Below are 123,859 nucleotides of genomic sequence, written 5' to 3'. Positions count from 1 at the left end.
CAGCTGCCGCCGTCACTGCCACCAGCGTCGCCGCCCCACCTGTGCCATCATCACCAACATCACCGGCGTCACCACCACCGTACCGCGGAAAGTGCCGGAGGTTTCTCCCTCCCCGGGGCCCACCCAGTGAGCATGTGAGGTTCGTGAGCTCAGGGGCCTGGCACAGCGTCGGCATTCCAAGGTAGGCGCTAGAAAGCGAGGTCAGCCGGGGAGCCCCGCCCGGATCGTGTGGGGGTGGAACCCGTGACAGCGCCCCGTGCATCAGAGGCGCTGGGTGTTTGTGACCACTGAGCGGCTGCCCCAGCGTGGCCCCCTCCTCCGACGGCCAGCCCAGTGCCCCCAGGGTGTGGGCGGCACAGCTGGGCTCAACTCTAGGTCCCTTTTAAGAGATTTTATTTCGGGGCCAGAGCTGTGGTACAGGGGTTAAGCCACTGCCTGTGATGCCGGCATCCCATGTGGACGCCAGTTCATATCCCAGCTGCTCCACTTCCGGTCCAGCTCCCTGCTAACGCACCTGGGAAAGCAGTGGAGGATGGCCCAAGTGCTTGGGCCCCTGCACCCACAAGAGAGGCTAGGAAGAACCTCCTGGCTTTGTCCTGGCCTGGACCTGGCTATGTGGAGAGTGAACCCGTGGAGAGATCTCTTTGTCTCTCCCTCACCCTCTGTCACTCTGCCTCTGAGACCCTTTAAATGACCCTTTAAAAAAATAATTTATTGGGGCCAGTGCTGTAGTGTAGCAGGTAAAGCTGTCACCTGCAGTGCCGGCATCCCGTATGGGCACTGGTTCTAGTCCCGGCTGCTCCACTTCGGATCCAGCTCTCTGCTGTGGCCTGGGAAAGCAGTAGAAGATGGCCCAAGTCCTTGGGCCCCTGCACCCACTTGGGAGACCTGGAAGAAGCTCCTGGCTCCTTCAGATCGGCGCAGCTCCGGCCATTGTGGCCATCTAGGGAGTGAACCAGCAGATGGAAGACCTCTCTCTCTGTCTCTCTGTAACTCTGCCTTTCAAACAAATAAGTAAATGTTTAAAACATTTCATTTGAAATGTAGAGTGACAGAGGACAGAAAAAGAGGTCTTCCACCTGCTGGTTTATCCTCCACATGGCTGCAAGGACTGGGGCTGGGCCAGGCCAGAGCCAGGAACTCTACCCAGGCCTCCCCATAAGTGTCAGGGGCCCAAGGACTTGGGCCACCCTCCACGGCCTCCCCAGGCCATAGCAGAGAGCTGGATTGGAGGTGGAGCAGCCGGGAGGGAGGCCGGGGTTGCCAGTGGCGACTTAACCCGCTGAGCGACAGTGCCAGCCCCAACGCTGGATTCCTTTGGGCCAGGCTGGCGGCTTCACCGGCTCAGCTGGAGGTGCTGCAGCACATGCAAGACCTGGGCTTCTCAGCCCCGCCCTCCCCTTGTTGCCCGGGCTCAGCTCCCGGCCCCCGCAGCTGTCGCGTCTGGACCTCAGTGTCCTGGCCTGCAAACTGGGAGCGATCCCCCACCCCAGTCTAGCTTAAACCTAGGGCAGGGGTCCTGTCGCTGAGCTGACGCGACGCGGGGGCGGGCTCTGGGGAGTGCCGTCAGCCGACGTTTGTCCGACCCCATCCTCCGTCGGCAGCCAAGGCCCGAGGGCCACCCCGAATCGGTCTCCGCCTCGTGCTGGGCCCCCAGCTTGTCTACATCCCCCAGCCTTCCTTGCAACCTGCCGTGGCCGCGTGGTGTAGTCAATAAAAGGCGGACAAAGCGAGACGCAGCAGCCCTGGGCCTGGTCCCCGACCTGAGCCCCAGCACCTGTTGAAGCCCACGGGACGCAGACGCGCCCTTGGGAGCCACAGGGGGGAAGCGTGCTGGGGAGGGGGCTGCCCCCAGCTGCAGGCACTCGTCCTGTTTTTATCTGAGAGGCAGGGAGGGAGCGAGAACGAGAGAGAGGGCGAGAGTGCCTCCACCCACCGGCTCTCTCCCCAAGTGCCTGCAGCTGCCGGGGCTAGGTGGTGTGGCCAAAGCCGGGAGGAGAACTCAGTCCCGGTCTCCTGTGCGCGTGGCGGGGATCCGAGCCCTGGAGCCGTCACTGCTGACCCCCAGGTCCACATGAGCTGGAGCTGGGGTTGAAGCTGGGCTCTCACGCAGGACACAAGCAACACAAACGATGTAACCGCACTGAGGACCAAGGCTCCGCTCTGGGCAAGACTGAGCGGCAACTGTTCGGCGCGTGCGCCTCGGCGCCGCGGGCACAGACAGGGCGCCTTCACGGAAGCAGCTACGCCCACTGCGTGGCCTCGGTCCTCTGAGTTCAGGTAGGTGCCTCCTTTTCCCTTCTGGAAGCTTTACTGGCTCCCCGCCCCAGATGTCTTAGCGTTTCCCAGAGCTTGGTCTCCACGCACGTCCTCGGCCCCTTCGTGGGGTTCTTGTCCGCGTGCTCGGGGTCCGCTCAGTGCTGGTGTCCTCTGTGTCTTCCGGAGACTCCACTGAGGTCTCAGCTGAGTCGCTGCTCGCCTGTTCCATGCCGGTCGCGAGGGGGCCGCCCCGGGGAGGTTTCTACCTGCTTCTGCCAGGAGCGGGGCCACCGTCGTAGTAAATGCTTTACCCGAGGACCTGGGGTTCCCACAGCTGGGTCTGAGCCCTGCGGGGGCTGGGTCTCGGGGTGCACACAGAGACCCATGGGCCCAGGGAGCAGATGCTGAGAGTGGACGTGGTCTGGGGTGGCGAGAGGAAGGGCGGGGTGAGGGATGCTGGCCTGTGCCCGGCCCGTGGCTCAGGTGCCCACATTCAGCAAGTGGGTCTCTGGAGAGCGTGGGGCGGCAGGGCGTGGTGGGGCGTGGCAGGGCTGCGGTAACAAGCGGCCTCGAGCCGTCCCTGCACTCCCCCTCTCGGAGTCAGCAGGTGCGGGGCCTCCGCAGACTGGCAGCCAGGCCTGTGCCGGCTCCCTCAGCTGCTGGCTGCAGCACCCCCTGCCTTCCTCGGGGGCGCGCCTGCTCTGGCTCAGGTCTGTGACGTGCCAGTGCAGTGGCTACCCCTGTGTGATGTGTCTCGACTCCACGGCCACACGGGGTCACGTCGCAGCCCCGGGGGATGAGGGCACAGGCATCTTCTGGGGGACACCAGTCAGCTCGGCACACGCGTGGGGAATGCGTGGGGGGGGGCCTCCTCGGTGTCTTTGGGGCTTTTCCTGGGCAGGGGAAGTCGGTGTGCAGGCCCCGGAGGCCAGGGCTGGGCCAGTGGTGAGGTGGAGGGGGACAGATTTGGGCTTTGTATGGAGGTGCTTCAACAAGCTCAAAGAGGGGCCCGGGCTGTGCTGTAGCAGGTAGAGCCATGGCCTGCGGTGTTGGCATCCCATGTGGTCGCCAGTCCGAGTCCCGGCTGCTCCATTGCCAACCCAGCTCCCAGCTAATGCTGCCTGGGAAAGCAGCAGAAGATGGCCCGGGTGCTTGGACCCCCTGCACCCTTGTGGGAGACCTCAAAGAAGCTCCTGGCACAGCCCAGTCTTTGTGGCCATTCAGGGAGTGAACGAGTAGATGGAAGACCTCTCTCTCTCTAACTCTCTCTCTCCTTTTCTCTCTCTGTAACTCTGCCTTTCAAATAAATAAATAACAAGACAAGTTTATCTTGGTACAAAAAATTTTGAAGTCCTTGCACAGTTTTTTCATAAGATGCATTTTCCATGAACTTTTAATTATTTCTTTAGGAGGCAGAGAGAGAGGGAGAAAGAGAGGCCACCCACGGTTCACTGCCAAATGCATAAGACGGCCCTGGTCTGGGGAGCTAAGCCAGGGCCTGGGAATTCAACCCGCGTCTCCCCCACGGCTGGCAGGGGCCCAGGTACCCGAGCCATCACCCCCGCATCTGGGGTGCACACTGGCAGGAGCTGGATCAGAAACCACGGGGCACCCAGGACTGGAACCAGGCACTCTGACGGGATGCAGCGAGCGAACCGCTGCGCCAAGTGCCTGGCCCCACCCCGCCCAGTGACCTTAACAGTGCAGCCCGGCCCCGCGCCCCAACTCTGCCCTTCTGTGGGGGTCCCTGTGGCCTCGACGCATCTGCCGCTGTGGTCACAGTCTCACTCGGGGAGCCAATGGTGGGGGCGCAACCCAGGGGAGGAGGCTGCGGGGGGGGTCCCCAGCCCTGCCCCAGTGTCCACTGGGGACCGGCTCTTGCCCACCCAACACGCCTGTGTGTGGACCCTGTGCTCCGCTCCCCGGGCCTGGCCTCGCTCTGACCTCCCTGCCCGGGCGGCTGGGGCCGTCCCAAGGGGCAGTGATGGCTCCGATGGCGTCCGTTTAGGCTTTGCTTTCTCTTGGCGGCCGTGAGCTCTGCCGCCCGTGGTGCTGAGCAGTGGCTAGGTGAGTGCTTGGGGGGGCCTTTGAGGGACAAAGTGGAGGCGGAGCTGGAGCTCAGGACAGCAGCAGACCCTCCGAGGGACTGAGTGCCCAGTGTCCCCTCCCGGTCTCTCCCGTCTTGCTGCGAGACCCTGGGTGAGGTCCCCCCTCTCACGGCCCCAGCCCCCCCCCAGGTTTCCAGAAGACCAGAGGCAGCGGCGTCTCTGGAGCCACCGGGGGGGGGGGGGGGGAAGAGGCTGCAGCGCAAAGACCAATATTTACTCGTGGTCATTGTCGGAGATCGGCCCGGAGCCGCAAACAGACACTTGCAGCGGGAGCCGGCTGTGCTGGCCCGCCCGGCCCGGCCCCTCCTGCCTCATCGGCGCAGGTGTTTGCCAGCCGCTCGGTTATTCTCGGAGGGGACTCGGGGAGGGCGCTGTCGGCCCCACTCGGGGTGCCGTGGAAAGCACACGTGCCAGGCCCCAGCTGAGCGCCCAGCCGTGAGGGATGCCATGGGGGTGGGGCAGGTGTCAGTCGGGGGCGGGGCTGCTCCACCCACCGGTGGGTGTCTGGCTCCCCTCTCCTCCAGCCCCCTCCTCCCCCATCTCCACAGCAAAGCTCCTTAGGACAGGGAGGCTGTGCCCGTCTTTCTAGACCATGATCCCAGCACACGTGTGACCCTGGATTCCCAGAGGCCCCCCAGAGCCCCCCCCCAGAGCCCAAGGGTAGGCCCTGGACTCCTCAGCCCCTCACCGGCTGCTGGCGCCCACATGCCGTGTCCCTCCTCCTCCTCACCCCGTGCTGGCTGCCCAGGGCTCTGTGGCTCCGCGGCTCCTGTCTCGGACGTGCCACTCCCTCCTGACCCCGTCCTGCCGCGTGGCTCTAGGTGCCAGTGAGATGCCAACGGCTGCCGCCTCTGCCCCCGGCCCAGATCTTGGAACCCCATTGGCTCGCGACGGACGTCCCCGCCCCTCGCCGTGTCTTTCTTAGGCCGACAGCTCTGGTGCCCCACCCCCCCACACCCTGTACCTTGGGGCTCACTCGTGTCTGGGGGCGTGGGGGATGGGGATGCTGCAGCCCCACACAGCCCCAGGACCCCACCTCCTCCCTCCACCCCGCCCCCACCCAGGTCCCCACCACCTCCATCCTTGCCACCCCCGGTATGTTCTTGGCACAGCTGTCAAGAATCCTTTGGAAACATCTGGCCAGATCTCGCAGGCCCCTTCACCTTGGCCCTGCCCAGGGCCAGCTTCCTGTGTAGAGAGCAAGTTGAGATCTTACAGGGTCCCGGAAGCCCCAGTGAGCTCCAGCTGACTCCTGGCTCCTTGCCCAGGGTCACCTCCAGCTCTCAGCCCGCTCTCTGCTCCAGCCGCAAGGCCTCCTGGTCCACCTGCCAGACACGCCCCCACCCCACCCCAGGGCCTTTGCACTCGCTGTTCCCTCCGCTCGCAGCTCTTCCAGACGCCCCCATCTCCGCCGTCTCTGCTCACACCCCCATGCGGCCCATCCCGGCACCACCTGACTCCGCTAGCTCCTCAGCCGGCCCCGCCTCCTTGCCTCCTGCCAGAGCCCAGGGCGCCTCCCGAGAGGCGGGTGTTTACCAGTGCTGGGTGTTTCTGGTTTGTCTCTGTCTCCGCCTGTTAGGGCGGCTGCTCCTCTGAGGGCACCGAGCGGGCTGGCCACAAACACCTCTTGAGCGCTGAGTGAGCGAGCAGAGGCGTGCGAGAGCTCGGGGCCCAGCTGCCGTGAGCACGGGGCGACAGGGAGCAGACGGCCAGCTGGGCCTCGGCACTGCCGCTCATCGTGGGGGGCGCGGCACGCGCGGCCTCGGAAGCTTGTGACACGGACTAAACGTGGCAGTGGGTTCAAGTGCCCGGCCCTGTGCTCAAGCTGTGATGCGCCTGGTGCACTTGCTCCGTGCGGTGAGGTGACAGTGCCTGGCCGGGTGATAGTCACCACCACAGTGTAGTGTTACTGCCTCGTGGGTGTAATTAGGATGGCTCATCATGACGGACGCCGGACTTACCCAGCTGGCTCGGTGACCACCGGGGCCCTCAGTGACCACTGGGGCGGACCCTGTGGGTGCCTGTCTGTCTGTGGGTGCAGAGTGGTACCACCGCTGGTGGCTCAGCCGGCTGGAGCAGGGCCTGGCGTAGCCTCCTGGGAGTCGTTCCTGGGTGCCAACTGCAGGGGGCTGAGGACTGAGGGGGGCAGAGCTTGTGGGGACCAAACAATTATGGGGAGAGGGCAGCCTGTGCCGTGTTTGTCTTTGATAACCAACGTGGTGCCTGGATACGGGCTGATGGATGGGATGGTGAGATGGTGAGATGGATGGGGGGAGGGATGGGTGGATGGAGGGAGGGAGGGAGGGAGGGAGGGAGGGAGGGATCGATGGGGGGATGGGGTGGAAATGGAGTTGGCGGGGGCAGGCAGCTTGGTTTTGCTGAGTAACCAAGAGGGACTTGGTACGCGACAGTGGCGAGGTTGGATCTCGCCTACAGACGTGGCTGCTGCCCTGGCCCTGCCCTGGCCGCCTGGGTGGTGTTGGGTGCCGACTTGCTCTCCAGGCCTCCACGTCCCCAGTGCTGGAGTGAAATGCTAGCCCGAGATTCCTGCCAGGGCCCCCTCTGGCTCTGACTGCCCACGAACCCATGGCTCCGGGTGAGCTGGGGCCGGAACAGGGGTGGGCCAGGGTGTTTGCCAGGACGGTGCCACGATGCCTCCTGTCCCGCACACACCGTGGCCCCGCCACGGGGCAAGCTCTCTTTACCCTCCTTTGTTTTAAAGATTTATTTATTTGAGAGGACCTGTGTGCATGGAGACCGCCCAGAGCCCTGCCGGGAGCCCCTCCCCAAGCATGTGGGTTCGGGGGTCAGGTGCGCGTCCTGTGGTAATTCCAGCGCCTGAGTCTGGCAGGTGCCTTGTCTGACAGCACCAGGTGACGTGAGCGACCGCCAGGCCGAGGCCTCCCTGCACAGACGTGTTTTCATGACAGGAACAAATGCACGGATTCCGCACGAGTGCCCAAGTGTGTGAACACCTGCGTGGCTCTGCGGCCTGGCGCTCTCCTCCATTGTCTTCCCGTTTTGCTCGCTTCCCTCCGCTCCTCCCACATAGCCCACCTTGCGCCCCCAGATGAGGTCGACTCGCAGGCGCCCGGTGGGGGCGGGGGAGGAGCCGCCGTGTTGCAGATCGGTTAGCACGCTCTCCCGTCTCTGTGGTGTGCTGCTTCTTGGACGATGCCTCTCGGTCGGGTCCCCTGTGGGGCGCCCGTGCACCCTCTCATATCATTGCAAAGACCCCCAGAGTGTGGCCACTGTCCCCCCAGCCCCTCCCGGCCAGCACAGGCTGGCACCAGCAAACCTGAGCTTCCGCTGCTGTTGGGTTTTCAGGAAAAACTGACCCTGTGGCCAGCGAGGGGCTCGCCCTCCGCACGTCCCGCGCCGGTCTCTTCCCTCCTGGTGCCGGCAGGGGGCGCCCTTGGCGTTGCCGACGCCGCCTGTGAGACAGCACGGCCCTGGGCCTCTTCCCGTGCTGTGGTCAGGGACGTCACAAGGGTTAACACCGGCCGTGGGGACAGCACCTACGGCGGTACTGCCAAAGGTTCACGGAAAGGGACCAGGGCTGTGGTGCCGTGGGGGAACCACTGCTTGCAGTGCCGGCGTCCTGTACGGGCACCGTTCGAGTCCCGGCTGCTCCACTTCTGATCCAGCTCCTGCTAACGTGCCTGGGAAGGCAGCGGAGGACGGCCCAGGTCCTTGGACCCCTCCCAGCCACGTGGATGGAGCTCCAGGTTTCAGCCTGGTTGCCCAGGCCATTTTGGGGAGTTAACCAGCAGACGGAAGCTCTCCTCTCTCTCTCTGGTTTCCAAATAAATAAATAAATAAATCAGGTTTTTAAAGTGCATGGAAAAATCGAATGAAAAGGTAAGTTTATTTAGGTGCGATATTTTTGAAATCCATGCAACACTCTCTTCCTGGCACCCGCCATGAGCCTCTGAGGTCCCACCCATGCCCTGCACTTGCACGCCCACAGCGCCAGGCCTGGTGTGCTGCTCTGTCGCGTGTCTGAGCTTAAAACCGTCACGCAAATTCGGCCTCAACGTGTGTCGTGTCTGGAGCTGCTGCGCCATGGGGGTGGCACCAAACAGCTGTGCCAGCGGCCCCTCCCCGCCCAAGGACGGGAGAACACTCCTCCACGGCAGGGGCCACGCCCTCACCCCACGTGTGGACGCCAGTGGCACCCGTGGATGTGGCTGTGGTGACGAGGCTGGCACATGTCCACAGAAGCCTCCTGTGAGATCCGCGGCTGCAGAGCCGGCGTGCGTGGCTCCTGTTTGTTAACGCGGTGCCCCGAGGCCCGGAGGTTAATGAGGCTTGCGGTCAGTTTATACTGTGTGTTTCACAGACACGCGTGTGAGGGCATGCGAGGACACGGACACAGGGAGAAGGGGTCGGAGTTTGGCCCCACGGTGCAGTCGCCACGTGGGACACCAGCTTCCGGCCAGTGTGCATCCCGGGAGGTGACCGATGACGGCTCAAGCACTTGGGCCCCTGCCACTTGTGTGGGAGCCCCAGACCGAGCTCCCGGCTCCTGGCTTTGGCCCTGCCCGGCCCTGGCTGCTGTGGGCACTGGGAAGTAGAGCAGCAGCCGGAAGACCTCTCTCTACTGTCTGCCTTCCAAATGGATGAAGTTAGAATACATTCATGGCAAACGGCACTGAAAGGTGAACTGGGACGCAGGGTCTGGCCCTGCAGTTCAGACGCGCATCCCACCTTGGGGCGTCCACCTCGGGGCGTCCACCTCAGGGCGTCTGGGCGCCGTCCGACTCCAGCTTCCTGCCATCACAGATCCTGGGCGGCAGTGGCGACCACCTCGGTCACCCACGTGGAGACCAGGACCGGGTCCCAGGTTCTGGCCTTGGCCCTCTCCGGGGCCACTGCAGGTGTCTGGGGAGTGAACCAGGGGACAAGCGGTCTCTCTCTCCGTCCGTCTGTCCCTCTGCCTCACAAATAAACACATATGAACAATTAAGATGTCTCTCGCTACAAAAAAAATTGAAATCCACGCATAACTTCACAGTATGTATTTTCCACAAACTTTTTGAAGCTCCCTCCTGTATGTACACACGTGCACAGCACATCCGTGTGGGTGCGTGTGTGTGCACGTGAGTGTGGGTGCGCATCTTTCTGGGCAGCAAGTTCCCGACAATTTCCCCGCATACCGCTGGGTCTGTCGAGAAGAGCAGGCTGTTCCGTCCCAGCGTGGAGTCGCCTCCCCTCCCCGCTGGCTCGAGGGCCGCGTGGACGTCTAACTTAATAGATACTTTCAGGTCATCCTAGGAGCAGCCAGTTCCCACGCAGCCGCTGATAACAGGGCTGGGGCTGCGCTCGCGGGGGCCGGGGCTGGGGTCTCATTACTTAATCAGCTCCCCTTCCCTCCGCCCGAGCCTCAGGGCTTCTCAGGAATCTGTCTGCGGATTTTCCTCGTGGGGTCCCCTCCATTGCCCCGCTGGGTTCTTTGTTCCTCTCCTGTCCGCGTGTGTGCTGTCTGTGTACTAAGTAGAGGCCTGGCATGGCGTCTGGGTCCCACACTTCCTGTTTAGACCGGCCTCATCTGTCGCCATGAACACTCTTTTAAAAGATTTGCATTAAAATTCTTACATGCTTGTTTTCATCTGCTTGACAGGCAGACCAATGGCAATCGGTGGTGGGGGGTTGGAGAGAGGGAGGGAGGGAGAGAGAGACAGAGAGCGAGCTTCCATTTGCTGGTTTACTCCCCAAATACCCACGGCAGTAGGGGCTCTGGCCCAGGGGCCTGGAATGCATGCAGGCGGCAGGGGCCCAAGTGTTTGAGCCATGGTCTGCCTCTCAGGGTGCACACCAGAGGAGGCTGGGTCGGAAGCGGAACCAGGACTCAAACCCAGGCGCGCGTCCTACATCGGCGCCCAGCCTACTGCATTCAGTGCCGACACAGGGGCCGGTGCTCGGGGCAGCCCGATAGGAGTCCCGGCTACTCCGCTTCCGATCCCAGCTTCCTGGTCACGCGGAACCTGGGAGGCAGCAGGTGAGGGCTCTAGCAGTTGGGTCCCTGCCTCCCATGCGGGTGCCGGGCCCAAGGACCTGGGCCATCTTCCCCTGCTTTCCCGGGCCATAGCAGGGAGCTGGAGCAGAAGTGGAGCAGCCGGGACTCAAACCGGCGCCCATATGGGATGCCGGAGCTGCCGGTGGAGGCTTAGCTGACAGCCACAGCGCCGGCTCCAAACAACTGTCATGGTGTCACACCGGGGACGCTGACGTGGAGGGGCCAGGAGGCAGGCGTCTCACCACGAGAGGCTGCCTCTGTTGTCCTGCAGCCACAGCCGCTTCCCTCCCTAACCCTGGGTCACTACACCGCCCGCCGTAACTGTTTCTCCAGGCGTGCTGTGTGCTGGGGGCGGGCAGCGGCAGCCCTTGGGGATCCGCAGAGGTCTCCGGAGCTCCCGCAGACGCTGCACGTCCCGGGACCCCTGCCTCTCGCTCGCACGCGGTCCCCGCGCAGGAGACACCAGTGTCGCCGCTCGCCAGAGCAAGGACTTGGAGCTGTTTCCACGTTGAGGCCGTTAGGAGCACAGGTGCCACGGTCACACACGGCTTCGTCCAGAACGGACTCCCAGGAGCGCTGTGGCTGCTGGCTCTGTGCTGGCCGCTGTGTAGCCCGTGTTTTAGGAAACGGCCAAGGCGCTCCCCAGAGCGGTGCGCGGTGCCCGCCGCCACCAGCAACGTCCCAAGAGCCGGTGCCCGTGTCCTGGGCGGGATTCAACACTGCCTGAAATATTTATTTCCTCTTTTGCTGTTCTGATATGCGGGTAGTGGTATTACATTGTGGCTTTAATTTGCATTTCCTAACGGTTAGTGGTGTTAAATATTGTACTTATTTGCTGTCTGATCTCAGTAAAATAAAGATAAAACTTATCCTCTGAAAAGTGGAAACATCATTGGAAGAAATTTGAAAAGCTCTGAGTGAGCAGAAAGACACTCCTCGTTCATGGCCTGGGGGGAGCAGTATTGTTACGACGACGACAGTCTCCCAGCTCATCTACAGACTCGGCAAACTTCTGTGGAAGCCCAGCTGGGTTCTGTGCAGGAGAGGACAAGCTGGCCTCAAACTCACCGGAATCCAGGGGCCCCGAGGAGCCAAAATGAACTTAAACAAAGAGGACTCGCGCTTCCCGGTGACGCCAATCAGGGCGGTGTGGGTAAGGACAGACGCCGATCTGCGGAACAGAATGTGAACAGACAAACCCCGCATCTATGGCCAGCTGATTTGTTTTTTTAAGCAAAGTTTATTTATTTGAAAGGCAGAGAGAGAGAGAGAGATTGTCCATCCTCTGGCTCACCTCCCCAATGACCACAACAGCCAGGGCTGGACCAGGAGCCAGGAGCTTCATCCAGGTCTCCCACGTGGGTGCAGGGGCCCAAGCGCTTGGGCCATCTTCCCCTGCTTTCCCAGGTGCATTAGCAGGGAGCTGGACGGGAAGTGGAGCAGCCAGGACTTGAACCGGCGCCCTTAGGGGATGCTGGCCCTGCTGGTGGCGGCTTCCCCGCTCCCCCCTAGCGCCGGCCCCAGCTGATTTTTGACAAGATGCTGAAACACTTACCAGGAGCTGAGACGGCTGGATGCCTACAGGAGAAGGGGGCGCCCCTCCCCCACGTGCAGAAGGATCTCCAAGCGGGCTGAAGTCCTCGGCGTCCGAGATGAAGCCACAGAGCTCCTAGCAGGAAGCCCACGGGGGACCTGCACAGCCGTGGCCACAGCAGTTCCTGAGCTGCGCCTCGCTGGGGCTTGGCCAGAGCACAGGCACGAGGCAGCGCTGGCGATCTGGGCTTGCTCAAAGCCCCGTGCTCTGCGCATCCCTGCCGTCACTTGGTGACTTACCGGTTCCTCGCAAGCGTGCGAGGGTTCCAGCTGCCAGGGCTGCGCTGGGGACGTGGTCTGCGAGTGCCCTCTTCCCCCTGTAGCCAGTTTCTCAGCACAGGGTCCTTCACTGAGCAAAGCCTTTAGGCTGTGGCGTGGTTCAGTGAACCGCGGCCGCTGCTCTCCCAGGCCCCTCCGTGAGGTTAACACTGAACGTTTAAATCCACGAGGGACCTTGATGTCGTCTCCTTTGAGGTCGAGCCGGGGACTTGGGCCGAGGCTCTGCTTCCTCCTGTTGAGAAGGGGCTCGTTCCCGCCTCAGGCTGCTGCTGGACCCTTGTCCGACCCTGGCCGGGCGTCTGCCTGTGCCTGCGGTGCCTTCTGTCCCGTTGCCCGTGCACCTGTCGTGCCAGCAGCTCTGCCTGGTCCTCGTGCTGGCAGCCACTCGACGGCTCGCCCTCGGCTCACTGGACGAATCCCGCTTTCCCCTCCGAAGCCTTTCGCTGCTTCCAGTCCCTTCTCTCTCCAGGGAGAGTTTAGAAGAATCCCGTCTAGGTCTTCAACAATATCTCCTGGGTGTCTTCTGGGCATCAGGGCGAACTCAGATCGATCTGGGGAGAAGCAATCTCACCGCCACGCTGTCGGAGTTCACGAGCCAGAGGGGTGTCTTCCTCTTAGATGTTGGATCCTCAACTTGAGCGCTCAGCCGTCCGTCGCTGTTAGGTAGAGATCGATTCTTTTACGTCCAGCATCCTGTGTCTTTGTGAACTTGTTCCAGCAGATTTATTGCAAATTCATTTGGGTTTTCTATGTGACTGGGGACTGGGTATTTCTTCCTCCCCCTCTGGATCTTGGGTTTCCCTGCTTTGCCTCACTGGCCCTGGCAAGAACTTCTGGCGCTATTCCGAATAACAATGTGACAGCAGCTGCTCCTGCCTTGTTTTCTACTTTGAAAAATTATTTGAAAGAGTGATGGGGAAGAGACACAGAGGAAGACCTTCCATCTGCTTGTTCACCCCCCAGTACGGACTGCAACAGCCAGGGCTGGGCCGGGCTAAATCCACGAGCCCAGAGCCCCACTCGGGCCTCCCACTTGGGTGGCAAGGACCCAAGCACTTGGCCCATCTCCCTCAGCCTCCCAGCTGCATTGTCAGAGAGCTGGCTCAGAAGCACAGCAGCTGGGGCCGGCGTTGTTGAAAAGCAAATAAAGCCGTGACCCACCATGCCGGCAGTGCTGCATCCCGTGTGGGCGCTGGTTCGTGTCCCAGCTGCTCCACTTCTAATCCAGCTCCCTGTTAATAGCCTGGGAAAGCAGCGGAGGATGGCCCAAGTGCTTGGGCCCCTGCACCCATGTGGGAGACTTGGATGAAGCTCCCGGCCCCAGGTTTTGGCCTGGCTCAGCCGTGGCCGTTGCAGCCATCTGGGGAGTGAACCAGCAGAGGGAAGACCTCTCTCTCCCTGTCTCTCCCACTCTTTCTCTTCCTCTTTCTCTGTGAATCTGCCTTTCAAATAAAATAAAATAAATCTTAAAAATAATGTATTTAATTTGTTTGAGGAGGGCAGAGACACTGCAGTCTTTTTTTTTTTTTTTTTTACAGATTTATTTATTTTACTTGAAAGTCAGAGTTACACACACAGAGAAAAGGAGAGGCGGAGAGAGAGAGAGAGAGAGGTATTCCATCCACTGGTTCACTTCCCAATTGGCCACAATGGCCAGAGCTGTGCCAATCTGAAGCCAGGAGCCAGGAGCTTCTTCTGGGTCTCCCACGTGGGTGCAGGGCCCAAGCACTCTGGTCATCTTCTGCTGCTTTCCCAGGCCACAGCAGAGAGCTGGATCAGAAGCGGAGCAGCTGGGACTCACACCAGCGCCCATACTGGATGCCGGCGCTGCAGGCAGCGGCCTTACCCGCTGTGCCACCGCGCCGGCCCGGAGACACCGCACTCTGATTCGCTGGCTCACTCCCCAAATGCCCGCAGCAGCTGGGGCAGGGTCAGGAGGATCAGAAGCCAGGAATCCATCCGTGTCTCGTGCGCGGGTGGCAGGGACCCAGCTCCTGGCTCCATCAGCAGGAAGCAGGAATCAAACCCGGAGCCAGGACCCAGGCGCTCTGATTAGAGGTGGGCGTCCGGGGTGGCTCAGCTGCTGCACCGGATGCCTGCATGGCCGTCCTTTGTGGGCGTGCTCGGGGGGGCAGGAACACCCTCCCAGTCTCCCAGTCTCCATCTCAGCCGTTCCCTCTCTCGGCGGCGTCTTCCACAGGCAGCGTTTCTCGTTCTAGCACCGCTCAGCAAGTCGCCACCCCCTCTCCGCCCCGGCATCGGCACCACGTCTGAAAATCGTCCCAAGCCCGCGGTTCTCCAGGGTCCTCTCCCCCAGCTCTGCAGTTGGGCGGAGCTGGCAGCTCTGCCCACCGCCTGCTCTGAGCCAGCTCTCGGGACGGGGGCCAGGTCTGGGTCTGGAGTGGCTTCGTCTGCCGGTGGACGCCTCCTTGTGCCAGCACCGCTGGCCAAGAAGCCAGCACCAGTGCCCTGCGCTGCCTCCGCCCTCTGACTGCCGTGGCCCCACCTGCTGTGCAGCCTCTGTGCTCGGCCCTGGACCTGCCCGACCCTCTGCCAACGCCGCGCCCTCGCCTGTAGCCTGCTCGTACCCCTGGTCACCGAGATCGTCATTTTGCTCTCTTTACTGGTTGGTTCTGCACCAGGCTTCCCTGTCTCTCCCTGGTTTCAGTCGCCGGCGTCTGCTGCATGTGGAGCACGTTTGACCCTGCTGTTGTGCACACGTGTGTGTGGCTGCACAGGCAGCCCCCAGGCCCATCTTCACCCTCTCTCCGTCCAGACCACGGCCCCGTCATCCCTCACCGCTCAGTGCTCTCGTGAGCCAGGGCTGATTTCACTAAGGCAGAGTTGAGAGCAGAGAGAGAGAGTGCACTGGCGAGAGTGCTTCCGTCTGCTAGGTCACTCCCCAAATGGCTCCCCCAAGAGCCAGGGCTGGGCCAGGCTGAAGCCAGGAGCCAGGGGCTTCCTCTGGGCCTCCCACGTGGGTGCAGGGGTAAAAGCACTTGGGCCATCTCCCACTGCTTTCCCAGGTGAATTAGCAGGGCGCTGGATCAGAAGTGGAGCAGCTGGGACTTGAACTGGTGCCCGTATGGGATGACGGCACCACACCATGGTGCTGCCCCCCCTCCCAGCAATTTATAAAAGCGTTTCGTCCAATGTTTCTAGCTGTAATGAGGGAGGGGCTGGTCCGGATGTCCTGACCGATGTCACTGGGGCGGGGCCACGTTGTTTCTCCTAGGGTGACACAGGGGCCCATGGGGACACCCGCCGACAGGGAACATGTGACACAGGGGGACCACGGCTGAGGCCAGGCCGGGGTATATTGTGGTGGGGCAGGGAGGACGGCGGACGGTAGCTGCCCATGGGGCCACATGTGTTGCTTTGGGGTCACTCACGCCGTGCCGGGTGGAGCGGGGACAAGGATCCCAGCAGGGTCCCTGCATGGTGGCTGCTCGGGGGTCCCCCATCAGAGCTGATGTGTGGTCGTCCGTGTGCACACATGTGTGAGTGCACGTGGGATCTCACACTGACCTCTCAGATGCTGGCTCGGCTGCCCCTGCCCCTGCACAGGGGACGAGGGGGCGCAGCTGCCTCCTGCACACGCGTGGGTGGTGACAGGCAATGTGCTGCCTCCTCCGTGCCTCCCTCCCCCAGGGCTTCTCAGAGGAGCCTCAGAGACCCGAGAAAATGTCCCAGCAGCCAACAGCAGCCCCCAGCGCCGCTCCCTCCCCTGCCCTGAAGCTGGTGGTGGGCCACGGAGGTCAGAGGTCACTGACAGAGCCAGAGCCCCCAGGAGCCCATCCAGGCTGGGGGCACTGGAAAATAGCTTTGCCCAGAATACAAGACGGAGGCTTTGAAGGGTATGCACCTGCTAGGTCTGTTGATGGGCTGGGGCTGGGGTGGGGCGGGGTGGGCAGGGCACAGCACGGCAGGGCAGGGCAGGGCGCCGCGCCCTGGGGTGGGGTCCTCAGAGGCACCGGTCTCCAGGGAGCCTCTCTGGCTCTGCTCCTTCCCGCACCTGCTGGGGGGAGTTGGCCGGGTCTGCGAATGCCGTGCCGAATGCAAACCCTTCCGTGGGCCAGGGGTTTGAGTGGACAGGCTGCCCCTTCTTGTTTCCGGCTGTTGTGGTCACAAATCCCGCAGTGCCAGCCAGAAGCCCCCCAGAGACTGTGAGAGCAGGCAGCCTGTGAGGTCAGCGCTGGGGGTTGCTCAGGCCGCGCTTGGTCACCTGCACAGACCTGCCACTCTCGCGCTCGGGGACGCTCGTGGGCACAGGTGCAGCAGGAGGGGCTGGGGTCCCTGGCGATGGCGGGGCGGGGATGGCCCTGCCGGGCTCTGAGGCCCCCTGGTTTCTGCAGAGCAACAGGACCGCACCCACCTGCTTTGCACATGGGGCCCACGCCCCTGAGCATGGGTCCTGCCCCCCAGCTCTGAGATGGCAGAGGAGGGGCCCCTGCCCGGGGCCCCGCCCCTCCCCTTCTCGCCCTTCCAATCCCCTCCCTACCCCCACTCCCTCCTGTCCCCCCCCCCCCCCCCCCGGGGCTCAGGGAGAGTCCACCACTCCCCAGTGTCCCCCAGCCGGGGAGGAGCAGGGCACGGCCCCTGCTGCCTGCACTGGGTCTGCTCAGGCCCTGGTCTCTGCTGAGCTAAAGGGAGGGGAGGCCCCTGCTCCCCAGTGTTCTGGCGCCCAGGCCGACCGCCCACTGAGGACTCGGCACAGTGGCCCCCGTGGGACTTCGAGTTTCCACTGGAAACACCGCTGGTGGGCCAGAACAGCGCCCCCTTCGACCTAACACACCTCACGTCAGGCCGGTGACCTCTGACCTCCACCAGCGCCTCTCCACGGGCAGCTGCACGTGTGTCCGCATGGACGCGGCCCTGAGCCTGTGCCGGGAGCAGAAGGTCACCGCGTGGCCCTCACCAAGACCGCCCGAGCAGAGCCCCCGCCCCCACCCCCGCCAGACTTGGGGCCGACCCAGGGCAGGCCTGACCCGGCCGAGCCTCCGAGTCCCAGCCATGAACTGGAGAGGGTCCCGTTCTGGGTGGGGCTGTCGAGGAGCCAGATGGTGTGCAAAACACATTCTGGAAAGTTCCGGGCCTCCACCCCCTTCCATCCTCGCTCCGGCCCGGCCGCCCGGCGTCTCTGGCAGCCGTTCCCTGCCAGGCCTGCGGCTGGCTCTTGCTTGTCCATCCTCTCTGGGCTGCAGCATCGCTTGCTCAGAGAGGACCCCCAGAGTGCACTGCGCGGAGGGACTCTGCCCCTCCCCTGCCCTCCCCCTGCCACTCCCCCGCCCCCCGGGACGGGGCCGGTGTGCGCCAGGACGCTGGGTCTGAGACACGGACACGGGCCGGAGTGGATACGTGTTTATTGAGCCGGGCACCGGGTGTCGCTAACACTGGTGGCAGGAGTGTGTCTACACTGGCAGCACGGGGACCCGATGAGGTCACTTCCTGGGGATGTCCTGCTGCGTGTGTGCCCCGGGGCAGCAGGTGGGCAGAGGGCCCTGTGGAAGTCCCGCCTTAAAGGGGATGGATTTCTAGAACCTTCTGCTCAGGGTTTCCAGCACCCTCGTTGCCTCAAATGCCAAGATGCCCGTGTGTATCTCACGCCAGGCGGGGAGCTGCCCAGAGGACAGGCCTGTCCTGTCTTCCCCCTGGGCCCCTGGCCAGCATGGGCCCGCGCCACACAGCAGGTGCTGAGTGGACATGGGCTCCGGGCAGTGACAGCTTGGGGGCGGCCCCCGCGGGAAGGCATCGGAGAGAGGCTCCGGGGACGGAGCTGGGGGCCCTGGGCTGGGGCGTGTCCTGTCCCTGCCGCGGTCAGACCAGGGGGCTGGCCGCCTTGTGGCCATGAGAGCCTGGGCACCCCTCCTCTGCTCTCACTGCTCCAGGAGCTGCCCTGCCCAGATGGTGTGACAGAGCGTGGGGCGCGGGCCTGGGGCTCCTCCCCGCCCCTGGGAGCCCCTGTCATCACAGGGACTAATGCCACAGGGACCACCCTGACCGCCTTCTCCTCCCCAGGCCCCCGCGGCGCGGCCAGGCCGCACCCTCGCTCAGCCGGCTCCACCAGCAACCGTTGCAAGCAGCAGCGTGAGCCTCAGACCCCAGCCGCAGCTGCCAGCCGCACGGTGACCTGTGCCCCCCGGGGGACCTGACGGACGGAGCTCCGTTCAAACCCACCCAAGGGACCGAGCGCACAGAACGCACGCCGGGAGTCACAGGTGCGCACGCCCGCGGGCCACGCGTGCAGGGAGCGGGTTCCAGGGTGGCAGCGAGCCCCCAGCCCGGGAGAGGACGGACTATTGCTTGTGGCCGGGGGGCTCCGCCTCCTGCCCGTGCTCCGGGCTCAGGAGTCCGTGGGGGGGAGTCTGGGGCGCCAGGCACCCGCCGTCCGCTGCCACCGCCCCGGCGCTCCCCGGCGTCCCTGCAGAAGCCGCTCTTCTCTGAGGCTGCGCCGGCTGCTCCGGGTCTCGCCGCCCCCATCCTGAGGCAAAAGGGTTTTCTGGAAGAAGCAGAGGGAGACGCGGCGTTAGGGGGTCTGCCCGCGGAGGGCAGCCGGAGCCCCGGCCTTGGTGCCGGGGAGGCCAGAGCCCCGCCTGCCACACGCCACGACAGGACAAAGCTGGGGACGGGAGCCACGCGTGTCACTCCCAGGGGACCCCGCGCTGTTCCTGCCCGAGCGGCCTCCTGGTACAGTGCCCACCACTGCCCTGTTCAGCCTGAAAAGTATCCCGACTCAGCAGATCACGGGGTCGCTCTTGCCATAGCGAACCAGGAAATGTTCCAAACGGATTCGGACACCCTGCAGGGGGCCGGGATGGGGCCGGGCTGGGAGAGAGACCAGCGTGGCCCAGTCAGGGGTGCCCCAGGGCGCTCAGGGCGCTGACACGAAGCCCGCCCTGGCCCCATCACAGGCGCTGTGGCCCTGTCACCAGCGCCGAGGAGGTGGATGTCCACTGGTGAGGGGACACGAAGCCGGGGGCAGAGGAGCCACGGGCAGGCAGGCGGCGGGGTTTAGACGCGACAAGGTCCTCAGAGCCGACCTCTGCAAGGCAGCGCCACCTTGGAGGGCGGGACCTCAGCCGGCACCAACGGGGCGACTCCTTGGTCCCTCTCCTGTGCCTGCAGCCACGGCCACCACCCACCACCGTCACCGCCACTCCCAGCAAGCCGCGTGCCGGCCTCCATCGTCCACCTGTGTCCTCCCTGGAAAGCTGGCCCCGGACGGCCCCGAGGGGGTTGTGTGTGCTGCTCACTGCTGGAGCCTAGGACGGGAACCTGCACATGGCAGGTGCTGAATGAGTGAATGAATGAAGCGAGCCAGCTGTTCAGTGCAAAGCCAGCAGGAAGACACGCCGGGTGCACGTGTGGACCACAGCTCCCCTGAGCCCGTCTTAGGAGAGCCGTAGCCAGTGCCGTGGCTGCCAGCAGGAGCCCCGTCTACCGGTGAGGCTGGGTCTGAGACACGGCTACGGATAATGACTGCTGCAGGGGAGAAGCGGGTAACGGGCAGGTGCAGGGGCGGGGTGACACGGGTACCCCACGCCCTCGTCTTGCACAGTTGGGAGCTAAAGAACTGCTCAGATGTTTAGCGTCGGAAGTGCAAGGGTCAACAGAAAACTAATTAAAATGGCAGAAGAGAGTTCTAGTTTTGATATGCAATAGGGGAAGATGGCGTGTTCTACGGAAGGTACCCTGTCCCATTGTAACTAGGATGAGAAGCCTCAGGGTCAACAGCATGGCTCTCCAACCGATCAGAGGACACGTCCTCAAAAATAAAACAGAAACACAGAGACCACACGGTGGAAGCCGACAGCTCCCACGAAAGCAACAAAACCAGAGAGCCCAGTGGACGTGACGGTGGCAGAAGCTGCCAAGTGCACCTGCCACACTGGCCACAGAACGGAAACGCTCCCACTGGACACAGAGGCGCTGGAGGGCGGGCATGCAGGGCCACAGACGACCTGGAGACGACGGTGCGGAGGGCTGTGTGGCAGCGGGAGCGCCTACAACACGCAAACCCGTGGTCAGTGTTATGCTGTGTGCGTCTCACCAAAATCTTTCAGAAGTACGGGCAGAAAATTCAAAGCAAGAGAAACCAGGGACCAGGATCCAGCGAGGAGATGTGTGGGCTGGTGTTGTGCAGCAGGTGAAGCCGCCATCTGCAGTGCCGGCTTCCCACGGGGGCACAGGTTCAAGTCCCAGCTGCTCCATTTCCAATCCAGCTCTCTGCTGTGGCCTGGGAAAGCAGTAGAAGATGGCCCAGGTGCTTGGGCCCCTGCACCCACGTGGGAGACCCCAAAGAAGCCCTGGCTTTAGCATGGCCCAGCTGTGACTACTGCAGCCACTTGGGGAGTCAAACAGCAGATGCAAGACCGGTCTCCCTCTCTCTGTAACTCTGCCTTTTTTGATTTTAATTTTTAAAAAATATTTATTTATTAGAAAGAGTTACACAGAGAGAGGAGAGGCAGAGAGGGAGGCAGAGAGAGAGGGAGGGATATATATATATATATATATATATAATCTTCCATCTACTGATTCACTCCCCAATTGGCTGGAACAGCGCCGATCTGAAGCCAGGAGCTTCTTCTGGGTCTCCTACGTGGGTGCAGGGGCCCAAGCACTTGGGCCGTCTTCTACTGCTTTCCCAGGCCACAGCAGAGAGCTGGATGGGAAGAGGAGCAGCCGGGTCTCGAACCAGCACCCATATGGGATGCCAGCGCTTCAGGCGGTGGCTTTACCCGCTGCGCCACAGCGCCGGCCCCAACTCTGCCTTTTAAATAAATACACCTTGTCTTTAAAAAAGGCTGAATTGGGTCGAGATGACACACGTTGGAGGAGAAATCCAAGGACCCTGTGACACGGGCGAGAGTCGCCATGAGGCTTCCACAGTAGCAAAAGCTAAGGCGGCAAACAGCACAGCCTCGGTGGTCCGCCAGCAATGGCTGCTGGGAATTTAGGAGGAAAGCAGCGGAGAATGCTGGCGTTAGGGCGTTTCAGTCCAGCTCCCCGTTACAGGTGAAATTGGCAAAAACGAACCAGGACGTAGGAAACCACCTCACCTAACAAGTAACCAAGTGTGTGAGCTGAACATGAGCCGCCGCCTCCTTCCGTTCCAACGCTCTTGAAAATGCACACACACATTGGCCGGCGCCGCGGCTCAACAGGCTAATCCTCCGCCTTGTGGCGCCGGCACACTGGGTTCTAGTCCCGGTTGGGGCACCAGATTCTGTCCTGGTTGCCCCTCTTCCAGGCCAGCTCTCTGCTGTGGCCCAGGAGTGCAGTGGAGGATGGCCCAAGTGCTTGGGCCCTGCACCCCATGGGAGACCAGGAGAAGCACCTGGCTCCTGCCTTTGGATCAGTGCGATGCGCCAGCCGTGGCAGCCATTGGAGGGTGAACCAACGGCAAAAGGAAGACCTTTCTCTCTGTCTCTCTCTCTCTCACTGTCCACTCTGCCTGTCCAAAAAGAAAAAAAAAATGCACACACACAAAATGACTATCAGGCCACAAAGACATTAAATTCTAAAAAGTATAAATCGGACGTTCTTGCATAATACACTAAAATTTGATAACATTAATAAAGCCACAAAGCCACTCTACCTCCAAGAAATTTATCAACTCTTTAACCTGTGATCAAAGATGGTAAAAAATAAAAATTGCAGACTATTTGGACAACAGCAAGAGTAGAGACTCTGACGTTTAGGAACTGTGAGATGCAGCCAAAGCAATGCTCGGAGGGAAACTCATAGCCCCAACTGTCGCCGTTACCAATAAACAAGGAAACAGTAATCACTGAACTAAAGACGCTGGAGACAAAACCAGCCCGGGGAGGACAGAGGACAGAGAAAGGACAGCCGCGATGGAGTCAGAGGAGGAGCTAACGAGTAAATCCAACGGCAGCTTTATTGAGAAGCGGGCAGGCACGGAAGGCACTGGACACGCAAGACACGGAGAGGGGCGGGCGGCCTCCGCCTCCGCCTCCCACAGGGATTTTGCGCCAACATCTTTGCAGACGTCAGCTGAGACCTCCACGCTGTGAAATTTGGGGGCCGGCGCTCGGTGCCCCCAACTCGTCCCTCTCAGCGGCCGTGGTCGCAGCGATCCTGCCTCCTGCACCTGAGGCCCCCAGCGGTCACTGCCCAGCGCTGACCAGTCCAGCCCGCGCCTTCTCCTCTCCATGCTCCTAAGCTGTCGTCTCCTCCCAGGGATTTAAACATCACCCCAGCCTCAAACTCGCACCCAAATTCACGCTGTCAGTCAAACCGCACACACTTGACCTCACCTAACGGTGCCGTCAAACTCGACCTGCCCCAAACTAAAATCCCAACCTTCCTCTGCCCTGGAACTCAGCCCCTGTGTGCCCTTGGTGCCCACATCCGCTGGTTCAGCCTCCCTAAAGCGCCCAGAGACGCCATCTCCAGCCCTCGCCCATCTCTTATCCCCAGTCAACCCACGGCTGGTCCCTCGCCTCTCCCAGACCACGTTTTCTGTCCCTACCCCAGGCTCGTCCTGGCCTTCCCCTGGTTATCTCCACGGCACTTAGCCCAGCCCATCGGCCCAAGTGTAGGTGGGCCGGCAGCCTCTCACTGGTCTGTGTCCCTGGCTCTAGCCCCAGGGCTGGTGGCACGCTTGGCTCGGGAGGCCATTGACAGGATCGGAGGAGACCCTGCGCGGCTGCACCCATCGCGATCACAAAGCCTCTGTGAAACAGGTGAATTCCAAGAGCCCAGGGGGTCACCCCACGAATCCAGGAAGGGAAAAGTCTAGACTGAGCGGGGCCAGGCAGAGAGGGGGATGCTGTGAGACAGCCACGCCAAAGCCTGCGACAAGCGAGATGCAAATGGAAGCCGTCATGGGAAACCATCACGTTCCCACGTCCGGCCTGCATTGGGGTGGCAAAGATCAATGAGGGTGGATGGGGCTCGGGAGCGGCAGCCCCCGTCTGACGGTGCAGGGAGCGGAGGGCCACCTGCTGTCCGTGACCCAGTCAGCGGGCTGCCCTAGTATGCTGTCCTGATGCTCTAACCCCCGCCCCCCTCCGCCACCACTCTCCTTCCCAGGGTACTGTTGCCGGGTTTGTGGCTTTACTGCCATTTACCTTCCTGGAAGTTGTCTTGCTTTGGCACCTGCCTCCCAGAACCCCTCCCCGACCTTGGCTACTAAACACGCCCAGGGCTGACTCCGAGCTTCCGTCTGGACCTGCCCCTCCCTCCTGGCTGTCCTGCTGCCTGCCTGCCTTTCACGCCCAGGGCCACCCGTCAGCCTCTCCCGCTGACTATTTTGAACACAGACCCCAAATCGCCTCCCGCCACCCTCAGTGCTTCTAACAGATGTCCCTGCTCTCACCTCCCCGGGTGTGTTCTCAGCACAGAAGCCGGAGTGCTGGGTGCTTAGCACGGTCCAGCTCCGATGACTGCCCGGCCCCAGGCCCTTCCTGCCCTCGGCGGTGCCTTGTGGCCTCCACGTGGCTCCTCTGCAGCCACACAGGCCGCCCTGCTTTCCCCCATGATCCTGGGCGCGGCACTCTGCACACAGGCTGGGGTTCAGGTCCTGCCCCAGCTGCTCACGCGCTGTGCAGCCCCGGCCTGGCCACTCAGCTTCTCTGGGCCTTGGACGCCCCCCAAAGGTACCACAGGGCTGCGGGTCAACCTCACTGCCACGGACGCTCCCTGGCCACAAGAGCACCCTGCTCGTAGGTTCTCGGCGCCTTGGGGCCGCTTTGTCGTTGAGCTGCCTTCCAGAAGGCATCGTTAGCAAGTCACCTCCTGTTGTGCTTCTGTGGCGGCCACGCCTCGGCCATGCAGTGGGACCACAGGTGCAGGGAGCCGGCTGCCTCAGTGCTGAGTGTTGGGGGGCCTGGCCTGGGGACACCACCAGGAGGAGGGGACACCAGGCTGAGCCCCAAGAGGGCCAAGGCGGTCTGCACCAGCTGCTCCTGGCTGGGCGGGGGCCAGGCGAGCACGCGGGGCGGGGGAGCGGCGGGGAGGAGGGGGGCCTGTGGTGTGCGCCAATTCTCCCGGGCCTGGTTCCAAGAACCTGTCCTTGATCTATGGTGAGGATACCAAGGCCCGGGCAGCCGCCAATGCTGCTGCCCACTGGGCCACACGGCCGCCGTCGTGTGGGCCGGGCCGTGCACTCCCCCCACCTGCAGCTGGCGCGGTGGGCCCTAACGGGGAAGATAAGGGAGCACCTGGCAATTTGCATAATGAAGCTTCCAGAACTGTCAGCCTGGCAACAATAAGGCTCGCGGTGCGGGGGCCGGCAGAAGCGGCGGCGGCCCAACGGGAGTAATTGCCAGGTGAGCCGCAAAGCAGCCCACGGCGGCCAGGGTGGGTGTGGGGCGGCGTGGGCTTCCCGCTGAACCCCCACGGCCACCCAGGCCGGGGGGCGGGAGCCCGAGGCTGCTCACGGGAGGAGCGAGGAGCAGCAGAGCCCCGCCTGCTCAGATCAGCGGCCCCCACACATGTTCAGCACAGCTGGGCGGGGCACAGGCCAGGCGAGGAGGCGGAGTCGCGGAACCCACCTGTTACCCAGGCAAGGCCCCCTCAAACCGGGAAGTCCCGGACCCATGGCCACAGCCCTCGGGCCGCCTTGGGTCCTGAGCACTGTGGCTTCCCGGCTACGGCTGCCTAACGGTGACGTCCCTGCAGACGTTCCGGAGCTAAGCCGCGTGCGGTGTCTCCCGAGTACTTCCAAGACAGGAGACTGACCCTGCAGGCCCTGAAAGGCGGCTCGGGCGCTTTCCCAAGGCGGCTGGCGCCGGTCCTAACGCTCAACAAAGGCTTCTAGAACGTTCCTAGCAAGGCGGAATTAAAGATACGTTTGTCCTGGGGGAACAAAGAGGTGGGGGGGGGGCGGAATCCGTGCAGAGCTTCTCCACAATACACGTTTTCCATGCACTTTGACTCTCGTGCGTGTGCTGTCCCCCCAGGTGTACACCTGTGCAGGTACAACGGCCCCCAGAGACATCCCAACCCCCAGAGGTAAAAGGGACCCTGCTGTGTGACAAGGGGAGGATGACATGGGAGGTGACCCTGGCCTGGTCGCTGGGCCCGATGCAATCCCGGGGATACCCGGAAGAGGAGGTGAGAGAGGGAGGTGTGTAGAGGACGCCAGGATGGAGGCCAGTGCAGGAAGGGGCCCAGGCCAAGGACGGCAGGAGGCCTCTCCAGGAGCCGGGCGAGGGCACGACTTCACCCCCAGAAGCTCCCGGAAGGAGCCCGCGCTGCTGAGACACGCTGTCAGGCGTCCCCGAGCCCCAGAGCAGACTCCCAGCCACCGAGGCTGGTGCACCGGTGACAGCCGCTGTGGGGACGTCGCCTCGGGCCGTGTGTGCCGCAGGACGGATGTGCCCAGCCAGCCGCTTCCGCCTCCCGCTCGGCTGGGCACGGGGACGGCGCGTGGCACTGCTCCATCGACACCTTCTGCGGGGACCACACAAGGTGCTGCTCGGGACAGCCCCGCCCCTGGAGAGCACACTCAGCACGGGTCCCGCGTCTGCACGGCTCTGCCAGTTACAAAACCCGCTGACACCCCCAGCTCGCCGGAGCTCCACCAAGACCGATGGAGGGCCCGGGGTCCAGAGGGTGCCGGCCAACAGACATCCGCTCCCCTCCCTGGACTGGGTCCGGAACCTCTTGGCCTGACTCCAAGGCCAGCCCCGGGGTCAGCCCCTGATCACAGAAGCCCGGGGCTGGGTGCGTGACCACAGCTGGCCATGGCTCTGTGGCCGGCGGGGATGTAGACACTGGACTCGGAAGTCTGGTCCTCTCTGGAAGCTGGTGGCGGCCGATGCAGGGGGCCTGACCCCAGTCTTGGGAGTGGAGCTGAGAAACGAATCCCTCGCTCTCTTTCTCGTGCGAGTGGGGCTGGCTTGGGGCTCCTGAGGCCAGCACCAGAGGGCTCTGACAGCTGCCACTGGGCGCCAGGCCAGGCCAGGTGGGACCCAGGGTCTCCCGCTTCCTGCCCAGGGCGTCAGAGCCCGGGCAGACTCCTGACTCGCTCAGTTCTGTAACCTCCCTGGGAGGAAAGCAGAGCTGATGATTCCATTTTACAGTTGGGTAAAGTGAGGCTCAGGGCCACAGAGCCTGGGCCTGAGGATGCTAAGGACCAGCTCTTCTACGTCCAGCACAGAGCCATACAGAGCACGGGGAGCTGGGGGTGGGGTAGGCGTGTGCATACGCTGCTGGCTGGACGCACCTTCCTACCCCTGAGCCACCAGGACTGACGTCACTCATGAGGGACCGTGCCCCATGGAAGTGGGCAGGCAGGGTGCCTGGAGCCCGGCCCGGCTTCCTGCTCCTCCCCCACACTTGGCCAGGGTCGGGGCACCTTGGGCCGGAGTCAGAGGCCTCCCTGGTGAGCCACTGTCTCTGACGGGACTGCCAGGACACCTGCCCTGGACCCAGCTGGGCGGGCCACATTCCTGCTCTGCCCTCAGCTTTCCCGTCTGTGAGGATGGAGGCCACCGGCAGCCACGAGCGTGAGCGGGGACGTGGACCGTCCCCTGCTGCGCCATGAGGTGGCCCTGGCTGACACCAGACTGGAGCCATGGGCGAGACCCTGAGCCACAGACTCCCGGGATGGGGGAAGAAGTGGCTGCTCCATTTTGGAACATCCTGGGAGATCCTGGGAGCAGGATGGCTGGGGGGACCACCCAGCAGGGTCACCCCCCACATGCCCTCGGGAAATGGGGCTCCGTCCTCAGCCTGCACAGCCCAGGGGACCGGCGCCCACTGTCCACCCAGGGCGGCAGGTGCAGAGGGCGCCGCTGGGTCCTCGCCCGCTGAAGTTGGCTCCAGCCCAGGCCGGCGGGGATGGCGGCTCCGTGGCCTTATCCTCTGCTTTGGGTGAGAGGGGCTGGCCAGGGTGCAGCTCTGGTGGGGCCCACCCGCCTGCAGGACACTCGGTCCACCCCCCCAGCTGGCCGTCCCCTTTCTCCGGGAGCCCCGGTGGACTGGGCTTGTACAGGTGACAGGACCCGGTGCGGCTGCAGGTGCCCGGCGCACAGAGGTCACGGCTACAGCGAACGCTCAGCAGTGGCGACAGAGACTCACTGGGGTTTGGTTTTGCCTGTGGCACACTCCTGGCAGGGTCACTGGGCTGCGTGGAGGGGGGCTGAGCCATGGAGGGCTCCCGGCACTGCCCGACCCTGGCTGTGGGGCTGGGGGCACCTGCCAGGGGTCACGGCGTGCTCCCTGACTGCCCCTCCCCCCCAGCTGTCAAACCCAGCCCCTGCTCTGGGAGGCATTGTCTCCCAGAACTGAGGGAGACCTCGCTCTGTTCCCGTAGCAAGCGAGCCGGCCGGTGTCCCTGCAGATGTGCGAGGCCGGGGGGTGGGGGAGGGGACGTGGGCTGGGCAGGGCCAGCTACCCCTGGCTGCTTCTGATGCACAGGACATGAGGACACAGGGCGCGTGAGGCAGAGGGCAGGGCGGCCGGGTCCCCATGCCCCCTCGCTGGTGCTCCCCTGCCCCCTGCCCCTCAGGCCCCCCCCACCCTCAGACACCCCACACTAGTGATTCCCAAAGCCACACAGGCCCCAGGGCACCCAGCTGGGCAAACTGCACCAGCATCTTCCCGGCCCAGCACCCCAGAACCTTCCTTGGATCCCCCCAGGTGCCTCCCACCCCATCCCCCAGCCAGTCCCATGGGCTCCAGCCCCTCCTCGAAGGCAGAGAGCGGGGTCTGCTGGGTGGGCTCCTGGCTCCCTTCCCCACTCAGCCAGAGGACACTGTTAGAACAAGGAAACCGAGAAAGGCCTCTCTGGGGCTCCCCCGTCCCTGGGGTGAAGCCCACTCCTCACCATGGCCCTGCTCAGTGAGACCCTCCCTTCCCTTCCCACCCACCACACGCCACCCGGACCCTCCTCCTGACACGTAAATGTATACACGTGCTGTGCCCCAGTGCCCTTGCACATGCCGGCCCCGATGCCTACAGCACCCCCACTTCGTCTGGTCTCCTGCAACCCTGGAAGCCCCAGGCCTCCCCTCGCCACAGCGCTCAGCTGCCCAGAGGGGCAGGGGTGAGGCCGTGAGGCCCCGAGTGCCAGGCCAAGGGCCCGTCCTGCTGCCGGGAGCCCCAGCAGAGCCACGGTTGAGGCCGGGGCCGACCCCCGCCCGTGGGGGTCCGGAGGCTGCTCCGGCTCTGGGAGTGGGTCCGTGGGGAGCCTGCCTTGCTCTGGGGGCTGCCGGGAGCCCCTCCTTCCTGCAGCCTTCCAGGAAGGCCCGCCTTGAAACAGCCACATCCTGAAGGTTAATTTTTAATGCCGCGTTGCTAAATATTTGATGCCACAGCGTGGACCGAGACCCATGTTCTCCATTAAATGCCACAAAGCGCCCTGAGCCGCCCCCATCCGCGTCTGCGGCCTCTGGTTGCGCCCCCCCCGCCCCGCCCAAGTGCCAGAAATACCCTCGGCCTGGCCTCCGCCATGAATTTTTAAAAGCGGCTCCTGCATCCATTCTGGTCCCACTGGCGCCTCCATCGGGCACACAGGAAGGTCAAGGAGGTTTGCAGAGGAACACGGCGGCCGCAGCCTCGGGCCCTGCCCCTCCCTGTGGGTGACCGCAGGCGTCCTGTCCCCTCCCCCCGTGGGTGATTGTGGGTGTCCTGTCCCCTCCCCCCGTGGGTGACTGGGTGTCCTGACCCCCCGAGGGTGACTGTGGGTGTCCTGTCCCCTCCCCCCGTGGGTGACTGTGGGTGTCCTGCCCCCCCCGTGGGTGACTATGGGTGTCCCCTCCCCCCATGGGTGACTGTGGGTGTCCCCTCCCCCCATGGGTGACTGTGGGTGTCCCCTCCCCCCATGGGTGATTGCGGGTGTCCTGCCCCCCCGTGGGTGACTGTGGGTGTCCTGTCCCCTCCCACCGTGGGTGACTGTGGGTGTCCTGTCCCCTCCCCCCATGGGTGACTGTGGGTGTCCTGCCCCCCCCGTGGGTGACTATGGGTGTCCCCTCCCCCCATGGGTGACTGTGGGTGTCCTGTCCCCTCCCCCTGTGGGTGACTGTGGGTGTCCTGTCCCCTCCCCCCGTGGGTGACTGTGGGTGTCCTGCCCCCCCGTGGGTGACTGTGGGTGTCCTGTCCCCTCCCCCCGTGGGTGACTGTGGGTGTCCTGCCCCCCCGTGGGTGACTGTGGGTGTCCCCTCCCCCTGTGGGTGACTGTGGGTGTCCTGTCCCCTCCCCCTGTGGGTGACTGTGGGTGTCCTGTCCCCTCCCCCCGTGGGTGACTGTGGGTGTCCTGTCCCCTCCCCCCGTGGGTGACTGTGGGTGTCCTGTCCCCTCCCCCCGTGGGTGACTGTGGGTGTCCTGCCCCCCCCGTGGGTGACTGTGGGTGTCCTGTCCCCTCCCCCCGTGGGTGACTATGGGTGTCCTGCCCCCCCTGTGGGTGACTGTGGGTGTCCTGTCCCCTCCCCCTGTGGGTGACTGTGGGTGTCCTGTCCCCTCCCCCTGTGGGTGACTGTGGGTGTCCTGTCCCCTCCCCCCGTGGGTGACTGTGGGTGTCCTGCCCCCCCGTGGGTGACTGTGGGTGTCCTGTCCCCTCCCCCTGTGGGTGACTGTGGGTGTCCTGTCCCCTCCCCCTGTGGGTGACTGCGGGTGTCCCCTCCTCCCATGGGTGATTGTGGGTGTCCTGTCCTCTCCCCCCATGGGTGACTGTGGGTGTCCTGCCCCCCCCGTGGGTGACTGTGGGTATCCTGTCCCCTCCCCCGTGGGTGACTGCAGGTCCTGCCCCCTCCGTGGGTGACTGCACCCTGCCCATCCCCATCACCACCCCCGGCCCCAGCATCCGCACCTCTTTCTGCCCCCTCCCGTCTGGAGCTCCACTGGCCCCACTGCTCTGGCTGCCCCCTGGCCACCGGCCGCTCCGGGCCCTTCCTGCCACCCTGAGACCTGACCCACAGTCAGATCCAACACGTGTGGGTGTGTGCATGTGTGCACTTGTGTGTATGCGGGTATGTGCACGCGTGTGCCCCTGAGTGTGCATGTTTGTGAGCATCTGTGTCCGTGTGCCTGTGTGTCCGTGGGCATCTGTGTGTGCATGCCTGTGTGTGCACCCCTGTGTGTGTGCCTGTGTGTATGTACCTGTGTGTGTGCACATGGTGTGTGCATGTGGGTATGTACATGTGTGTATACGGTGTGCACACTGTGTATGTGCATGGGTGCACATGGTGTGTGTGCGTGTGTGCGCACGTGTGTCTGTGCGCCTTGTGTGCCTGTGTGTGCACCTCTATGTGTGCACACTGTGTATGTGCATGGGTGCACATGTGTGTGCCTGTGTACTGTGCATGCTGGTGTGTGCATGTGTGCACACGTGTCTGTGTGCCTTGTGTGCCTGTGTGTGCGACACACCCTGCCTCACAGACCCCACACACCCCTGGCTCTGCCCACCCCACCCAGCACCACCTTCCCTGGGCAGTGGCCTGTGTCCACCGTCCCTCCTGGGCTCCCGCTGCCCCTGGCACCCACCTCCCCCGGGCAGTGGCCTGTGTCCACCGTCCCTCCTGGGCCCCCGCTGCCCCCGGCACCCACCTCCCCCGGGCAGTGGCCTGTGTCCACCGTCCCTCCTGGGCCCCCGCTGCCCCCGGCACCCACCTCCCCCGGGCAGTGGCCTGTGTCCACCGTCCCTCCTGGGCCCCCGCTGCCCCCGGCACCCACCTTCCCCGGGCAGTGGCCTGTGTCCACCGTCCCTCCTGGGCCCCCGCTGCCCCCGGCACCCACCTCCCCCGGGCAGTGGCCTGTGTCCACCGTCCCCCCTGGGCCCCTGCTGCCCCCGGCACCCACCTCCCCCAGGCAGTGGCCTGTGTCCATCGTCCCTCCTGGGCCCCCGCTGCCCCCGGCACCCACCTCCCCTGGGCAGCTTTCCTCTCCTGCTCGCCTGTGACCCGGCCACTCCTGCCCCTGACACTGCCTCCTGGTGCCCACTGTCCCCATACACCCACCACGCTGAGCCCACAGCTCCTGCCCCGGTACTGCCCCTCCCCCCACCCCATGGCCAGTCCCACTGTCTGTCCCACATCACTCCTATGGCCACTCCCATCCCCAACCCAACCCTCGCTGCACAGGGCGAGGCCCCAGGGCAGCCTCCCCAGCAGCAGGGCCCAGCGACTCCCCAAGCCACTGCTCCCCGACACAGGGCCCCACGCGGCCAGTCCTGGGTCCCCGCCTGGCACCCTCTGGGCACCGTGGAAACAGCAGGAAGAGCGGCTGGGGGGTGGGCACAGGAGTGGACGCCTCCCAGCCACCCTCTGACGGAGCCGGGGCACCCACGAGGGGGGCGCTTGCTGTCCCCCCCCCACTAATCTCGGAGGCGAATCCTTCCACAGTTAGGGCGGGGGGATCAGGGCGAGGGATACAGATGCGGGCACCAGTGGGCACGGAGCCCCTCTCAGGCGCTTCAAGGAAGATTCCCAACGAGCAGGCCCCGCCCCTCGTGGGAGGAGGCGCCCGCACCGCACCTGCTGCAGGGCCCAGCGACGCCTCGCTGTCCCCCAGGGAGCTCTGCCCCCACCCTCACGGACAAACGTGGGGATCCAGACGCAGACCCCACCCGTGTCCAGTCCTGAAGCCTCCGTCGGAGACGGGGGATGGACACGCCTGGTCCGACTCACCCCGGATGGGCATCTTCAGAGGGAACCTTCCGGAAGGTACGTGGGCCCAGGGGCTGAGGGTGCCCATCTTTCCAGCAAGGCAGGCGGTGGCCAGGAGCCCATGCCGATGTCTTTGCTGCTCTCAACTGGGGCATGACCTCGATGGCCGACCTTAAACCCACGAGAGAACTCACACCTGGCCGCGAGACGGCAGTGCAGCCGCACAGGACGCTTCCGGAGACCCAGGCACGGGAGGCGTCCTCCTGCCTTCTCACCTCCCTGCTCTCTGTCCCCAGAAGGGCCAGGAGCCGGAAAAAGGCCAATGCATGGAACCTTCCAGAACCCCTTGGCCACTACCACTGGCAACACGCATGGCCGACTCCCACCAGGTAAACCCGGCCCAGTGCTGTCACCGAGTGCAGGGGCAGGAGGCGGGCACAGCAGCCATCGTGGTCCCAACACCCCGCACAGACGCCACGGATGCCGGCCACGTCAAGGCCACGGGAGCAGTCCACGTGGTGGCATAATTTAGCGAGGAGGGTTCGGTTTGCGTCGCCCTCGGGTTGAAGGCGGCCTGTTTAACCATAAGCTGATCCAGGTTGGTGTATCACAAGGGGCTCCGCTAGTTCCTGGGGCTGTGGCGATGCCGGGGTCCCCCCAGAAACGGGGAGAGGTGACGGGTCGGCCGCCGTGCGCCCGGGAAACGTGTAAGCCTCGAGCCACAGACGACAAAGCTGACAGCGAGGCTGTCCTCTAAAAACAGCGCCTTGATTTAGAGTCAATTAAAAATGGATTAAGTAAACAGCGCCAGGCAAGACCGACGCCAAGGAACGGAAATTTGGAAAATACACGTTGGTTTATGGAAATGGTTTCAATTATCAGCTGTCTCAGGGGCACAGTGAAATACACGGGCAGCTCGCGAACGAAGATGCGGGATAATTAACAGACGTGGGAGAGGCGGCCGCGCTCGCCACCGGGCCCAGAGACACAGGCGGAGTGAGACCCGGGACCCCGGGGCCGGCGCCGTGGGAAAGCCAGAGCCTGTGGTGCGGCATCCCCCATGGGCGCCAGTTCTAGTCCCAGCTGCTCCTCTTCCAGTCCAGCTCTCTGCTATGGCCTGGGAGAGCAGTGGAGGATGGCCCAAGTCCTCGGGCCCCTGCACCCCCGTGGGAGACCTGGATGGAGCTCCTGGCTCCTGGCTCTGGCTTGGCCCAGCCCTGGCTGTTGTGGCCATCTGGGGAGTGAACCAGTGGATAGAAGACCTCTCTCTGTGCCTCCTTCTCTCTCTGTAACTCTGATTTCCAAATAAAATAATAAATTTTTTTCACAAAAATGAAGAACACGAGGACCCTCGTGGTGGGAGGCTGCCGGTCAGCCCCGTGGGAGAGAGGCTGTCACTGGGACGGTGCCATCCCGGCTCAGGAACCCTCCCGCCAGGATCCCCCCCTTCGCTGGTATCTGCGGTCGAAAACCCCGGGAAGTGGCTACAGCTACGTCACCGCTGTTCAGACCAGGGTCACAGGGTAACAGCAAGGTCATGCCAAGTGCGTGCGAATGGAATGCAAGACTATGCACACGACTATTAGAAAAATAGTCACAGGCGTAGGAGGACAGAAAAATGCAAAACAGACGCAGCCGAGTATGAGAGACTGTGTGGCTCTTCTGTTTTTTTTTTGCTTCTACAATAACACAGGGCAATCATCCTAACAATTACTGTTCACGGAGCCACCTGCAGCCCTGTTCTGCCCTCACGATCACCCTTCCTGGGAAGGCTGCCTGTGCCCATTTCACTGACAGGAACGCTGAGGCTCGGAGACGTTTGTGATTTGCCTGTGGCTCTCGCTAAAACACCAGGATCTGAACACAGGGCCAGTCCCAAGCTCACCGCCCTGCGAGTTCGCTCAAGGGTGGGGAGGAGGAAGAGTGCCTGCCAAACCAGCACGGCTCTTGCATTTTTAGGTCCTGTGCTGTGCCATGCGGGGACTCACGCCGATCAGCGTGGTCTGCCCAGGAAGGAGGCAGGCGGTGAGCCGGCAGGTGGGTGCGGGGCTACCCCTGGCTGCCCTAGCCTCTCCCCAGGCTCCAGGGGGAGCCCATCACTGGGGTCGGGGGACAACCAGGGCCCAGTGCTGGGGTCGGGGGACAACCAGGGGCCCAGTGCTGGGGTTGGGGGACAACCAGGGCCCAGTTCTGGGGTCGGGGGACAACCAGAGGCCAGTGCTGGGGTCGGGGGACAACCAGAGGCCAGTGCTGGGGTTGGGGGACAACCAGGGCCCAGTGCTGGGGACAGGGGGACAACCAGGGGCCAGTGCTGGGGTCAAGGGGACAACTAGGGCCCAGTGCTGGGGACAGGGGGACAACCAGGGGCCAGTGCTGGGGTCAAGGGGACAACCAGGGCCCAGTGCTGGGGACAAGGGGACAACCAGGGCCCAGTGCTGGGGACAGGGGGACAACCAGGGGCCAGTGCTGGGGTCAAGGGGACAACCAGGGGCCCAGTGCTGGGGACAAGGGGACAACCAGGGCCCAGTGCTGGGGCGGGGGACAACCAGGGGCCCAGTCCTTTCCCTCCTGGGGCGGTGCCTGTGCCACTGTCTCCTGCTGCCCTCTCCCTACTTCTAGCAAACACCTGTGTGTCCACTGAAACCCCGAGCGCTGGCTGCCCCTCCTCCGTGGCCGTGGGCCCTGGGGGCAGCCCTGAGAGGCAAGAGAGGCTCTGGGGAACCTGGTCGAGCTTGGGAAGCGACGTCCCCATGTCCCCGGCCAGGGTCCGCCCCATCTCCTCTCCCCGACCCTGCTGGGCGAGGGGAGAGTTTGCTTGATCCCCTGCCAGAGGCCTTGCGGCCACCTGACCACAACAGGGCAGCTGGACCCTGAGGCCGGTCCAGGTGCTTCCAGGAGAAAGAAGCCTTGGCACCTGACCCCTGATTGTGGCCCTGGCCCCTGAGTGTGCCCTGGCCCCCGAGTGTGCCCCGGCCCCTGAGTGTGCCCGGCCCGAGTGTGCACCTTACCCCTGATTGTGGCCCTGACCCCCAAGTGTGGCCCTGGCCCCTGAGTGTGCCCCTGCCCCCGAGTGTGCCCCGGCCCCTGAGTGTGCCCGGCCCGAGTGTGCACCTGACCCCTGATTGTGGCCCTGACCCCCAAGTGTGGCCCTGGCCCCTGAGTGTGCCCCGGCCCCTGAGTGTGCCCGGCCCGAGTGTGCACCTGACCCCTGATTGTGGCCCTGACCCCCAAGTGTGGCCCTGGCCCCTGAGTGTGCCCCGGCCCCCGAGTGTGCCCCGGCCCGAGTGTGTACCTTACCCCTGATTGTGGCCCTGACCCCCAAGTGTGGCCCTGGCCCCTGAGTGTGCCCCGGCCCCTGAGTGTGCCCGGCCCGAGTGTGCCCCGGTCCCTGAGTGTGCACCTGACCCCTGATTGTGGCCCTGACCCCCAAGTGTGGCCCTGGCCCCTGAGTGTGCCCGGCCCGAGTGTGCACCTTACCCCTGATTGTGGCCCTGACCCCCAAGTGTGGCCCTGGCCCCTGAGTGTGCCCCGGCCCCTGAGTGTGCCCGGCCCGAGTGTGCCCCGGTCCCTGAGTGTGCACCTGACCCCTGATTGTGGCCCTGACCCCCAGGTGTGGCCCTGGCCCCTGAGTGTGCCCCGGCCCCCGAGTGTGCCCGGCCCGAGTGTGCACCTGGCCCCCGAGTGTGGCCCTGGCCCCTGAGTGTGCCCCGGCCCCTGAGTGTGCTCCTGACCTGAGTGTGCACCTGACCCGATTGTGGCCCTGACCGATTGTGGCCCCGGCCCCCGAGTGTGCCCCGGCCCCCAAGTGTGCACCTGACCCGAGTGTGCCCCGGCCCCCGAGTGTGCCCGGCCCGAGTGTGCCCCGGCCCCTGAGTGTGCCCCGGCCCCTGAGTGTGCCCGGCCCGAGTGTGCTCCTGACCTGAGTGTGCACCTGACCCCTGATTGTGGCCCTGACCCCCGAGTGTGGCCCTGGCCCCTGAGTGTGGCCCCGGCCCCCAAGTGTGCACCTGCCCCGAGTGTGCCCCGGCCCCCGAGTGTGCCCCGGCCCCTGAGTGTGCCCCGGCCCCCAAGTGTGCACCTGACCCGAGTGTGCCCCGGCCCCCGAGTGTGGCCCTTGCCCCGGGCTGCCCCTGGCCCCGGGCTGCACCTGGCCTTGGGCAGGGCTGCCGGGGGCAGGTCCCAGGCAGAGCTGGGAAACGTCACGTGGGAGTCCGAGGGAGGCTGATGCTGTGTGCGGGCAGCTCCACGGGACACCTGAGCCGCGATTTTGCGTGTGGGAAGACGCAACCGCAGCACAGTGTGACGCATGATCGATCGGGAGAAGAGGCCGGGAGGGAGGGGCTGTTTGGTTCCCGGGCCAGTGTCCTCCAGGGACGTGGACTTGGTGCGGTGGACAGTTAGGAGCTGGGACTACCCCTGTGGAGGCACAGGACGTCGGGCGGGAATGAGAATAACGAAAAGTATTTTTCACCGTGGCTGGGACTAGGGCGCTGGCCCCGCCCCAGCACCCCGGAGCCTGTGGGGGCGGGGGCCAGGGGTGGCAGGACCTGTCCAGAGCCGGGAGGGCCTTTCCCTCCGCTGGCCCGCGCAGCCCCTGCCACCTGCTGTGGAGGGGGGACCCTGGCTTCTGTCGCCAGCCTGGCCTGTCACCTTCGAGGCTCGAGGCTCGAGGCCTGGGCTGAGTTTTTGGTGGCCCCTGGGGCAGGGCAAGAGCAGAGAGAAGCCCCAGAGCCCCCCGGGGGCATCGCTGACCCCGAGGAGGAGGGGCCAGGCAGACCATGTAGTGGAGCGCAGCCCCTGGCGCGCACCTGCAGAGACCCCTCACCCAGGCCTCCGCTGGGAGCACCCGGACCCCGGCTCTATGTTTCTCCTTACGTGCTGAAGGGCAGCAGAGACTTTAATCCTGGGAGCCGAGGCCGGGCCCCCCACCATAGGGGCTTCAGGGCTGGGCCCTGGGCGTGGGCAGGGAAAGAAGGAGAACCGAGTGTCCCTGCCGCCCTACGGTGTGCACCCCTTACTTCTCGTTACCATCACCCGCCGAGGCACTGGGGCTCAGAGGGGCCAGCAGGCCACCAGGGGCACACAGCAGGCCCAGCCCTGGCCCTGAGCCGCTTGTCACTGTCCCCTGGGAACGCTGCACTGCCTTAGGAGGGCAGCAGCACCAGTGAGCGGACAGGAAGGGGAGCTGCACTGGCGAGATGCAAGCAGAATCAATGGAGGAGGGACGGGAGCCGGGGGGCTGGCCAGAGCTGTGTCCAGCGGCCAGCCCCAGGGCGTGCAACCCTACCCCGCCGGGCTGCTGACCGTCCGCGGAGCCAGGGGGAGAGATGGGAGCCGGGGGGGCCGGCTGGAGCTGGGTCCAGCGGCCAGGAGGGGCCGGGGGGAGAGACGGGAGCCGGGGGGCTGGCTGGAGCTGTGTCCAGTGGCCAGCCCCAGGGCGTGCAACCCTACCCTGCCGGGCCGCTGAGCGTCTGCGGAGCCAGGGGGAGAGATGGGAGCCGGGGGGCCGGCCGGAGCTGGGCCCAGTGGCCAGGAGGGCCCGGGGGGAGAGACAGGAGCCAGGGGGCCGGCCAGTGCTGGGCCCAGCGGCCAGGAGGGCCCGGGGGGAGAGACGGGAGCTGGGGGGCCGGCTGGAGCTGTGTCCAGCGGCCAGCCCCAGGGCGTGCAACCCTACCCCGCCGGGCCGCTGAGCGTCCGCGGAGCCAGGGGGAGAGATGGGAGCCGGGAGGCCGGCTGGAGCTGGGCCCAGCGGCCAGCCCCAGGGCGTGCAACCCTACCCCGCTGGGCCGCTGAGCGTCCGCGGAGCCAGGGGGAGAGATGAGAGCCGGGGGGCCGGCTGGAGCTGGGTCCAGCGGCCAGCCCCAGGGCGTGCAACCCTACCCCGCCGGGCCGCTGACCGTCCGCGGAGCTGCCCTGGAATTTGAGGCAACGCCAAGGGAAGCAGAGGCCTGCTCCTCTCCCTTTTTGGTCTTCTAATTTTCTGGAATTTTTCGCTGTTGGCTGGCATCCTCCCCGGGGGAGCCACGCCCCAAGGACTCAGCCCCGAGGCTGCAGAGCCGGGAGCAAGTGGGTGTTGGAGCTCCCGTGGAAGAAGGTTCTGGGGCCAGGCGCGCCCTGGGAGCAGGAGGGAGGAGAGACGGGAGGGAGGGTGGAGCCGGGGCTCTGCAGGGGGTGGGGGGAGCAGGGGCCGATGCACTGACGGGTCCCTGGAGCCAAGCCCCCGGGACTGCTGTCACTCACAGGGGCCAGGGTAACGGCTCCCTCGCCACCCGTGCCCCATCTCTAGTGGCCTCTCTGTCCTTACAACCCCCAGACGGCAGCATCAGCACCGTCAGGCTCGTCCTACAAATGTAGTCCCAGGCCCACCCCACACCTCCGCATTAGAATTGGCCAACCCAGCAAGACCCCAGGGGTCTGAACACCCACAACATTTGAGGCGCACGGACGACCCCTGCCCAGGCCAGCTCAGCCCTGCCAGCCACTGCCCCACCCAGGCTGGCGGAGCCATGGGCCCCGGGCAGGTTTTGAAGGATAAATAGGAGCTCATCGGGGTGTTACAGAAGAAGGGCATTCTGGGAAGAGGCAGGGCAGGGAGGGATCCAGCCAGAGCAGAAGTGGGGCAGGGGTGGGAAGGACGAGGCTCGGAAGTCGGCAAGAGCCCAGTGACAGCTGGCTCAAGGTCGGACGTGGGCCTGGGGGACCCTGGCTCAGGCTCCCGGACGTACTGGGTGACGCCGAGCCCCGAGCAGCTGAGTCCCAGCCGGGAGCTACGGGGCCACAGAAACGCTGGCGGTGCCCACGGGCTCAGGGCCCCCCGGGTCCCCAGTGCCTGGAGTTCAGCGAGAGCCCAGCAGGGGTGCAGGGTGGGGAGGCCCTCTCTGGGGAGGGGAAGTTGGGCGCAGGGACGAGGAGGTGGGGGGAGGAGGCCCCTCGTACCCCTCACAGCCACAGTCCCATGTCGCAGACAGCGCAGGCTGGGGTCAGGCGGGGGGGGGGGGGAGGGCGGAGCCGGAGATCCCACCAGGAGCTGTGTCTGGCCATGTCTGTACACAGTAGGTGCTCAGTGGGCCCCGCTTATACCCCTGACTTGCAGGGACAATGACAGTCGCAGCCCCACTGAGCCCCACTGCGGCAGCCCTGCTCGGGGCTGAGCCTCTGTGGGCCTGGGTGGTCAGCCTGGGGCAGCACCAGCAGGAGGCCGAGAGGTCAGCGAGAGGAGGCCCACGCGACAGGCGGCGACACGGACACACACCCCGCTGAGCACCTACTGAGTGCTGAGCACCTGCTGTGTGCCTGGCCCTGGCCCTGACACACGCCCCTCTGCACCAACACAGCGGGGCCCACTGAGCACCTACTGTGCGCCGGGCACAGGTAAGTGACCCCCATCGGCAGGCAGAAAGCACTGGGGAAAAGGCAGGCAGGCAGCGGGTACCGGGTGGGAGAGGCCGGGCAGGCGTGACAGGGAAGAGCTGCCCACTGCGAGCTGAGCGTGCTCCCCACCCCCGCAAGGAGACCCCAGCCCGCCAGTGTGCACAGGAGACCCCGGGCAGCTCGTTATAAGGGCACACAACACCGCAGGGCCCACCCAGCCCCGGGCTCCCCGCCGGCAGCAGCTGCGCAGGGCAGGGGGGGCTCCACGGGAGACGGGGTGCGGAGAATCCGGGTGTGAAATTCCCGATCTGAGTTCATCTCCTACCAAATGGAGGGGACGCTCCAAAGCCGAGGCAGCGGCATGCGGGACCCCTGCGGGCGCTGCCACTCAGCCGCAGAGAGCCCCGGCAGGCGCCCTGCACCCCATCTGTGTGGCTGGGCACCGGGGCGCCAGGTCCCGGCTGCTGGCAGGGCAGTCAGACTCCCAGCGACAGAGACAGATGGGACACATGTCCACAGGACCGCTGGGCACGTGCCACTGGGCCTCCGGTTCTGCCACGGCCCCTCCCCCCACCCCAGGGAGGCTGTGTGGGGGACAGGGGCAGCCAACCAAGGGCCCTGAGCCAGCCCAGCATCAGCCGGTCCTTTCCAGGGCTCTGAGCCCCAGCATCTGCTCCCCTCCAAGGTGGGTGCAGCCATGCTGAGCCCCCCCGCCAGGGTTCCAGGGAGAACCCAGCGTGGGGCACCGGGAGCCCCAGTCCCCCTGCGTCCGTGGCCTCCTGCCTCAGTCTCCCCTGGGGTGCTCCCCAGCTCTCAGTACCTCCCGGGCTCTCAGTACCTGCCGGAATCAGTGAACCTGACGCGGCCCAGCCGGGGGCCAAGGTGGGGTGTGTGTGGCTGCCACCCTCTTCCCCCTCCTGGCGCCCCCTGCTCCCTGCATGAGAAGAAGGCGGGTGAAGGAGAAGCCTCCGGGGGCAGGAGAAGCTGCGATCTCCCACAGCAAAGGGCCGGCCCCAGAGCAGAGAGCTGAGGTCAGCAGCGGGGCAGCGCGTCCGGTGGGCAACCTGGGCGGCCCTGTGCTGTGCCGCGCAAACGCCAGAGCTGGGGCTTTGGGCCCGGCGCCCTGAGCCCCGCGCTCCTCCGTCAGAAGCGTCCCTCTGCACGCGCAGCTCGGGGACGCCTGGCGAGCCAAAGGAGCTCCTTCCCCCTCCACACCTCCACAGCTGAGTCCTGGAGCCCTGTACCCCGAGGGTGCAGTGGCAGGTGCACGCCGGTGCTTGCTGGTGACAAGCACCACGGAAGAGACAGACGAGGCGCTCACGGCAAGGGAGACTCCGCGACCCTTTTCAAGTGTGCAGGGGGTGTGAGCTATTCCAACTGCAGGGCAGGTGCGGGGTGGGGCGGGGGCTGCCTAAGTCCATCCTCCAGAGCTCTCGCATGGCACTGCCTGCAGGTGGCGCTCTCGGAGCTCACCAGCGTGACAAGGACCCGGGTGTCAGACCACAGAAGCTTCCCTGCCCGTAGCTCCTCTGTGCCTCAGGGGGCCACCCCTCCCCACTCCCCTCTCCATGCACCCCCTCCCTCTGTCCCCAGGAGCCCAGCAGGAAATCCCTGCCCCAGGGCCACTCAAGTCGGCATTTGTCAAATAGAGCCAGGCAGGGCGGCGACTCTGTCTCCCACGTGATGGATGGGGCACGGTCCGATCGATAGGCACGAGTCCGTCTAAGTGCATCTTAGTAACGATTTAAGTCATTCATTATTGAAAAGGTCGCTACCTGCTGGGTATTTAAATGGCCATCAGCTGGCACGTACACGCGCTGCTGGGGAGGCAGCCACAAAGGCTCGGCGTGCACCTGCTCTGTGCTCGGGGGAGGGGCGCGCGCACCCTGGGCTAAGAGGGAGGAGGAAGACGCCGGAAGCCAGGGGAAGGGGAGACGGCAGTGCTGAGCTGCAGCCCGGGGGGGGGGGGGCGGGGGGCTGCCGAGCTCCTGACCTGGAGCCCCATGGTCGCTGGGTCCGAACATCCGCGTTCGGCCTGCAGGCAGGCTCCGGGATGGATCTTGCAGCCGGCGATCAAGGTCACGGTTTCCCGGGCCCGGGCCCCCTGAGCCCCACATGCCCACGGCTGCAGCTCAGCCCCACACACCACCCCTGCATGGGGCTCCGGCTCCTTCCCCGGTGCTGCCTCCCGACGGGGTCCCGCTCCACAGCGTGCAGACCCCGCGTCTCCCCGTCCACCTCTGGAGGCTGCACCGCCAGGCTTCCTGTGGCAGGCACACGGCAGCCCCATCACACGGGTCCCGGGCAGAGACGGCGTCACAGCGGGCGATGCCAGGTCTGCACACGCCTGGACTCTGCCGCCCCTGAGTCTCACCATCTGTGCCCGTCTCCCTCCAGGCCCCGGAGCCATCCCCGCACAGCCTGCCTGGCTCCCCTCAGGGGAGGGACATGGCAGGAAACAGGCAATCGGTTTGTTTGCCAACTCCAGCCCCAGACTCGCTAACTGGCTTCCTCTGACCGGCCTCAGAGCCTTCCCGTTTCCCCTTGTGCCTTGGCAGCTCGGAAGCTCAAAACCCCACGTCCCGTTCAGCACGGCTCGGGCTCTGTTCGCACCCCTCATGCTGACCTCTCTGCCCAGGGCACATGTCGTGCGCTAGCCCGGGCAGCTGCAAACGCTTCCCGGCAAACACGGTGACATCACAAGTCACCAGGCCACAGGCGAGCCACCCGCAGCGGCAATAACCCCACGGGGGATCTCCCAGACAACCCCCGGGGTGGCCGGGTCTCCATGGCAACCACTCACCAGGCAGACGAGCTCTGGGAGGTCATCGGCGGTGGGCTGTGGGGGTCTCCCCGCGGCGTGTGCACGGCCCGGGGGGCTCGCGGCAGGGCGCCCGGAGGCGGCTGCGGCTGGGGGGCGGGCGGCCCCGGCCGGGGGCCCCGAGCAGGGGTCCCCCAGCGCCGGGGGTCCTGCTTCACCCATCGTCCGTGGATGCCCCAGCGCGCCAGGTACACCCTGCAGATGTCGTAGTTCATGGCCGAGTAGTAGAGCAGGTCCAGCAGCAGCAGCGTGAGCACGAAGAAGCCGTAGATCCACACTCCCAGCAGGGCCGTGTAGTTGCTGCCGAAGACAGAGCCGCTGGGCGGGAGGCAGGGCCGGCGGGGGCCTGGCGAGGGGGCATCCCACCCCCACCCCAGACCTCCCGCCCCCATCCCCAGACCTCCCGCCCCTCACCCCCAGACCTCCCGCCCCTCACCCCCAGACCTCCCGCCCCTCACCCCAGACCTCCCGCCCCTCACCCCAGACCTCCCGCCCCCCGCCCCCCCCAGACCTCCCGCCCCTCACCTCCAGACCTCCCGCCCCTCACCCCCAGACCTCCCCCCCCACCCCCAGCCCTCCCGCCCCCCACCCCAGACCTCCCGCCCCTCACCCCCAGACTTCCCACCCCCCCGATCTCCCGCCCCCCCATACCCCCAGACCTCCCGCCCCCCACCCCAAGACCTCCCCCCCACCCCCAGACCTCCCGCCCCTCACCCCCAGACCTCCCGTCCCTCACCCCCAGACCTCCCGGCCCCCCCGATCTCCCACCCCCCCCCGATCTCCCGCCCCCCATACCCCCAGACCTCCCGCCCCCCACCCCCAGCCCTCCCGCCCCCACCCCCAGACCTCCCGCCCCCCACCCCCAGACCTCCCGCCCCTCACCCCCAGACCTCCCGCCCCCCACCCCCAGACCTCCCACCCCCATCCCCAGACCTCCCGCCCCTCACCCCCAGACCTCCCGCCCCCCACCCCCAGACCTCCCGTCCCTCTGCCTGCCCCAGGTGTCCCCTGTGGGCACCCCCCACACCCACCCTCCAGGCTGCCCCCGCCCCCAGCCCCCTCCACATCTTACTGGACTCAGATAAATGCGGGAGGCCTGGCATCCCAGGTCAGCCCAGCCCAGGCACCCCTGCCCCCAGCCCCACCTCCCCTCCACTTCTCTCCCTCCGTCCCCAGCTCGCCCCCCACCCGGCAGCCACCTGCCACTCACGCCCTCCTCATTCCCCCGCCCTAAGGCCGGGGGTCTCGGAACCCCCACCTCATTTCTTATCCACTCGCCCCACGTGTCCCCACAAAAGCCCTTGGAGGGTCCACGCCACAACCAGCTCTCCACTAGGGAGCGTCCTCTGCTCCTGCTCCCAGCCACCCCGGGGCCTTTGCACAAGCTGTGCCTTAGGGACCACTTCCTCCAGGAAGCGTTCCTGATGCCTGCCCCAGCCAGGTCTGTTGCCCAAGGCTACGTCTGTTCCATGAGGCTGGGGTCTGAGCCCCCTCCCCGCACTGTGTGCCCGTCACAGACGGCTTGAACGCATCTCCTTCCGCTCTGTGCCACTGACCCAGCTCCCACCTTGCTCTGGCCCTGGCACAGCCCCTTGGAGACACACAGGACCCTGAAGACCCCGTCTGAAGCCAGGCAGGGGCCAGCTGCCTCTGCACAGCTCCGGTGTGTAGCCCGGACGAGCCCCTGACCATCTGTGGGGACCGCGGGGCCTCGCCTCGCCCCAGCTTCCGGCTCTGGACGTCCAAGGCCTGGTTCATCCCCGGCTCCAGCTGCAGCCTCTGCAGGGGGTTGGGGCGGCTCCTGCTAGATGCCCCCACCCCCACCCCCAGGCTGGGCTGGGCACAGGGAGGCTCCCGTGTGCGCTGCCTGCGGCCCCCTCTCACAGGGTCTCGCTCCTGCTTGTCCTTTGTCTGGGGGCTGGGGACCCTGCACAGGGAGTCGTCCTCGTACCTTGAGCACCCACAGAGGCGGTGCTTGGGCTCCGTGCCTGTTTGAGCAACGAGAAGCCCCCGAGCGCCATGGCCAGGGGGTCTTTCCTGGCTGCGGCCCCGCCTCCCGGCCACCACCTCCATGAAGCCTGCAGCAGTCTTAAGCAGGCTAAGGTGTGCGTGATGGACAGTCAGGATGCCTGCTCTGCCCGGGCCTCTGAGCACCTGACTCCTACAGGGCAGAGGCTGGCGGCCGAGCCAGTGTGCGGGGCTGAGGTGTCTCAGAGCGGCCAGCCCTCTTCATGGGGCCACTCAAGCCAGCACTTACTGACAGTGCATGGTGAGTGGGAGACGCGAGCAGGCGACAGATGACAGATGTCACCGACAGCTACGCTCTGTGTGCACTGCTCAGGGTCACAGCGACACTGCCAGCGACACCGCGCCAGCGCTCGGGCCCGCGCAGGAGCTCGTGTCCCCTCTCACAGGGGCCCGGGAGGCAGGCAGCCATGCTGGGATTCGGACCCGGGTCCACCGGACCTCAGGCTGAGCTCCCTGTCAGGGGAATGACCAGGTTACATCACAGGTGTGCAGAGAGGGGCCCTGGGCCTGTGCACCCTGCCCACGCGGGCACAGGGACGTCGTCCATCCTCAGAGCGCCCTGCGTGTCCACGGCCGCTGGCACCGTGTGAGTGCGGTGCTGCCGGCCCTGCCGGCCTCTGCCGCCACTCATGGGGCTCAGGACACGACTGGGGCCACCACCCGGGCAGCTCGGCCTCATGCCCACAGGACACAGGGCGCTGAGCCTCTCCGGGAGCCCCCCCGGAGGCGGCAGGGTGGGGGCCTGGGCCAGGGACAGCCCCCCCCACCCCCCGGCAGCTCGCCCACTCCGAGGCAGCTGGCCCGGGCTGGCCGGGCGCGTAGGGTCAGAGCACTTTCCTTAACTTTTAGGTCGTGATTCAAGACACGTGACGTGGAATTTGGTCCCCTCGGGTGCCGTGGCCTCTGCAGCTGTGTGCTGTCATCAGAGTGTGTGCTATGGGTGGGTGTGTCAGGGTGTGTGTTGTAGGGTGGGCGTTGTTGGGGCGTCAGGGTGGGTGTCGGGATGTGTTGGGGTGTGCGTCATTGAGGTGCGTGTCAGGGTGTGTGTCGGGGTGTGTGTGTTGTAGGGTGGGCATTGCTGGGGCATCAGGGTGTATGTCGGGGTGTGTGTTTTGGGGTGGGTGTGTCAGGGTGTGTGTTGTAGGGTGGGCGTTGTTGGGGCGTCAGGGTGGGTGTTGGGGTGTGTTGTTGGGGTGTGCGTCATTGAGGTGTGTGTCAGGGTGTGTGTTGTCAGGGTGTGTGTTGTAGGGTGGGCGTTGTTGGGGCATCAGGGTAGGTGTCGGGGTGTGTGGCGCCGAGGTGTGTGTCGTCAGAGTACTGTCAAGCTGTGTGTCGTCGGGGTGTACGTTGGGGTGTGTGTCATCGGGTGTATGTTGTCAGGGTGTTGTTGGGGGCGACATGTGGAGTTGGCAAAGCTGCGGTGGAGCTCTGATGCCCCAGTGCGATCCCGAGCGCCTCCCGACCCAGGGTTTCTGCCTCCTAAGTGATCAGCTCAACCTTCCCCGACTGACGACTCTGTGAGCGCACGCAGGCCAGCAGCAGGTGCAGCTGGGCCAGGGCAGCTGCTGGAGTCCCCGCCCCCGACAAAGCCCCGGAGGCTCCCCGGCCAGCTGACGCCCCTCAGCCGAGCTTTGTAGGATGCAGAATGGAGCCCCTCCCAGGAGCAAGACGGACGACCCAGGGACCCAGGCGTGGGCCCCAGAAGCCAGGGCTGGGAGCACCCAGATCCCAGCTCTGCGGGACTCCCTCTGTGGCCTTGGAAAGCCAAGCCTCGGTTTCCCCTCTGAAACTGGGATGGCTACACCCGGAGGCCGGGGGAGGGACCCAGGAGGCGCAGAGCCAAAGCGCCTTGCCCCAGGTCACACGGCAGGAGCCGGGCTGTCCGGGCGGTGGAGGAGCACGGGTTCTAGGGATGCGAAGTCCCTTCCTGTCCCCTCCCAGGAGAACCTGCTGAGGGGGTCGGCCCCTGAGCCTCTCCCCACGGCACTCCAGCGCCGGCGCTCACACCCAGGGCCCTGAGCAAAGCCCCGCACGGACGCCTCTGTCCAGGGCTCACCACACCCCTCCCCGGGTTTCTCGCCTCTCCACTCCCGGGCTGATTGCGGGCAGCCGCGTGAAGTCCTGTGCCCACCCACAGATCAGAAACCCCGGCTTCCGGGGGAGGCCCCTGGCCGCCGAGCCGCACCCCAGCCTCTGCCTGGCTCTCACCGGCACCTGCAGGCCGACCCCAGGCCCAGCACCACCTCCCCTCGGGGAGTCCCTCCTGGGTCTCCCGAGAGGCTGGGGCCAGAGTCCAGGCCTGGTTCCGGCCCAGCGTGCTGGGCGGGGCTCCGGGGAAGAATGGCACACGCAGGGGGATTCCGAGGCCCGAGCAGATGGCGAGATTCAGGGGAGCCCGGTGTGCACGAGGAAGGAGGGGAGAGGCAGCTGACGGCTGGGGAGTCTGCACCCCCTGCCTGACCCCAGGGAACAGCAGCTTCCTCCCGGGTGAGGCCACGCCCCCTGGCAGGCCATGCCCGCCACGTGCCAGTCAGCAAACACCCCGCTGGGGCAGACTTCTCACCATGGAAACACACCCCAGGAGCCAGCCGCATGCAGGGGGGCGGGGAGGGGGCGGGCGGCCGGCCAAAGGCACTGGGCAGTAAAAGGTACAGAAACTGGGACGCAGGACACAAGACTCCTGGCGCTTGCAAACAGCCTAATTGCAAACCTCAGATAGGCACTGGAAAAGTACCATAGAGCAGGCGGTGCCCGGGCACCCCATGTCGGAGAGCCAGGGTTCGAGCCCGACCTCCGCTTCCTGCGAAGGTGCCCCCGGGAGGCTCAAGTGGGCCAGTCCCTGCCACCGGCGTGGAGACCTGGGCTCTGGGCTCAGGCGGGGGACCACTTCCTCTCTGTCTCTCTCCCTCTCTGTCTTTCAAATCAAAATTAAATAACTAAAAACGTTCAAAAAATTAGGAGGTTGCAGGCTGACCACAAAATTCAAGTCTAGAGATCCTTAGCTTTTGTCACCCAGACAGACGATGCAGCGCAAGACCTGGTGCAGAAGAGGAACGTGGAAAGAAGTAACGAAATAAACGGCACAGCTCCGCACAATCGAAAGATGCCCCGGCTGGTGCCGCGGCTCACTAGGCTAATCCTCCACCTGCGGCGCTGGCACACTGGGTTCTAGTCCCGGTCGGGGCACTGGATTCTGTCCCGGTTGCCCCTCTTCCAGGCCAGCTCTCTGCTGTGGCCCGGGAGTGCAGTGGAGGATGGCCCAAGTGCTTGGGCCCTGCACCCCATGGGAGACCAGGAGAAGCACCTGGCTCCTGCCTTCGGATCAGCGCGGTGCACCGGCCACAGCGGCCATTGGGGGGTGAACCAACGGCAAAGGAAGACCTTTCTCTCTCTCTCTCTCTCTCTCTCTCTGTCCACTCTGCCTGTCAAAAAAAAAGATGCCCGTCCACAGTAGCCCAATAAAAAACGTGGAAGACAGCCATACACATACACACATACACAGCCATACCATGGAAGTCCAGCCCGGGGCTGCTCAATGAATCCAATACAATTGTAGCAAAAATGCTAAGGGAGGGGCCAGCACTGTGGCGCAGCAGGTTAATGCCCTGGCCTGAAGTGCCAGCATCCCATATGGGTGCTGGTTCAAGTCCCAGCTGCTCCACTTCCCATCCAGCTCTCTGCCGTGGCCTGGGAAAGCAGTAGAAGGTGGCCCGAGTCCTTGGGCCCCTGCACCCATGTGGGAGATCCGGAAGAAGCTCCTGGCTCCTGGCTTCGGATGGGTGCAGCTCCGGCCGTTGCGGCCATCTGGGGAGTGAACCAGCGGATGGAAGACCTCTCTCTCTCTCTTTTTTTTCTCTCTCTCTCTGTGTAACTCTGCCTCTAAAATAAATAAATCTTTAAAAAAAAAAAAAACCCACCCAGAAGGAACAAAAGAATAAGAACTGGTTACAGGCCGCTCCACAGCCGCCAGGCAAAGTGTCCCGAAGACCTCGGGCGGACCTTGGCGCCTCATCGCGCTCCCTCTGCATGTAGAGTTCCTGTCAGCCCATGTGCAGACCGAAAACTCAACAGACACAGGAGAGACGTGAGCACAGACGCCAGGCCCGCCACACGCGTGCCACGCCGGCCAGCCTCACCCCTGCTGAGGGCACGCATACCACGTCCGCCCGCCCACGCCGCTTTCTCCAGATGGGCCCTGACCTCCACCTGGCGCCCACAGCGCCGACAGCCTCCCTGGTCTGTATCGGGTGAGCCGTGGGTGAGGGGAGGAGCTGGGCCCAGCGGCTCCCGTGCCCCAGCGCCTTGCACAGACACAGCCCTCTCCGTCCTCCCCAGCAGCCCTGACAGGCGAGCAGTGGGTGCCCATGTCTCAGATGGGAACACTAAAGCTCAGGGGGCAGAATGAGCCAGAAGCGCTGCTCCCCAGCCTCCCTCCAGGACCCCGCTCACCCCAGGGGCTTCCCCGGGGGGTGGGGCTTGGGGCCGGGGTCCTGGCGGCGGGTACTCACTTGTGCGTGAAGCCCTCGGAGCCGGCCGTGAGGTTGGCCTGCATCACCGCCTGGAACTCCGTCTCGTTGCAGCAGTACTTGAAGACCGTGTTGTTATGGTGACAACACAGGACGAAGCTCTTGTTGTCCGAGAGCCGCGGGCAGTGGAAGCCAAAGTGGTAGCGGCCTTTGTGATCCGTGTACGGCTCGCAGACCCGGAAATGTGCCGACAGCACTGGAACACAGAGCGGCCAGGCTGCTGGGGGCCCCTGTCGGCCCTCGGTGCCCAGGGGCAGGGCCCGACAGCCTCTCCCGGCCCTGCTCACCTCCTCAGGACAACCCAGGGTACCCCTTCTGCACCCCTGAGGACGGGGGCGGCGGAGCTGTGGCTCAGCCTCGCCTGAGCCTCCTGGGGCAGCCCGGCCTGCAGCGGGCACGCAACTAGGGAGCCCGTGTTAACTGAACACCGGCTATGTGCCTCCCCGGCAGGCAGGCTTGGGGATCCCACTCTACAGATGGGGACCCCGGAGCTGATAAGTGGTGGCAGAGCAGCATTCGAACCCAGGCCCACCTAGGTTCAAACCCGGGGGCCCTCTTCACTGCTGCTCCCACCGGGGCTGGTGGAGGAGAAAGACAAGGTCCCGCCCCCGCCCCCCAGGGCACAGAGCCCACCTGGCCTCGGATCCTCCCTGCCCAGCCCCCCCGCCCCCCAGGCGCGGAGTGGAAGATGGTGATACAAAGCAGGAGAGCTCTCACAATGGAAAAATCCTGGGGCTGCCTGTCGAGGGTTCCTTAGCGCCCTCCTGCCCGGCTGCTGTAGCTAATTTGTAGCGCTGAAAGGGGCTTAGCTGGCCGAACACCTTCCGCAGGCCCCAGCTCCCCTGCAGCAGCTTGTCCAGGACTTGAAAGCTGCGGCTGCCAGAGGTCATTACACGGCAGCCCACACAGCTCCCCGCCTGCCCCAGCCGCCGCGAGGGGAGCCCCAGCTGGGCCGGCTGCGCCAGCGGGTGGGCGGCACGCCGGAGGGGGTCAAGGCTGGCTCAGGGCAGGGGGGAGTGGACAGCGCCTGCCCCAGCAGGGGGTGGGCCAGCGACTGCGGGGGCAGTCAGGGGAGCCGGGCAGGCCCCCGTCTCACGCCTGGCGTCGGGGTGCAGGGGCTCACCCCGTCTGATTCCCACGGTACAGGGGAGAAACGCAGGCTCGGAGCTGCCGTTTGCAGTGTGGTTTCAAACCCACTGCTTTCTGGGGTCCTCACAAAGCTGCCCCTCGTCTGGGGCAGGATCCGCCGCCTGCCTGAGGCCCTCCAGGGGGTGCCCCTGGCTTGAGCACTGAGCCGGAGGTGATGGCAAACGCGAGGCCCTGTGGCCCAGGCTCCCCGGCCCCTCCCCTCCCTGACGGCTGCCCAGGGGCCGGAGCTCCAAGGGGCATCTTGGGACTAGTGGAGCACGGGTCCTGCTTACAGCAGGAAGGGCCCGTGGATGAGTGGGGGGCCGGGGCTCCGGGTGACCAGGCAGGCCTGCCCCCCGTGGAGAGGGCCCTCTCATCCCCAGGCCGGGCTCCAGGGCACCCACATTTAAGTGATGGCTGCTGGCCGGCTGCACTGCGGCAAGTGAGGTGCTGCTTTCTCCCTCCCCAGGGCCACACCCCAGACCCTCAGAGGGAGGGGAGGAATCTTCTGGGCCCGAAAACTGCCAGGCCCAGTTAATGGCTCTGTCACCGTGAGGAGGGACCGAGAGTGACAGAGACGGAATGACACGGGGAGACGGGGGAGGGAGCAGGGCCTTGGTGCCCAGGCCCAGGCTGGCACGCTGGGCGGCCCTTGCTGTCTGGGGAGGGGCGGGGCAGGGGCCGTCTCCTGTGAATGCACCCCACCCCCGAGGACGGAAGGGCTTGGTTTATGCCCGTCTCTGTAGCCAGGAGAGGACCCCAGCTGGGACCAGGGGACAGCCGGCGCCCTCCTCCACTAGCTGTGCTGTTCCGTCCCCGAGCCTCGGTTTTCTCATCTGTTAGATGGGCCGACAGTGACAGGGCCTAACTCCCACCTGGAAGGCTGAAGGAGGGCAGTGAGCAGGGCCTCCCCCGGGCTCCCGGCAGCCAGCTGGGCTCCTCGTGGCGAGAGCAGGGTGGAGCACGCAGTGGACATCAGCTTGTCACGAGGGGAATCCCAGAGGAGGGCACCTGCCGGCCCCCAGGACCCCGAGGGGCTGGCGCTGTCCCCGGGCCCCCGCCCCAGGCCGGCCCTCCCCGCTGGGCAGCTGCGGAGGCTTTACCTGCAGAGACCAGCAGCGAGAAGATGACGGTGAGCACGTTGAGGGACTGCTGGCCACAACTGGTCATCGTTTGGCTGGCATCGGTCCGCCCGGAGCCGCCTGCAGAGAGACGGGGAGGCCGGGCGTGGGCTGCACGCCCCACACCGGCTTCCCAGGGCGAGAGATACCACCACCCGGCACCTTCCTCTCCAGAACGAGGGGCCCTCCCCCCCCCCCGGTCCACCACCACCTCCTTTTCACAGCAAGAGGAGACTCAGTCAAAGGCGGCGACGGCTCAGGGGTGGACGTCACCCGCGGGCGGGCGCCAGGGCAGCGTCACAGATGCGGGAGGACGCCCGGCCTGCTGGGCTCCCCGCCGGGCTCCGGCCTGGGGGAGGAGCGTCCCGCGCTGTGTCGTGAGCAGGCACGGAGCAGGGCACCTGCTGGGCACGGGCACGCGGCGGTGAGCTCACCGGGCACGAACCAGGGCTGCCCAGTGAGGAGGACGCACACGGCCCTGGCAGGGCCCCGGGCTCACAGCAGCACCCCATCTTCTCAGCACAGCTGTTCCCCGAGCGACCTGAGAGCCCACTGTGGACAAAGAAGCCAGACACGGCCGTCCACACCCGGGGCACTGTTCAGACTTCACAACAAAGGGTTCCCCGGCCCCTGGGGACAAGCCAAGCCAGCCACAAAGGACAGAGGCTGGGACCGCACCACAACCAGGGAGCCACATGGTCACGCTCACAGGGCCCATAGCAGGACGCCATTTCCAGACACGGATGGAGGCAGGGGTGGGGGCGACCTCTGGGAGAGGCAGGTGCCAGCTGCGTGCCTGCAGGAAGACAGGCACAGATGGGGGGGTAGCAGGTGCAAAGACCCTGGGGTGGGAGGGGAGGCGGCCAGTGGAGGAGGGGGCTCATGCCAGCCCCTCACAGAGAGGAGTTTGGCAATGCCCCACCATCCTCCAGCTCACTGGTGCGTCTCTGGGGCTGGGGTGAAGATGGGTGGGTGATGGAGTGATCAGCTGGCTCGGGGCCTCCGCCTCGGGCACCTGCTGCGCGCCTGGACCGCGCATCCTGACACAGGAGCGGGAGCCTCCCTCCCAGCCCCTTGGAAAGTGACTTGGCTTAGGGACAGTGAAGATGGGGGGGGGGGGGCGCCGTGGGGCGGCTCCCTTGTCCCATGTGACTGACCGGTGTCCATACAAAAGTAGACACAGCCACAAGCCACAGAGAGAAGGCAGTGAGCCAGCAAATCCCAGAAGCTGGGGTGAGGCCTGCACCCCCGGCCCTCCCACACCAGCCCTGCCCACACCCTTCCCCGGGGACTTCCACGCTCTGTGCCATGGGAGCCACCTGGACGGTGGAGCTGCACCGTGTGGTCCTTGTAAATGGACATGGCCCTGCCCTGGGCTGGGGCCACGCGGAGGCGTGAGGGACGCTGTGCACCTGCTGGCCAGGTCTGCTGCTAGGGGGAGGGGCTCGCTGGGTGCAGACCCCAAGGGCCCTCCTGGCTGGGCAGAGCTGCCCAGAGTCCGCGCCTGCAGAGTGGACTCCCGGGTTCCAGTGTCTGTGCTCAGGCCCTGAGCTCCAGGGGACAGCCCGAGAGATGGACACCCTGGCCACCTGCTGCCCCGGATCTGAGAGGGAGACAGGAAACACAGCGCACACCCTGAAGAAAGGAACCCGCTGAGCACCCAGACTGCCCCGGGCACCTGCACTGGGCCCTGAGAGCTTGTGGCCCGGCCGGGGAGGGCTCAGGGGACACCATGCGGGCCCCAGGAAGCTGAGTGCTGCTTGGTGGCGGCCAGGGTCAAGGGCGCCCGGCAGGCAGAGGCAGGGCCCAGAGGGGCGGGGAGAGCTCACGGCCCCGCGGCACCGGCAGTGAGGCGGGCCCCGTGGTGCTGGAGGAAAATGTTTTTTTTTTCCCTGTGGAATCTGCTTTGCTGGAGCGAAGACCGGGGCTGCGGCGACCGTGAGAGGCACCGAGCATCAGGGCTGCTGCGGCGACATCGGCAGCTGTCACCGGGCCACCGCGCCCACCGGCCCTGCCTCCCCGGAGGGCTGTAAGCGGCTTAATCGCTCTGCGCCGGGCCGCCTCCCGGCCTCCCTCGGGGCCCTCCCAGAGGCCGCGCTGAGATTAAAGCATTTGTGGGCTCAGAGCGGGATTTTGTTCCGGGGCGAAGCACCAGCCCCAGACTCCGCACCGAGGAGAGGGTACGGGCGGGGTCCCCGCCTCCCCGCTCTGCCGCAGCCCTATCCCACGGCCAGAGGGATGCTGGGATCCATCTCCGGACTCCCGGCCCTGCTGGCCCCTGTGGGGTCCCCGCGGCCACACTTCTGCTGTGGGGCACAACTCTGAGAGCTGATGGTTTGTTGAGTGACTTAGAGACGTCCGCCTCTCCCACCAGCCTGGCCCTCCCCCTGTCGCTCCCACTCCCCACAAGTGGATGGGCAGATGCCAGGGGCTGCAGCTCACTGGGGTGCTCTCCTCCACTTCCTTGGGTCCAAACCTGCATCACCATCGATGCCACCCCAGTGCCGCCTTCTCCAGGAAGCCTACCTGATTCCATCAGCTGGATGACATTTGTTCTTCTACTTTAAAAAAGATTTATTTGAAAGGCAGAGAGAAAGAGAGAGGTCTTCCATCCACTGGTTCACTCCCCAGATGGCCACAATGGCCATAGCCAGCCCAGCTAGGCCAGGCCGAAGCCAGGAGTCTCATACGGGTCTCCCACGTGGGTGCAGGGCCCTAATCACTGTGGCCATCTCACACTGCCTTAGCAGGGAGCTGGATCAGAAGTGGAGCAGCCGGGATTCGAACCGGTACCCACACGGGATGCCGGCATCACAGGTAGCTTAACCCACAGCGCTGGCCCCGAGGGCGCTCCTACTTTGGCTTGTCATTCAGTAAGGCACTAACTCATTTTTCGCTCACTCACCCTCTCAAGGCCCACCTGCTGACGCCCATTCTGGGCGCCGTCCTGGGTTGGGGCCTAGGGACGGTGGGTCCCTCCCCTTAGGGGATGCTGGGCAAGGGTCCACCTCGGGGACTCGGCCCCAGGCCCTGCCCTCCATGCTGCTGGGTGGGCTGCCTTTACTCACAGCCAAGGCCTGGGCCTGCAGGTGCACCCCCACCACCTGCGGCCAAGTGTGTCCTGGGCAAGCCTCGGGGGTCTCTCAGGCCTCATGGCCCAGCTTCAGCCCCCAGGGGCTGGCCCAAGACAGAGCCCTCTCGGTCGGGGGCTCTGGGCTGCCGTCAGCTCCAGGCTCCTGGGGCGGCTCCAAAGAGCCCACCAGGTCTCAAGGGGCTGACACGCGGACCCTCCCCACTTGCAGGTGGCGGGGACAGGAGCCAGCCCCTCTTCTCACTGCTCGGAGCTGCTCCGGGCGTCCCTAGGGCTTTGGTGACCGCCAGATACCACGACCCTCGTTCCAGTCCGTGCAGCTGCCAAGCCTCGGGGTCGCGATTGCACGGGTCATAGGGCCAGAGCCAACACCCGGGGCCCCTCCGCAGGGACACCAGGTGCCACCCCCAGGATGCAACAGGAGCAGGGATGGCAGGAGCAGCCCCCTACCCCCCAGCCCTGCCTAGCCCTGAGTCTGGGCGCCGGCCCTGCCTGGGGCTGGCGGGGTTGGTCCCAGGCTCACCTTGGGTGTCCCACGGCAGCCCAGCCAGGGCCACCACCACCTTGGAAAGGGAAGCCGGGGCTCAGGCGAAGTGACTCGCCCAGGGTCACAGGGACGCTCAGCAGGCACCGTGGGCTCCAAAGCTCACTCCACCTCCGGCCACCACCGACACGGGGCCTCCTGAGACCCCCAGAGCGCTCTGGCGGGGGACACACGAGCCTCGCTGCGCCGGGGTCCACGTCTCAGACGGGGGCACCCCACCCCGAACAAACGGCAGCTCCCGGCAGGAGTGGGAGGTCCCCCTGCGGCCGGCCGGGCTGGGATCGCGAGCCAGCCCCGTCTCCGTGGCCCTCCCTCGGGTCAGCCAGGGACTGCCGCTCCAGGTTGGAGGGTTATTTTTAAACACCAAATTTGGCAAGGCCGGGGACGGAGAGGAAGGCGGGCAAGTGAAGAGAAACAGAGCCGGGGAGACGGCTCGGACCCCCCGGGGAGCGACACCACCGGCCTGGGAGGGCCGGGGGAGGGGACAGCGGGCAGGCCGGGCCGGGACACTCGCAGCCTCGTGGTCGGGAGACTCCAGCAGCGTGGGGCGGCGACGGGGGCGGGGGTTGTGCGTCCTGCAGGCCCCCTCGGCCCGCTGTGTCTTGCTCCGCGTGGTCACCTCTTCCTGGACAGCGTCAAGGGCGGCCAGGCCTGGAGCTGGGGCCACATCCGGGCTCCATCTCCTGTCAGCTCAGCCGTGTGACCTGGGATGAGTCACCGGGGCTGCAGCCTGCCTTGCTTACATCGGGGACAGAGCTGGGACGTGGCTCCCCGGCGGCCGCGCCCACTGACGGGGGAGACGCGGAGTGGGTCTCCCAATGCCCACGCCAGTGCCCCTGGCCGCCCCAGCCTTGCCTACCAACCTGGGGCCGAGGTGCCCCGCTGCGGCTTTCTGACCTCCCACCGCCTCGCTGGGGGCTCAGGCCCTCAGCCCCTTTGCCCCCAGCACCTGCTCCGGGCCCCTGCACACCCTGAGGAGCTCGGCCGGGGTATCTGCCCCTGCCCCCCGCCATGTGCCCACTCCCAGGCGGGCTCTGAAACTCTGGCTGCCGCCCCCCCAGGGCTGTCATTGGCTGCCTAGACACCTGTCAGGGCAGGGCCAGAGGGGATCTGCCACATGACCAGTGCGGGGCGGAGCCTGTGGTGCCATGCTTGTGGCCGCCCTGGGGGAAGGGAAGCTGGCTGCGGCCAAGGGCCCCACCTGGCCCTGACTCGCTGGCACTGGGGACGGAGGACACGAACTGGTTACCTGCCTGTCCCCTGCGTGCAGCCCAGCCGTGGCCCGGCCGCAGCAGAGAGCGGCTGGAGGGGGCGCTCAGCAGCCCGGCCTCGCCCAGGCTGGTCCTGCCCTCACCGTGAGTCCAACTCAGCCCCCAGAACAGACCACACCCTCCCTCCCCGCTGCTCAGGGTGCAGGCGGCAGCTCCTCCTCTCGACACCCGTCCCCCAAAACCCCAGAGCCTCCACTGTGGGCCAAGCAGAGCGGGGGCCCGCCTCCGTGGGGGGGTTGAGCTCAGGTGCAAAGGAGCTGGCCGGGCCCCGCAGCCAGGAGATGGTGGCCAGGGGCACAGTCATCAGGTCAACCTCCCGGCCACTCCCTCACCTCAGCACACCCCACGCCGAGCCCCAAGTCCCCACCGTGCACGTGCAGAACGGGGGCCTGGAGAGAGGGCTCAACCCTGGGCTTGCTCCTGGGCCTTCCACATGGACTGATGGGCGTGTTCCTGCCTCCAGGGAGAAGCGTGTGCGTGCAACTGCACCCAGCACACACCGACACGTGTGCACACACACGCACACACCTGCAACCCGGGCAGCACCCGTGTGCACATGCAGGTCGGTGCCCAGCAGGCAGGTGCACGCACGCGGTGCGGTCTGGGGCAGTTTCCAGGGCTCCTCACGTCTGCAGGGCCGCCCTAATCCGGCCTTGTGAAGTTTTCAGAGCGACTCCCACCGAGAGGCTATGAAATGCCGCCCCGAAACGCCAAGCCCAGAACCAGCGCTTCCGAGGCCCGACGCCTGCACGGGCATCAAAGCTCGTCCTGTGACCCCTTTGTGCCGGCGGCAGCGAATTAGGACATGTTCCCATGCTGTGCTGGCGGGGGCCGAGGTAGCCGGAGCACACGCACTGAGAAGGGTGGACGCAGGTCAGAGGTGACCCTTCCACCTGTGGCCGGGGCACAAGGGACGGCCTGGCACCTGGCACCCTGGCACGGCCACTGCAAACGGAGAGCCCGGGGCTGTGCACACCGTGGGGCCAAGCACTCTGCACAGACGCTGAGAAACACGCGGGAAGCGGCACCATCGTCTCCACGCTCGCCCTCATCGTGGGGGCTCAGCTGCAGGGCTGCAGGAACCCGGCTCCAAACGGGGGATCCGGAAGGGAGGACCCAGGCCTTGGGGTCTCCCTGGCCGTGCTGGGACTTTGGCAGGCTCTAGGGCGAGTTACTTCACTGGCTTCCGCCCCCACCTGCTCTGGGTATCAGGGACAGAATGGACGCCCCACGCCCCGCTCGCACCTGTCTGCCCACGTTGCTGTTCCCAGAACTGATGGTTTAGGTGCCGGAGAGGCCCGTGTGCCCTAGCAAACGAGCGTGTGTTTGAATACCACGCCACACCAGGGCGCCTCCAGTTCTCCTGCCCACGCTTTAGTTAGCAAAGGTTTTCCTGCCTGATACAAGCTCCTTGTGCGGTGCGCACCCACCCCCCAACCTTGCTTTGCATACAGTAGGTGCCGAATAAACGCTCACTGCTGGCAGCACAGGGGCTCCTCAACACTCACAGGAGCAGCTATGCAGATGGGAGAAGGTGGAGGCCCGGGCACAGCACGGCACGGCACGGCAGGATCACTCCTTTGGCTGAGACAGCTCTCGGTTTTGCTGCCACCACCAGGGTGACCCTGGGCCGTCAGCCTCAGGTGGGGGCTGGGCTGCTCCGGCCTGGGGCTCTGCGGGGCTGGGGCTCGAGACCAGGATGTGACCCTGCGCCCCTCTGTCCCCAGCCGGTGGCCTAACTGGGGAGGGAGAAGAATGCTGCGCAGACCGCAGGGGGTGGGGCCACACAGGTGACTCTCTCCCTCCCCTCGCCCCAGCCAACTGGCTCTGTTCCAGAATCTAACCATCGGGCCCCTGGGGAAGCCTGGCCCTCAGCCAAAGCTACGTTCTCCCACGCCTGCGGCAGGTGCCATCAGCAGCCCATTTCACAGGCCAGGAAGCTGAGGCCCAGGCTTTGGCAGAGGACACAGAGCTGGAGGCTGTGGACACACAGCCTGGGGGCCACACTCTCCTCGCCCAGCCTGTTCCTCCCTGGTCAGAGATGGGCTCCTCTGGGCTCCATGGGGGCAAAAACTGGCCCCTGTGACCCCCGGCCCCCGGCCCTGTGACCCCTGTGACCCCCGGCCCCTGCCCCTGTGACTGCCGGCCCCTGCCTCTGTCCATCCTCCCTCCCGAATGCCTTGGCCACACCTCGGAGATAAAACAGCCCTGGAAGTCCCCACATCCCCACCCCCCATCCCTGGAGGAACAAAAATATCCCGAGGAAGGAGCCGTCCCGAGCGTCAGGCAGGAAGGGGGAGGCAGGCACGAGGGGCCTCTGGCCGGCCCCGGTTGCTCTCTTGCTCCCTCGGCCTCTCCCCGGCCCCTCAGTGTTGGGGGCCTGGCTCCTGGGGCCCCTTCTGTGCTGGGGAGGAGGAGCCAACATCCTGAGCCCCACTGGGAAAGGGGGTGACGCTTCCACTGTGGAGGGGCTCCGGGGGCACCTGTGGGTCCATTCCTTCACCCAAACCACACGTGAGGCCGAGCGGGGCCTGCAGACGCCACAGCCGGCTTCGGACCCAGGCTGCCCCGTGAAGCCCTGACTGCACGTCCTGGGGGCACAGGGACGCCCCAACCTGCCCTGGATCCGGGGAGCTGAACGAGAGGGAAGGAGGCAGGGCAGGGGCAAAGGCCCCGGGGTGGGACGGAGCTTAGGCAGGAGGCCAGCGCACCGGACTCGGGGAGGGGAGGCGAGGGGAGGGGAGGGGAGGCAGAGCCGGAGCAGGGGGCAGGGCTGGGCGTGCGGTGGGGGCTGGGCCGGGGGCTCTGCGGGCCCATCCCACAACTCAAACACCACCCATAGCCCAGTGAGCGCGGCGGCTCCTTTGGCGTGAGACAGGGATGGAGCAGCAGAGGGCAGGACTCGGCAGGGAAGGTGAAGGGGGGGCACACAGTCTGAGCACCTACTATGCGCCAGGCCCTTGTGCAGGGGGGGAGGCGTGGCCCACGCCAGCTCGGGGACCGGCAGGGCCTGGTCTGGGCCCTGGGTCTGTCTCCCTGTGCTCTGCTGAGGCCCAGAGGTGACCGTCAACTTGCCTAAGAACACACAGTAGGTGCCCAGGAGCCCGGCTGTGCACAGCCTGCATGGAGGTCCCTCGCTCTGCGGTGACAGGGCCCGCGGCCAGCCCCAGGCCTCTACAGGGGTGGACGTGTGTCTGCCTGCAGCGTGGACCCGGAAGCTTCCACAGGACACCCCTCACCCGCCTGCAGAGCTCGGGGACTCGGGGAGCAGAGCCAGCCCCTCCAGCCTGGATCACGGTCCCCACGGCTGGCCTGTGTGCTGGCCAGAGCTCCACTCAGCTGCTGGGGCCACGCCTCGCGGGCTAAGACGACAGACGACAGCGCCCCTCCCTCCCCGCCCAGAGTCCCATTTCACAGGTGGGCAAACTGAGCCTGCACATGGAGGAAGCAGCATCCTGCGGTTCAGCTCCAGGTCGCTGGGCTCCAGGCCCCACCTCAGCTGCTGCGGGCACAGCCAACACGGCCCACGCCACCCCTGCCATTTAGATGTGAGTTGGTGAGGGCACCGCGCCAGCCCCTCTGGCCCCGTCAGGAAGGGAACGGGGACCTCAGAGCTGACCTCACTCCAAGCCAGGCTGACCTGCTGGTCGCCACCCCCATGTCCCCTCGAGCCCATCCCCACCCCAACGCGGGTCCTGTCTGCCAACGAGGGCCACTCGTCCCAGCCCATCTGAGACCCAGTGGCCCCGGCTGCACCACCCTGCCCATGGCCCCGCCCACACTGAGGCCCTCGGGCTGCCTGGCATCTCCATTGCGGCTCGCGGGTGGCACCGAAAGCCGGGCCTTGAAGGAAGCGGCGCCCCCTGCTCCCGCCCATCCCTGGACTCCTGCCCGCCCCGAGCCTGCCGCAGAGAAACCTCCTCGTTTGTCCCTTTTGATGGACATGGCACGGAGCGCACGCCGGCCTGGGTGCCCCATCTGTCCGTGATCCCGGGATCGGGGACGTGGTGGGGTGCGGTGAGTCCTCAGGCTGAGGGGACACTGCGGTGAGGACACAGGCACAGGGAGCCCGAGGAGCCGGGGAGGGCAGCAGGGGTCCGGCAGCAGACCGCAGAAGGGCGCTCTCCAGACGGACCGAGACGCGGCATGGGGCAAGGGCTCCCCGTGGAATTAATGCATGGCCTACTTCCGCACGGCGCGTGACGGGCAAAGGGGGCAGCCCGAGCCAGCACAGCCGCAGAGAACCGGCTGTTCGGCCGCGTGGTCCCGGGCAAGACCCTTGGCCTCTCTGAGCGGGGGCAGCCATGAAGCCACTGCTCCGAGCGCCACCGGTCTCGGGCACCAAGACTCAGGAACGGCTACGCCTGCTGCAAGGCCCCTTCCTCTCCTCCAACAGAGCAGCACCTGGACCTCTGCCCTCTGGCACACAGTGGGTCCTCAGCTCACGTGTGCAGAACAGCGCTCAGTGAGGGCCCAGCGGGGCAAACCCTGGGGACGGCCCAGGATCAGAGCGCGAACCCCGGGGACGATGATCAGGGGACCAGGATCAGAGCGCGAACCCCGGGGACGACGGCCCAGGATCAGAGCGTGAACCCCGGGGACGACGGCCCAGGATCAGAGCGCGAACCCCGGGGACGACGGCCCAGGATCAGAGCGGAACCCCGGGGACGATGGCCCAGGATCAGAGCGCGAACCCCGGGGACGACGGCCCAGGATCAGAGCGCGAACCCCGGGGACGACGGCCCAGGATCAGAGCGCGAACCCCGGTGACGATGGCCCAGGATCAGAGCGGAACCCTGGGGACGGGCCAGGATCAGAGCGCGAACCCCGGGGACGACGGCCCAGGATCAGAGCGCGAACCCCGGGGACGACGGCCCAGGATCAGAGCGCGAACCCCGGGGACGACAGCCCAGGATCAGAGCGGAACCCCGGGGACGATGGCCCAGGATCAGAGCGCGAACCCCAGGGACGACGGCCCAGGATCAGAGCGGGAACCCCAGGGACGACGGCCCAGGATCAGAGCGGGAACCCCGGGGACGATGGCCCAGGATCAGAGCGGAACCCCGGGGACGGCCCAGGATCAGAGCGTGAACCCCGGGGACGACGGCCCAGGATCAGAGCGGAACCCCGGGGACGGCCCAGGATCAGAGCGGAACCCCGGGGACGGCCCAGGATCAGAGCGTGAACCCCGGGGACGGCCCAGGATCAGAGCGGAACCCCGGGGACAATGGCCCAGGATCAGAGTGGAACCCCGGGGACGATGGCCCAGGATCAGAGCGCGAACCCCGGGGACGACGGCCCAGGATCAGAGCGCGAACCCCGGGGACGATGGCCCAGGATCAGAGCGGAACCCTGGGGACGATGGCCCAGGATCAGAGCGCGAACCCCAGGGACGATGGCCCAGGATCAGAGCGGAACCCCGGGGACGACGGCCCAGGATCAGAGCGGAACCCCGGGGACGATGGCCCAGGATCAGAGCGCGAACCCCGGGGACGACGGCCCAGGATCAGAGCGCGAACACTGGGGACGACGGCCCAGGATGAGAGCGGAACCCCGGGGACGATGATCAGGGGACCAGGATCAGAGCGGAACCCCGGGGACGGCCCAGATCAGAGCGGAACCCTGGGGACGGCCCAGGATCAGAGCCGAACCCCGGGGACGACGGCCCAGGATCAGAGCGGAACCCCGGGGACGATGATCAGGGGACCAGGATCAGAGCGCGAACCCTGGGGACGACGGCCCAGGATCAGAGCGCGAACCCCGGGGACGATGGCCCAGGATCAGAGCGGAACCCCGGGGACGACGGCCCAGGATCAGAGCGCGAACCCCGGGGACGATGATCAGGGGACCAGGATCAGAGCGTGAACCCCGGGGACGATGGCCCAGGATCAGAGCGCGAACCCTAGGGACGATGGCCCAGGATCAGAGCGGAACCCCGGGGACGACGGCCCAGGATCAGAGCGGAACCCCGGGGACGATGATCAGGGGACCAGGATCAGAGCGGAACCCTGGGGACGACGGCCCAGGATCAGAGCGGAACCCCGGGGACGATGATCAGGGGACCAGGATCAGAGCGGAACCCTGGGGACGACGGCCCAGGATCAGAGCGCGAACCCCGGGGACGACGGCCCAGGATCAGAGCGCGAACCCCGGGGACGATGGCCCAGGATCAGAGCGGAACCCTCGGGACGATGGCCCAGGATCAGAGCGCGAACCCCAGGGACGATGGCCCAGGATCAGAGCGGAACCCCGGGGACGACGGCCCAGGATCAGAGCGGAACCCCGGGGACGATGATCAGGGGACCAGGATCAGAGCGGAACCCCGGGGACGACGGCCCAGGATCAGAGCGCGAACCCTGGGGACGACGGCCCAGGATCAGAGCGCGAACCCTGGGGACGACAGCCCAGGATCAGAGCGCGAACCCCGGGGACGATGGCCCAGGATCAGAGCGCGAACCCCGGGGACGATGGTCCAGGATCAGAGCGCGAACCCCGGGGACGACGGCCCAGGATCAGAGCGTGAACCCTGGGGACAGCCCAGGATCAGAGCGGAACCCCGGGGACGGCCCAGGATCAGAGTGCGAACCCCGGGGACGATGGCCCAGGATCAGAGCGCGAACCCCAGGGACGATGGCCCAGGATCAGAGCGGAACCCCGGGGACGACGGCCCAGGATCAGAGCGGAACCCCGGGGAATATGGCCCAGGATCAGAGCGGAACCCTGGGGACGACGGCCCAGGATCAGAGCGGAACCCCGGGGACGACGGCCCAGGATCAGAGCGGAACCCCGGGGACGATGATCAGGGGACCAGGATCAGAGCGGAACCCTGGGGACGACGGCCCAGGATCAGAGCGCGAACCCCGGGGACGACGGCCCAGGATCAGAGCGCGAACCCCGGGGACGATGGCCCAGGATCAGAGCGCGAACCCCGGGGACGATGGCCCAGGATCAGAGCGGAACCCCGGGGACGACGGCCCAGGATCAGAGCGCGAACCCCGGGGACGATGGCCCAGGATCAGAGCGCGAACACCAGGGACGATGGCCCAGGATCAGAGCGGAACCCCGGGGACGACGGCCCAGGATCAGAGCGCGAACCCCGGGGACGATGGCCCAGGATCAGAGCGCGACCCCGGGGACGATGGTCCAGGATCAGAGCGCGAACCCCGGGGACAGCCCAGGATCAGAGCGGAACCCCGGGAACGGCCCAGGATCAGAGTGCGAACCCCGGGGACGATGGTCCAGGATCAGAGCGCGAACCCCGGGGACCATGGCCCAGGATCAGAGCGGAACCCCGGGGACGATGGCCCAGGATCAGAGCGCGAACCCCAGGGACGATGGCCCAGGATCAGAGCGGAACCCTGGGGACGACGGCCCAGGATCAGAGCGGAACCCCGGGGACGACGGCCCAGGATCAGAGCGTGAACCCCGGGGACGACGGCCCAGGATCAGAGCGCGAACCCCGGGGACGGCCCAGGATCAGAGCGGAACCCCGGGGACGATGGCCCAGGATCAGAGCGGAACCCCGGGGACGACGGCCCAGGATCAGAGCAGGAACCCCGGGGACGACGGCCCAGGATCAGAGCGGAACCCCGGGGACGACGGCCCAGGATCAGAGCGCGAACCCCGGGGACGACGGCCCAGGATCAGAGCGGAACCCCGGGGACGACGGCCCAGGATCAGAGCGGAACCCCGGGGACGACGGCCCAGGATCAGAGCGGAACCCCGGGGACGACGGCCCAGGATCAGAGCGGAACCCCGGGGACGACGGCCCAGGATCAGAGCGGAACCCCGGGGACGACGGCCCAGGATCAGAGCGGAACCCCGGGGACGACGGCCCAGGATCAGAGCGGAACCCCGGGGACGACGGCCCAGGATCAGAGCGGAACCCCGGGGAATATGGCCCAGGATCAGAGCGGAACCCTGGGGACGACGGCCCAGGATCAGAGCGGAACCCCGGGGACGACGGCCCAGGATCAGAGCGGAACCCCGGGGACGATGATCAGGGGACCAGGATCAGAGCGGAACCCTGGGGACGACGGCCCAGGATCAGAGCGCGAACCCCGGGGACGACGGCCCAGGATCAGAGCGCGAACCCCGGGGACGATGGCCCAGGATCAGAGCGCGAACCCCGGGGACGATGGCCCAGGATCAGAGCGGAACCCCGGGGACGACGGCCCAGGATCAGAGCGCGAACCCCGGGGACGATGGCCCAGGATCAGAGCGCGAACACCAGGGACGATGGCCCAGGATCAGAGCGGAACCCCGGGGACGACGGCCCAGGATCAGAGCGCGAACCCCGGGGACGATGGCCCAGGATCAGAGCGCGAACCCCGGGGACGATGGTCCAGGATCAGAGCGCGAACCCCGGGGACAGCCCAGGATCAGAGCGGAACCCCGGGAACGGCCCAGGATCAGAGTGCGAACCCCGGGGACGATGGTCCAGGATCAGAGCGCGAACCCCAGGGACCATGGCCCAGGATCAGAGCGGAACCCCGGGGACGATGGCCCAGGATCAGAGCGCGAACCCCAGGGACGATGGCCCAGGATCAGAGCGGAACCCTGGGGACGACGGCCCAGGATCAGAGCGGAACCCCGGGGACGACGGCCCAGGATCAGAGCGTGAACCCCGGGGACGACGGCCCAGGATCAGAGCGCGAACCCCGGGGACGGCCCAGGATCAGAGCGGAACCCCGGGGACGATGGCCCAGGATCAGAGCGGAACCCCGGGGACGACGGCCCAGGATCAGAGCAGGAACCCCGGGGACGACGGCCCAGGATCAGAGCGGAACCCCGGGGACGACGGCCCAGGATCAGAGCGCGAACCCCGGGGACGACGGCCCAGGATCAGAGCGGAACCCCGGGGACGACGGCCCAGGATCAGAGCGGAACCCCGGGGACGACGGCCCAGGATCAGAGCGGAACCCCGGGGACGACGGCCCAGGATCAGAGCGGAACCCCGGGGACGACGGCCCAGGATCAGAGCGGAACCCCGGGGACGACGGCCCAGGATCAGAGCGGAACCCCGGGGACGACGGCCCAGGATCAGAGCGGAACCCCGGGGACGATGGCCCAGGATCAGAGCGCGAACCCCGGGGACGACGGCCCAGGATCAGAGCGCGAACCCCGGGGACGATGGCCCAGGATCAGAGCGGAACCCTGGGGACGATGGCCCAGGATCAGAGCGCGAACCCCAGGGACGATGGCCCAGGATCAGAGCGGAACCCCGGGGACGACGGCCCAGGATCAGAGCGGAACCCCGGGGACGATGATCAGGGGACCAGGATCAGAGCGGAACCCTGGGGACGACGGCCCAGGATCAGAGCGGAACCCCGGGGACGACGGCCCAGGATCAGAGCGTGAACCCCAGGGACGATGGCCCAGGATCAGAGCGGAACCCCGGGGACGACGGCCCAGGATCAGAGCGGAACCCCGGGGACGACGGCCCAGGATCAGAGCGCGAACCCTGGGGACGACGGCCCAGGATCAGAGCGGAACCCCGGGGACGACGGCCCAGGATCAGAGCGCGAACCCTGGGGACGACGGCCCAGGATCAGAGCGGAACCCCGGGGACGATGGCCCAGGATCAGAGCGGAACCCCGGGGACGACGGCCCAGGATCAGAGCGCGAACCCCGGGGACGATGGCCCAGGATCAGAGCGGGAACCCTGGGGACGATGGCCCAGGATCAGAGCGGAACCCTGGGGACGACGGCCCAGGATCAGAGCGGAACCCCGGGGACGATGGCCCAGGATCAGAGCGGAACCCCGGGGACGGCCCAGGATCAGAGCGGAACCCCGGGGACGACGGCCCAGGATCAGAGCGGAACCCCGGGGACGACGGCCCAGGATCAGAGCGGAACCCCGGGGACGACGGCCCAGGATCAGAGCGCGAACCCCGGGGACGACGGCCCAGGATCAGAGCGGAACCCCGGGGACGATGGCCCAGGATCAGAGCGGAACCCCGGGGACGGCCCAGGATCAGAGCGGAACCCCGGGGACGATGGCCCAGGATCAGAGCGCGAACCCTGGGGACGACGGCCCAGGATCAGAGCGCGAACCCCGGGGACGATGGCCCGAGACTCGGCGGGCGCTCGGAGCAGTGGCTTCATGGCTGCCCCCGCTCAGAGAGGCCAAGGGTCTTGCCCGGGACCACGCGGCCGAACAGTCACGGCCCGGGGTGGGGGTGGTTATGGGGGGAGATGACACCGACAGGTGCTCCTGCCCAGACTCCTGCCCCACGGGTGCCGGGGAGACAGGAGAGCCCCTGCTCGGGGCCAAGGGCTGCCTGCCGTCCCGGCCAGAGCTGGTCTCCCAAGGAGGACCGTGTCACTCGGGGCTTGCCCGAGGCGCCACCGTGTCCAGCAGCAGGCCCGGCTGTGGACTCTGGATTTGGCAGACAGGAGCCAGCCGGGGCCAGGTTCCAGGGTCAAGAACGTGGCCTGTGGCAGGGAAGAGCCTCAGCTCCTCAGCCGGGGACACAGGACAAGTGAGTGGCATCTCTCCGTGTCTCACGGGGGCAGCACCCAGAGCAGGTGAGATGGACGGAGCGACCCCGGCAGGGTTGTGGGCCAGGACGCCTGGCACGGGGTCTGCACCTCCCTGGAGGCTGCTCAGAAACGCAGGCTCGTGGGTCCTGGGACCTGCTGGGTCGGAACCAGGGTGGGGGCCAGGGACTGGTGCTGTCCCCAGCTTCCCACGGCTTCTGACACCTGCTCCATCCACTGGGCTGGATCAGAAGTCAGGAAGCTGTCTCCATACGCGGACAGAGGACACACAACACGGGCTCTGAGCACCAGCTGAGCTGTCAGCTCCAGCGCTGTGGGCCCAGCAGCTGAGCACAGCGCCGCACGACTGGGCGGGGCTGGGTGCCAATAAAACTTTATTAACACAAACAGGCAGGCCTGGCGTGCGAGCCCTGGGCTTGGCCTCGCTGCCCCAGCTCTGTGCACAGAGCAGCCGTGCCGGCGTCTCCAGGGAGCTGCCCGGTGCTGTCCACTCTGGACCGCCCTGCCCGCTCCCTCTGTGCTCCCGGGCGGCCCCCGCGGGTCTGAGAAGGCCAGGCCAGGGCCACCCCAGGGTGCTGGGCCAGCGAGGGGCGGGCGGAGGGAGGCTGGGGGAGGGTCGCTGCGAGGGATGATAACACACACGGCTAATTGACAGCAGCTGCTGTTCCAGGCAGAGACTTGTCAGCTGTGATTAAGCAAGGCTGCCTTTAGGCCAATCAACTTCAAAATTATGCAAATGGAGCCGCAGCCCAGACCACAAGGACGGCACAGGGCCCCTCTCCCGCTCCCCACCAGCCTGCAGGCCCCCCCACCCCCAAGCAGTCTTCCACTCTCGGCAACCCCTGGAACCGGCTCCACTTCTGGGGGTTAACGACTCTCCCACCCACACGTTCCGTAATTGGCACAAAAGCTGCTGAACTGGTGGTGAGCCGGCAGCCGCCCAGAGCCAGGCTGGGCCGGACGCTGCTCTCCAGTGTCAGCTGCCCCAGCCATTAGCCGGGCCTGGTCAGCCAGTGCCCCAGGCGATCCACACCCAGGAGGACTGCCTGGTGGCAGTGGCTGGACATGGAGGAAAATGGTGCTTCCCAAGGTGGCAGGAGCCGGTCTCGGCCACCCCCTGAGTGCCGGCAGACCCCTGGCCACCTCGCTCTCACCAGCCCCACGGCCCCCGGCTCGGCCGGCCGCCGCCTCTGCTGACGCTGCTCACCCAGGCAGAGTGTGGGAGGGGAGGTGCAGGGGGGACTGGGGGGAGGACAGACCCTCAGCCATGGCAGAAATCTAGCCCTAGTCTTACAAGGAGCGAGTGCTGGTCCAGGTCGGCGACACAGGCCGCAGCGCTGCCGTCAACGGATGTGGGGGGGGGGAAGCACGGATCTCGGCCCCGGAGCCCCGGAGCCAAGTGGTCCAAGCCCTGGCACTGAGAAGTGGAGGCCACGCGGCCCGTGCCCCCCGCCCATCCCCCCTGCCCTGGGCCTGGTGGCAGTGTTGCTCCCTGGGTGAACGCTTAGACCCCTCCTGATGGAGCTGCACACGGATCCAGGGTCGCCCCAGTGCAGCACTCCCGGGCGGAGCCCCCAGCCCAGCCGCGACGCGAGGGTCCCTCTCGGGGGCAGGGGCTCCGGCACAGAGCCTTTACCCCCTACCCTCCCCCATTCCCCTGGCCCGGCCTGGCTCGGCTGGGCCCAAGATGCTGCCTCAGGCTGTTCAGAGATCCAACAACCCTCATAATGGGGAGGAAACCGCGGAATTTCAGAGCACGGGTTGACGTCCGGGTAAACAGTGTTACAGAGGCCTAATTAGCGTGTGGCTTCTGGGGACTGCCGGCTGCAACTTCTGGGGAGCGGCGCGGGAGCATCAAAAGTGTGTGCAAAAGAGCTTTGTCGGCAGGAAACCCGGCGGCGGGACAGGGCTCCGCGGCGAGGGGGTGCGGGCTGCGGGGCCCACGGCCACGGCCATGAGAGATCTGCAGTGCAGGCTGGTCTCGGCCAGGGCCCCGCACGTAAAGTGGGGTGCCGATCCGCCCCCCTCGAGCGGGTCACAGGGGAGATGGACGGATGGACTCCCCAGGCCGGGCTTCCTCCGCCCTTCCCGTCCTGCCGGTGCACGGCGCAGTGGGCGATGGGTGGTCATCGGTCTCGCATGAGGACAGAGGCAGTCACTTCTGGGGGTCTCCTGCTGCCCAGCACGGGGCTCCCTCCACCAGACACCACGCCGGCCGCCCCAGCCTCACATCTCCCGCGAGGCTCGGATGGACACAGCCTCGTGCCCCTATGGTTAGCTGCGGTAGGGGGGGCGTGCCCTAGACTGTAGCCCACAGAGCCGAACCTGGCTCAGGGACAAAGGACAGGGCCGGCCGCTCGGGGCCGAGGGAGGGAAGGCCTGTTGCGTGAGCACCTACTATGTGTCCTGCACATGCTGGGTGTCTTACAAACATCGTCTCCTTCCACTCCCACGAGAGGAGGGGTTACTGCCCCCCCACCCCGCCTGCAGAGAGAACCAAACCTCAGAGGGGTTGTGTGCCATGGGCAAGGCCACACCGCTGCCGAGGGCCTCGGCCCCGGCCCGGGCCTTGGGGAGGAAGGGGGAGGAGCTGGGAGCTGCCGCTCCTGGAAACCAAGCCACTTCCCATCTCCCAGGGCCTGCGGGGAGCGGCGCCGAGGCTCTAGGGACCCAGGGCCTCAGTTTCCCAGGCTCACCCCGGCCGGCCAGGTCCCCTCCAGCGCCGGGGACTCCCCACAGCTCCCGGGGGGCCATCCTGCTGGCTCTGCACCCCTGCCCTCCCCCTCGGCTCCGGCTTATTTTAAAACAATCAGCATTTGGCTCCAGTCGTGAAAGATGAGATGTGGGCGTGGTGTTAGGAGGAGTGGGGCACACTGTGCCCAGGAAAGAAAGGGGTCACTGGCTGGCGTGGGCCGCCCCAAAATGTCTCAGACCGGGGGCGGGGGGCAGATCTGCTGCGGCTCCCTCCCTCCCTTCTCCCCACCCATCAATCATTCGGGCAGGAAATTCACTGAGCACCTACTGTGCGCTGGTCCTGGCTCCAGACCCCCCAACCCCCGGGAACACAGTTGGGGGGGTAGGCAGGCACAGGGAGGGGCGCTCTCTGCCCCGGAGGGACCCTCCCCTTGGGGTGTCCATGGGTGAGGCCCCTGCAGGCCACTGGCTGCCCAGGGCTGGAGCCCAGGCTGACGCCCTCTGAGCCCCCCGGCTGCGCAGCCAGAACTGGGTGAGGACGCGGCGGTGGCGTTGGGGGCTGGGGTTGGGGGCTGGGCGTGGGGTGGGTGGAGGCGGCGAGGGCCTGGCCACGGCCTCGGATGGCTACAGATGAACTCCGGTTCATCCGCTTCCCAACCGTGCCGAGGAGAGAAAATAGCTTTCACACTATATTTTCTGATTTTTTTTTCACTCCACTGCTTCTAAATCGATCCAGAACAGATTGTCCAATTGTTTGAATTTCAAGACAGAAGTCTCCTAATCTTTCTCTCATCCTGCCCAGAATTCTGCTGGGCCCCCGCCTGCCTCTGGCGACCTCATGGCTCATGCCAGCCCCAGCGGCGTGCCCAAGGCTGTGCCCGCCTCACCCACTGTCCCGTGGACCTGCAGGTGCCCACGAGGGGCTGGAGCTCCACGCACCCAGGCGCCTTCACGTCCAGGAACCCACTGCCTTCCCAGAAGAACAGAGCTGGCCAGGCCCCCCGGGGTCCTGGCGCCACCCCACCTCCCTCTGCCAATCGTGGGTGCTGGCCCGAGTCACGGCAGCGCGGCAGACAGGCGTCATGTCGGAGACCAGTGGGGCTGCAGCCACGCCGACTGGCACTGTCCGTCCTGGTCACGCCACGCGCTGCCATCCTGGGCCCACACAGGACAAAGCTCGAATGCTGCAGCCCACGCCTAAGCCTGGGCTTCTGTCCCGTTTGCCACAAATGCCACGCAAGAGCCACGCCAGAACACGGAAAGATCCCAAACCCATTCTCCAAGGCTCCCCCCGGCCTGCCAGCTCCCTCCACTGCCTGCCTCATTTAACCATCATCCCAGGGGAAGCCACCGTCACTGCCACCTCCGGGGAGGCCTCCTGGATGCTCCCCACCTCGCCCATCACCCACGCCTTCCCTGACCCATGCGCCCAGACCGAACAGGTGACGGCAGCCACATCTCTCGGAAGCCCGGCAGGAGCTGTCTCAGGAGCAAAAGACCTGGCGACCCAGCAGATGGCCGCCCATGGCACCTGCCACCGCCCCTGTGGCGTTACAGACCCTGCCTCCCTCAACCTGCAGGCTGGGGACAACCCTCACGGCTCCCTCAGACCCCGTCCCCTCCCCGGGGGCTGGCTCTCCCCCTCACCGGAGGGAGGGACGAGCACAAAGAAGTGGGTGGGGCCTGCCTGTGGGGACCATTTTGCTGGGTCTCTGGGAGGTGGCCGCAGGAGGGCCTGCTGTGGACCTATTTTATAGGAGAGGAAACTGAGGCAGACAGGAGCAAGGCGGCCGGGCATCAGCTGTGAGCCTGCACCCACGCCAGGCCCTGCCTGCCCGGAGTGTCCTTGGCCCCCCGGTAGAAGCAGCAGAAGCCCAGATCCTGGCTTTGCCATGTAGCTGCTGGGCGCCCTAGCCCAGGTCACCCGGCGTCTCCGAGCCTCCAGCAGACGGACGGCACCCGCACCTGCTCACACTGTCCCGACGGTGACGGGAGGTGCGGTGTGCGAGGTCTCGCAGCCGCCTTGGGCAGAGCAGGCTGGGCCGTGCTGGGGCTCCGCAGGCCAGCGTCTGCCCAGTGGCCAGCAGTTCCCCTGTGGTCCTTTCCCCAGCCCTGGCCTCGGGCCCCCCGGGAGGGCTCGGACAGCCCAGAGGCCCGCACCACGCTGCTCCCCGGCTCTCCCCAGATGGAACCTGAGCACGTGTGCCGCCTTCACTTCCTGTTCACCTTGGCCTGGCACAGATGACCACCTGCGGGGGGGAGGGTGCCATCCCCCTCCCCTGCCCAAAGCGGGGAGGATGTGGGGATGTCGGGAAGTCCAGGCCCCCCCCGAGCAGCAGGCGAGGAAGCCAGGGGCTGAGCCCAGCCTCATCTAGCCCCGTGGACGCCAGGCAGCCTGGGCCTCGGATTCCATCCATGCGCCCCAGTCAGCATGAGCAAGGGGCTTGCAACCGCAAGGTTCCACCCCGGGGCCTCTTGCACCTTCTGAGCTGAGCCCGTGATGCCGCCTGATGGCGTCACGTGTTCACCTGCCTGCCCACCCGGCACCCCCATCCCTCCCTCCTTTCATCCGTGGCGCACCTAACACACGCCAGCCCCGGGCCAGGTGCCGAATCCAGAGCTAACGAGGAACGGGGTTAACCTCTGCCCTCTGCCCTCCCACTGTGCTGCCCCCTCTGCCATGTGGTGCACAGGGCTGACACTAACCACGCTGGTGACGTGTACGGCGCAAGTCCCCCAGGCCAAGCACCAAGCACACCCTTGGATTTGCTCGTTTAATCCTTGCAAGAATCCAGGTGGGCTCTGGGGCTCAGAAAGGTGGGGTAACTCGCCCGCAGTCACACAGCCAGCAGGCTGGCATCCGGAGCCTGGCTGCACCCGCAGAGCTCAGAGAGCCCACAGTGGTGGGCACTGTGGCCGGTCGGGCGCCTGGACGGTGACAGCCCCACCTGTGGTTCTCACAGCCACTGTCTGAGCCATCGTCCCCATCACGGCCAACCTTCTGCAAAATGACGCTGGCCACGCACAGCCCAGCGCTGGCCGCAGCTAAGACGTGGAGCTAGAATGGCACCCGGGGGCCTGAGCCGGCTCCCGCACCCCCTGCTCCGTGGCTGCCACGGTGCTGGGTGGTCTGCTTACTGCCTGCTTTCCCCCCATCATCCCACAAGCCCCACCCCAGAAGCCCCTCCCCGGGGGTCCAGGGGTCCCGGAATGAGCCGATCCCGCTCCTGCGTGGCTACCCAGGCGGCAGAGGCTGACACAGCACCGCATGCACACCACACGCTAAATGAGCGGTCCACGCAGTCAGCGTGGCCGGTTCTCACAATGACCCATTTTGCAGGGGAGGACGCTGAGGCCAAAGCACTCACGACTTGTTCAAGGTCACGGGGGGTGGGGTGGTGGAGAGCGGAGGGCAGCGTCGTTGGCCCCGGGGAGCGGGTGCCGGGGGTGGGGCTCCTGGAAGGCGGGAGACCTAACAAAGGCCGTCAGAGCACACGGCGGAGGGCGCAGGCCGGCTGCTGCCCGGCAGAGGGCTGGACAGGGGCCAGGCCCTCCAGGGTGCCATGGTGATGCGGGCAGAGGCAGCCCCCAGGGGCTCGGAGCCGGCAGCTCCAGCCCGGGGGCTCCGGGACCGCGGAGGAGCAGGGCTTCTGGACTGTGGCACAGCAGCGCCGGGTCTTTGTTTACTGTCTAGAATTTTCCACGTGACGGCCTCGCTGCTCTGGCTCTCCCAGCCTCACAGAGCACGGCTGATCCACAGCCTCCCGGCTCGGGGCTCGGCACTCCCCAGAGAAAGCAGGGGCCTGCCCTGGGGTGATGGCAGGTAATGGATACGGAAGAGCTTTGTAAAAAGCGCCTGTCAGGGGGCCAGCACCGTGGCACAGCAGGTGAAGCCGCCACCTGTGACGTCAGCATCCCCACACGGGCGCCGGTTCAAATCCCGGCTGCTCCATTTCTCATCCAGCCCCCTGTGAGAGGCCTGGGAAAAGCAGGGGAAGAGGACCCAAGGGCTTGGGTCCCTGCCCCCCCGAGTGGGAGACCCGGATGAAGCCCCTGGCGCCTGGCCCAACCCAGCCGCTGCGGCCCTCTGGGGAGTGAATCAGCGGATGGAAGCTCCCTGGCTTGCTCTCATTCCAATGAATATATCTTAACAACAATGATAATAACAAAAAAGCAGCTGCCAGGCCAGGTTGGAACAGAGGAAGCTGCCCCCGCCCCCTGCTACTTAGCACACCCCTAGGAGCCCTTCCAGACCCCAGCCAGGCACCTCTTCCAGGAAGCCCTCCGTGACTCCTCTCCATGCCGGATTTCCTTTTGTTCGGCTGCCCTGACTCTGTCCCCCCTCCCCGCCCCTACTTGCAAAACCTGGGCCAGGACAAGGCTTCCGATCTGAGCTCCCTGCCCCGGGGCCGGCACTCCATCTGGCACAGCGGGGCTGTGAATCCCACTGCACACAGGCACGGCTCTCCCGACAAAGGAAAGCAAATCGCCACCATCCCCAGCGCCCGGTAGCCTCGCGGGAAGCACTCGCGCCGGCTTGTGGAAGGCTTTGCCTTTATTTTTAATGTGTGCCGATCTCTCAGAAAGCAGCACTTTATTTTGAGCCCATCAAGCGGTGAGGAGCTGTGGAGTCTGGCAGAGCAGACGAACTTTCCCAGCCCGATTTCCCAAGGCGAAGCCCCGGGCCGCGGCCCTGCTCGCCCTGGGCCTCGCCCCTGCCCTGTGCCGCACCGCGCCGGGCATCTCTCGGGGCAGCCGGCTGCAGTAATCGGATTCCGTAGCCGGGAGTTAAAGATGAGGCTTTGTCTCGTTTTCCAGGGAAGTGTGCGCGTGAACACTGGGCTTTTCCTCCCGGGCTCCGCGGAGCTCCCAGAACTTAATTCAGTGTTAAATGGGTGTCAACTGGGAGCCGCCCGCGTGATTCCTCCAGGACGCGGGTGTGCGGGCGCGGGCGGACGGCGGCCACACGCGGCTCCCTGAGGAACCTGGCCGGGCAGGCGTCCACGTGGCAGGGAGAGGCGCCCGGGCCTGCTGCAGGGGGCGCGCCCTGAGGCTGCAGTGCCAACACCATCGGGGTGCTCGGCCCACCCCCCCACCAGCCCCACCGGGCCTCTGGACAATGCCTGCCCCGGCCATAAAGGACATCGGATTCACGGTGTGACCTTGAGCCCACCCTGAGCCTGCTCTGGGCCTCAGTGTCCCCATCCTGACCCAGGAAGCAGATGAGCCTCAGCTCCCACCAGCAGCAGCTCCGGGGGCGGGGGGGCTCCCTCCGTGCAGCCTAGCCCCCCACCCCCTCCCCCACTACAGCCACGGCTGGCTGGGCTCCCTGGGGTGGGGGCTGCAGAGGATGCTGTGACAGGGGACCCCGGGGGCAGGACCGAGTGGCCTCCAGGTCTCCCCTTGCGGGAGAGAAGAAGAAGAGAAGGGGCCCCTCCCCTGCCATGGCTTGTCGGGGGTGGACAGCAGACGGCACCCGGATGTCCCAGAGGAGGGTGTGACCGGGTGGTCCCGCACAGCGGCCCTGCAGAACAGCCTTTAGAAAGGGAGACCCCTGGGTTCTCAGGCCGACCTGCAGTTCCGTCACTCAGAAACATTGGAGAGCGGGGGCCAGGATGCTGGGGAGGCGGGCAGGGGGCTCTGCATTCACCCCAAGATCTGTCGGCTGGGGGCAGTCCCTTTCACCTGAGCCTGGGACGGGCTATGTCCGGGGCCAGTCCGGAGAAGGAGGGCCCAGTGCTCCTCTGAACTGGGCGGCACTGGGCCGGGCCCCGGCAGGGCCGTGGGGTGACCACGCCGAGTCCGGCTTCTCGCCTGCACAGCAGCATCCCTGCTGCCAGCCCCCAGCACGGCGCCCGGCTCCCTGGGGAGCCTGCCAGGCGCAGTCCCCTGCTGTGGAGACAAAGTCGCCACGGGAGACAGCCAGACGCGGTGTGCACCTGCGACCCCCTCCGGAGGCCAAGGGGCTGGGCCCGGCAGTGCCCTTGCCTCTCACTCAGGGTGGCCAGCAGGGCGGAGGGGCGTGCAGGGGTTCGAGACGGCCCTGGAGAGCACACCCATGTCTTGTCCCAGAGTGCCCCTCCCCTCCGCCTTGCCCTCCCCGGGGCTCGGGTGCCCCTGGTTCAGAGGCTCCCGCCCCACCCCCCGAGCACCTGCACTTTGCCCCAGCCGTCTCTGCCCAGGGCACCTACACCTCCTCCCTTTTTTGCACTGACTCCTGCCAGCCCCGTCTGGCCTAGGCCTCCTGGCCCAACCCCTCCCAGGCTCCCTGGGGCAAATGCGCCCCCACGTGAGACCCCACAGCCCGGCGCTCACCCCAGGCCCCTGCAACCCTACTGGCTTCTCAGGGGCCAAGGAGCCGTGAGGCAGCAAGCACGGGGCTCACTGAAGAGGGGGATGGGGCGGGGGGCAAAAGGACGGACGTGTGACACGTGACGAGGGAGTGGCTGAAGCGGATCCTGCTTTCTGTCCGAGCCTGGCCCCTGCCCTCCCGTCCTGTCCTGTCCTGTCCAGCTGCCCTGATGGGCTCCAGGCCGGGCGGCCCAGGAAAGCGGGGTGGACACACACACACTCACAGGCCCCGCTGGGCCGCTCCCCTCTCGGCCTCTCCCTGCGGCGGGGACAGCGCTGGGCGCTCGTGGGACAGGGCTGCGGGACCTTCCGGGCACTCGTGCTGCATCTCAGCCTCCGGCAGCTGTGCGGGACAGATGGCCGCTGGCGGGGGGTTCCTGCCTGAGCAGCCACGGACCCTCGGGTTCTGAGCCAGCCTGGGGGCCGTCCCGGGCTGACCCCAGGCACTGAGCTGCATTCAGATTCTGATCGCCGCCTGCCCCGAGTGAGAGCTTCGGTCACACGTGCACGATCGGCATCAGGCCAGGGCACTGCCCCTCGCCACGATCCGGTCAGAGCTGACCTTGTCCTTCCACCGTGGCCGCCACGGGCCGTCGGGAGCCGGGAGCGCGCACACAGCCCCTTCGGAGACCCCCTCCACCATTTTCCAGGCCAGGCAACTGAGGCCCAGAGCAGGACGGGCACCTGCCTGGGGTCACCCAGCCCTCAGCGGTGGGTGGCAGTGGCTCCGTCCACTTTGCAGCCCAGGGAAAGAGGCTCAGAGCGGCCCGAGCCCTGCCCAAGGTCGCGCGGCCAGCCCTGGGTGGCTGGCGCCTTCTGCTGCCCCCAGCGCGGTCTGGGGTTCCCCAGGAGGCAGCAACCACAGAGCCTAGGGCTCGGACGGCAGAGCGCAGGGCAGACTCCGAGGCGCACGGCACTGCTCCCTGCTGATTATGTAACTCCCGGCCCGGCCCGTGCCCCGGAGGGCTGGCTGGGGCCGCCAGCCCGCAGAAGACGCCCCCCAGCCCGGGCCTGGCCCTCCAGCAGCCCCCTTCTTTCCAAAGAGACACTGGAGGTGCCGGGACACACTGGCTTTTTTTTTTTTTTCTCCCTCCTTCTCCCCCTCTGGCTGAGTAGCAAATACTAACACTAATAATGATAATAATAATAATTAGAATAAATATAACCTGAAGGCGCTTGGGGTCTCGTTACCATGGCAACCGCTGGCGCTAATGAGCTTGCCAGGCCGCCCAGCCCCGGGCGCGGGATCAATATCGATTGGGCTCGGGGAGGCGGCGGCCGAGACTCCCGCGGAGGCCACGCGGCGGGCTGGGACCCCGGGGACACGCACTTGCGGGGGGCTTCCCCACCCGTTGCGCCGCCCATCTGGGGCCCCCGGCACCTGCCAGGTCCGCAGAGTGGCTCCAGCGCCCTGTCCAGCGCGCACCGGGCTCCAGGCTCACTGCGCTCCTGGACGCGGGTCCTCCCCTCGGACGCGGATTTCGGTCTCCGCCGCAGCGTCCCAGCTGACGCGCCCAGGACTGCCCCGCCGACCCAGGTCCCTAACTCTCCAGGGTTCAGAGACCCCGACCTTGGCGAACCCTGGCACGGACCCCAAAGCCTGGCCACGGGCCGTCCCGCGCGGCTCCTGCTCCCAGACCCTCCCCTCGTCGTCCCTGGTCCCGTCCTAAGGTGCTGCGACCCCCGGTGCACCGCACCCTCCTCTACCCGCGCGCCCACCCTTCTCCGCCCAGGGCGCTCGCACCCCTTCTCCAGAGCCCCGCCGCCGCAGACCCCGCCCCCCACTCGCCGGGACCCTCCTCCGCCACGAGCTCCGCCCTCGGCCCCTTTCCCCAAACGCCGGGACCCCGGCCCGGGTACGCCCTTCCCCCGCGCAGCCCCCTCCCGGCTCGTCCGGGGCGCGCAGCTCACCTGGCGCCCGCCGCTCGCTCGCTCGCTCGGTCCTCGCTCCGCCGCCTGCTGGGGCGCGGGGGCTGCCCACGCCCCCGCGGTGCCCTCGCGGCCGCCGCCGCAACAGTTGTCCGGGTTCCGGGGGCTGCGGGGCTGCGGGGCCGGCGCCCGGAAGGGGCCCGCTCCTAGGCGCGCCGGGCGCGGCGCGGCGCTCCGCCGGGCGCTCGCGCTCCTGCTCCCGCGCCCGGCCGCCCGCCAGCCCCGCGCCCCGCGCCGCGCCCGCCGCCGCCGCCGCCGCGCTCGCCGCCGCCGCCGCCCGCTCCCCCTCGCCCTCTGCTGCCCTCTCTCCGCGCTCGCGGCGCCCCGCCGGCCTGGCCCCGCCGCGAGCCGGCGAGCGAGCGCCCCTCGCCGCCCGCCGCCCTCCCTCTCTCCTTATCGCTCCTCTCTCCGGCGCCGCAGCTCCTGTGCGCTCCGCGCGCTCTCGCTCCCCCTCACGCGTCTCTTGATTGTTCCTGGGCGAGCCGCTCTGCTCTGCCGCGCCTCCAGTTCTGCGCCTTACTTTCGCTCTGCCTCCCCGCTTCCCCCCTGCCCTCCTGCTCCCCGGGCTGTGGCCCTGACCTCGCCCTGCTGCAGTCTCCGCGGGCTCCTAGGGCAGTGGCCAGCCGAGGGCAGCCGTTCAACCCCTGTGTGGTAGATGGGGCAATTGAGGCGCCCCGACCTGCAGGCTTCCTGGGGTGGGTGCACCCTGGCCTCATCCCACCCTGGGGGCCGAACCGAGCCTGGGGAGCCTCTGCCCTCCCTGCGAGGGAGGGGCACGACTCCCTCTCCCTGCAACAAGGGGCAGGTGGGCCCGTGCCTGGGTTCCAGCAGGAGCGTGGTTGTCAGGTGGATCTGGGCTGGGGCCCTGCTTGCTTCGGCTCCTTGGCAGCTGTGTGGCCCGGAGCTGGTGTCTGGTTCTCAGCCCCGTGGTGAGGACAGGGAGTGTGTAAGGGAAAATGAAATCAGGCCCAGCGGCGCAGGTGACTCGTGGAGTGGTCGCCCGGCGGGCGAGGGTGAATTGGGGCAGGGGGCTCTTGGGGCTGTGGCCCAGGAGGGTCAGGCCAGTGCGATTTGCCATGTGGGACACCGGGCAGATGCTGTGCCCAGGCTCAGCCCTGGCACGCGCCCCCTGGCTGCTGGCGGAGGCAGTGGGGCGGCCCCTCGCCCTAGTCTGGCCCAGCCCCTGACTCCCCCTGCAGTGCCTCCCTGCTGGACGGCTGCCTGAGGGGCTGCCCCTTCCCTGGGGGGCAGGGGAGCATCCCACCTGCCACGAGGACCAGAGAGGTGGAGAAACAGGTTGGGGGACGCGGCTCGGGGGCGTCCACTTTGATTTTTGTCCCGTCCACGTAGCTGTCACCAGCAGGCACAGGCGGGGCCTTGAAGGGCAGGTGCGGCGGGGGGGGGGGGGGGGCACAGCAGGGGGCCTGTGTTGCTGGGGTGAGGGGGTGTGTCTGTTGTGCAAGTGGTTTCTGTATTTGTGTGTGTGTGTGGTGCGTGTGCCGTGTGTGTTGGCACGCGTGGGTGGGTGGAAAGAGCAGGCATCTCCCTCTCTCGGCCCCCCCGCGGGGGTGTTGTGGCTGTTCCCGTGCGTGGTGGCTGAGCGAGTCCCACGTGAGGGGCCTGCGGGCGGGGACGGGGAGAGGCTGGCAGCAGGGGTGCGAGACCCCCTCCCCAGTCCGACGCTGGCCTCTGCAGCCAGGGGCCCTGAGCTCCCGCCTGGCCGGGCTGATCCCCCGCACCCCGCACCTGCCGTGTGCGGGGCTGTGCTGCCCCTGCCCCCGCCCCCTCTCCATGGCGTTGCCTCCTTGCACCCACTTTCCTCAAGTGCAGGCAGGGAGCGAGCTCCGAGGGCCGGCGAGGGCTGGATGAGGGCTGCAGCCACGCAGCCAGGGGAGCTGCCCGGCCCCTGGCGCCCCTCTGAGCTTCCGGGAGGCCCCGGGGCACGCAGGCAGAAGTGTGGCTTTTGGAGCTGGACAGACGGGCTTGAGCCTGAAACCACGTGTGTTTATTCTGTGGCCATGGTGCAGGCCAGAGATCCAAAGCTCTGTCTCCCTGGACCAACGCCACAGGCTGGCGGGGGCCATGTTCCCCGCCCCTCCCGGCTCCCGGGGGCTCTCAGGCCAGCACCCTGAAGGCTCCCTGGGCTGCCCCAGGCGGGGCCTGGTCCGCAGGTCACAGCGCCCCCTGCCTCCCTCTCTAGGGCCCCGGGTGATCCCAGAGGGATAATCCCAAGCCGTCTCCCATCATGACTTCCTTTCCCTTCTTGCCATATAAGGTAAGGCAGACAGATTCCCAGGGTTAGGACAAAGCCGTCTTTGGCGGGGTGGGGGCAGCGTGTCTCGGCCGGCCCCCCTGCGCATCGGCCGGGTGCTGGCAACTCCGGGTGGGTGGGAGCCTTGAGCCTTGCCCAGCGGTGGGTGCTGGGCGGGGGACACCTCTCTCCGCGGGTGCCGGTCCCCCCAGCGCCGGAGCAAAGGCCCCCAGCCATCTCCCAGCACCTGCTGCGTGTGCCGCGCCCCGGGGCCCTGGTCCTATTTACTACTGCTCCCCCGCACACCCAGCCTCGCCGGCCGGCCGGCCTGGCGCATGACTCATGCGAGCCTTTGCAGAGCCGCCTTTTCAAAGGGCTGGCTGGGGAGGGAGCTAAATTTAAAACCAGGCTTCCCAAGCAGATCACCTGCCATGTCGGAGCCGCTCCCGCTACATTAGAAGCCGGGGCATGCGGCCTGCCGGGGAGGGGGGGGGCTCCACGGCCCCTCCTCTGAGAAGGGCCAGGGGAGGGGCCCGGCCCCCCGGTGTGCCCCCCACCTCGGGGAGCGCTTCCCAAGGGCACCCCCAGTGCTTGCTTTCTCCCACTTTAAGAGTTTAGGGTCCCAGCCCCCTCTTCCCAAACCCAAGACACAAAGAGCAGAGTTGGGCCGCACCCTTGGGGACTGGGACTCCAGGCTGCATTCCAGACCCTGTGAGTGGCCGCAGCTCCGGTGAGGGGTGGCTGGGGGTGGGCGAGCCAGCCTCTCTGATCTTCCCGGTCCTAAGGGGCTGCACCCCTGCCTGCGAGGAAGCACTTCCGAGGGCCCTGGGCTCACCCACTTGTCCCCCCAGGGGGCAGTGGAGGCCCTGGGGTGGGGATTCTCACCCAGAGCCCTGGAGGGCGTGGGGAGCTGTCCCAGCCCCGTCCCCTGTGAGGTGCAAGCCTGGCAGTGTGGCGCAGGTGGCCGGGAGGAGGCGGGGCTGCCCAGTGGTTAGGCTCGATGGCTTCGGCCAGTCCTGGTCCCCGCCGGCACCCTGCCGCGTCCTCGGCCTCCGTGGCTGCCCTGCAGGCTGCGACACTTCTCCACGTAGTAGGTGTGCAATGCACAGGCGCTGCTGCTGTGGTCTGCTGTTGTGGGAGCCCTCGGGGGTCCCGGAAGCCCCCTAGCCGCAGCCGGCAGTGCTGCGGTCATGCCAGAGCCGGCGGCCATCATCTCGTCCCTGGGGGCTCCAGAGAGCACCCTCCTACCCCTGGCTTGTCCTCTCCTGTCCCTGAGGCCCCCTCCCTGCTGCGGGTATAGATACACCTGTTCCCCTTCTGACCCTGGCGGCCTCAGCGATGCGAGGGCAGGCAGTGAGCCCCCCCCCCCCCGCCCCCGTGCCCCTGTGGCCACGCCCTGCGGGGGAGGGGATTGAGCTGCTGCAACCCTGGCTCTGATCTGTGGCGCTTGGGGGTGGGGGGCGCGCGCCACCTGTTTGCCGGAGCATTTGCTGGCGGGAGGTGCCAGGGGGCCCCCGTGTGGAGGCTGGAGCTGAGCTGTGGGGTCTCGCGGTCCCAAGGGGAGACACTGGGGGCAGCCCCCGACCTCAGCTCAGAGTCACGGCCGCCGTCCTGCAGCCACAAGGAATCAGACTGCCGCCACCTTGAACCGGGGAGCCGGGTCCTCCCCCAGCCCCCAACAACGGCCTGCCGCAGGCCCATCTGGGCATCAGCCTTGTGACTCCGGAGCCACGCCCAGCCCCAACTTCCGGCCCGCGGAGCTGCAGCACGGCCGCAGCCACAGGGCGCCGGACGGCTGCTTTGGGACGAGAAGGTCCCGGCGGCCTGCGCCTGCCCTTGGGACAGCACAGCCCTGGCCAGGGGCCCCTGCACCTGCCTCCCCCCCCCCCCCCCCCCCATGCTGACGACTCCAGGATGAAGTGGGGAGAAAAGGCAGCGACCTCTCCGTCTGGATCAGCTGGTAGCAAGGGGCCTGCTCTGTGCTTGGGGGACTCCAACAGGTGCCCCAGGCCCAGCCCCCCAGGAGGTGTCTGCCCCGGGGAGTACGGGGATCCGGGAGGGGCTGGGCAGGGGATCCCGCCCCCTTCCCTTCCCGGAGCTGAAAGCCCAGCCTGCAGGCGCCCTGCGTCTCTCGGCCTCCTGGAGCCCGAGTTGCTCTCCTGGGTCCCAGGACGCTCCAGGCAGGCAGCACAGGCCCTGGGCTCAGCGCATGGGGGGTGCAGGAAGTGGTGCCCAGCCCACGGGGCACCTCCTGGCGGGGCGCTAAGAGAAGTGGCCGCTGTGCTGCTGCTCTCGGGGTCGGGGCAAGCTATGAGCACCTGGGCGGGACACTTGCCCCAGGCGTGTGCCTCTCTGGTTCACCGAGTGCCAGCCAGGAATGCAGGGGGCAGAGACAGGCAGGCCCCTTGGAGCTTCAGGGAGGGCCGCCCAGGGTGGGGGTGGGGGTCTGGGAAGGGCCCGAGGTCGCACAGCAGCACGGGGACAGGGGCCTGAGGACCCCAACACCAGTGCTCTTGCCACTGCCACGGGCACCCCGGAGGGGCCCCGAAGGCAGGGTCTTTACGTGGAGCCCTCTGGCCACTCCAAGGGGCAGGGGGTGTGCCTTCCCGTCTCTCTCTGCGCTTCCCGGACTGGGCGTGGGGTGCCCTACCCACGGGGCCACCTAGGGGTCATCCTGAAGCCCCACGCCAACCCCAGAGTCACTTCTGTGCGACTCCATTTCCAGGGCACAAAATGGGCAGAGAGGTGAAGCAACTTGCCTGGGGTTGGCCAGCAGGGAAGCGGCGGAGCCGGGATTTGAACCTGGGTCTGTCCCTGCCGCTCTCTGTCCAGCCCCTTCTCTTGACCTTGGTGCAACGGGAACAGGAGCTAAGGCTCTGGGTTGGGAGCCTGTCTGGCTCCGTCCAGCCCCAGCTCTGGCTGGCCACGTTCCCCCAGGGGCTCGGCGGCTCAGGCCCTGCGGCCCGGGCTGGAATTCCAGGCCTCTTTGATTTCACCGCGCGACCTTTCTCAGTATCATAAACTGTTTGGCTTGGCCTCCCATGGCAACCTTTGCTGTTGCAAAATCTTGTGTTTCTGCAAAGCCCCGGAAAGAGCGGCCTTTGGCGGTGGCTCCCGGCATTCTGTTGAGGTTCCAGGCTGCGGGGAAGCTGACCACAGGCGGGGGAACGGGGGCGCCGCGCGGCCCTGACGGTGCACCCCTCCCCGAGTGGCTGCCTCCAGCCCTGGCCTGCACCCTGGTCACTCACAGGTCGCCAGCTGTGCCAGGGCAGAGCCGGGCTCCCGTTCCTCTGGTTTCTGGAGCCTGGATTTTGGTGCCTCCCGCCAGTCTGCAGCACTGCCAGGAGCCAGGCGCTCACGGCTTGCACTCAGCCGCTGGCAGGGAGGAGCAGAGAGGTGAAGTACCCGGCCCCAGGTCACACAGCCAGGGACTGGAAGATGCTGCCTGCACGGCCTCAGATGTCCAAGCTCAGGACCACTCACACCAATATCGTTGGCCCAGCCTGAGCAAAGGGGGCCTCACCTTGGGGTCCCCACCACCAGGGGTCCCAGCCAGGCGAGGCGCCCGGCCCTCTGTGGTTAGTCCCAGCCGCTTCCACTCCGAGGTCTCCCAAGATCATTGCAAAAGAGAGGGCGGGCTGCTGTCTGCCCCAGAGCACCATGGGAGTATCTTGGAGCACCCGGATGCTCCGACATCAGCCATACGTACCCCACGGGGGCAAAGCGCGTGGCCACCTGCCAAGGCCGCCCTCACGTGCCACGCTGATGTGACAATCACAGGCCTCAGTGTTCTCAGCTTTGAAATGGAGCCAGCAGTTCTTCCCTTTTAAGGACCCTGGGACGCTTGGCCCGCTGAGGCCAGATAATAATTAAGTGTGTTAGTGCAGAGCCAGGCGCATGCTGGGGGCTCTGCTGGGCCAGCCTGAGGATGGGGGGTGGATGATGGGTGGGCATGGGGGGTGGGTGCTGGGTGAGGATGGGGGGGTGGGTGAGGGTGAGGATGGGGGGTGGGTGAGGGTGAGGTTGGGGGGGTGGGTGAGGGTGAGGATGGGGAGTGGGTGATGGGTGAGGATGGGGAGTGGGTGATGGGTGAAGATGGGGGGTGGGTGAGGGTGAGGATGGGGGTGGGTGCTGGGTGAAGATGGGGGGTGGGTGATGGGTGAGGATGGGGAGTGGGTGATGGGTGAAGATGGGGAGTGGGTGAGGGTGAGGTTGGGGGGGTGGGTGATGGGTGAGGATGGGGGGTGGGTGAGGGTGAGCATGGAGTGTGATGGGTGAGGATGGGGGGTGGGTGAGGGTGAGGATAGGGGGTGGGTGCACTAACACACTTAATTATTATCTGGCCTCGGCTGGCCAAGCGTCCCAGGGTCCTTAAAAGGGAGGAACTGCTGGCTCCATTTCAAAGCTGAGAACACTGAGGCCTGTGGGACGGGGAAGGGGCTGCGTCACCCAGAGCGGGTGCTGGTGGGTGAAGGGTGGAGTGAGCGCTGTGACGAGAGGTTGGAGGGCCAGGCAAGCGGCTGTCCTCACGCCAGGACACCGGGTCAGGGAGCAGAGGCCACCTGGACACACACACACACACACGTGTGCACACACACATACATGCTGCATGTTGTCCCCCCCTTGTCAACGCAGCCACAAGTTCTGGCCGAAACGCGACCCTGCTCCTGCCACCCCCGCCCCAAAGCCGGGAACACCCAGCCCTCTGCTGTGCTGGCGTCACACGGCTGGCGGCCAGACTCATGGAGGGCCCTGGCAGAGTCCCCCGGGGTTCCAGGCCCTGGCCCTGTGTCTTGTCCCAGGACACCAGCCCCCGCCGTCCATGCCTCTGCCCTGCCTGGGGTCTGGAGACACTGCCTGGACAGTCCCTAGCTTCTCCCCGCCTGGCTCGGTATGGCCTCCTTTTGGGGAAGACCAAGGCCCCACAAGGAGGAGCTGTGGCCGTGGCTGCATGGGAAGCACCTGCCACGAGTCCGGCTGGGATCATTCTTGACCAGCGTCCGCCTTCGCGGCCAGAGCGCCTTCCCAGCAGTGAGAGTGTGGCTCCTTCACAGGTGAACGGCTTTGCCCTTCCTCCGTGCCAGGGAGAGGCCTGGTGCCCGGGATGCCTCGGGACACAGAGGCGTCCCCCCCAGGCTCAGCCCAGGCCCTCGGCACCTGCTGCAGGCCCACACAGCCAGGGTTGCCCTCCCCAACCTGCCACTGGGGCCAGCGCAGGGCCCACCGCGTACCCCCGGCCCTCGATTGCCCCACCTCCCGGAGCAGCAGGCCCCTGTCCGAGGCATTTCTCTCCAGGAGACGGGAGGCAGGGTGACCTTGCTGGTGCCAGAGCTAAGAATAGCCCAGGCGGCCGGCACCCTGCACCCCTCCCCCGGCCGCGTGCAGGGGAGCGGAAGGACCCTGCGCCCTGTGGGCAGCCAGCTGTTGGGGGACTGCCGGCTTTGCGGGTGCTGAGTCAGCACCGGGCAGTGCCCTTGAGGTCCCGCCGGGGCCTGGGAAGGCGTTGAATCCTGACTGCTGGGTCCAGGGCCGGCCTTGAGCACGGCCTGTCTCTTAGCCTCTGTTTCCCAGTTAAGGCCACCATGGCATTACTCAGGGTGTGCGAGCCACTCTGCCGGGGACCCCCAGGCCCTGGCCGTCCCGCCTCCAGCTTTGCCAGCCGCACCCTCCCCTGGGTCTCCCGACTTCCTGTGCAGAGGTGGGGGTGGAGGTGCTGAGGGCCCAGAGCCTGCTCCGGTGTCTGCCAGCCCTGGGCAGACCCGGACGGGCCACTCCCGGGCCTGGTGGCCTCAGACGAGCCCCTTGTCCTTTTCCAAGCTGTCCCCTACCCCGTATGAGGTGGGGATGCTGGCCCACCTTGGGGGGCGGGGCGATGGGGTGGCGCTCAAGCTGGAGTTTTGGAAACACACAGTGGGTGCTCGGCTATCCTGGCTGCTGTGTGACCAGTGCGGGGCAGGGGGGCTGCCCCACTCCCTGCGACTCCGAGGCCAGGGCTGACACCAGCAGGGAGACCGTTCGGGCTGGGTCTGGAGGCACAGTCCCAGCTCTGGGAGCGGGGGCGGGGGAGAGTGAGTGGGAGGTCACTTCAGGGAGAGAGCTGCCCATTCGTAGAGGCAATCAAGTGTAACCTGGCCCCTGCTTCCCAGGGAGAGCACAACGGTGATGCACACACACATGGGTCAGCATCCACCCCGGGGGTCCACAGCCACGGGCCGGCAGAAACACACACCGCAGAGGTGTGTCTTTTGGGCCTGGAGCCCAAAGAAGTCGGGTGGCCTCCCCTGTTCAGCCCCCCAGGGACCCCCCCTCCAACAGGGCGACAAGCCAGGGGTGGCTGTCTCCATCTCCCTGCCCAGCCACCCAGCACGGGTCCGTCATGTGGGGGGAATCCGAGCCGCCGCTGGCCTCTGGTTTCCCAGCTCGGCAGCCTGGAGTGGACTCCCGGCCTCCCTGAGCTTCCCGAGACTGCTCCAGGGGTCCCATCTCCCGCCAGGAGGCTGTGGCCAAAGCCGCACTGTTTCCTTCTCCTGGACCAGCAGGAGGCCAGCACACAGAATCGGGGCTCCGAGGTTAGGGCGGCCCTCCCTGGGCAGCTCCCGTCTCTGTTCTCCTCCTGGTACCCAGCGGCTCTGGAGAGCCGGTGTCGGCATCGGGGCCTCGGCTGAGCCCTCCCCCTAGGACCGGGTCCAGCTCTCTCCTCCTGCGAGGGTTGTGGGAACAGCAGGGCCTGCAGAGATCCTCTGTCTACACCCTCGAGCTCTCCATCCTTCCTGGCTCACCCAGGGCCTGCCAAGTCCCGGCGCTCTCTCCTGAGCCCCAGAGCCGCGGGCCGAGCTGCCCGGGGCCAGAACCCTGCACCCCTCTGCCCCGCCGCCGGCCAGCCAGATGCCTCCCCAGGGGTCCCACCGGGCTCGGTTGGTCCCGCCCCCATGGAGCCACTGTCACCCTTGGACCCCGACTCGGCCCAGCAGCCTGCAAGTTCCAAAGCTTGTGCTGTGCCAGGGACTCCTCGGGCCATGGCACCAAGACGCCAGCCGGCAGCGAGACGGCAGCGAGATGGGTTCCCACGGGCAGAGGGCTGGACACTGAGACTCCCGCCCCGGCCTCAGGCCCCGCCAACGGCACCAGAGGGCAGAGAGGGGACTGAGGGGACCTTCCTCCGGGAACAGGCTGGCTGGGGACCCCCCTGTGTGTCTCCCAGGGGCACGGGGCTGCTGCCACCTCTGCTTCCGGCCTGATGTAAAGCTGCAGCCGGGACGTGAGGTCCGACCCGGAGAGACCAGGACAGGGGGCCGGCGTGGGCGTGGCCCACACGACCAGGGTCATCCTGGCAAAGGTGCCCCGCTGAGTCCGTGGACGACAGACAGCCCTGGGCTGAAGACTCCCTGCCAAGGCCCAGCTAGGACAACAAGGGGCCCCACCGGCTGACCTGGGGGTGAGGCCGTCCGAGACTGGGGTGGGGCTGGCGGGCAGCAGTGGGGCTGGGTAACTCCGCCGGACGGCTGCACCTGCTGGTCTCTCGGAGGGCGGCCAGGCAGACAGCTGGGTGCCGAGCCCCTGGTTCACTAGCCAAGCCCTGGAGCCTCGCACAAGCAGGCGTCCTCAGCACGGGAGAGCAGCAGCCGCCCCAGCGCCGCACGGCAGAGGGCCCCGGCCAGGGTGCACCGCGGCTGGCAGCGGCGGTAACAAGCGCTGTGGTCCGGCTGTTATTCATAGACCCGGCAACTTGCTGCGACCTCGGCCCCAGGGAAGCCTCAGGGCCCTGGGCGCCAAGGGTCAGGCCGCTTCTGCAGGGAGCAGAGGAGGGGAGAACGTGAGCCCCGGGCCCCAGCTCCCGCTCCCATTTGCTGTGTGACCCCGGGCCATCCTCTTGCTGCCTCTGAGCCTCTTGGCTGGAGCCCAGGGCTGCAGGCAGGGCCGAGAAACAGCAGGCCCACGCAACCCACGGGAGTCCCAGGGAGACGCCGCCCGGGCAGGGCCACAGGATCCTCCCCTACTGTGGCTTCTGGTCGGGCTGTCCACGCCCATGGGACCACAGGCATGAGAAACGTGGAGCTGCGGCCAGCAGAGGCCGTGGGGGCGGCGGCCAGACTGCCCCTCCCGCGGGAATCCGCCCGCTTCCGCTGTGCTCAGCTCGGCCCTGGGCTTCAGCTCAGACCGGACATGGGAAAGGGCTGGACCAGAGCGGAAGGCAGCCGTGGCCGGGCTCTGGGTGGGTTCCCTGCGTCCCTGCAGGGCGGGTGGGGCTGGGGCCTGTGTGCTTAGCCAGTTCCTCCGACGGTTTTCCACACAGCAGGCCCGGCTGGCGGGGCGCCAAGATCAACACGTCTCAAGTTCCCCATCCCAGCCGTGCCAGGGCCGGGCTCCTGGCTGACGTCCTTAACTCTTGCAAAGTGGCCGGCGGGGGCTAGAATTTCCCCGGCCCTCTGGGGAACCCTAGGGTCACTCCAGGGCTAGAATCGTCCTGAGCTACTGGCCTTGGGGGCTGCGTTGCATCCCCCCGGAACTTCACACGTGGGCGCCCTGCTGTGGGAGACTGGGCTCTGCAGGGCTCATGGAGCGACGATGCGGCCGCCGGCCCTGATCCAGGCGCACAGCAGACGGTTGGACGGGGGGACGCCGGGGTGGGGACGGGGCCCGAATGGCGGGGGTGCAGGAGAGAGCAGGCACCTGCGAGCCGCACAGAAGCCCCTCCCCCCAAGCTGGGGTCTGAGCTCGGACCCCCGGCCTCCCACAAACGGCGAGACGGGTACGTGGCTTGAGCTGCAAGTCGTGGCATGTTGTGGCACCAGCCCAGCGAAGGAACCCGCCCAGCCATGTTGGTGCCGGGAGAGCTAATGGCCATGGGACCCTTGAGGGTCCCAGCCCACCCAGCAGAGCGCCAGCCTGGGACCCTGGCTGACCCGTCAGGTACACTCTGTGGGACCCCCCTGAGCTCGCAGGCATGGTCCCCCAGCGGTTTTCTCAAGAGTCCCACCTTCCGCCGCCCCCTGGTAGAGCAAAGCCAGGGTTCAGTTACCGCCAGGCCCGGCACGCGCCCCGGGGAGGGGCCCCAGGCTACTCTAGGCGCCCAGACGTCTGCGGTGCCGTCATCCTGCTGCCCAGACCGTGTGCAGAAGCAAAGGGTTAAGGGAGCCGCGGTGCAGGCGGGCGGCAGACAGCAGCCAGGGCCAGGGAGAAGGTGGCCGCGAGCCCTCCGCCAGACGCCCTGGGGACTTGGGCCTTTCCTCTGGCCCCGGCTCAGGGGTCTCCCCGGACTGAGCCCCCGGGCTCTGTGTCTCTCCCACTTTGGCTCCACAGTCACCTCCCAGGACGCGTCCTCAGCCACCCACGCTGGCACACGCTAGCCCCTGCGCTGTAACTCCCATCCTGCTCGCACCCAGGTCCCGCAGCACGGACCGTGAGCCCACTTTACAGAAGGAGAGACCGAGGCCCGGAGGGGCCCAGTGGCTGCATGTGGGGACGCCGGGCATCACTCCTGGCACTCGGTGTGCAGCCACCAGGCCTGCCTGCCTGCCAGCAGGAGGCTGTGGGACCGCGGGAGGGTGCAGCTCTGCCCGAGCCAGCCCCGGGGCCAGCAGCAAGGTCCTGTAGGCTTCGCTGAGCTCCAGTGTCCAGGAGCCTCCCGGGGGAGCAGGAGGGCCCGGCTCAGGCCATGAGAACCCCGGCTCTGTGGGGGCGCCCGCCCTGCCCCCTCCCCGGCTCTGGCTCACGGCTCAGGGAACCTCCAGCCCAGCTGAGCGCTCCAGAGCCCCACCCAGGCGCATGTCCAGGACGTGAGGTCATGATGACCGCCCGGCCTGTCCCTCTGCCAGGGTCCTCCCTGGCCCTGATGGCTCCCAGCTGTCCACAGGGTGGAGCCCCGAGGGTGACAAGGGCTCCCAGCAGGCTGGGGAGACACCGTGGGGGTGGCAGCCGGGCCTGGGCGGCACCCAGCGTCATCTGGGGCATTCCTGGAACCCCGCCCGGCTCCCTGTGTGTCGCTGTTTGAGTCAGCACCACAGCTGGCCACCCGCTCCGGACTGGCCAAGGCGACTGTCTCGTGTTATAGGCGGGGCGGGTGTGGGGGGAGTGGAGAGCCCTGGCTTGGCTGGATCCCTGCTCCCCATTCACAGACAGGGACACTGAGGCCGCCTGTGGTTGTCAGAGCAGCCTTGGTGGGGGTGTGCGGGGGCAGGGTGGTGGGTGTGGCAGGTGTGACAGGTATGACAGGTGTGATGGGTGGGGGTGTGAGGGGTGACAGGTGTGATGTGTGGGGGGTGTGATGGGTTGGGGGTGTGATGGGTGGGGGTGTGAGGGGTGGGGTGTGATGGGTGGGGGTGTGATGGGTGCCATGTGTGATGGGGTGGCAGGTGGGTGGGGTGGCAGGAGGGAGGTGTGAGGACCACAGCGGCTCTTGATCCCCCCACCAGGGACAGCCGTGTGGTCTGAATGCAGGGGTCTGTTGGGCTCCTAACCGTCATGAGCCCGGGTGAGGGGACTCGGGGGCTGTGTGCTGACAGGAAGCGGCAGGGGCCCTCCCCAGTCACATGGGCAGTGGGCAGTGGGCAGTGGGCAGTTCACGCCCCATTCTCAGCCCGAGACCCCAGCGCAGCCATGGGATGCCCGGGCTGTGGCCTCCTGGTCCCGAGATGACTGCCCAGCAGGTCAGCGGCACACAGGAAACCCACAGGAAGGGGACGGGGTCCCGGGCTGAGGCTGGTGGGGGCAGCCGGCGGGCGTGGGGCTGACCGAGTGCCTCCCAGCTGGTTTAGAAGCGGCTCTGCCCCCAGCACTGTCGGCCGGGCAGCCCCTGCCCTGGTCCCCCGTGGGCAGCAGCCCCTCCCGGCTCGCAGGGCTCTGTGCCCCGACTTCCCCAGGGTTCCCAGCTCCCAGGGCTGCTCTCCCGCTGGGGTCCGTGAACCCTGGGCTGCACACGGCTGAGAGAGCATCTTTGGTCTTCAAAGCCCCAGCCTGGGCGCGGGATTAAAGTCGCCCTCGCAAGGCACAGGCGGGGCCTCCGGGCTTGGACTCTGCCTCACTCGTCTGCCTCAGCCCACCCGTGGCTGCTGACACACGCATGCACACTCACGAGCACACACATGCACACACTCGCGTGCGCACACGTGTGCTCGCTCACATGCACACACACATGTGCTCGTGCACATTCATACACAGGAGCACACACAGCCACACACGCACACACGTGTGCTCACTCACGAGCACACACATGTACACACACGTGCTCACGTGTGCTCGCTCACATGCACACATGCGGGCTCGTGCACGCTCATACACAGGAGCACACACAGCCACACACATATGTGCTCACACACATTCACACGCATACACACTCGTGTTCATGAACACACATATTCTCAAACACATGCACACACCTTGCACGCACACGTGTGTACACACTCACACACACTTCCCAGTGGCCGCAGCAGTTCTCTGCCTGGGAGGGGCCGCCTGGCTCCCAGTGAGGACCCTGTGCCCCGCGGCGCACACAGCAGGGTGGGCGCTTGTTGCAAGGGTCAACACGCCCACCGCCGTGTCAGAGGTTCACCTCCAGCCCCAACTCCAGCCCGGCGAGCGGCAGCTGGCGGCTCAAGTCCATGGCTGGGTCCCTGCCACCCACCCAGGAGCCCCAGGTGAGTTCCCAGCTCCTGGCTCCTGCCCCAGCCCCGTCCTGGCCATCGCGGGCATTTGGGGGAGGAACCAGCAGACGCCGCAGTTTGGCCCAGTGGGTCGGGGCGAGTGGATGCAGCCCGCCTCCTGCACACAGCCGCGGGTGGCAGCTCCCGGGGGTGTGGGCCTGGGCCCCTCAGCCGATCACACGGCTACAGGAAGGGACCTTGGTCCTCACCTCCCACTTCCAGTGCCAGCGTCACCCGCCCAGCTCAGACGTCGCCAGCAGCTCCCCACCCCCAGGCCTCACACCCTGCACGGCTGGCCCCGCAGGGCAGGGATGTGTGCGCCCGGGTCCCCGCCCCCAGTGCCGGATAAAAGGATGCATTATGGCCACGGTGCACAGGCAGGGCACTGAGGCCCCCCAGGACCACTGCCACAGGCTGCCCTGTGCCTCTGGGGGGGGGGGGGCTGCGCAGCTCCCAGGGAGAGGGGCAGGCCCGGCTCAGGACCCCTCAGAGCTGGCCTGCAGAGGCCACCTGGGGAGCCCCAGAGCGCCCAGCCTCGGGTGACCGGGCAGCCAGCCCGACCACAAGGGTGGGGGTGCAGGGCCTCCCCCTGGGCCAGCCCCGCCCAAGCCACCGCCTGGACCTCACCTGTGACCACCCCACTACCTCCGCCGCCCTCAGGGCGTCCACTCCATGCAGGGTCCTCCCCTGGGCCAGCCCCACCCAAGCCACCGCCTGGACCTCACCTGTGACCACCCCACTACCTCCGCCGTCCTCAGGGCGTCCACTCCACGCGGGGTCTTCCCCTGGGCCAGCCCCACCCAAGCCGCTGCCCGGACCTCACCTGTGACCACCCCACTACCTCCGCCGTCCTCGGGGCGTCCACTCCACGCGGGGTCCTCCCCTCTGCCCGAGTGTCTGCCGCACTGCCCGAGCCCTGTGATGACCCAGGAAGGGCAGAGTCCATGAGCTGGTTCCGGCCTCGGCACCAGACCAGGGTGGAGAAGCCCAGTGGCCAGCAGGAGAGAGCAAGGCTCCAGGGGAAGGGACCGGCCAGTGCAACCCAGAGAGCAAGACAGGGAGTCAGGCTGGGGGCCAGATGTGTGCTGGCCCTCTCACAAACCTTCTCGCGGTGCCCACGTGAGGTGGGCTCCATGCCAATCCTAGGGGGGAGGCGCTGGACCACCCCTGGTGCAGCTGGTGGTTTCTCAGGGGATCGGGGGGACCTGGCCCAGGCCAATGCAGAGGACATTGGGCTGTGGAGAGGAATCAACTGGCTGCATGGAGAGAGTTGGGGAGAGCACCCTCAGCCTGCGGGGACGGCTTGTGCAAAGGCCCTGGGGCAGGACCCCAGGGTGGACAAGGGCGCTTCAAAAAGTCAGCGGGAAAATGGAAGTCAGAGACACATTTATTTTGGTGAAGATTTCGGAAACCTGTAATAGCCAGCGTTTCACCCCTGAAGCACCCGGGAGAAGCCACGCAGCTTAGTGCCGCGTGGTTCATCTCAGCTCGCGGCTTTGGAGGTTCCCAGTCCACGGTCAGGTGACCCGGGGTCTGCGGTCAGATCAGGGCAACGAATGGTGGAGCTCACACAGAGGACGCACAGGAGGTGACTCAGGGAGCAGAGAGATGGAGGTGCTGGTCCTCCCAGCCCACGTCTGTCCTTGTCCATCCACCCTGGGGGTCCTCCCAGCCGTGTCTGTCCTTGTCCAACCATCCCGAGTCAGTTACGGGGGTCCCACCCAGCCTCAGAGCCCCTTCCATTCAGTTCCCAAAGAGCCCACCTGCACACCCCACGGCAGACTGAGCCCCCGCCCCGATCCGTCAGCCGTTAACCTAGGACTTTGGGGACTAAACTTTCAACACACGAGCCCTGGTGACACGCACAGTGTTTCCATAGGAGGCGGTTTCCACGAACTTCCACGACCCCTCGTGTTAGAAGCAATGGAGAATCCCCAGGGTGGTCCAAGGCGAGACGGAGGGGGGCGGGGCCTGCAGCGATGTGTGGGCTTCACGGGAGGGCAGGTGCCACGTGGGGGACGTCCCCGGGCCGGTCTCCCGGCAGCCTGTGCCCTTCTGGGCGAGGGAGCAATCAGGGGGCCTCTCCCACAGCATCCAAACCAGATGTCGCGGCTGCTGTTAATGACCTGTGGATGCCTTCGCCATCGGGAACCCATTTCCTGTGCCTGTGCGGCTGGGAACCGGCTGCAGATGCCTGGGGAAGGGCCGTGGCACGCACAGGGCCTCGCGGGGTGGCCTGGGGGCGGGGCCCCAGCTCAGGTTCTCGGGGCAGCCGTGGTGGGAAGGGGAGCCCCTGCATGGGACCCCGTGCAGAAGGCACGGCGCCTCCCAGTGGATCTGGCTCAACCACAGCCGCCCCCACGCTCCTGTCCTGGGTGACTGAGGTCCCCCCGGTCCACGTCCACCTGGAAGCTCAGGGCGGGAGCTGATTGGACGCAGGCGCTCTGCAGGTGTAACTGGCTAAGAGGCCGGCGTGGGGGCCTCCCCCCATGATTGCTGCCATCACAGGTCGTCTCGGGATGGTGCAGGGAGGAGGACCAGCCACGGGGAGGCAGCGGGAGTGACGCGGCTGTGAGCCCGCACCAGGGGAGCCGGAAGAGGCCGGAAGGACCAGCGTCTGGAGTCTCAGGAGAGAGCCTGAGTCCAGGGTCTGAGACCCCAGCCTGTTACCCTCGGCCCGCCCCTCCCCCACCTCCCTACCCAGTGCTCTCAGCGCCATGCGACACCGACTGACAGTTCTTGGGGGGACACTCGCTCCCTGGCTGTGTCCATCTCACACCAGCTCCCCTGTGAGCTGCACCTGAGGCTCAGCTCCTGCCCCGCGGGGGATGCCGGCCCCTTGACAGACAACGCCCGGCTGGGGTAGGGCAGGAGGGGCTGGCGGGGCAGGGGTGGGGGGTGGAGGGAGCCTGGTGCTCCAGGAACCCAGGGCTTGTCACTGCGTTGTGCTTGGTTCTGTTGTGTGCCCCAGGCCGGGGCCACATCCTGCTAAGTGGAGCGCACACTCCCCCAGCCCGCCCGGCAGCCGCTGGGAGTGAGGGCTGGGCACAGCCGGGAGCCTGGGGAATGGGCCAGGAATGGCCTGGGGACCGGTCCGGCAGCCCCGTTACAGCTGGGTCCCTGCACGCCAGCTGCTGAGGGGACAGACGGGCTGGGGCCTGGGGACGGCCCTGTGGGCGCCCAGGCGGGGTGCAGGGCGGGGGGCCCACACATCTCACCAAGCCCAGCTCAACAGATCTGCGCTTCCTCAGAGGGCTGTGACCGGCTCGGTGCCCGCAGCCCTGGGACAAGGGACACAGCCCTCTCCTCCAGCTGCTGCGGGAAGTGGACAAGGACACGGGGGGCTCAGGGCTGCAGCGTGGGGAGAGACCTGCCCAGCCCTCAGCGACACACGACCACCTTCGTCCTCGTCTCTTCCTCTCCCTCTGTCACCCCTGCCCCGCCGGGGCCAGCGCCGCCGCTCGCCTGTCCTTCCTGGTCCCTGGAGAGGAAGAACGGGAGGCAGCACCCAGCGAGCCCACGGGGGAGGCGGCCAGGCCTGGGGGCCGAGGCTGTGCCACGTCTGCCAGCGTGCAGGCGGGCGTGGCCGAGAGAGCCGGGCACCCGGGCCGGGGCAGCCAAATCCAGGGGGAGAAACAAAGCAAACAACGCGCCCTGGAGACCCTGCTGATCCCAGGGTCCCCGTGATGCGCAGCCAATGGGGTCTGCGAGTCACTGGTGTCTTAATGTCTCACGGGAGACAACAGTCACACGACTTCCATCACGGTCTATTGCTATAGTTGTTTTATTTTTTTTAAATTAATGTATTTATATAGTTAAGAGACAGAGAGGGGCCGGCGCTGCGGCTCACTAGGCTAATCCTCCGCCAGCAGCGCCGGCACCCCGGGTTCTAGTCCCAGTCGGGGCGCCGGATTCTGTCCTGGTTGCCCCTCTTCCAGTCCAGCTCTCTGCTGTGGCCCGGGAGTGCAGTGGAGGATGGCCCAAGTGCTTGGGCCCTGCACCCACGTGGGAGACCAGGAGAAAGCACCTGGCTCCTAGCTTCAGATCAGCATGGTGAGCCGGAAAGAGAGAGAGGGAAAGAGAGAGAGAGGGAAAGAGAGAGAGAGAGGGAGAGAGAGAGGGGGAGAGAGGGAAAGAGAGAGAGAGGGAGAGAGGGAAAGAGAGAGAGAGGGAGAGAGAGAAAAAGAGGAGAGAGAGAGGGAGAGAGGGAGGGAGAGAGAGAGGGAGAGAGGGAGGGAGAGAGAGAGGGAGAGAGGGAAAGAGAGAGAGAGAGGGAGAGAGAGAGAGAGGGAAAGAGAGAGAGGGAGAGACAGAGAGAGGGAAAGAGAGAGAGAGAGAGGGAGGGAGGGAGGGAGAGAGAGAGAGAGAGAGTTGTGGACAGGAGAGCCACAAGCTAAACAGACAGAGGTGTCAGTTCAGTTCAAGTGCCCCCAGACCCTCGCACTTTTTTATTTTAGGGTTTGGTAAAGGAGCCAAATTAAACTGCAGGTTGCCAAGGACGCTGTCATCGCTCGAGTGACCACTAGAAGGACGATTACAGAACTCGTAGCTACCCAGCCCACCTGCAGAAAGGGAGAAATGCCACAGTACAAAGCATGTGTGCGTGCGAAACAGAGCAGAGGGCGCGAGGGACACAGAACCGGCAGGCACGGGACGAGCCGCGCCCTCGCTGGGGGACCGAGGCCACTGCGCCCTCGCTGGGGGACCGAGGCCACCCCTGTCCCCGTCTTTCGTGTTGAGTGCCTTTGCAGCCTCTGTTCCCGGCTCCTGGGAAGGGACATCTCCAATAAGGGGCTTGGGGGGCACAAAGCACGAGGCTGGCCGAGCCCCTGACTCCGGCCAGAAGAGAGTGGGGTTAGGGACAGTGCCCTCAGGCAAACTCGACCTCCAGGCGCAAATCACAGATAGGGCCAGAGGACCCCTTTCTCTGAGATGCAACCCTTCCAAATTTGCCTGGATCCAGAGCCTCATCTCAAAACAGAGCACAAGGCCGGCAGAGCAAAAAACAGAAATAGAGGAGGGCTCACAGTGGGCGGAGCTAACGCGCTTCTCACTGAATGACAGCTCTCCCACTGATGGACACCAGCGGGGGTGGGGGTGGGGGTGGGGCACTCGGACCCAGCGCCCAGGGAGAGCGCTCCCCATAGCAGCTCACCTGCTGCACACAAAAGTGAACCGCAGCACCTTTTAAGCCGTTAAAACAGTTCTGTGCTCACAGAGGAAGTTGAGTGAGAAATCACAATGCAAATCACAATAGAGACAGAACATTGAGGTTCACTCGGGCAGCTAGAGCGATGTTTGGAAGAAAACTTTGTCTCAAAACTTGTATTTTAGTGGGGAAAGGCTGAAGAGCAGTTATCCAAATATCTGGGGTTTGGGGTTTTTTTTCCCCTAGTTTTTCTTTCTATTATTGAAAGGTGGAGCTACGGAGAGAGAGGGAAAGAGATCTTCCATCCGCTGGTTCACTCCCCAAATGGCCGCAACGGCCAGAGCTGGGCCAGGCCAAAGCCAGGAGCTTCCTCTGAGTCTCCCACGTGGGTGCAGGGGCCCAAGCACTCGAGCCACCTTCTGCTGCTCTCCCAGGCGCGTTAGCAGGCAGCTGGATCAGAAGTGGAGCAGCCAGGACTGGAACTGGAGCCCATGTGGGATACCAGTGTCACAGGCTAGGTCTTTACCTGCTACACCACAATGCCAGCTGCAAGTATTTGGTGGGTTTTTTTAGGTTTACTTTATTTATTTGAAAAGCAAAGTTACAGAGAGACAGGGAGAGACGGAGAGGCCTTCCATCTGCTGGCTCACTTCCCAAGTGACCATCGCCCCCTGCTGCTAAATTCTGTTTCAACAGGCAGAAGCAAGCCCCAAACCACACAGACAACAGCAAATAAAGAAACGGAGGGCAAGGAGGAAGAGGGAGGGGGATCAGAGGACAGCCAGGTAGAGGGTGAACGGACAGCGGCAGCTCGTCGGCAGCTCTGAGGGCCCCTGCACAGGTGCGCATGCGACAGGTGCAGGAAGTAGTGGCAAGAGCGTGCAGGCACGGCTCCCGGGGCCTCCCCAGCGTCCGCCAAGAAGGCTGTGGGCACCTCCTTATGTCGATGAGTTTAAAACGCGGTGGAAGTGGATGGATTCCTGGGAAACCCAGCTGAGCGCGGAGACGCACGGCGCTGGGCTGCTCCTGCATCTGCTCGCCATCTGAGATAACGATTTTAGAGCTTCCCACGGCCACTCCCCAGCCGACCCCGAATGGCACAGGGGGCCTCCCAGGTCTTCCCAGAGGGTGTGGGGCAGAGGCTGCCCTGCTGTGCCCCGTCGGGTCTCCTGACCACGGCACCCATTAGAGACCAGGCCTGGCGTCTTTTGGTACGATTCCCTGGAGCTCGGCGTGCAGAGACCAGGGAGACAAGCAGCTCAGGAAGTGGCAGGCGCAGGGCGGGCTGGGGAGTGCTGCCGCCTGCAGGAAACAGCCTGGCAAGCCCCCCCACCCAGTCCCCAGCGCAGCTTGGCAAGCTGGCTGTTGCGATCCCATTGGACAGATGGGCCCCCCAAGGCTCCGAGAAAGGAAACCGCCTGCCCAGAGTCACATGGGGCTGTGGCTCAAACACAGACCCAGTTCTATGACCTTGGCCTGGACCAGAGAGGAGGCCCGGGGCGCCAGCCTGGCAGGGGGCCGCATGGCCGGTCTGTCCTCACCCAGGAGGACACTCTGAGGGTGGCACGCCCACCCCACACACACACCAGGGGCAGGCTGTGGCTTCCCCCACCCCAGATGCTTCCTGCTTCCTGGTGGTGCAGGGTGGCCTGGGCGGGAAGGGACCTGGGTGGCGAGTGGATGAGTCACCGCCGTCCCCCTAAGCTGAGGCTCCCGCCGCGCACCGTGCCAGAACAACCGCTCTCCCCAGGAAGCAGGAGAGTGCTCCGCTCGCCCAGCGAGTTGCAATCACGCCAGACCCCGACACTGGCTCCCCCTCTCCCTCGCCCCGCCTGGGAGGCGCACCCCGGAGAGCCAGGGACTGGCAGTGGCCGCTGGCCTCAGAGGGAGGGACGGCCCAGCGGGCTGCAGGGCCCGGAGCAGCACAGCTGCAGCTGGAGTCAGGGGACGAAGGGGCCCTAGGTGGGAGCGGCCGCCTGGGGGCAGGGCCCAGCAAGGGGAGGTGGGCTCTGGAGAGAGGAGCCAGACCCCGGCATGGGGGCGGGGGCTTGTCTGGACATCTCCAAATGTGGGGCAGGGGCCTCGTGGCTGCACACACAGCTAGGAGCCAGCCCTGGCGCCCCCGGTCTCCCCACCCCGGGGTCAGGGCCTCAGCCTCTCTGGGTCCTGGGTACCCTCTGCCGTGAAATGGCAGTGCCGTGGTGTGTGCGGTGTAGACTGGCACATGGGATTCTGGGAGTCACTGTGGGAGCTGTTACCTTCCTGGCAAGGAGGAGGCGGGGCAGGGGCAGGAGGGGCCCCAGCACTGTCCCTGGACCAGGAAGACAGGGGCAGAGGGGCCCCAGCACTGTCCCTGGACCAGGAAGACAGGGGCAGAGGGGCCCCCAGCACTGTCCCTGGACCAGGAAGACAGGGGCAGAGGGGCCCCAGCACTGTCCCTGTCATCCTACACCCTGGGCAGGGCGGGGGCAGAGTAGCTGGAGCCCAGTGGGCACCCCGTCCACCAAGGCATGCAGGCCGCAGGGATGCACACAGCAGCCCCACGCCCCGCTAAGCAGGCCCCGCGCACCCCTGGGGATGGTGATGGGACCGAGCGAGCTCGTGTCGGCAAAGCTGGCAGAGACAGGTGCACGGGGGCAGCTGGAGGGCCTGGTGGGCAGGGCCTCGGACCTCACGCAGTGCCAGCCTGGCTGCCCTCGGCCCACACTCACAGCACAGAGTGGGGGGTTGGGCGTGGACACCCCTCCCAGGGGGCACCTGCGTCTCGTTCTAGATCGCTCTTGATCCCCACCAGAGCGACCTTTTCACGTGCAGATCTGACCTTGTCCATCTTCCATGGCCGGGTAGCCTGGGGCTAGAACCCCAGCCCTGCCACTTCCGGGCGCGGGACCCAGCCTTTCTGAACCCCCGGCCCCATCTACAAGACAGTGAGAAAGCGAGAGCTGCCCGATGGGCCCGGTGAGGGCGTGGAGGAGGAATGGGGTGCAGGTCAGGCGCTACCGTGACCCAGTCTCCTCCCGCCCGCCGCACCCCAGCTTCCCCGGTCTCCTCCCGCCCGCCGCACCCCAGCTTCCCCGTGCCTCATGCTCACGACTCCGGGTCGTGCCTCTGTGCCTTTGCAGGTGCAGCCCCCTCAGCCTTCCTGGCCTGGCTGACCTCGGCGCTCAGCCCACAATGCCCTCTTACAGGAAGCCCTCCTTGACTCCTGGGTTAGCCCCAGATGGCAGGGGCTGGTTCCAGAGGGCATCTAGAAGCTTCCACCACAGCTGAGAGCACTCCTGCTGGCCTCTCCACACGTGGGCTGACACCTCCTCCACCCCTCCCCCTCCGTCTTCGCTTCCTGCTGGTAGCTCCCCTCCCACAGCCGGCTGTGGACGGCACAGCAGGTGGCCTTGCAGCCCCAGCGGGCCGGCTGCAGACAGAGCAGCGCTGCAAACCGGCCGCCCGTGTTACAGCTCATCCAGTGGCCAAGCCGGGAGCCAGAGCTCACCCGTGCAGGAGGCTGGAGGCGGGGAGCGCCACAGGAGGGCGTGGGCTACACCCGAGGAGGAGCCTTCCAGCCGCTGGTACCTGCGGACATGACGACACTGACACTGACAGAGGCTCTGCTGGACACACTGGGGGGCGGTTCCAGCTGGGCGGGCAGGTGGGGAGGGGCGGGCTGCGCTCACAGCTCCTGCAGCTCTGCCAGGGGCCACACCCCATCCAACCTGGTGTGAGGAGTGCTGGGGACTTGTCTCGGCCGGACGGGCGGTGGTGGCACCTCCGTGTGTCTGCCCCAAGCAGGCGTCAGTGCCGAGCCCGGGGCTGCAGGAGTGGGCGATGGGAACTGGGGAGGAGCAATAGCTCTGGGGGGCGCTGCCGGAGGAGCAGTCCCTGGATGTGGAGGGTGAGAGAGGGGCTGGGAACTGAGGCAGGGGGCACGCGGGCAGGAAGAAGACCACAGGACGTGTTAAGGGGAGAGGCTGGGGCAGGGGAGATCAGACAGGCCCTGGAAGGATCTCGGGGCACCGAGAAAGCCACGGGTGGGTGGGAGATGGTGGAGCCGGGTCAGAGGGTGTTCCGCCAGGAAGCACCAGCGCCGTGGCGGCCGCCGCCTCCTCTGTCTGCCTCACCGGGGGAAGGCTGGGCTGGGCACCGTGGCCCTGCCTGGCCTGGGCCTCCCCCGCAGTCAGCTCAGCTACTCTACTGTGGACAGAACGTGGAGGAGGCACCAGGCGCCGTCCATGCCCCCTCGGCCAGGCCTGGCAGCCAGGAGCGTGGTGCTCCCCAGGCTTCGCTGGGTAATCACTCTCCGGCCCCCACTGCCTCGCACACAAAGCACTGGTCCAATCAGCTGACCACGCGTGGCGGAGAGGCCAGAGCTGGCGGCCAGGAGCCCTCCCCCCGCAGAGCGTGGGCGTGGACGCGGACGCACGAGGGGATGGGTGAAGGCTGACGTGGCTGCTCCCGCTCGCGGGGACCTGTCCCCCGGGGGTCCCCTCCCGGGCAGTTCTGCAGCCCCCGGAGGCGGGCATGCCCGTTGCACTTTCAGATGAGAGGAGCGGGCGCTGTGGCTTCCCGAAGGCCACTCGGGGGTCGGAGGCCTGGGCCCAGCTGCGCCTCCCTCTACATCCTGATTGTTTTCAGGGAAGCAGGGTGGGAGGGCAGGGCTGGGTGCCCACGCTGGAGTCCTGGGTGCTGGCTGCCGCCCGCCACGCACTCACCTCTGCCGGCTCCCCTCTCTGTGCCCTGGGTGGGTTTTACGATGCAAATGTGACGCCCTGGGGGCCCGGTCCCAGCACCCTGGCCTCAGTCCCAAACCTTCCTTCTCTGAGTTCCCACTGCATTTCAGCAACTCCAGCCGTTTGCCCTCGCCCCTGCCCCAGGCAAATGCCCCTGCGGGCTCAGAGCCGAGCTCCCCGCCCGCTGTGGCTCAATGCGTGGTTTTGAGTGAGGCAGTAAATGGCCTTGGCAGCCCTGGCTACTGAGCCCTTTCCACGGATGGAGCTGAGGTGGACAGGCGGGTCCGAGCCTCAGTTTCCCGTCTGCCAGCTGGGGTGATGAGCAGGGCTCGCCACTGCCCGGGGCGGGGTGGCCCTTCCCTGTCTCACCCTGGGGTCCCTGGCTGTCCTCGTCGGACGGCAGGAGCCCCAGCCCCAGGACTTGCTTCTGTTTGTCACCGCTTGGCAGAGGCCGGCGCTGCCTTCCGTCCGGGGCGCCTGCCTGGTGCCTGAGCCAGGGCCTGGCACACAGTAGGCAGCGGGGACACGCACTGAGACCTCAGGCTGTCACGCTGACGAGGGGGCTGTGGGGAGCCACCGAAGTCCCTTTCATGGGGCTGGGGCGCTGAGAGCCAACCGGGCCGGAAAACGGGCAGTGACACAGCAGACGGCCCCTGGCCACTGGCCGGAGGGTGAGCCGGGGAGAGCGGCGCCCTGGGGTTTACTTCCATGGAAACAACAAAAACAAATCCAGTCGCCAAGAGAAGCTCCACCAGGACAGGCACCATGGGCTCCCAGACCCTGTCCCCCTCCCCCCCGCCAGCCCCCAGACCGGCAAGAAGCAGCAGAGGGATGGGTGGGGTCCCTGCAGAGGGGACAGCACGGAGCTGCGCCGAGGAGGACGGGTGAGAGCGCGGTCTCCCAGGGGCCCGGGAACAGCCCAGGTCGGGCGTGGCAAAGCTATAGAGGACAGCGTGGGGCAGGGGGTGCACCTCTGCCCCCCCCCCCCCCAGTTAACCAGAGATGCTGGTGACAGGGACGGATGCGCCCAGGCTGGTCCTGCCCGGAGCCGTGTGGTGGAGCAAAGGGGCAGAACAGCTGGGACACTGAGGACCCTCGAAGCAGCGGGCGTTGTGGGCAGTGGTTGGAGCCGCTGCTGGGACGTGGGCATCTCACAACAGGGCGTGGAATCGGGTCCTGGCCCCTCCCACCCAGCGCCCGGCCGATGCGCACCCTGGGAGGCGGCAGGTGAGGGCTCAGGTGCCTGTACCCCTACTGCCCACATGGGAGACGGGGTGGACTTCCAGGCTCCTGGCTTTGGCCAGGCCGAGCCCCAGCTGTGGGGGCATTTGGGGAGAGAACCAGAGCGCAACGGATCTCTCTCTCTAGCTCTCTGTCACTCTGCCTTTCAGGAAATAATTAATAAAAGAAGCCACACTGAAGATTGTGGACGTGAACAGCAGAGCCGCGGCATCACCGCTTGTCGCCGGCAGCTCACGGTGGCTCTGGGGGACCAGGAGGCAACTTGGTGGCCACTGTGAGGCAAGGCCATGGCAGGGGGAGACCCGGCAGCCCTGGCCAGTGGGGGAGGGGATGTCCAGGCTCCAGCAACAACGCCGGTCACAGGCACAGGCAGGGGAAGGAGGGAGAAGCACCTGCGCCTGGGTCACTCCACGGTGACGCCGGTGGGGGGAGGGAAGCTGCGGCCGAGCAAGCGAGCGAGAGCTGGCCACTAGCAGGGCTCCCCCGCCGCTGCGGCTCCCACACTTCTGAAGGCAGAGTCAGGAGCACAGCTCTGCGGAGTGCTGGGCCGTCCGAGAGGAAGCACCTGCTCCCCCCCTCCCCCACAGGTACCTGAGCCCGGGCTCCACTCGCGCCTGAGCCCAGGGCTGTCAGTTCCCAGGCAGCGCCGGGAGGACAGTGGGACAGGGACCGCAGGGCGAGGCGGAGCGGCGGTGTGTGTGAGCTCAGGCAGGCGGCTCCTCCTGCCAGGGCCCCGTTTTCCAGCCTTGGGGTCACCCGGCCAGTCCACAGAGCCAGCTGCCCCCGGCGCTGTGGCTCCTCGGGGCACGACCTTGCTGCAGTGCTAACTATTTCCGTGGACAAAGCACCTGCGTGAGCGCTGCCTGCTCACGTGGGTCCCCTCAGCCCCCACAGAGGAGCCGTCGATGTGGCGCAGCAGGGGCCAGGGGTGGGGGGCGACTTCCACAGCCCCGGTGCTGGCCAAGGGGAGCCAATCAGAGGCCGAGGCCGTCCTCATGTCACCCACGCAGGGCCAGGCCCTGCCCCAGTCACCGTGGTCACGGCTGCTCCCATGGGAGCGTCGGACAAGGAGCCCAACAACGTGGGCCAGAATCACGGGGGGCCTCGGACGCGGTCGCCCCTGGGGGACAGTGAGGGGGCAGTGGGAGGGGGCAGGCAGAAGAATGGGGCAGCCAGGGCTCCAGCATGTGCAGGGAGACAGGTGCAAGGCGGGCTCGAGAGGCCCCAGGCCCAGGTCACATGGGCTCTGTCGACAGCTGCTGGGGATCCGAGCTTGGGATGAGCCCTGATCCAAGGGCCCCCTGGGGAGCTCGGCCTGATGGTGGGGATGTGGAAGGGGAGGTGGGGGGACATGGGGGCAGTCGAGCAAGGGGCAGGGTAGGAGGGGCGCCGGTGCAGCCAGTCTTTGAAGGCAAGAACTGGAGGCGTTGCTCAGTTACAAAGAGGCCGGCGCTGGGCGCGGCTGTGGGGGCCTGCGGGCGGAGGGCCTGGGTGGGGCATGGGAGCGGGGCTGGCACTCCCCTTGCATGCTTGCCTGTGAGGTTCACAGGCACACAGGGAACTAGGAGTGGGAGGTAGGAGCGCGGGGGGGGGGGGGGGGGCGGAATGCGGGGGGGGCAGCAGGGCAGAGCATGGATGGGCACAGGCCCCGCCGTGGGGGCCCAGGGCCGCAGGGAGGACCAGCTGCCGACTCGGTGGGACCGTGGGGGAACAGCACAAACCGGGGGAGGGCAGCCTGGACGAGGGGCACATGTGGGTCAGACAGGAAGTGGCACGTGGCCGAGCGAGTGAGGCTACGGGGCAGTAGGCCGTTGGTCATGGTGAGTCCCGCATTATTGCACAGTTCAGAACAACACACGTGCGGACACCCGCCCCGTAACAAACCTGCATACATGTGCCCACTTTGCAGATGACAACACTGAGGCCCGGAGCTCCATCAGCACACCTGGAGCTGGTGAATGGCACAGCTGGGGTTTGAACCCAGGTGGCCCCGTTGCCACCCGTCTGTCACCACTCCCTTCTGCCAGCCCAGCTTCCATGCCCGTCCAGCAGGCTGCAGAGACAACCGGAGCAGGCAGAGGGGCGAGTCCTGCCCCTACCAGAAGGTCCCGGCCCTGGAACGAGCCGTGGCCAGCGGCTGGAGGCTTCTGACCACAGACAGCAGCAGAGCCTCACTGTGTGGGCTGGGACACAGTCCAGGGCCCTCGCTGAGGCAAAACAGCAAAACGAACCGAAACCCAGAGTTCCCAGCTGAGCTGGGCCTGGGGCAGGGGAGGCGGGCAGGACGGGGCCCTCTGCCGGCTCAGGGGCCCACCTGCAGCTGTGCCATCGCACAGGGTGACCCAGGACACCTGCTCCCCAGAGCTGCTTCCAGGCCTGGCCTGTTGGAGAGCGCCTGGCCCCCAGGGAATCACACCCTTTTTGGGAATCACACCCTCTGGCTCCCCCCCAGGTCTCTGCATGGCTGCTCCCGCGCCCCGGGGGCTGTCCCACAGCCGCCTCCAGCACGTCTGGGCCTCAGCATCGCCTGCTGGGCCAGGGCCACCCTTTCTCTCCACTGCCTGGACAGCCACCCACCCTTGCCAGGCCGTGTGCTGGCTGCAGGGACGGAGGGAGAGGCAAGGGCGAGGCCCTGCCCGGGAGGAGCCCTGTCCTGGAGACAGAGCAGAGGAGCCGCCCAGAGGCTGCACGGGCGGTGGCACAGGTGGTGGCCCCGAGGTGGCAGCCGACTGCAGCAGGAAGACCAGGGAAATGCATTCGGGGTACAGGGACAACCCAGGCAAAGGTGGAGAGGCTCTGGGGAGTGGGTGCGTCCTGTTGGCTGCACAGGCGCCTGGGGCAGCTCCTGGAATGCAGGAACACCATGAGGCCGGGTGAAGACGGGAGCCAGGGCATGACCCAGCAGGTGCACGTCTCCAGTCCCCGGGATGAGTCCCCGCGGTGATGGGTGGGAGGCAGGAGGGGGAGCGGGGAGAGCGCCCCGCCCGGCCCTGCGAGGACCCAGATCTGTGCCCTCACGAACAGCTGTCAGTGTCAGATCACACTCCCCGCCGGAGCTCGTCCACACCGCCTGTCCACTTGGCGCCACAGCCCTCCCCGGCTCCCGGGGGCTGCGGAGAGGCATGAAGCCAGCTGCTTCCCTCCCAGCTCCAGCCGCTCAGCTGCGGGTCCCCTGACACCCCCAGCGTGGGCCTGCCGAGGGGACGGCTGGTGTGAGGGGGGCTGGGAGGGGGTCCAGGCGGCCGGCACAGGAGTCGGGCTTGGTGCAGAGTCGGGCAGGCCCCCGAGGTAGGGGTGAGGCTGCAGAGCAGGGAAGGGCCAGAGAGCAGGGGCTCTGCTGGCGGAGAGAGCGTGGGAGGCCGAGGACCACAGGGGAGGTGGACAGGGCCCTGGAGGGCTGGCCAGCGCGTGCTGGAACTGGAGGGGCCTCGGGTCTCACAGAGCAACGGCGGCAGCAGGTACCAGAAGGGGACGCACAGTGCCACAGACCTGAGCCACGGCGTCTCCCCTCTGCCTGCAGCTTCAGGCCAGATCGCTGGGGCACAGACAGGTGAAGTGGCCCACACGAGGTGACACAGCCCAGGCGGGCCTAACCTGAGAGAGCGAGCAGAGCGAGCCCAGCGTACCCTAGCACCGACCCCCGCCTGGGCCGCACATACCCATTGCTTGCACAGCTTCTAGCACGTGCCCGGCCTGGAGCACAGCACATCACAGTTTGCACGGCAAGTCCCCTGCGTCGGCGCGTAACCCCACACAGCTCTGCAGACGTGACCCGGGCTGCCTGCATCCAGGTCGGTCCCCAGTCCCTGAGCCCCCACCGCAGGCCAGGCCCCGCTCACCCTGCTGGCCTCTGGGGAGCCCCAGGTCACGCAGTCACTCAGGGCTGGAGCGGGCGGGAGCTGCGATCGGCCCCAGCGTCTCCCGGAGGCGAGCGCGCTGGTGACTGGCGCCTGGCGCCTCTGGCCCGTCAGCTCTGCCCACCCACAGAGCCGCAGCACGGAGGCAGGCTGGCTTTGATTGCCTCCTGGTCTCGTCTCCTCTGTAAGCCACTCTCTCCGACAGACCTCCGCACGGCTAATTGGCGGGCGTGTCGGAGCGCGCCAGGCGCAGCTCGGCCCTTGGAGCCACGGATCCTGTGGAGATCACAGAGCTCCGGAGTTGCTGTGCGAGGCGGGGGCTGGGCTGCCGGCCTCCAAGCAGCTCTCCGGGCGGGCGATGGGGAGAACCGGCCTGGGCTCGGCAGGGGATGGACGTGAACGTGGAAGGTGCCAGGGAGGGTCCAGTGCGGGGCCGTGGTGGCTCTGGGCTAGGAGGACGCCTGGGTTTTGACCCGGGCGTTACGTAATCCACAAGCTCCGCCCCCGAGCACAGACAGACGGTGGAGGCTGCCCTGCCTCCACCTGTCTCAGAGGACATGCGAAGGCGTGAAACTCGCTCCCCCACCTGCAGCGACCCCAAATCCTCTCCTTCTCAGCCTGCCCTGACCAAAGTCCAGAGCAGGTGACCCTGGGCTCTGCGTGGGGACCTGGGAGTGAGGCCGGCCCGGGTGGCCGGGCGGGCGGAACAGGCACCCGCTCCAGGACCCTGTGCCGAGGCGGATGGGTTCCTCTTGGAAAAGGGCCCCTCTGTGGCTGCCCAGGAGCTGCTGTCCTTGGCCACCAGGAGTCCCCAGGCCCCGTCCCTGTGCCTTCCTGAAAGGGGACGGCAGAGTGCAGGACGAGGGATGGGGGAGGGGAGAGATACGGTGGTGGGAGGGGCACTCAGGAGACGGGCAGGACCAGAGGGGAGGGGATTTCTGGCAGAGGGAACGCATCGTGGAGGTCTCAGGGTGGGAGAGAGGCTGCAGCGCCCCCGGGACTCGGGTGGCAGGGCCCGGAGCGGCATCAGGAGTGGCCTTATCCTCCCGGTCACAGCCAGGACAGAAGCGGGCTCACCCGGCTCTGGCGGTCACGCAAGCTTCTACCGTGAGCTCCGGCTGTGTGACCACCAAGGCGGAGTGGCAGAAAGAACATTCTGGAAGAAGTGGCTGGCTGGGGCCTGGCCCCTGGGATCCCCACCCCTGGTGAAGGAGTTACCTACATGCAAGTCCCCCGTGGTCACTATGACCCCACGTCCCCACCCTGTCCACAGGTCAGTCTGACCTCTGGCTGGCGCTGGAGGATGGGGCCTGGGGGTGGCTGGGAAGGAGCTGGGGACGAGGACCGAGGGGCAGCGGGGCAGCCAACAGCGACGGGTCACATCCCCCGGAGGAGTCGGCCGGGGCCCTGGGGACGCATCCCCGCCCGGGTGACCATGGTGGGGGGGCAGGTCGAGGGGCCAGCCTGGCAGATGGCCAAGTGCATTCAGGCGGCTTGAACCTGACCTGCCTGAGCCCAAGTCCTCTCAGAGGACAGCCTGGGCCTCGATTCCGGAGGGCAAGGGTGAGGAGGATCAGAGGCCCCAAGCCGAGGCGGCGGAGTGCCCGCAGGGCCAAGCTGAGAGCCCCTAGGAGGTCTGGTCTGCCTCCCCCCCCCCGCCAGGCTCCCATGTCTGGCATTGCTGGGTCAGGGGGCGGAGCTGGAAGGGAGGGAGGAGGCCGAGGAGAGCAGACCCCCCCCCCCACCTGCTCTCCTCCAGCTGTGCCCGCAGGCTCTGTCCTCCCTGGTCCCCAGCAGGCCCCCTCCATGGAGGCCCTCAGCACCAGTCGCCCCACCTCGGGGAGAACTCCCTGTCCAGACCCTGGGCAGAAAGGCAGGCTTGGGGGCCCCTCCGAGCACTCGGGGTCGGGGGCGCCAGGCAGGTCCCCCCCTCAACGCCACAGCAGCCGCCACCAAAATGAGCCTCCAGTCCTAGGCCTGCGGCACAGTAGAGACGCGGGGACCTGGCTCTCCCCTCTTCCCAGAGATGCCCACTGCCCGGGCTGTCCACGGCAGGGCCTTGGCCGCAACAGCCAGGCCTTCCCCCAAACGCCGCGGAGCACACGCCCCTGTCATCCGATCTCCCAGGCCCCGGCTCCTCGCAGCCCTGCCCGGCCTCCTCCCGGGACTGGGGACTGCTCCACCTGGATCCTGCACAGCCTTACCCCGGGGTCCACCACCCTGCCAGCACATGGCCTCTAGTGCGCACACGCACAGTGAGGACCACCCCCCCCCCCCCCAGAGCAGGAGGTGGGCTGGGGGCGCCAAGGCGGAGAAGCCCCGAGGGACGCTCCATGCCCCACAGGGTCCCAGGAGTGGAGGGAGGAAGCAGGAATCCCGGCAGCGCGACTCCTGCCCTGCCCCGGCCGCGGCGCCCTGGGCCGGGAGTCGTCCCTACCTGTGGGGAGGCTTCTCTCTGTCCAGCAGGAAGCCGGAGACCAGCTGGGCCAGGCCGTGTCTCTCTCCCTGGGGCAGGCCGTGTCTCGCTCCGAGCAGCTCGTCCTGGGCTGGGGCCCGGCTGTGAGGGTGCCTGTGGGCGTGGGCGCCTCCGGGGGTCGAGGGTCACATATTCCTGGCGGCCACCTGTCACCAGCCCCGCTATGAGGCAGCAGCTCCGGCTCTCCAGGCCCTGCCCGGGGACTCTCGGAGGCGAGCAGGTTATTTTTAGAGCCGGGCCCTTCCCCAGACGCCAGGATCCCGGCTGAGTCCCAGCGGCTCAAACTCGCCCGTTCGCGGGCTGAGCCATGGCTTGCAAAGAACATGAACGTTCCGGAAGAGAGGGGCGGGGCCTCTAGAGGCGGTGGTCCTCGGGGTCTCAGCTGAGACAGACTGGGCTTCACCCTCCCCGTGCTGCCCGAGCGTCCTCACCTGAAACAAGCAGGCTCACCTGTCGGCGGCAGGGCCCGGAGCAGAGACGGCAACGAGGAGGGGGCGTGTCTGAGCCTCTCCCGGGCGGGGCAGGGGCCACGTGTCCAGCACCCATCCCCGACATGGACTCCTCCAGGCTCCTGACAACATGCTCGGCCACCACGACCAGGGCCCAGGGCTCATGCGCTTCCCACGCCCCAGCCTGCCTCCTGGTCCCTCGGGGGGCCCCTTGGCAATGCTCGGGCCTCACCCCCAGCCCTACAACTGCTGCTGTCGCCTGCCCGCCCCCGTGGGTCCTGCACGTGTCAGGCCCTGAGCCATGCTGGCTGCCCTAAGAGGGTGCTGTCTGGTTCCAGCGTCTCCGACTGGGGCCCTGGGACATCGCTCGACTCTCCGGGGCTCACTGTAAAAGCCAGTGGTGATTTCCCGTCCCAGGGCCTGCTGTGACAACAAAGGGGGGGGTGCCAGGTGCACAGACCCGTGGGCGAGCCCAACCCCCCCTCCCCACAGATGTCCCCGACGCACAGGCAGGACCCAGCCTCTCGCCTGCCCCCCCAGCCCCAGGTGGCCCTGCCCGTCCGTCAATTCCCTGGCTTGAGGGGTGGTGCAGCTGCCCTGCAGGGTCCTAGTCCCCTAGCTGAGGGCGCCCTTTGCCTCTCCAGTGGATGAAACCCTGATCCGAGGGTCTGTTTCGGGGAATTCCAGGTCTGGGCGGAGGGGAAGCTCCACCTGCCTGCAGCCCCCAGACCACGGTAAACACCCCCTACAGAGCCTGGCATATGGAGCAATCAGTGCAAGGCACGAGCACCAGGGCCCAACCAGGAGCAGGACAGGAGCCCCAGTCCCGCCCCTCTCAGCCCGACTGCTGTCCACAAAGGCCTCACCTTTCACCCCTGCTCCCGGCTGGGCGCCTTCTGCTTCCACTCTGCAGCACTGGGGGTGGACCCGGCTTGGGGTTCGGCTGCAAGCCCTCCAGCTCGGCAACCCCGGGGTCGCTCCTTCGTGGACTCAGCTCATGGGAGAGGTGTTGGCCCGCCCTGTTTGTTTACTGTGCCGCATGGACCTGCTGCGCCCCCAGGCCCCACGGCTTCCTACTCAGGCCAGGCCCAAGGGACTGGACACTGGGGATTCTCGTCCCCTTGCTCCTCTCCTGGGGAAAAGGAGGCCACGTGCTGGACGCTTGGTGCAGCTGCCACCATGGAGGCCTCAGGGACACAGCCGGGCCTCCTGCCAGGTGGGCACACAGGTGAACCAGCCGGGGCCTCTTCCCAGGTGGGCACAAGGTGAGCCAGCCAGGGCCTCCCCCCAGGTGGGCACACAGGTGAGCTAGCCGGGGCCTCCTCCCAGGTGGGAACACAGGTGAGCTAGCCTGGGCCTCCTCTCACTTAGGTACACAGGTGAGCTAGCCTGGGCCTCCTCTCACTTAGGTACACAGATGAGCTAGCCTGGGCCTCCTCTCACTTAGGCACACAGATGAGCCAGCCAGGGCCTCCCCCTAGGTGGGCACACAGGTGAGCCGACCAGGGCCTCCCCCAAGGTGGGCACACAGGTGAGCCAGCCAGGGCCTCCCCCAAGGTGGGCACACAGGTGAGCCAGCCGGGGCCTCCCCCTAGGTGGGCACACAGGTGAGCTAGCCGGGGCCTCCCCCTAGGTGGGCACACAGGTGAGCTAGCCGGGGCCTCCTCCCAGGTGGGCACACAGGTGAGCTAGCCGGGCCTCCTCCCAGGTGGGCACACAGGTGAGCTAGCCTGGGCCTCCTCCCAGGTGGGCACACAGGTGAGCCAGCCGGGGCCTCCCCCTAGGTGGGCACACAGGTGAGCTAGCCTGGGCCTCCTCTCACTTAGGTACACAGATGAGCTAGCCTGGGCCTCCTATCACTTAGGCACACAGATGAGCCAGCCAGGGCCTCCCCCAAGGTGGGCACACAGGTGAGCTGGCCAGGGCCTTCTCTCACTAGGCACACAGGTGAGCTGACCGGGGCCTCCTCCACCCTCCAGGCTGCTGAGAAGCAGGGGCATTTGAAGCAAGTGGGTGGTCCCTTTTGGGCCTGTCCTGCAGAGCTGCCTGGGGAGGTGGGGATCGTAGCCCTTTCCCCCTCGCTCTGATGACCAGAGCCACGGGTGTGCTCTGGGCGCCCCTCTCTGGAGGGCCCTGTCTAGCTGCTCTGCTCTGTGCCATGTGCGTGCACCAAGCGCTGGTGCGTGTTCACTGCTGGCGTTCGGAGGGAGGGAAGGCAGAGCCCAGGCATCCTGGAAGGGGCCCCTCCTCACCCCTGCCTGCCTCCCCGCCCCTCTGTGCTCCCCCACACAGCCAGGGACCTGAGCTCCTCTCTCTTGCTCCTGCCCTGACCCCACCCCACCCCAGGCTCAGCCAGGGTCACCAACCCCACGGCCTGGGAGCGTGAGCCTGCTCCAGCCTGGGCCCATCCTGGCCCTGGGCTCCTGCAGCAGCTTCTAGAAGCCCAGGCTCAGCTGCCCACTGCCCACGCTCCACCTGGGCTGCCCGTGTGAACAGTAGGGGCCTAAGTTCTTGGACCATCAGCTGCTGCCTCCCAGGATGCACTGGCAGGAAGCTGGATGAGAAACAGAGCATCCGGGACTCAGAGCAGCACTCGGGTTGGGACGCAGGTGTCCCGAGCCACGGCTGGACCCACGGCGCCACAAGGCCCGCCCACGTGTCTTCAGTTTCTGGGGTGCTTTCTCTTTTCTTCTCTGAATGGCTATCGTGGCCGTATAGAGCCTTTGTCTTTTGAGCTCCACACCAGGACCTATCAGGTTTAAATTCCGTTGACTGCTTTCATTCCTCGTCGCTCGTGTTCCTGTTTCTGTTGTGTCTAGTGATTTTCTGGTCGACTGCTGGGCATTGTGGGTACCACATGGCAGAGACCCTAGATTTTGCTGTCTTCCTCCGAGGAGTGTTTCTTGCTTTGTGAGCAGGTAAAGTACTAGCTGCTGACTTTGAACTCACGTGGGCTTGGCTCATCCGCTGTCGGCATGGACAGGGAAACCGATGTGTTCCCTAAGCCCCTCCCATCCGGCAGGAATCTGTTCTGAGCGTGGTTTCCCTGTGGATCTTGGCAGGGACTGGACAGGAGGGATCCAGAGCAAGCCTGACGCCAGAGTTCTGGGGTCTCAGCTGGGCGTCAGGGTGTTAGCAAAGCGTAGACCAGATTTCTCCCAGTTCGTAGTCTGCGCAGCTCAGTTCAAAGCTCCCACGATTCCCTTTCCCCGTCGGCCCCACAGCGTCCACTCCCTGAGCACGAGCAGTGGTCCCCAGCGGCGGGCTCCCTGTCTACACAGCCTGCGCCTCTCTGACGCACTGCTCTGCTGCCCCCAGCCACCTCCCATCTCGTCGCAGCCCCCGAGCTCTGCCTAAAGTGCAGTCCTCAGAAGATGCTAGAAGGGGGCTGCAGACAGAGGACGTCCCCTCTCGGGGTCTCCGGTCCCCTGCAGGAGCGGCCCCATGTGCTGAACTCGACGTGGCGCCTGCTGACTGCAAAGGCCAAGGCCAGGCCTGTGGCTCTCTCCTGGCCAGGGGCTACGTCCCACGGTGTGGCTCCTCTCCCTCTTTTACCCATTCCCTGGCCTCTGGCCACACTCTGAGTGCCACTGTGTGGGGGAGGCAGGTGGTCTTTGAGGGTCTCCTGACCACCCTGGTCTCCCCGCTTCTCTCCACCTATAAGTCCGGCTGCGGCCCCTGGGCTGTCCAATGCTTCGAGCTCTGGGCAGCCCCCAAGGACTTCTCAGTCCCCTTCCTTCCACCGGATCTGTCTGTCCCCGCCTCCTCACCTGGCTGCTTGCCACGTCGGTTCTCAGGGCCTCCTCCCATCACAGCTGCTTCCCTGGCCCGTTTGCTATCTGAAGCCGCCGTGCTGCCCAGTGGGTTTATGTGGCTCTTATCTCTGTGTCCCCAAGCAGAGCAGGCTCCCCAGGGGGCAGGGGGGAGCCTGTGCCCCTCCCACCTCATCGCGTCCCCGAGCCGGGCCCAGGGCCTGGCAGGCACTGGGCTCCTGGTAGGCGTGGTCCTGGGCCGCACCATGACATCTTGGCCAGCGCACGTCCATCCGAGCCGATCACAGGTGCAGCGGCAGCCCTGAGAGGCTATGGTGGGGCCGGGAAGTTCCCACCACCTGGTGGCATCGTGGCTGCCACACGCCATCGCGGCACATGTATCACACGTGTGACACTGGTGTGAACCCCCTACGGTGCTCCCAGTCGTGCCCGCTGGAGCAGGTACAATTGTATAGCACACGGCGCTTTGTGATAAGCAGCCGGTACCAGCCGGTGCGTTACCGGTTGTCCTGTTTATCGCCACTTCAGAGTGTGTTGTTTCTGCTTATAAAAAGTTTAGCGTACAACCGTCTGCTGTGCACAGTACGACCACCCGCTGAGGAGCGACCCCCACCCCCACCCTCACCCCCCAGCAACCTGCTTAGCACGCTGGGTCACTTGGGAGCTGCTTCCTAGGGGCGAAGGCATCGCACTTCTCATGTGAGAGAAGGCAGGAGCCGCTCCGGCAGCCCTTCCGCCATCTGCTGCACCGCCTCCCTCAGTATCACCCCCCCACACCACATTTCCCGGCAAAGCCTTAGCAACGCCCCGGCCCCCCCGCCCCCCGGCCCCCAGCCCAGGACAGAGCAAGCACCACGGGCGGTGCCTGCCGCCGGCCTGGGATGCGGGAGCGAGAGAGCAGGACGCAAGGCCCAGGCGAGGGGCTGGAGTGGACAGCCCTGCCCGGGGGTCTCGTCGGGCAGTGACGGGAGCCGTGCCAAGGCAGGCAGGAGGTCCCTGCAGCCCCGCGGGGCACAGCCTGGAGGAGGGGCTTCCAGTGGGCCCCCTGCAGGCGGGCAGCGCTGGCACCAGGGGGCTGTGGTCGTCGCCCGGCCGTGGCTGCATGAGAGAGTCACTGGGGGGCTCTGAGGACAGGCTGGTGCCAACGTCCCAGACCACAGACGTCCCTGGGAGGAGCCGGTGGCCTCAGGGTGGCCTGGGCGGCGCTGGAGCCCGGGGAAGAACACTCCGGAGCCCCCGCTCGCGCGCTGGCGCCTCCTTGCCTGGGCTGGCAGGCAGCTGGGCCCCGGGAGACGGCACCGTCTGTGGCTGGCAGAGGTGTGCCTCCTGCAGGCCTAATTAGCGGTTTGTAAATTCTAGATCGAGAGTGACGGCTTCCTTCCAGCTGACAATGCCGCGTAATTGATGCTGGTTCTGCTCCGCTCCCAGAGGCGGGCAGGGGAGGAGAAATCCTGTGGGCCCTGAAGCCTGACCCTGGTCTGAGGCTCGGGATCCCGGGGGAAGGCCCCTGGAGGCTCCTCCCCTTTAGGCCCTGGGAGGGCGTGGTCTGTGCCCCGGGGAGCCCGGCACCAGCAGTCTGCCTGCCGAGGCTTGGATGTGATCCGAGCACCCTGGGAGGATCTGTGTGTTCACCCCATGCCCACTGTGAGACACCCAGAGGCTGTGGACTTAACCCAATTCGGGTGTCCTGGGGTGGGGTCCTGGGGTGACCAGGGTTAGACACGGTCACGGGGTGGAGCCCTGGTGGCTTCACACAGAGAGGGACAGAGAGCGGGCAGACACACAGCCCCTGCCTCTGGGCCGGGATGGCCCGCGCCGCCTCGGCACCCTGCCGCCGGATCTGCCAGCCCTGAGCCAAGCCAGCCTCTCTTCTGTCTTGACAAAGCCAGCCTGCCTCAGGGACTTCATTAGAGTGACAGGAAGCTGCCTGGCGCAGGTGCGGCCCCCACCCGGGACCTGCGTGGAGCTCTTTGCTTTAGATGTTTTATTTCACTATAAAAATGTAAAGAGGATTAACACACCGCTCGGCCCCAAAATACTGGGTCTTTCTTAAAAACGAGGATGCGTCTCCCGAAAGCCGTTCTCTGGAACGTTCTTGTAGGGCCCTTGATGGGAGGGACGGAAGGCAGTGTGGCACAGAGGACAGGGGAGTGGACGCTGGGCAGTCCTGGGCTCAGGTGCACATTTCCCGCTGAGGCAGTTTCTCCTTTAGCAAGCTGTGATGATGATGATGGTGATGGTGGTGATGGTGATGGTGATGGTAGTGATGGTGATGGTGATGGTGGTGGTGGTGATGGCAATGGTGATGGTGATGGTGGTGATGGTGATGGCGATGGCGATGGCGATGGTGATGGCGATGGCGATGGCGATGGTGATGGTGGTGATGGTGATGGTGGTGATGGTGGTGGTGGCGATGGTAGTGACAATGATGGTGGTGGTGGTGGTGGTGATGGTGGTGGTGGTGGTGATGGTGATGGTGATGGTGATGACAGTGATGGTGGGATTACTGTAACAGCAATACTCACCTCACAGGGGCTGGGTAAAGATGGAGTGAGGGACCCACAGCTGCCGTCACAGTGCGAGGGACATTCCCACGTCACTGGGAGGCCACAGGGAGCTGCTCAGCCACCAGACAAGTGGGCAGCTCCTGGACGGTGCACAGGGGAGCCCTCAGCCTGGGGCGGGGGTTCTGGGCTGTGAGCCAGGCTCTCCCTCATTCGCCTGTCCTCACCTGCGTCGGGGAGCGCTGGGCTGGTTCTGCACAGCGCCATGGGTGCCCGAGGAGCTGAGAGGTTCCTGGGGCCTCGGCCTCCTGCAGGCTCGCCAAGCTCCGGGCTGGGGGTCATTCCTGGGCGGGCCCTGACCCTCGGATGGTCACCTCCTCCCGATGCCTTGCTCAGCAAGCACTGGGCGTGGCGCTCAGGAGGCCACACGACTTTTCCTGGGGATCATGGGGGTCTGCACCCGTCCATCACCAGCCCCAGCACACGCTTGGCCCTTGAGTCACCCCGCCCCTCCGCTGGAGATGTTGCCAGCAAGCTTTCCCCACCCCCCACGGGCCCCAGGGTCTCAGATCAGACCCTGCAGCCTCTGTCCACGAGCTCCAGTGGCTTCTGAGATTAAAGCCCTTTGCCAGCCCTGCCTGAAGCCTTGAGACCCTGAAAGTGCCTAAGAGAAGTGTCCGTGACGGCGGCGGGCAGGTGCAGCTGCACGGGGTCCCCAGCACGGCAGGGGCGGGGGCGCTCCTTTGGGGAGGGCAGGCATGAGCAGAGGGAGACGCGGGGGAGGCTAAGGCGGCAGGGGGTCTGCAGCCCCGCTCCTCACTCACCTCCCACCGCCTCCAGCCCCCTCCAGTCCCAAGTCTGTGCTAAGTCCTCGTGCCCTGAGGGAGCCAGGCAGCCAGGGCTGCGGGGCTGGGGTCAGGCCCGGTGGCAGCGTCCTTGCTTCTCTGTGCCTCAACGACCCAGGCGTAGGACAGCTCGTTGATGTACAAGGCTCGCATCTCAACACCCTGACCCCAGAGCGCCCCCTACTGTTGGTGCTGGGGCATCTCTCTCTCTCTCTAGGTGGTGCAGAAGCCGGCATCCCGTACCTGGTGCAGAGCGGAGACCATGGGTGCTGGCCCGTTCTAAACCTAGACCTCGCTCTGCCAGCCCCACGCGACAGCCGGGCTTTTCCTGGAAATCTCAGCACCACAAAGGGAACCGCGAGTGCTGGGGTAGACTAGGGCGGAGCCTCTGGGGCTGTGGCCGGGAGGAGAGAAACCTCAGGCCACAGCCACGAACGACCAGGAGGCGACCGTGCGTGTGTCCGGCGGACGGCCTGGAGGAGGGCCTGTGCACAGGGCCACGGTGGCCTCCGCCTGGGGCTGTGGACCCCACGGTCACTCTAGGGCAGTCTTCACGTCCTGCTTGCCATGTTCACCTGTCAGGCTGGACCCAGGGCAGCCCCCCAGAGGAACAGCCGGACACCCTGGACAGAGCCCCTCGTGGGACACAGCCTGTGCCCTGCAGGGGCAGCCGGGGCCGGTGGTGCGTGGCCGAGGTTCAAGGAGCCCATCCCAGGCAGCCTCTCCTGCCCCTCCCACCGCCCCCGCCCCAGTCCCTGGAGCCCTGGAGGGGACTGCAGAGCCCTGCCCCCACCTCCCGCCAAGATCTACGTGCGTGGGAGCAGGGAAATTGCCACCTGCTCTGGCCGTGCGGCCTGTCACTTCCTGTTAGCGAGACCCCAGGCGAGGGAGCCGCCTGCCACCTGCCACCTGCTGTCCGCCGTGGTCCCAGCTCCCCTCCCTTCTGCGTCTGGGCCTGGGGACCGCAGCGTCCTTCCCCAGCGGGGGCTGGCTTCAGCCCATGTGTTCTGAGCAACCAGGCGAGGACGAGCAGAGCACGCTGAGTCCGCTGGGGGCGCGAGCCGGACGGGCCTGGGGTCCTTCCTGGGGAAGTGCCAGCCAGAACGGCCCCCGGGCCAGCAGCGCCTGCCCCCACCGTGCCCCTCCCCCGGAGCCCATGACTCCTGGTCCAGGGCGCCTTGCAGCATGGACTGGGTTCCCCCGACACGGCTCTGCCGCCGGGAAGCTAAGCGGTGGCCACGCTGTCCCGAGACGCTCCTCAGCTGAGGCTGCCTGCGAGGCACGCGTGGTGATGGGGGGGGGGGAGCAAATCTTCTGGAGCCCACTCAGAAATCAAGATCTGTCACCGGCAGGCGGAGCTGACACCGGCCTGCGGTCCTCCAGGGAGGAGCTCCGGCCGCCTCTCCTCGCCAGGCCCCTTCTGCAGGTGGCTCTGAGGAAAGGGCGGGGCTGAAGAGGAGGGGGTGGCGCCACCTCCCTGAAGCCCTCCGGTCATGCTCCAGGCATGAGCCTCCTCCACCTGGGGCCGGCACACACACCCCTACCCAGGCCCGGTTCCAGGGGCCCCTGCGGGAGCGGCCACCCCGAGGCTTCGGCGTCCGAGGACTCTTCGTGCCCAGGGTCCCCGGAGCAGAGGTGCTGAGCTGTGGGGCCTGAAGCCCTCGCCCTGGGCACCCACTGCTGCTCATGTCCCCCCCACACCACGGGGAAGATCTGTGTTCAGAGTTCGTTTCTGAGGCCCTGCTGTGTGTCCGCGCCCGTAAGAACAGGGTTCGTGCTGCAGGGAGTCAGCCCTGACCACCTCTCTCTGGACAGTGCAGCCTGGGACAAGTGACCGTGTGCAGTTGGGGTTCCCCGGCTGTGCAGTGGAGGTGACCCCGGAGGCGTGGCTCCTGGCATTGAGCGACATCCCAGGAGTGTGCTGTCCCCCTGGTGCTGGCACGGGACAAGCACTCTGGCAGGAGTCCGGGGGCTCAGGGTGGGTGGGGCAGTGGGCAGCTCAGCCAGAGGCTCCTCGTCTCCAGGCGCCAGCTGCGCAGGAAGACCCCCCTCCCCTGCCAGGAGGTCTCGGGCCAGACCGCCTGCTGCCCAGGAGCCTTTCAGCCGTCCCGGCCGCCTGTGCCCGGCCCCGATCCTGCTCGACGGCTGGCCCAGGCCCCCGTTTTCCCCCAGGCAGCACCTGCCAAGGCCTGCGGCGCAGGGAGGCCAGCTCTCGGGCATGCGTGTGGGAGGGCTTCTCCCAGCCAGAGCTTTGCGGTGCCTCTCGGCCGGACAGGCAGCGGCACCGGCCACCAACGTGAGAGGGCATCTCGCTCCGGGCGTTGTTGCGGCCGAGCCTTTCCCAGCCTCTAGCTCAGACGGAGGCAGCGGGAGCGGTGACTCATCGCTGGGATGAGCGACAAGCCAGCTCCGCCAGGGACGCGCCGCTGAGTCCCAGCTGAGGCCTGAGAGACCGGCGGCGGCCAGGGCCTGGCTCCCTGAGCCCTCTGCGGCCCTGCACGGAAGGCGGCGGAGCAAATCCCAGGCCACAAGAGCGCGGGCCCAGGCTGGGGGCTCGGGGTGCCCTGGCTGGGACTTGGGGGTGCCCTGGCCAGGGGCTTGGGGGTGCCCAGGCTGGAGGCTTGGGGGTGTCCTGGCCAGGGGGTGCCCTGGCCAGGGGCTCGGGGTACCTGGCAGGGGGCTCGGGGGTGCCCTGGCCGGGGGCTTGGGGGTGTTCTGGCTGGGGGCTCGGGGGTGCCCTGGCCAGGGGCTCGGGGTACCTGGCAGGGGGCTCGGGAGTGCCCTGGCCAGGGGCTTGGGGGTACCCAGGCTGGAGGCTTGGGGGTGTTCTGGCTGGGGGCTCGGGGGTGCCCTGGCCAGGGGGTGCCCTGGCCAGGGGCTCGGGGTACCTGGCAGGGGGCTCGGGGGTGCCCTGGCCGGGGGCTTCGGGGTGCCCAGGCTGGGGGCTTGGGGGTGTCCTGGCTGGGGGCTTGGGGGTGTCCTGGCTGGGGGCTCGAGGGTGCCCTGGCCGGGGGCTTGGGGGTGCCCAGGCTGGGGGCTTGGGGGTGTCCTGGCTGGGGGCTCGAGGGTGTCCTGGCCGGGGACTCGGGGGTGCCCTGGCTGGGGCTCGGGGGTGTCCTGGCCGGGGACTCGGGGGTGCCCTGGCTGGTGCTCAGGGGTGCCCTGGCTGGGGCTCGGGGGTATCTGGCCAGGGGCTCGGGAGTGCCCTGGCTGGGGCTCAGGGGTACCCTGGCCGAGGGTTTGGGGGTGCCCTGGCTGGGGCTCGGGGGTGCCCTGGCTGCCGGCCTGAGGCTGGGAATACCCCAGCCCCTCGAGCTCAGGCTCCCCCTCTGTGAGTCGTGGGACCAGCAGGGTCCCCACAGGGTCACGTGCCAAGTAAGCCAGCGTGCGCCAGCCCTGCTGGATGTTGGAGGAAGTGGCGTTAAAGACAAATTCATCTCAGCACCAAAGATGTGGAAATCCATGCACACGAGGACTCGTCGCAGCCGGCAGGAAAAATGCGAACTACGAAAAAACTCACGTAGATTTCCATTTTATTTGCACCAAAGCAATCCTACCGTTTAATCCCCTCCCACAGCCCGCATACCTGCAGCGCCGCCCGGGTGCGGCCTCTAATGCACGCCGGGGACTGCTCTAGTCTTGGGTCACTGACCCCAGGAGCGCCATCGCGTCTGCCACCCCCTGACCGTGACCGCTGGGGTGAGCCTCAGAAGCACAGGGTGGCGAGCACGGCTCGCCTGCCCCAGGACTGCTGTGCACCCGGTGCGAGCTGGCGAGACCGGCCGAGGCGGGCTTCCTCCAGCCCTGTCCGCAGGCAGCGCGGGCTGTCACAAAGCAAGCCCCTCTGGGCAACCTACGGCCGGTGAGGCGCTGGGCAGCTGCCAGCGGCAGGAGCGTGGGCCAGGCGGGTCAATCCAACACGGTTTCGGAAGTGAAGCGGAGGGGTTAGGAGCAGGAGCGTCTGCACTTGACAGAGCACACAGGAGACAGAATCGGGTAGAGTCCGGGCGTTCCGAGACAGCGCCTGGTGCGTTCACTCTGGGAAGAGCCTGGCTCGCGGGGGCGTGGCGGGTGGGCGCCCCGAGGCGCCCCGAGGCACCCACACCGCCCACGTGTCCCCCGTCTCTCCCCTGGCCCCTTGGCCAAGCCTTGCTTATCCATGGCTGGAGCATGGGTTCAGCTGAGCCTCCCCCTGCACAGCTCAAAGACAGCACGACTTCCTCCCCGGGCAGCCAGAGGAAGTCTCAGAGCAGACCCTGATTGGCCAGCTGGGGCCGCGTGCCCCGCCCTGACACCATGGGAGGTTGCCAGTCGGTGGAGCCCGGGCATCCGGCTGGGGAAGGGGACAGGCAGTCTGGCACTCAGGTAGGAATGGGAGCCCTGGGTTGGGGAGGGGGAGGGGGCCCAGGGCATGGCCAGCAGAGAGGCAGGGAGGAAGAAGGCCCCCGCAGCCCCCAGCCTGGGAGCCAGCCTCCCCACACGACCTCTAAGTCCCACCCCCCCAGCTGGATGCCCGGACTCCACCAACACACAACATCCCATGGTGTCATTCACTGTGACACAGCCTGGTGCCCAGCGGCTTGGACCAGCGAGGGGCTTGCTTTGTCTTGGGGATAAAACAGGGGTCGGGTTCTGTCCATCTACTCTGTCCAAAAACGTGTTCTGTCCATCCGCTCTGTCCTCCTGGGCTGTGACTTTGATCCTCATGGGCACAAGATGGCTGCTGAGACCAAGACACTTCCTCGGTGCTCCCGGCAGGAGAAGGACACAGAGATTGAAGGAAGGAAAGTGGTGGCTGTCCCTGGTCCTGTTGGAAGCACCCCCGGCATCTGTCCTGTCACCAGCCACCTCCACGGTCCTGTGATGGGTCCCGGGGGAGGCAGAGTCCCAGCTCTGGCCCCAAAGCCCAGCTCGGGAGTGCATGGCCCCTTTTCCCAGCCAGTGCCCAGGACGCACAGCCACGGCAGCACACAGCCGGCCTCCGCTGGTGACCGTGACCGCCAGCCGCTTCTGCAGAGGCAGACACCGCCATTCCATCCCTCACATTCCTGAATGTCTCCCTGGCCTCCCTCCCACCACGCCCGCCCCACAGCCGGGGATGCTTGCCAGAGCCCAGACCCTCAGCCCCTGGGCCCCTCCCCGCCGAGCAGGTGCAAGAGCACCTTGCTTTAAAGTCACGTGGACGTCACTGCTGTCAAGTTCCAACCTGGGGACCTGGAGCCCAAAGACAGGGCGGGCCAGGTGACCACTAGGCCAATTACCATATTATGCTAATGCATGCATTTGCATACCACCTGCATAATAACTGGGCTATTTTTAAATCCAACTGAGGGAGGGGTTCCAGCCCCAAGTCTCCCCAGAGAACGGAAGTCCTCAGACAGGGAGAGGCTGGGCTGGAACAGGGGCCCAGGCAGAGGCCGGGGCTGCTCTGCCCCTCCCTGACAGGGGTGGGGGTGGGAGTTGGGTCCCCAGCCCCAGGGCCAGCCTGGGGCAGCCAGCAAACGCCACTGGCTCAGCCACGCCCTTCCCTCTCCCCTCTCTGCTGCTCCCTGGAGCTCTGGGTGCCGGCAGCTGGGGCACAGGAACCAGCTTGCCCCTCCACACTGCAAGCTCGCTCTGGGAGTTCACCTGGGCACACAGGTAAGCACAGGTGAGCAGTGCCCACTGCACCCACAACCGGGCTCCAAAGTGTGCCGGGGGCCAGACGGCCATTGCTGCAAGTGGCCGTCCCCGGGGGCATGGCCGGAAACCCTTATGAGGTGTGCCAGGGGGCGGGCTCCCCTGTTAGGGAGGGGTCACTGACCACCCCGGCTTGCAGCGGTCCAGCCTACAATTTTCCAACTCTGCCGCGGGCAGAAGCCACACGTGTTCATCAGGAACCACGGTGCGAGTTTTGAGTTTGGGTCTCGGCCCCGCCCCCGCCCCGCCCCCGCCCCCGCCGGGCCTCTCTCGGGTTAGAAAGGGCTTATCATGGTGAGGCCAGGAGCCCCCTGAATGGGGACACGCCTGCACGCATGTGAAGCCAGGACATGCACACACACATGTAGGCCAGGACGCTCACACGCATGAACACAACCACAACCACAAAATCCAGCAAAGAGACAGGGGGTCTGGAGCAGCTCCCCGGCCCTCCCAGGGGACCCCAGCCATCTGGCCGCAGCCAGCTTTCTCTCCTGCACCCACACACCCCGGCCCCTCTCAAATGCAGCCCACAGCCCGCGGGGGCTGCTGCAGGGTTGTCTCAGGCCTGGGGCGCCCCCCATCACCACCAGGCTGGCTCCTCCAGCCCCAGCCCGCGCTGCTCCGCCCCCCTTCCCGTGTGGACTTCCCTCGCGACCACAAGGCTGTCTGTCCTTTGACGGACCGTCGCCTGCTGCCTCCCATCCCCAAGGACAGACGTTTCTGTGCAGCAAATACCCCAGCCCGAGAACAGAGCCTGGCCCGTGGCACGTGCTCAGACAATCTGATATTTTTTCAAGCGTGCTAAGATAATTAAAGGTGGCGAAGCAGAACCTTCTCAACAAACAGCAGAGATACCTGGACACCCACCCTGCCCCTCCCCCCTCCGGCCCCACGCCGTGGGGCAGGTCCACAAAAGGCTGGGAGAATGAGGCAGGAACTTTAGAAAACTTCGGCACCGAAAATGAACGGGTCTTTTGATTCCATTTCCCCACAACCTCTTGACGCCCCCTCGTCTGCCAAAATTAATTTAAAACAGATCAAAGGCACAAACGTAAGAACAAAAACTGTGAACCTCTTTGAAGAAAACCAGGGCTCCGTCGCCAAGAGCTCGGCTCGAGCGATGATTTTTTTAGATAGGACACCAGGCAAGCGACGGGAAGACAGACAAAATGGCCTGCGCGGAGGCGGGGCATTTGTGCTTCAAAGGACGCTGTCCAGAGCCGGAGTCTGTGCTGGAGTTTGTCAGAGGCTGGGTCACGAGTTCGCGGACGGGCAGGGCATTCAACCGTGCCCGGGGTTAAACCAGCCTTGCCTCCCGGCGCTCGGCACGTGGGTGCGGGGGGAGAAGCCTCCTCTGTGTGCCCAGGATCCTGGTCTCTCTGCTGCCGTCCCACTGAGCCCTGCTGCAGTTGTAGCCCATCAGAGAAACACCGGTCGCTCGCCTCCCGGCTACTACCGGCTCTGGGCCACTGCCAGCCTCGCCGTGAGCTGGGAGAACCCTCCCTCTCCTTTGACATTTTGGGAAGAATTTTTAATACTTAGTATGAATTCTTGAAATGACTGGCAGAATTCACCAGGGAAGTCATCCGGATGAGGGCTTTTCTTTTCTTTTTAAAGATTGATTTATTTGAAAGTCAGAGTTACACACAGAGAGAGAGGCAGAGAGAGAGAGGGAGAGAGAGAGAGGGAGTGAGAGAGAGGTCTTCCATCTGCTGGTTCACTCCTCAGATGGCTGCAATGGCGCGAGGTGGCCCAGCCAAAGCCAGGAGCCAGGAGCTTCTTCCAGGTCTCCCTCATGAGTACAGGAGCCCACACATTTGGGTCATCTTCTATTGCTTTCCCAGGCCATAGCAGGGAGCTGGATCGGAAGTGGAGCGGCCGGGACTCAAACCGGCGCCTATAAGGGATGCTGGCACTGGAGGTCAGGGCCTTGGCCGACTATGCCCCAGTGCCAGTCCCAGAATTTGTCCGTTTGAAGAAGCTCCGTAACTCACAGTGTGGAATTGCTGGTGGTGTTAACGCATCTGCTACATTTGCTTCCAATGGACTCAGTGC

The 123,859-nt window shown here is 66.3% G+C and overlaps 1 protein-coding gene across 2 annotated transcripts; it reads right to left on the bottom strand.

The window, feature by feature from the left end:
• Window positions 1-17,613: 17,613 nt before the first annotated feature.
• SHISAL1 (shisa like 1) lies at window positions 17,614-77,839 on the bottom strand. 2 transcript variants are annotated; one of them, XM_062201923.1, is made up of 5 exons: window positions 77,793-77,839; window positions 50,813-50,911; window positions 48,564-48,777; window positions 42,010-42,327; window positions 17,614-18,757 (listed from the first exon to the last, which is right to left on the bottom strand). In XM_062201923.1, coding segments are annotated over exons 2-5 (600 nt in total). In that variant the 5' UTR covers window positions 50,880-50,911; window positions 77,793-77,839; the 3' UTR covers window positions 17,614-18,756. The 2 variants fall into 2 exon arrangements, with proteins under 2 accessions (XP_062057907.1, XP_062057906.1); XM_062201922.1 differs by lacking the exon at window positions 77,793-77,839 and adding an exon at window positions 77,196-77,231.
• Between the last annotated feature and the right edge of the window lie 46,020 nt (window positions 77,840-123,859).

This window comes from Lepus europaeus, chromosome 10 (genome assembly GCF_033115175.1).
Source record: "Lepus europaeus isolate LE1 chromosome 10, mLepTim1.pri, whole genome shotgun sequence".
Taxonomy (NCBI): domain Eukaryota; kingdom Metazoa; phylum Chordata; class Mammalia; order Lagomorpha; family Leporidae; genus Lepus; species Lepus europaeus.
This window is presented reverse-complemented; position numbering and strand designations above follow the sequence as displayed.

Excerpts from the sequence above, each read along its gene's own strand:
- SHISAL1 (XM_062201923.1), bottom strand. The coding sequence starts at position 50,879 with ATGACCAGTTGTGGCCAGCAGTCCCTCAACGTGCTCACCGTCATCTTC. Across the intron at positions 48,778-50,812 it reads CTCGCTGCTGGTCTCTGCAG|TGCTGTCGGCACATTTCCGG; the intron begins GTAAAGCCTCCG and ends TCTGTGTTCCAG. Across the intron at positions 42,328-48,563 it reads TCCGAGGGCTTCACGCACAA|CAACTACACGGCCCTGCTGG; the intron begins GTGAGTACCCGC and ends TGTCTTCGGCAG.